The following is a 117997-nucleotide window of genomic DNA, read 5'->3' on the forward strand; positions in this document are numbered from 1 at the left end:
CTGTCCTCTGCACCCTCCAGGCATCCTTGCTTCCCCGAATGCTGACCCCCTCGCTCTCCTGGCCTGCCCTGTGTCAGCCTGCTGACCTGGGCTGCTTCCATGACATCAACCACTGTCCAGTCTGTAATGGAGAGATTGTAGTGTTTTGGGCTTCTTGAGTCACTGACTCCAAGATTTTATTAGTCGATGGTTCTAAGGTTCTTTGATGGAGAGTCTCAGATTATAAGATTCAGCTGTGATCCTCTGAGTATGTGATTTTTCAAGAGTCTATTACTCTATGTGACAAAGGGGACAAAATGTTTGCGCTTACAACCCTGCCTGCTCTCGGGGAGGTAGAGCTGCTGTCTGAAGGGGCTCGCTTTCTGTGGAGGCCACTGGGATGGCTTGGGTGTGTCAGTCACCGCTTTACAGAAGGAGGAGAAATTTGTCACTGCAGAGAGCAGGGGGGTGGGGTGGGATGGAGCACTGTAGGAATCTGGCAGGAGGAGGAGGACTCAGGGACACCTGAGGAGAGCTAGAGGGAGAACTCCTTGGTGGCATCCTAGCCTCCAAGAGTGTCTTTGGACAATATCGGATCCTGTGGACTGTGGGATGTCAACCCCTTGCTGGTGTTACCTCCAGTGTCTTCAGGGAAGTCTTTTTGCCTTTCGAGAGGCAGTCTGGGGAGCTAAGTGTGGGCTAGTCTGCTTCCCCGCTGTGTGATCCTGGGGCAGCTACTCAGCCTCTCTGAGCTGCAGTTACTTTCTCACCTGTGAAATGGGGGTTGTTGTGAGGATTGAATACTGACTCATGTAAAGTGCTTAGAATGCCGCTGGCACCTGGGGACCCCTAATGACTGGTCACTATTATTGTGCGGGGAGATGTGTAGCAGGCTGGTCAGACGTAGTCAAAGTAAAATAAACATATGATCCAGCAATTCCACTCCCAGGTATGTACCCAAAGGAGTTTGAAAGTACATACTCTGAGAAAGCAGAGACTCAAACAGCTTGGACCCCAGTGTTCATAGCGGTGTGATTCACAGTAGCCAAAAGGCGGAAACCCAAATGCTCATCTGAAGATGAATGGGTAAACAAAATACAAAACGTATTAAAAAAAAACATGCATACATCCAATGAAATATTATTTAGCCTTAAAAAAGGAATAAAATTCTGATCCATGCCACCACATGGATGAACCTGGAAGACATTAGGAAACCAGAAACAAAAGGACAAATTCGATTTCCATATTTTTATCAATCAAACTTCCAGATCTGATTCCAATCAAATTTGATTTTCCCTACTATATACTCTTGGCAGTATAGGAGTCCACTTACAGGAGGTACCTAGAAGAGTCAAATTCATAGAGACAGAGAGAGGTGGTCAGGGGCTGGGGGAAGGGTCAGGGGAGTTAGTGTTTAATGGGGCAGAATGTCAATTTGGGAAGATGAAAATGTTCTGGAGATGATGGTGGTGATGGCTGCACAACAGTATGACTGTACTTAATGCCATGGAATTGTACCTTTAAAAATGGTAAATTATGTTACATGTATTTACCACAATAAGATAAAAGGCTTTGTCTCATTGAGAGAGATGATATTGTTTGTAGTCCTCCTGTCATGTTTATTTTTATTTTTATTTTATGTTCACATTGGTCATCCAGGCCCTTGTGTTCCTGGCACATAACAGGCCCTCAGCCATCCTTGCTGGAAGGACAAGGCCTCCCATCTGGCCCTGTGAAGAGTCAGCTTAACCAGCAGCCCAGGGGTCCCAGCCAGGCAGCTGCTTCTCTTTCTCTCTTGATTTCACCAAACCTGACCACCCACTAGTCAGCCACAGGTTGTCAGGGATGTGGGGACAAGTGCCTGGTAGCGATTAGGCGGTCCTGGGCTTTGAGGATTAGACATGGTGCTGAGGTGATAAAGAAGCGATTTCTCATGGAAGCCTCTTTCTAGCGCCCATCAGAAGAGAAGGTGCCACCCTTGAGAACCGGAAAGCGTGGGGACCACGGCCCGGCCCTGGCTTTGGTTGCATTTCACACTGGAGAGGATTCCTCCTTGTTCAGCAGCATCTCTTGGATGTGGCTTTTAATGTCCTTGTGGCTGTGTCATTGATTTCTCCCCCTGAGCAAGTGGAGAAAATTGTCAAGTGCTGGGACACTGGGACAGCATCCGGCTCTTGGGGATCAAGAAATGTGCCTCACATTTGGTCTTAACAAAACCCAGCTATCTTTTTATCAAAGGTGAAAATTGTCACGTGGCCCCCTGGATGACAGAGATTATTCAAGGTGCCAACTGTCTAGCCAAGTCATATTTTTAAAAAAAATCAAAGGCATGGTGTTCACTGGCATCATTGTGTTATAGAGAAAGACACTCAATCTTGTTTCTCATTTCGAAAAACTTGATGGGCACCTTTATGCAACAGCGAGAGTTGCCCAGGTTGGAAAAGCAGGTTTTTGCTCAGCCCATCTCATTCGACAGTTGTGGAAAAGGCATCCACTCAGTGGCTTTGGTTTGATTGTACTTCCTTATTTTCTCCATTTCTCCCTGAATGACGATCAGGAGGCACATTGTTGGCTGCTAGCTGCTCTCTGTGACCAAGTGCTGAGTGCTGGCCTTCCTGAACAAGTGCCTCCATGCACACAGCTATGCCCTTCTTTGCAGCCCACAGGTGGCGGAGAGTCAGTCCTGAGCCCAGTGTCCCTTTCCAGTCCACATCTCAGCTCACAGTTACCATTAACTTAAACAAAAATGTTCTTTCTTGCAGCGTCAATATTGAGTGATGAACAGAACCCAAAGAAATCATGGAGCACATTTCCCTTGTGCATGTACAATTCAGGCTGCAGGTGATGGAAAATATCCAACTACAAGAACTTTAATAAATAAAGGTGCATTCCTGAGAATATAGGTCAGTCTGCTATAACAAAGGTCTAAATAACAGTGATCTAAATAAGATGGAAATTTACTTTTCTCTTGTAGAATGGTCTGAGCATAACGTGACCAGCGCTGATAGGCTACAGCTTTTTATTTTATTGTTTGCCTTCCTCAATCTCAAGTGGCTCCATATCAGCCTCAAGTGGTTAAGATGGCTGCTCCGGCTCCTGCCACTGCATCCACATTCCAGCCTCTGGGAAGTGCAGGAAAACAAAGGAGACATATGCATCTTTCCATTTGATGGCATGAATAGGAAATTGCACAACTCATCTCTGGTCTCATTTTCTGGGCCAGAATCCAGTCATAGGGCCACACTTAATCTGCATGGTAAACTGGGAAATGTAGTCTTTATCTGGGCAGCTATGTTCATATTCCAACAAAACTTCCATTAGTACTGTAGAGGAAGGCAAGAGTGGATATTGGGGGACAGCTAGCAACCTCTTCAATAATTCAGTGAATAGCCTTGACCCTTCTCTCCCTGTGGTGGTGAGGATAGAGCAGGACCAAGACAATGAACATTCTGTTTCTCATGGAGCTCACACTCACATGGAGGAGAGCAAGAGGAGAAGTTTTCAGGGATGCAGTGGTCAGCTGTGTCTGAGGTGGCTGACTGGACAAGTCAGAGGTGAGGTGAGAGCCTGGTGACCTTGACAAGGAGTGGAGAGGAGGGGCAAAGACTGGCCATAGGGGCCTCCTGGAGAGGAGTTAGAGTGAGTGAATAAAGACAGCTCTTTTGGTATTTTTTCTTTCTGCAAAAGAAAGGGGAGAATTGGGGATGTGAAGTCAAGATTTTTTTAAGAGGGAGAAATACAGTACGTGTGTGGTGATGGGAATGATCTCAGAAGGGGAAAAATGAAATGGAGATGAAGGAGAAAGAGGGGAAATGCTGGAGGTGTGTCCTTGAGGAGACGACAGGGGTTGGGTCTAGAGCGCCATGGAAACTTGGTCTTAAAAGGAGGGATGTTGGCCTTGCTGGAGTCTCTTTTGATTACTCAGTGAAACAGGAAATGAGGTCATCGATGGCTCGGGTGAAGAACTGGAGGAGAGACTGGAAGGCTGGGGACAGAGGAGGAGGTTTGCATCTGCTGCTGAGCAGCTGTTTTTCTTGCACGATGAGGAGCCCAGAGGAGGCACAAGATGGCTGTCACGGTTGGCTCCAGCATCATGTCAGAATTCCAGGCAGGAGGAGGGTGGAAGAAAGGTGGGGGCCCCGCCATTTGTGTCTGACTTAAAAGAAAAGAAAAAGCTTTTTTAGAACCCCACCAGCTGCTTTCTGCTTAGATCTCATTGGTCAGAACTGAGTCACGTGGCTACCCTAGCTGCAAGGGAGGCTGGAAAATCAGGAACAGAATTCTCAAGATTGGCTGACAGCAGGGCACACCGCCCCATCAAATGCAGCCAGGGTTCAGCTAAGAGAAAGAGGGGGGCTTGCCTGCCATGCCCTCTGGTACGCGTGCCAAGGTCTGCCATGCCCTGCCCTGCAGTGGCTTTATGCATCTGTAAAGAAAGGGAGGTGTCAGCCACTATGCATGTGTGATCATTGTCAATCTCCCATATCATCGGCCATTAACTTCACGGACCCCCGCCCCCAACTCCAATAGTGTTATTTGATAAAAGATAAAATAATTTGCCAATAGCTTAACCTGTTTGCTCCAACTTGTTACTCGCTGTGCGGCTGGCTTTATACGGGTCCTGGTAATAAAATGGTTTGTACCTGGCTCTTCTATGAGGCCAGCCACCTTAAATAACGCCTCTGTGCTTTTGGTCTCTGCTCTGACGTTAGTGACGGAAGTCATCAATTTTGTACTGAAAGCTTTATTTTGTGCTTGCTCTAGAAACACTCCAGTGGTTTCCCAGAGCGATGCCTTGATTGTTTTCCGGGGAAACAGATGTGAAAACTTCAAAGGCTCCTACCCACCACCAGACAACCTGGTGGGAGAGACCCCGCCCTGGTTACAGGTGTGACGCAGACCCCCTTTCGGGTTGGTAGGGTTGTACTTTCTATTTTTACTGTTCGTCTTTTCTGGTGCAAAATCTTACCTCTCCAAACTAGCGCATTCCACAGACATATCAAAATCCTACTCACTACTTATGGTTATGCCTTATTCGGGATTATAGAATTTTTATTAATATTTTCATCTCTATTTTAATGTTGCAACAAACCGTTTTGCATTCTCAATCCATTTTGTTATTTGGGGCTATAATACAATAGCAAACATGTCCGAGGGCTTATGATGTGCCAGGCACTGTTCTAAGTGCTTTATATATATAGTGGCAGTTAAAAAACATGCTCCCATTTTTTTTTTTTTTGACATTCCTTCTATGAAGATGTGGAATTTACATCCCTTCCATTTTAATCTGGGTGGGATTTAGTGATTTGCTTGTCACCAATAGGAAGCAGTGGAAGTGATGTTATGAGATTTCCAAGTTGAGGTACAAAAGCGTGATGTAGTTTCTGCCTGGTTGTTCTGGGACTTTCTGGAGGGAGCCAGCCACCATGTAAAAAGCCCAACTGCCTGGATTCTGCTATGCTGGCTGTAGGCACTTCAGGCACCAGCTCCTGCAGAGCTGCCAAACTACGGTGGGCACCAGATGCCAGGTGTGAGAGCGAGCCATCTTGGGCATCCAGTGCAGCCCAGATGATGCAGCCGATGACGTCAGCTACAGCCCGCATCTGACTGCACCTGCTCGAGAACCCCGAGTGAGAACTGCCCAGCTGAGCCCTTCCGGAATTCCTGGCCCGCAAAATTGTGAGCAGAATAAAATGGTTGTGTATGGGTTTTTTTTTTTTTTTTTCGCACCACTAGAATTTTCAAGCAGCAACAGTAACCAGAAGACATAGAACTCACTTCATCTCAATTTTTCAGATAAAGTAATCCAGCCCCAGAGAGATTAAGCAACTGGCACACATTTTTATGGCAGAGATAAGAGATGCGTGCAAGCAGTCTGATTCTAATATTCTGCCCCTTGACAATAAGGGATTGGGGGAGGGTGTGTGAAGCAAAGTTAGCAAACCAGCAGAAATGCACAAACCATAAAACTGTGCCAGCCAGGCTATAGCACCTGCAAAAATCACAGTTAATGTCACATTTCAAATTTGCAAAATGTAAGTGAATGAAATTCTTCCAACCTTTCTTCTTTCACCTAAAAACTCCGAACTGCCTGGGGAGGTCAGGTCTAAACTTTCTGTGAGACCATACAAAGGAAGCTTAGACCCCTCGGCTCGTAGTATCTTAGGCACCGGAGCTGTGAAGCTTCCGGGCAAAAAATATTAGAACCATAAAATTAAAGGACATCAAATTTAACAGTTGGAAGCACCTTGGAGTTCATCTCATCCAACCTTCCACCCAGGGCAAGACAGGAAAAAACCACGAGGGAGGAATGCAACCGCTTGATACAGTGGCCCCCAGCAGCATGGGTAGGCGGCTTGTGATTAAATGGCTGAAGAATCGTAGAGAAAATAAGGCAGGGTCAGATTTCAGGGTCAGGGTCGTCACTGAGGGCTGGGGACCGGGTCAGCTTCATGGGCATGTAACCTGTGCAGTCACCCAGGGCTCCCTGCCTTGAAGGACCCCACGCTTCGTTTAATGCTCTTCATCACTGTCTTGAAATTCTCAATAATGTTTGAACGAGGGGTCCCACATTTTCATTTTGCATTAGGTCTCACAAATTACGGAGCTGGTCCCAGCTGGGGAGGTCTGAGGGCCAGCTCAGGAATGCGTATGTCAGCAGGCGCAGCAGGACAGGGAAAGCCTGGGGGCTAGGAAGCCCCGAATCAGCCTGCAAAGCAGTCACTTGCCCAAGACCACCTAGTCAGGAAGAGGTAGAGCAAGGAACTGAACCCAGTCTTGTTGGACTCTAAGGCTTGTGGTTGTAAACACTTTGCTCTCCTGTCTCCTGGGACAGACTCCACACCTGAGCCGCTCTCCTGATTATTCCTACAATCACAGCCTTCTCTTCCAGGGAGACTTCCTGGATTGCTCTGGCTCAGTCATGCTTGCCATTCTCTCCTTCCTTCATCCCTCCTTCATTCTTCCTACCTGGCTGAGACTGTGCCAGCCTGTCTCCTTTGCCTGCCCCTCCTGGCTACAGTCTACTGTGCCTTCCGGGCTCCCAGACCAACCCTGACAGGGCCTTGTCCCCCCAAGAAGGTGCCTCAGGCTCAGTCCCCTTGCTGCAAACTTCATGTAGAGTCCACAGTGCAGCCTTTCTCACCTTCCCTTTCCAAGAACAGGGCTAAAACTCCAAAGAACTGATAAAGGGAGTCAGACCTGGTTCACATTCCTCCCCCGCTCAGTCTAGCACAGACAGCTTAGCCTCTCCAAGCCTCACTTTCCCAATCTGTTAAGTGCAGGTAGAACCCACATTAACCAAGTGATCAACTTCGCCAGTCATGTACCTCCTGATATGCAGCCGTGACAAGGACACCACACCTCTGTGCTCTTCTCCCCACCCCGTGACCCAGACCAGTCATGAGAAAACTTCAGACACACCCTGACTGAGGGACATGCTGCCAAATACCTGATCAGTACCCTTTAAAACTGTCAAGGTCAAGAAAAGCAAAGAAAGAATGAGATACCGTCACAGACCAGAGGAGACTAAAGAGAAACACAACTAAATGCAATGTGGGATGCTGGATGGGGTCCTGGAAGAGAAAAAGAACATTGGTGGAGAATGGGTGAACTTGAATGAAATCTGGAATTCAGTGAATTGTAATATGCCAGTGCTAATTTCTTAATTTTGACAAATGCAGTGTGGTTATGTGAGATGTTCACATCCAGGGAAGGCGGGTGAAGTGTATACAGCAATTCTCATGGTATATTTGCAATTTTTTCTATAAATCTAAAATTATTCCAGAATAAGATGTTTATTTAAAAAAAAAAGCAACAAACCTGCACCACTGCTACTGCTTCTGTCTCCCCAGGGACCCTCCCCCATTCTGCTGCTGGCAGGCCCTCCTCTGGCTACAAGGGTGGGGGTACCTGACCCAGCCTGGGCCATTCATTAATCTGCCCTCATCACTCTGGCCACAGTGATTGGTCCAAGGGTTGAGCATGTGACACACATTGGGCCAATCAGAGTCCTTCCCTAGAATTGTTCAGATTGGAATGGGAAGAAAATCTCTGTAAGCTGTAAGCCTGGGACTTTAAGTCTGGGGAGCTCCTGGTTGCACGGCAATGGGGACTGTGGCCCGAAAGAACCAAGCCAGAGAGAGACAGAGAGACAGAGAGTGCTGATGGCATTCAAGATGGCCTCCTCCTCTTTCCCAGTCTTCCTCAGGCGGACCCTCCCTGCCCTGCACTGTCATGAGAACCAATATACTCTCTTTCGAGTTTAAGGCAGTTCAAACTGGGCTCGAGTTGGGTTTCTGTCACTTGTAACCAATGAGTCCTAACTGATAACTTCCTCCCAAGCGGTTGTGAGGATTCGATGGCATTTGTGCATAACCGGGCACAAGGCAGTCACCCTGCGAATGGTGAGGGGGTAATGCTATCTTCTCCAAGGAGTCTGGGGCCTGCTGTGAACTTCAGCCTGCGTGGCTGTGGCCCTGACACCTGCCTGGCTCCCCTCCTGGCTCCCATGTACCCTGTTGGGCCTCCTTTTTCAAACGAGCCCACCTGGCTTTGCATGCCCTCCCCAACCCCAGGCCGTGCTCCTGGGAAGCCCCCTCCTCTGGTGCTGGGAGCTGAGTCTGCAGCCGGAGCTGTTTGGGCTCCGCTCTGGGAAAGGCATCAGGGAGGAGAGGATGGAACTCAGCTTCTGACAGATGTCAGGGGACGAGTCCTGTCACTGGCCTGGCCAGACCCAGTGAAATCCAGGTTTGAATGCCAAGGCTTGTCTAGTGCTTGTTCTGAGAGTGAAATGACAGAGCCGCGGAGACTGGAGTTCCGTGGGCCCCAAGTGTGAGGTGGGCAGGGGAGCAGGAGATGTGAGAGGAGGTTTCAGAGAAACCACAGGCAGAGCAATCAGAAGGAGCTGAGTGAGAAAGGGCAGAAGTCGCTCTTTTATCTCAGGTCTGGGCTGTGGGCCAGGAAGGCAGAGACACCACCAGGGAAATCCAGGGCGAACACTGAGGGCACGCAGCCACCTTGTCCCGTAGCTGGGCTGGGAGGACTTCCTGAGTCACCTTCCTGAGCCTCAGTTGCTTCGTGCTGTCCTGGCCATTTCGTGCCTCTGTGGCTTGTCCCTTCCAGATGTCCTGCCCGCATCCCCCTTCCCACCTGTCAGGCTGACGGGTAGCTGAACAGCTCTTTTATTTTATTATTTTTTGCAGCAATTTATTTTTAATTTCACACAATTTTTAAAGGTTACTTTCCATCTACATTTATTACAAAATATTGGCTCTGTTCCTCGTGTTGTACAATCCATCCTTGAGCTTGCCTTACACCTAATGGTTTGTACTTCCCATGCGCCCCCTGTCTATGTTGTCCTCCCCCCATCCGCTGGAGCCACTAGTTTGTTCTCTATGTCCAGGACTCTGCTTCTTTTTTCTTATATTCACTAATTTGCTGTATTTTTTAGATTGGAACATCTCTCTCTTTTTCTTTTAAGTGACAATAGGATTTTAAAAATTAAAAAAAATTAATTTTATTTTTTTAAAATTTTATTTTTTAGTGAAGTGTAGTTGGAGCATCTCTTTTTATTGAAGTATAGTCAGTTTACAATGTTGTGTCAATTTCTGGTGTACAGCACAGTGTTTCAGTCACACATATAGATGTATATATTCCTTTTCATAATCTTTTTCATTATACATTACTACAAAATATTGAATATAACTCCCTATGCTATACAGAATAAACTTGTTTATCTAATTTATATATAAAAATCTCAAACTCCCCATTTATCCCGTCCCATCCCCTTTTCCCCCTGGTAACTATAAGTTTGTTTTCTATGTCTGTGAGTCTGTTTCTGTTTTATAAATAAGTTCATTTGTGTGTGTGTGTTTTTTTTTTTTAGATTCCACATATGAGTGATAGCATATGGTATTTTTCTTTCTCTTTCTGATTTACTTCACTTAGAATGACAATCTCCAGGTCCATCCATGTTGCTGCAAATGGCATTATTTTATTCTTTTTATGGCTGAGTAGTATTCCATTGTATGTATGTATAGGTATGTGTATGTATGTGTGTGTACATATACACATATACACATATATACACATATACACAACTTCTTTATCCAGTCATCTGTCAATAGACATTTAGGTTGCTTCCATGTCTTAGCTATTGTAAATATTGCTGGTATGAACACTGGGGTGCGTGTATCTTTTTGAATTAGAGTTCCCTCCGGATATAGGAGCATCTCTTCTTATGTGAAGTTTTCCTTTTGCTCAGTGGTGCCTGCGCTCCCTCCCCACACCTCTTTCCCAGGGCAGAGCTAAATTCACTTGCCTTTCTGCTCCCATACATTTTCTTTCCTCATCTGCTTACTCTTCCTTCCTTCCTTCATTTGTTCACGCAAGCATGAACTTGATCATTTTATTCAACAAATATTTGGGGGAATGCGTGCTGCATGTCAGATTCTGAGCAAACTGAGGTGCAGAGGATGGACCCCACTTTTGCCTTTGTGACAGTGACGGGGAGTGGTGGGGCTGGGTTTAGTGTACATTTTGGAGGCAGAGCTGATACGAGTTTTTGATGGATCGGATCTGTGGGGAGAACAGGAGACGTCAAAGTGGCATCTGGGTTTGGGGCTTGAGTAACTTGGAAGCAGTCACAAACACCCACCACTTCCTGCAAAGCCTGAGGAATACACAGCTACTCACCCCACCGTTATACCTGGATTCTAGATCGAGAGAACGTTAGGTACAAAGGTGAGTGCTGGGAATGATGGGATGGGGGCTAAGAATGGGGCTACCAGCCTAAAATACCCCAAGAATCCTGTGGCCACAGGATGGTTCCATCAGCAGGAGAAACTGGGTGAATTGCAGTGTTGCCTCTTCCTTGCTGTGTGATCTTGGTCAAATCACTCAGCATCTCTGAGCCTTATCAGTAAAACAGGAATAAAAACAATCAGTACTTGTAAGATTGCTGTCATTATTCACTGAGACTTTAATTCATGGGGAATACTTGGCATCAAGCCTGAAAGAGATAGTAAACACCTCTATTTCAAGCTATGATTATGATTCTAGGTAGAATGTGGCCAGGTTGCAGAAAACTCCAGATGCTAGTGTCAGGAGTTGGCGCATTACCCTGTGGAGTCAGAGCCTGGATGTTTTTGAGCAGAGAAAGAACACAAGGAAAGCAGCCAGTCAGCACCTCTCCAGTCCCTGCGGCATCTGGAGCCTTGGAGCCGGCCCCGGGTCAGCGGTGACAAGATCGGCCATGAGGCCAATGACCTCCAGCTCCCAGGGCCCTCCTGCTGCCCCAGTTCCGGACCTAGGCAGTAGAAGCGCGTCTGCCCCCCACCCCCAGCATCCCTCCGGGCAGAGCCAGATAGATGGTTTAATAATGCAGCTGCCTGGCTGACCTCGTAGTGGCCGCTGAGCCAGCTGAGACTCACGCCACCCCCCTGCTGTGGCTGCAGGGCCCAGGCCTGAGACTCCAGCAGAATCCCCAGATGACAGAATTCCGGAGCCCCATGGAAGGACCCACATGGCAGACACCCCCACGGTGCAAGCAGCCTTTTCCTCGTGGGTAGCAGAAGCTGGGATGCACAGAGCCCCAAGCCTCCTGATCCCCTCCAGCTGTCCCTGGGGGGGGGGGGTGTCTCAGAGGAGACCCTGAGCCACTTGGAGGAGTCACTTTTGTGAGGGGCTGGGCTCCCAGGGCACAGGCCGGGTCAGACATGACCGGGCCCGGGAGCTGCTCACATTTTAGTGGAAGCACCAGGGGTATCAACAGGGGGGTCTCTCATCCCTCCCCTGTCCCCAGGGGATACTCCAGGCCTGCTCTACTATGACTGTAGTCAGGGAGGCAGGCTGGCCAACCTCACCACCCAGGAATCTCAGCTCCAAGCCAGGCAGGCAGGGTGCCATCAGCACCCCTAATGAGGCTCCCTGGGGCCCCTCCCATAATTGGATCTCTGGACCAAATAGTCTCTACCTGGACAGTTCCAAATATCCCCCAGGGTATGGCAATGGCCTCTGGCCCTCACAGGTACCCTCTTGTCTAACCTCAGCAGGGACTTTACATATATTCCTCAGGCCCCACTGGGCCTTCAGTTGCCCTTGACTCATGGACTATGAGGATTACAGACTCTCAGAATCAGAGAACCCTATGGAATTAGATCCTCCAGCTACTGTATCCACACCCCTAGCTCTGTTTTCACCTTTGCTTGCCTGGATGCAGAACATGGATCTTCCTCAGTTTTCCCAAATATCATTGCTTGACCTCCAGCCCACTGGCCCCCAAGATGGCTCCTGTTGACACCTTCCTCCTGGAATTCACACCCTGCGTCGTCCCCTCCCACAGTGCACAGGGCACACCGGTGCAACCAATAGGAAATTGCCTGAGTGACAGTGTATAACTTCTGAGGTTAGGTCATGCAAGAACTGTGGCTTCCTCCTTGTTCTCGTTCTGGGAGCAGCAGCTGCCATGCTGTGAGGACACTCGAGCAGTCCCGTTGACAGGTCCTTGTGACAAGGAGCTGAGACCTCCCGCCAATAGCCGGCACCAACTTGCCAGCCATAGGAATGAACCGTCTGTGAAGCAGATCCTCCAGGGCAGCCTCCAGACGAGCGCAGCCTCAACCAAACATCTTGACAGCAGTCTTAGGCAAGGTCTTAAGCCAGAATCATCCACTCCCAAATTCCTGGACCACAGGAACTGCGAAATAACCACTATTCTTTTGCTGTTGGAAGCCGCTAAGCTTTGAGGTAATGTGTTCCACAGCAATAGATGACTGATATGATAAGCATGTAGGTTTTTCTGAAGGGGGTGGGGGTGGGGAGGCTGAAGTGGGCGGAGGGGCTTACATTGCATGCTCTGCAGCAAAATAACTGAAAAATCCCCTTTCGAAATCTGTGTCTTCTCCAAAATTCCTCCACAGCCAGACGTCCTCTGGGGGCTTTCCTCTCACCTTCCTGCTGACCTGCCGTCTCCTCTCCTGCCTCCCATGCACTTTTCCCCAAGCCCTAGCTCCAAACGGTCTCATCCTTATTAGGTGCAGCCGTGATGTGCTCCCTAACCCTGACCTTCCACCTGGCATCCCCTGACCTGTCACAGTGCCCAGCAAAACCAAACGCCCCCAGCTAAGAGGCCCTGAGAAGGCAGCTGGAATCTATCTCTTTATACTAAATTTGGGATGGTTCCATGATGGGCCAGGGGCAGGGGTTTTAGTGGGGAAACTTCATTATTTTTCCCTCTGGGTTCCCTGTCTCCTCATTGGTCCTTAGTGATCATAGCTCGCGTTTCCAGCATTGGAAGCACAGCAGAAAATCTGATTTTTGGTCTGAATCCAAAAAAAGGAATATGACACCCCATCCACGGTCAGTGTGTGTGTGTTTCTCTAAAAGAATCACTTAACCTAATTTTCTTAGCATCAACTGGAAATGCCATGCGGACTAAGTGAAAAAAAAAAAAAACTCAAGTGCAACGGGGAGATCTTGTTTTTTACCTTAAACAGCACAGGAAGCTTTTTAGCAATTTATGGGTTCCTCTGTCTGTCTCTCTCTCTCTCTCTTCTGTTTTCTAAGCCATCAGAAAGGAAGCTATCCTGGAAACATGTGGTGATACGGCCAGGGCAGTAAGGTCATTTGGATGTGACCACATTTGGTCAACTCGGGAAAAAAGGGCACTTGGTGGGCTGTGAGAGGCAGCTCTCAGGCACTGCTCAAAAATCCCAGAGCCTATGAGGGTCTGGGATTTGGGACAGGGGTCCAGGCAGCTGGAAATGCCTGTGCATCATCTTGCACTGAGGCTTCTGGGTTGGTTTTGCTTCTGTTGTTTTTTCTGTCCGTGCATCATTCTGCTCAAGACTCAATTAGTTCAGCTGTGGGCTGGGGGAGGCACTTTGACTCAAATTCCACCAAGACTGTGCATGGTGGTGGGGAAAGAGGAAAGTGGGGGGCTGGTGAGAAGGGGGATAGATGCTGGGTTCCCAGGACAAAAGCCCCTAATGTTCACATTAGTGACTTATTAATGAGAATAATGTATGTTAAGGACCCTGCCTGGCCCTGAGCGAGCCCCATACCAGGTAGCTACTGTGAGAGGTGATGGAGTGAGATGTAATTCGGGGGAGGACACATGTGAGAATGAATAATGATACGATGTGATGCGCGCTGTAACTAAGGCCTACACAGACTGTTCTGGGAGCCAGGGGAGGAAGAAGTAACTTGGCCAGCTCAGCTTAGGGATGGTCAGGGAAGGTTTCACTGAGAAGGCGGCCTTTGAGCAGTATCTGATGATAGACTGGAAGTAGACAGTTGGGGAAAGCATATGAAAGGAGTAAAGTCTTCCAGGCTGAGGGAACAGCATGATCAAAAGCACAAAGGTGTGGAGTTTATGGGGTGAGAGTTTCATGGCATGTTCTGGAAAGAGGAGATACTGGAGTCACTGGGACCCAGAGCCTGTATGGGGTGATACAAGACGATGCTAGAGACGTAAGTAAGGGCTTGAGTGCAAAGGGCCTTACTTGGGCAAGGTAAGGAGTTTGGGTTTTATTCCCTAGCAGGGAGGGTGTACCATTCATCTCTGTGTTTGCACCCAAGGCAGACATCACCAGCTGATCATGAAACTTTCTGCAGAGGGAGCTGCTGCCAATCAATTGGCATTGTCATGAAAAATGAAACGAACTGCATCCCTGCATGGGCTCTGGGGAGACAATGGAGGGGTTAGATAGGTGGGTGATGAAGGAGGCTGCTGCAGGTGTTCAGGTGAAAGATGGCAAGGCCTAACTTGGGACAATGACGACGGGGATGGACTTATTGCTGCCCGGTTTGTCCTTACCTGTCCACTAGAGAGTCCAAGCAGTCTTATCATCTCCACCCCCAGGCTTGGCCAGGTGCTCAGGATCCTGTGTGTGTGTGTGTATGTGTGTGTGTGTGTGCGTGAGTGTGTGTGTGCATTAGCTCTGTCTGGGCGCTTTCTTAGTGCGAAGGTTGCTGTATTTCTGGACCCGTGCTAACCAACATGGTGGCCACTAGCCACAGATGGCCATTTAAATCTAAATTCGTAAAATCAAAATAAAATACTCAGTTCCTCAGTCCCACTAGCCACAACGTCAAGCACTCAATAGCCACCTGTGGTTAGTGGTTACTGTATTAGACAGTGCAAATATATAACATTTCCACCATCGCAGAAAGTTCTGCTGGAAGGCGCTGGTCTAGGGAAAGCCCGGTCAGGGGGTACCCACCATGACCCTCAGTTAGCTCAGGCCAACCCCATCTTCTGTCTGGTGGAGGTGACTAAGTTAACAGTCTGAAAGTCTTGCCAATTTATGTCTGCCTACCAAGGGCAAAGTCTCTGATGGGAGAATCTTTGAATGTTTCAGAGTTTTAAACCATCTCAGCGCTAGTTCACCAGACCTGGAGGTTCCGGGGGAAGGAAGTTCCCATGTGGTGAGCTCCAGCATTGTGCTGGGGGACAAGGCTGCTTCTCTCTCTTTTTAAAAAAAATTTATTTTATTTTTTTTCTTTTAAAGGCTGCTTCTCGTATTCGCACTTCACAAAGAAGGAAACTGAGGCTCAGAGAGGGGTGTGATTTGTCCTTTGGCAGATGACTGGGAAAGTCACGCAAACAGAACCAGAAGAGACTGTTTTGCCGTCCGCTGCCTGGTACTCCTTGGGGGTCAATACTCAGTGTCTTGGGCCAGAGGAGATTAGGTGAGCGTCCTCCAGTGCCCATGTCTGCAGGCCTCTGCACCGGAGAGCCTCAGCCACAGAGGCAGATTGGGGAACTTTCTGCAATTACGCCCTACATCCGCCAGAGGGCGCAAAGGCCGTTGTCGCTCCGCCTGACATGGGCGGGATGGTGGGGGACCGCTCGTACAGCAAGGACTTTGGTCTGGGACCCTGCTTCAGGCCCAGCCCTGTCCAGGAAAGTACAGTGTGTTCCATACGGCCCCTGCTCTCTAGGAGAGCTCAATGTAGAGAGCAGAGACGACATAATGACATGTTTGGCTCTGCAGCAGTGGGCCTTGAAGGGTGGATAGGAGTATGCCAGGCAGCCTCGAGTGTAGTTGTGGAGGGCAGAGGTGGCATGCCCAACAGTCTGTCTTCTACTTGGAGAAACCGTGACCTCGGTAGCCTGCGTCCCACAGCTTGTCAGCTCTCCTAGTCCCACCCCAAACCTGCTTTCCTGTTTTCAGTTGACAGACAGGAGGAATTTCTGAACAGACGTTCTTTCTGCTCTAGTAATACCTAACTCTGTGGAGTTCACTGCACACACACCCCAGGTGGTTTCATGCCTCTGTGCCTTTGCACATGCTGTTCCCACAGCCTGGGACATCCTTCTCCACGTTCTTCAGTTGACCAACTCCTACTCATCCGTCAAGATTCAGCTCAGGCAATGGCTTTTTCCAGGGAGGCTCTCCCATTCCTGGCCTTGATAAGATGCTCCTGCTGGGAGTTCCTGCAGTCGGTCTGCTGTGCACTACCTGAGGACAGGCACTGGCGCATGCTACCCCATGAAAGTGATTGAGATACACAGGGCCTGCTCCAGGCAGGGCTTCAACCCGTACCAGGTGTGGAGAAGGCTCCGGTTTCTTCTGCACGTGACATAAGCCAAATCTCACCAGGCACTTGTGTGCCCAAGTGCAGGGGGTACAGACTCTGGACGCCAGAGCTTCTTGCTGCATCTCCTACCTCTGTAGGTGACTCAGATGTGTGTTTATGGGGGGTGAAGGGGTGGGAACGGTGGCCAGGGAGGAACTCGAGCTCAAAGGACTTAGGAGGTTTCTCTGGGCTGCAACAGAGCCCAGTGTCCCCCTGGGCATACTCCCTGAGGGGTGGGGAAAGGTAGTGAGCAGCAGCCCAGAGTCCTGGCCCAAGGACAGAGAGACCTGGAGTCTAATACTATCTCTGCTATCAAGCTCGCTGTATGACCTTGGGGGAGTCACTGCTCTCACCGAGCCTCAGTTGTCTCGCCTGTAAAATGGGAATGCAGCACACACACTTTTCGTGTTGCCAGCGGGGTGGGGTGTTGCGGGGTCCACAGGTGCGACGGGAGCCTGGGGGTGTAGGCGTCCTCGGGCGGGCGCTGGGAGGCGCTGCGCACCTCGGGCGGCCCTCCCGCCGCAAGTTTGCCTCCAGCTGTTGAATGCGCCGGCGGCGGCGGCGGCGGCAGCGGCGGCGGGACCGGGTCCCCGTGGGGTGAGCGGGGCTGGGGGCCGGGGCGTGCCCAGGACTCGGCCGTCTGCGGGGCCGCGGCTGCAGCGGCGGCGGAGCCCGGCGCGGCCCCCGCCCGGCGGGCGTGTGTCTGCGAGCGTGCGTGTGTCCGCGGCAGCATCGAGCCCAGAGAGGGGGCGGGAGGGGTCTCGCTGCGGAGAGGCCTAAGGAGGGCGCGGGCGGCGCGGGCGGCGGACGGACCGCGGCCGCGGCCCCTGACGCACGCGGCGCCCCGGCCCCCTCCCGGGCGCGGGCCCCCGCGAGGCAGAGGCGCGGCGGCGGGGTCTGCGCGCACACGCCGGCTCCCAGACACACACCCGCCTCGCCACAGACACACGCCGCGCAGCGAGCCCCGGCCGGCGCGCCAATCCCGCCGGGCGCCGCGCACATCGCTCCGCGCTCGCACTCGCACTCGCACCCGCGCGCAGGCTCCGCAGCCGCCGCGGCCGGAGGCGGCGCTCGGCCCGCAGCCCGGCTGGGGCCGGAGGTGAGTGAATTCCTTCGGATCTGAGCGCCCGCGGCCGGCCGGAGACGGTGGGAGTGGGCGCTGGGACCCGAGGACACCCCCTCCGCCAGTGGGGGTGGGGCTTGAAGGGGTACCCAGCCGGGGGAGGATGAGACGGGAGAGCCACCCCCAGTGCCTCCTGGGTCTGGGGGTCCCCGTAAGACCCCCGGAGGTCCGCCCTGTGTAGGGGGTGGGGGAGGTGGTTGTGGGCGGAGGCGGGGTGGGAGGACGAGGAGGACGGTCGGTGAGGTGAGCAGTTTTGGGGGGTGGTGCAGAGGCTTGATGGTGGACGGTCGTGCCAGCCAGTGCCACACCGCACCTCTCTGCCCCAATCTTTGCCAATCCGGGGGTCTTCGCTCCCCTCTTTCACGGAGTGCTGCCGGGGTCAAGGAATTCATCTTCGTAGCTGGTAAGGGGGAGTTGATTGGTGCTGGATGACGGCTCCAGGGGGAGGGGGCCAGGGTGGGGCTTTACCCCCCTCTTCCCCGCAGGAGGGCGATGGGTTTGACAAGAGGACCGGAATTGGGGAGTAGGGGTCCCGGGGGTGGGGTGGGGACCCTTGCGAAGGCTTTGCTCCTTTCTCCGTGGCGCCGGTGTGGGGCAAGCAGGGAGGCAGCCCGGGGAAGCAGCAGAAATCGGCAGACTGCAGCTCTGGCAGGGCCAGGGCCACTGCCGGGTGGTGTGTGAGTGTGTGTGTTTGTGTGTATGTGTGTGTGTTTGTATTTGCATGTGTGGGCTCCAACAACTGGCAGAAGAAGGGGGCAGGGGGTGGGTGTGTTGGCTGGTGGGGCGGTGTGTGCACGTGGGGAGGGATGTGTGTGCTGTGTGTGTGCACACAGGGCTGTGTGCAGGGGTGGACCCCAGCGCTCTGTCTGTACACACACACACACACACACACACACACACTCACTCTCTCTCTCTCTCTCTCTCTCTCTCTCTCTGTCTGTGGCCCAGCAGCGTTTCCTCAGAATGTTTGGAGGGGGGAGAGCTGATGTGTTTGCACGCGTGTGCACTCGGGATCTCGTGTCCGGGGCAGAGGCAGCCAGGCCGTGGTGTGTCAGGCGTGCCCAAGGAGGGTGGTGCTGACCCCCGCTGGGCTCAGCCAGGGAGAACTGTGGTACCTGAGGGCACTTTCTGTGGCTCTGGGCTCCCTGCTGTGCCTGTTCCACCTGGACCCCTCCCACCCCAGTGGCTGCCTCTGGAGGGCACATCAGTCCCCTTGCCGGGACACAGGTGTTGTGTGTCCGGGCTGCAGTGGTTGCTGTCAGCAGGCCAGGCTGTTGGAGAAGAGAAGCTGAGGGGAGGAGGGGGTGCTGGCAGCACCTGGAGGAATGTGGCGGAAGCTGCAGGCCCCAGGCGGCCAGATTTAGTTACCGAGGGACGAGGGACGTTTCCAGATGGGGAGCTGCATCATGGGGGGGTGGGGCAGGGAGCACCGCCTGGTGTGCGGTGTGCGTGCCTGGCTCACACACCTGTTCTTGGGGTCTGTGGGCACCTGTGGGACGTGTCATGTCTTGGCTATCAGCAGGGCATGGGGGCCTGCACACGTGTGTAAGTGTGCGTCCAAGGAAAGGAATGAGCGCAGACGCACATGCAGGCACTGTCTGCAAATGCCTGTCCCAAATGAGCTGTGTTCGTGGGTGGGGACCTTTGGGCCATCGGTCCCCGGACAGGAAGAAAGAGGAGAAATTGAAGTGGGTATCAGGGAGCAGTGGGTGCGACGTCAGTGAGAACCTCTGGGTGTGACATCAGCTCTAGATTGCCAGTGACGTCACTGGGACAGCAGTGTGATGGGTCACCCCCAAGGGCCGGAGTGTGTGATGTCAGTGGGAGGGTGAGGGAGGTGTCACTGTGAGGGTGTGTGGCGAAGTGTGGTTATGTCCCCTACGTAGTGAGGGGGAAGAAGGCGAGAGGGATGGAGCCTGGGAGTGAGCAGTCCCTCCCAAGAGGCCCCATTTCCTGAGTGGATGTGGGACCCTTTTCCTTAGGGCCTGTCCCCCTTATAGCACATTGCCACTGCTTCCCCGACTTATGGTGTCCCCTCTCCCCCTCCCCCAACCTGGGACCCTGCCAGTCCTGTTCTCCACCCCATCCTAGCCATGCCGCACAGACCCTTGGGTGAGTGTGTACTGGTGGGCGAGTATGTGTGTGTAAGTGTATGTAACAACAGAAAACTGCCACCACCAGAGAGCCAGAGACCTTTGGTTCTAATCCCACGTTGCCACTCTGGGTTTTCTGATTTAGGCATTGCCTTCACCTCTCTGGGCCTGTCTCTCATCTGTCACCGGGGAGGGGGGCAGTGGTTAGGGAGGTGAGAGGGGATTACAGGCTTCAGGGGGCTGGGTACCCAGCACATGGTGGGGGCTCAGTCCATGTGAGCCCCATCCTCTGGCGTCCTGTCCCCCAGCCCAGAGCAGCTGCTCCCCTGTTTTGCTTTAAGTCTAACTTTGTAAAGAATGTTCTTTTCTCTCCTTGGATCCTCACAGCAGTCCTGTGAGGCTGGCAGGCTGGCTGCAATTTTGTGGCCATTTGACAGATGAACAAACTGAGGTCAGAGGGTAAAGTAAGCTGTTTGTTGCTTCATTCTTTAGTGAGAACTCCCCCACCCAGTGGACGCAGGGAAAACCATCTGATTGGTAGTTCACTGCCCCACAGGGCACTCTCATTGAATGGAGGGACAGGGAGCTCCGTGCAGTGGGGGCGGGGAGTGGGATGTGCCAGAGTGAGGGCCCCAAGCCTGAGAGGTCAGTGGCTGCAGTGGAGGCTGCTTCCTGACTCCCAGTCCAGCGCTGGCTTGTTCTGCCCTCCCCATGACATTCCGAGATGGAGCGGGTGATAGAAATGGGTACATCCAGCTGCCAGGCCTTCCCTGGTGGGGTTGGCCCGGGGTGGTCATTGGGGGCTCTGTACCTGCTCCCATTGTGGCTCCCTTGTCCCCTGGGGTCTGGCAGCGTGTCTGCTGTGGAAGCAGAACTAGTTCTGGTGACACCTCTGCTGTGTCCTGGCCGTGTATGACACACGGGGATCAGCCTCTCCTGTCTGTCTCCAAGGCGGTGGCTGCTTGCCTTGAGGCCTCGATGAGCCAGTGGGAGAGGGTGGCATCCCTGGGCAGGGTCAGGATGGCACCCATCACAGTTACTCTCCCTGCTTCAGCTCCAGTGCCCCTGGGCCAGGTCCTCCCTCCTGCCACCCTGCCCCCCGCCAAATTTGCTGTGACAGTGTGCCGTGCAGACTAGACAGCCAGGAAGCAGGATTGCCTTGAAGCCCAAGTCTCCTTAACAAGTCAGGCCTCTTCGGGCACAGCATTAATAGTCCAGAAGGTTAACTCAATCCTCTGCCTCCTGCTGTCCCAGCCCAATCCCCTATTAAATTAACCTTCTCCTGGCTCAGTTAGCACCTGGGGCAGAGGCACAGCCATTAGTACTGGGGATGGTGTCTGGGGGCTTGGAATAATAAAGCCCCTGTCTTCTCCCCCCAGTTCTTCAGACAGTCTCCAGGGAGACCCCAGAGAGCCCCTGAGGACTGACGCTGGGCAAGCTTGCTTACACCTGGGGTGCCAGAGGAAGGGCGCGGGCTGCCTGATGCTGCCGACAGCAATAATTATAGTGATAATAATAATAATGATATTAGCTCATATTCACTGAGCCTCTACTGAGAGCCGGGCCTGGCGTGAAGCTCTTTATAAGGGGTAGTCGTTTAATCCCGCAAAGCCTTCTGCAGTTAGAGCTATTATTATTTCACATTTCCAGGTAAGAAACAGAGAGGTTCCAGACTGGCTCAGGGCCACACAGCAGTGGAACCAGGAAGCCCCACAGGTGGACTCTTTGCATCATTAACTGTTAACTGATGAACTCCTTTGCCAGGGGACCCTGGGCATCTTGGGGCGCCCCTCTCGCTGAGGGACCTCTCAGGGCCTTGTTTTGCTTATCTGTAAATGGGGACAGTGACCCTGCCACAAGGAAGCAGTGGGTGTGGCTGCAGGGACAGAGGGGTAGAAAAGCTCCTGGGTCTCAGTCCCAGCTCCCCACTCCTCCTGCGCCCCCTCCCTCTGCAGTGACCTGTGACATTCCCAAGGGCAGCTCCTTGCTCCCTGCTTCTCTCACAGTGCCTGGAACAGCATAGGGCACATAGTAGGTGCTCCATAGGGGCTCCCCTGGGTGACAAAGGGGTTGCTGCTCCAGGACCAGTATCTTCCCCAGGCCTGAGTCCGTCATGGCCTCAGCTGGGGGTCCCCAGACCACTCTGCCACACTCCCCCGTCTTGCTTGTGGAAGAGCAGGGGCTCAGGGTCCAAATTCTGCCTCTTTTCCTCCTTGACGTGTGTCCTGGGTAAGAAAATTCACTTCCAGAAGGTTCTGTCTCCTCAGTGTAAAGTGGGGGTAATGGTACCGAGTTCTTAACTCTCTCAGGTCGGTTACATAAGAGAATGGCAAGTGTGGAGTATTGTGTCTGGCACATAGTAGGTGTCAAGTAGATGGGTTCCCTCCCCCTTCCCATCTGTCTCCTGTGTTCGTTCCTGGTTCCCTGGAGTGGGGCTTGGGTTGTGTGTGTGTGTGTGTGTGTGTATGTGTGTGTCCGTCCTTCTCTCTCTTTTCAGTCTCTACTTTCACTCCGTGAAATGCATAGAAACTGTTTCCTGGAGCCAGGCTGGGGGATCTGAGGAAGCGTGAGAAGGGCCTGGGTGCCGGGTCTGCTCCAGCTGGAGTGTGCAGACGGGCTGGTGTGGAGGCAGGGCATGTCTTTGTGTGTTCGTATCTGTGCGTGTGTGCAAGCTGGTCCCTACCTCTCTCAGGGGGAGGCAGGGAGCCATTCCTAAGGGCCCAGCCTAGTGGCTCAAGCCTGACTCAGTTTCCCTCCCTGGCCTATCTTTATCTTGTCTCTTCCCTCAAATCCTCTCTGGATCCTGGAGAGACACAGGCTGTGGGGTCAGCCGGCCAGCCGCCCTCCCTTCCCTGCCCTTCTCACTACCTGGGGGATTCCCTGTCTGTCTCTCCCACGGCATGGCAGCTCCAAACAGGTAGAGACTAGCAGGTCCTCAAAAAATACTTGTTGAACAGCTTCCTTTCATCTGCCTGCTGTTGAGGATGGGTTGATGTATTTTGCATTTAGTCCGTGCACACACGCACACAGTTATAAGCACGTCTCACTGAAGGATAACTGCTGGACTCAGACGGGAACCCTCAGGGATGAGCCCTGGTTCTGAGCAGACAGAAAACATGTGGACCATCTGCCAGGTGCTCAGCACGGGGCCTACACACAGTAGGGCTTGCTGACAGGCGATACCCATTGGTCTGTGACCCGACTGACTAGGGGCTGGTGCTGAGCCAGCCTTATAAGCAGGGCTGGAGAGGTCAGAACGACTTCTGCTCAGACATCAGAACCCCCATGACTGCACACCTGCTACGTGCCAGGCACGGGGCGAAACACTCTCTATTATCTTGTTTAATTTTGGCTGGAGGATTGTGGAAGAGGTCCAGCCGGCCTCTGGGTGGGGGGCATGCCAGGTGGAGACCATGTGAGCCAAGGTCCGGAGGTAGGAAAACCCGGAGTGGATTTTGGGAAGATGATTCTGGACATGTGGTTTGGGGATCAACCACTCAACAACCTAAACAATCTTAAAATCTGGGCTAAGAAATCCAGAGTTGTCCTTTTTGTCAGAGAGTGCCCGAGTCTCTGGGTGTTTTTTTAAATGCAGATTCCTGGGCCCTGCCTCCTGAGATTAGGGTCGATACGGAGCCCGGGAACCTGCATTTTAAGTGCATTTCCAGAAGATGAATGCCCAGGTTTGCTGGGTGCGTGGCAGCGGAGGGGGCTGCTGCGTGTTCCTGGGGATCTTCTGGACTCCTCCCACACACCCCGGGAGCAGCAAAGGCGTACCTTTTTCCAGAAGAGCCTGAGCTCAGAGAAGTGAGGCGTCTTCCCTTGGGTGACACAGCAGCAAGACCGAGGCCGATACTGACTAGTACTGACTAATAATCTTCCTGTTCACTGACTGCTGTTCTAAGCCCGCTCAAGGAGCCTCTCATTAAATGCTCAGAACCACCCTCTGCATCATTCCTGTTGCACAGAGGAGGCAGAGTGTGCGGTCAGGGCTTCAAGTCCGCACCACTGGTGAAGGCGTGAAGTGCAGTGGGCGTGAAGTGAGGCTGGAGAGGGCCTGCCCCAGCATTTTGGACTGAGCAGTGCCCTCCCTCTCCCTTCCTTCGGTGTGAGGGAGCGGGTGGAGCTGAGCCTGCAGTTGTGCGTGTGAGCAGAGGCCAGAGGCGGGGGTGGAGTGGGGAGCAGAGAAGCCTGGAGGACGTTGGAGAGCCAGGAAGGCGTCCCGGAGGCGGCGGCGGCGGCGACGCAGAGTCGCGTAGCGGTGGCCCGAGGCCGCTCATCCGGTGGGCGCTCTGACCGAGGCAGGTCCGGGTCTGGTGGGCGGCGGGTGTGTCCTCCCCGGTGCGCGTCAGGGACTGGCCGACGCGGGGCGCCCGGGCGCAGCCCCCGGCTAGGCATGTGCGCGGCGGCGGCGGCGGCGGCGGCGGCGGCGGCGGCGGCGGCGCGGAGCAGGGGGCGGGCGGGGTGGGCAGCCACCGCGGGGGAGGAGGCGCGGCGGGGGCGGGAGCGCGCGCAGAGCCCCAGCACGGGGCCGCCCGCCCCGCCCCGCTCCCCGCCCGCGCGGCCCCGCGGGGGTCCCAGCCCGGCCTCCCGCCACTCTCCGGTGCCCCCGCGCCGCGCGGCCGGCGCGGCCGGGTTTCCGCCTTACTTCCCTGTGCTTAGAATTTGCAGTCGCATCCCCTGGCGCTCGCGGCCAATTTCACGGCCTCTGGGCTCGGAGCCGTGCGCTGGATCGTAAACCCGCCCGCGCCCGGGGAAAGGGGTCGGAGGGGGCGACCGGAGCGAAGACCTGCCAAGTTGTTGGCAAGGGTGTGTGTGTATGTCAGGTGGGTGTGGACGGGATGGGGGGCTCCGCCGGCAACTGCCCTGGGAGAGCTGGACCGGTGTGCAGGCGTGGCCATGTGTGTGCGGAGCAGGGCTGTGTGTCCGGAGTGGCCCCCACTGTGTGAGCATGCCTGGGGCATTTATGTGTTGGTCTGTGAATCTGTGCAGGGGCCCCTGTGTCCATGTGCATGTTTGTCTGGGTGTATATGGTGAAAACTGTATGTGTGTATTGGGGGCTGGTCCACAGTGAGTGGCGCTGGTGTGTTTCTGTGGATGTGTTGACATGTGCCTGTGTAGTGTCCCCAGGCATGTTGGCACATGCTCCAGCCTGCATGTTGGGGCAGGCACCGCCGGGTATGGGGTCTCTGGGCAGCTTCTACGTTGCATCTGGGTCTGTGTGCCCACGTGTGTCTGCGGGAGTATGAAATTCTGATGTGTTGGTTGCTGTCTAGGTGTACTCAGTGGGTACTGGTGTGTGAGGGTGAGTGTGCAGCCCAGAGCCAGTGAGCTCAGGGTCAAAGGTGAGTCATGTAGCTAGGGGGACGATATCCCTCAGGACCTGGGCTGGAGAGCTCTTTCCTGGAGCACACTGGCTGGTTCCTCTTCCTCTGCCTCTGGGTGGGGGTGATGGATCTGAGGCAGCACAGGGGGCCAAGTGTGTGTTTCTGTTCCATCGTCGCTGCCGCTGGCTGCCAGCACGTGGTGGGTCTACATATGTTTGTGAATGGCTGTGTTGGGGGGGGGCCGAGGTGTGAGCCCCTGCCTGCGGAGGAGGGCCAAGAGTGCCATCTGGGCCGATGGGGATGCAGGGCCAGACGGAGAGAGGGGCCTCCGAGGGAAGGGGATGAGTGTATGCGTGTGCACGTGTGCGCACAGATGGAGGGCAGATTCGGCCGAGGCACATCTGTCTGGGAGTATGTGTGTGTGTGCAGGTGGAGGTCAGGCAGGTACATTGCTCTAAGGATGTGGGTGCACATGTGGTGGGCGGTGAGGTTGAGGTAGAGTTAGAGGTGGAGCAGGCTGGGGGCCACAGGGGTGGGTGCCAGTCCTTGCAAGTTTTGAATAAGAGACCGGCTGGGGTTGGGGAGAGGAGTTGCTGGTTCCCTGCAGCAGAACGGATGGGGCCCAGCTTTAGAAGGGGGTGGGCCGAGTTGGTGTTTGGGTGACCAACATGAGGGCAGAGTGGTTGGCATGAGCGTGGGGAAGGGTGTATGTGTGTTGGAGGAGCCGGGCGTCAGGTCAGTGCAAGGGTGTGGGTGGGCATCCTCACCTGGGTGTGTGTCCATGACTGTGAGTGAGATGTGGGGCTCGGATTGTGACTTGGGATTAACCTCCAGGCTGTGGACCCCAGGAAGGAGTGATGGGGTCGGGTAGAGTTGGTGGGAGTGGGGGCCCTTCAGCTCCTAGAAAATCTCCCCATCTGTTTCTTGCTCCTCCTGCCCAGGGGCCATGGAGGGATTGAAAGATGCACTGTGGCCCCTGGCCCCTCCCCTCCTCACCCCCTTAACCCTGTGTGACAGGGTGGGGAGCCCCCAACCCTCCATCTGGGTTTGAGGCCCCTTCCCTCCATCTCTCTTGCCCCATCATCTTTCTATCTCCATCTCTCTGCCTCCATCTCCCCCATCTCCTTGCCCTCATGCCCCCCATCTCTCTGCCTTGCCTCTATCTCTCTTCATCTCTGCCTCCATCTCCCTCCAGTCCTCCCCTCCCTCTGCCTCCCCCCTCTCTCTCACACTGATACTCATTTGTGGTATATTCGGTTGCCATGGGAAACCTAAGAAAGAAGTGAGTGTACCCTTCAAGACTTCAGCATTTTTCCCTCCTCCCTCCCTCCTGCTGTCCCCCTCCCTCTCCTCCTCTCCTCCTCTCTTCTCTCTCCCTCCCCTCTCTCTCCCTTGCCTCCTCCTCACAGCAGGAGAGCACTTGGGTGAGGAGCTGCTGCCGCCTGAGCTGGGCCAGGACCTGAGACCCCATTGCTACCGCCGCTGCCGCCGCCACTGCCACCACCGCCTCTGCTACTGCGGGGACCTCCCTGAGACCAGGCCAGGGACAGAGCTTCGCTGGCCAGAGGGGCTCCCTCTGCCCGCAGACATCTGGTAAGGACAGGGTCCTTCTGACTGTGTGTGAGTGCGTGGCTGGATGTGAGCAGGGCTCACATGACCTGGCCTTGAAAACCCATGATGTAGCCCAGCCTCTGCCTCCTATTCGTCCCTTCCTGCCTTGCCTGGCCCCTGCCCCCAGCTGCAGGCACCTCCGCTCTCCTCCTCCTTGGCTCCCCTTCCACGGGGCCTGTGAGGCAGCTGGCAGAGAGGTGGGCCTTTGGGAGCTGGGACAGGTCCACTGGGGAGGGTGGGGAGAAAGCCCCTGCTGGCTCAGAGACCCCACTCCTACCCCTTCGTCCAGCTGAGAGACTGAACCAGGCCTGCCTGTACCCCAGCAGGGCAGGGAGCATCTGTGCCCTGGCGGGGGGTGGGTGGTGGGGAGCCAGCTTCCAGGGGATGTCCTGGGAGAACCTGGCCTCTTCCTCCTTGAATGGGGGCCTTTCCATGTAGAGCAGGGCAGACTGCGGGGCTGGGAGTGAGCTGGGGGCAGGGAAGCACCAGCAGAGTCAATACCAGGCCTGATCCAGTGTCACTGAGTTTTGCAGGAGGCAGGAAGGCAGTCTGACAGTAGGAGGCCGCGGGCAGGCAGGCCGGCCGGCTGGCAGGAGCTGTTATGTCCCGACTAGGGCCAGTGGCTGCCCTGGAGAGGAGAAGCCAAGGCTGTCCCTGTCACCGTGGCTGTGTTGGTGGTGGCCACGTGGAGGGAGCTGTCCAGGCGGGGCGCTGAGTGACAGTGGTTGCCGTGGCGAGGGAGCCGCCTCTGTGGCATTGTGGTCTCCATGGAGAGAGGAGGAGACAGAGGGAGGAGGCTGGCTGTCTGGGCTTGGGGTTGGTGGTTGCTAAGGAGAGGGAGATGCCGTCTCTAAGATGTGGTGGTCCCCACGTGGAGGGGCCGTGACTGCCAAGGTGTCAGGGTTCCCCATGGAAGGGCTGCTGCTGGGTGCTCTGGAGGGGGCTTGTGTGGGGACAGTGGGGGTGGTGGGTGCTCCGTGGAGGACGGTGGGAGAGTGAGGGGGGAGGGGCTGTTGCCGTGGATTTGGTGTTGCTGGCACAGCTGAAGCAGGGTTTTTTGGAGGAGTGTTGAGGCACACTGGGTGGGTCTGAGCTGTGCTCCCCACTTCCGTTGCTCATCCTGCCCCGTCCAGGCCAGACCGGAGCCCCTGCTCTACCACTGGCATCGCTCCTCTCATGGTTTCTCGTACCTGTCCTTCCCTTCCGCTTCTGTGACCAAGCTCTCCTGCCTCTGCTTTGTGCGCCCTCCCTCCTCAGGGCCTTGGAGCATACAAGTCCCCTATCTGGATGCATGCTCCCTCCTTGTCCCCAAATGGCTTTGTCCCCATCCTTCCATGTTTGCTGAGCTCCTGGAAGCCCGGCCTCAATACCTGCCTTTGAGGTATCAGAAAAGGAAAGTGACTTGCCCAAGGTCACATAGCATGCGCTTGCTGGGACTAGGATTTGACCCCGGGCACCTGCCTCCCCAAATGTCCAACTCACCAGGCCTAACTCCTCCCCTTGGAGCCTGACCCCCTCCCCCCGCCACGACCACCCGACTCAGAGCTGTCGCTCTTCCCCCAGTCCCCAGGTATTCTCCCCAAGCACACGTTTCATTTTAATAACAGGACGAACCGGCATGGAAGAGCACCGAGTTCTGGGTTTGAATCCTGACTCTGTCACTTACAGCTATATGGTTCTGTGCCTCAGTTTTCCCTTCTGTAAAATGGAGACGATGTACATGCCTCTCAGAGTTTCTGTCACTTGGGATAATGTATGGGATGCCCTGGCTCCTGGGACACAGACTCTCAGTAAGTGGTAACCACCACCATCATCACAATTCCTTTAAGAATGATTTTAGAATGATTTTCTGACATGCCTGGGGCAGACAGGGTGCCTTCTCACCAGAGATCGGCCTTGTGGTGTCCTTCTGTGGGATCCTTGAGCCTGGAGGTATTGGGCTGATGTTGTGGAAGCAGGAAGTGGGGGGCCTGGAGTGGAGGAGGGCCTCCCAGTGACCACACAGCAGCTTGGTTGTTGAGGCAGGACAGAACCAGGTGGGGCCGGCTCCCTGTCCGGTGCTCCTGCCCGCTTACTCCCGGGGCCCATTTGTGCACTTGAATCAGATGGGCCTTGTCCCCCTCAGCTGTTGCCTGAGACCCCGGCCTCCAGGCTTCCTCCCCAGGGTCCGGTGTTCTGAGCCAGCTCAGCCAGCCCTGGCCTAGGGCACAGCGTGTCAGGCAAGTGGCTGGTGGGACCCTGGGAGTAGCAGGAAGTCTGTCCTGTCAACCTTCTTGGCACCAGGGGACAGGCCAGGCAAGGGACTGAAAAGGATATTCAAAGAGGGACATTTGAAGGATTTGGGGAGTGACAGGCAGGATGGCTGCCTTTTGAGTGACAGAGCTCTGAGTTCAGATCCTGGCTTTGCCACTTTCTAGGTGGGTGGCCCTGAGCACATTTCTCTGCCTTTCTAGGCCTCAGTTTCTTCATCCATGTAATGGGTATGATGAGGATTCACCTTGCCGATATGGGGCAGGGGAATGAAGTTAAAGCACAGGACCTGGTACCTGGGAGGTGTTTCCTGAAGTGGCAGCTGCTCCTTCTAACCTGTCAGCCTTCTTCACGTTTTAGGTTGATCTGGGGAAGAGGGGAAAGAGCTGTCCTGGGTGGCCCCAAATGGCAGCAGTGGGACCAACCATGCACAGACCTCAGTTCATCACAACAAGAGACTTTCTCACAGTCAGAGCTGTCTTGGGATGGAGTGGATGAGAGGTGCTGAGCGCTCTGTATACGGCGAGATCGCAGAAGGCTGGCAGGGGTATAGAGCTTGGAATTACAAGACCCAGGTTCATGTCCTAGGTGTTGCCATTTATGGGCTGTGGGATCTTGGGAGCCTCAGTTCCCCCACCCTGAAAAATGGGAGGGATAATAGAACAGGGGTTACTTTAAATGAATTCAAAGAGACCTCAGATTCCCTTAAATCTGCACAGCATCCCATTTTCCAGAAGAGGAAAGCAAGATGCAAGGAGCTTAAGGGGCTTATAGCAGTAATACCAACACCTGCTCTTTGCCGATTATCTGCCGCACGGCCCGCATGTTCCCACACGCTCCAGGTCTCACTTAATTCCCTGGCCTTTGTCCCTGCTCTTGCTTCTACAGGAGTGGCTGTTCCTTCTGTGCCCATGGCTGCTACCTGGACTTGTTGTGTGGCTGTCTCCTGTGCCGGCTTATTGTCACCTCTTCAAGGAGGCCCTCCCTGATCACTCTGTTCATTGCTCTGGTTCTTCACTGTCTAACACTGCTAACGCAACTTTGTTTATTTGCTTGTTTATTATCCCCACTCCCACCATTGGAGAGTATCAGTTCCATGCAGGCAGGAGCTTGTTCCCTGCTCTATCCTGAGGGCCTTGAACAGGGCCTGGCACATAGTAGATGTTCAGTAAATATATGGCAAAAGCATGGGTGACCCTGCCAGCTCCCCTGGGAGGTCAGTTTCATCATTCCCCTCTTACGTCCGAGGACAGTGGGACTAGGGAGGCCTGGTAAATTGCCTGTGGACATGCAGCTGGAAGTAGGTGGCAGACCTGGCCCTTGATTCCAGGCTGGGCGCACTCAGGGTCAAGTGCTTTTTCTGCTGCACTACACCGCCGTGCTGGGGAGCTTTGCATTTTAGGCCAGAGAGTTTAAACTTTACTCTGAACACAGAGGCAAAATCACAGAGAGGCTTTTAAATAGGGAAGACTCCTGCCATAAGGAAAAGCTTTCAGTAGCAGCCAGAACTGTCAAAAGAAATCAGCTCTACTGCTCCCTAGCTGTGTGGCCTTAGGCAAATTACTTAACCACTCTGTGTCTCAGTTTACTTGTCTGTAAAATGGAGGTACTATCTTAGCTTATCTCGGCTGGCTTCTGGGAGGCAGTGGGCTTTGAGGTTTGATTTGCATCCTGGACTCCAAGGTCCCCTCCCCAGGATGGAAAAGCAGGCTCTGCTGAATCACCTCAGTCCTGGGAGGCCTCACTGCCAGCCCTGAGGGATCTGAGATTCTGACTTCTAAAGAGGGGACATTTTAAGTGCTTGGGACACATCATTTTCTGCTCTACCAGCCTGGGCTCTCTTGTCCCACCCCAACCCCACCCTCCCTTAAAAAAAAAGAGAGAAAGTCAAAGAGGGAGGAGAGAGGAGGTTTTAACTGAGCACCTACTATATGTGCCAAGGACATTCCTGTTTATAGCCCCTTTTCCAGCTGTAGCAGACTATGCAGAGTAGGATTGTTGTGCCCATTTTACAAATGACCGAACTCAAGTTTGGGAAATTTCTCTGTAGGGCACAGAGCAGGATTTGGACCTAGGCTCAGAGTCTCCTGTCTGTACTGTGTTGGGAGAGGGGAGAGAGTAATATGTCTAGGATGGGTTTCCTCTGGGGTTACCTGGGGAGTGGGCTCGTGGTCCCAGCCCTGCCAGGTTGGGGCTTAGAGTGGCCCAATTTTAGAGGCTGGACCTTGAGGGGTTTTGGATGGACAGACTGCTCCTGCCAGCCTGGCTCCCTGACTCCCCCACACTGCTGGCAGCCTCACTGGCCCCGAGAATAGATCTGGTGTTGTGTGTGGTTGTCCCAGTGTCTCACTCAAGACCCCATTTGTTTGGGGAGGAGAAAGGGGGGTCTGTGGTGCCCAACAGAGGTGGGATTCATGGATAGGGCCGAGGCGGGGGTAGCCTGCCTGGTACAGGCCAGGCCTGGAGGAGGGCCAGGAGGGAGTGAGAGGAGGGGGCTGGGGTGTGGCTGGGGGTCCTGCTGGGGGCAGAGTCTGGTACCCTGGGTGGGGTGGCTGTGTAGATGGGGGTGCAGGAGGAGGAAGGTGGGAGTCCCGCTCTCATGATTCCTGGTCTGAAGGAAGGAGAGTGTGGTAGCCCTGTCCTCAGGGAGCCCCAGGTCTTAGGGAGTACAGGGAGAGGCTGTGCCATCAGGAACCTCGTGAGGGAGACACAGCCCTGACTCCAGGCAGCCTCCTGTCTGAGAGGGGATAGAGTCCCAACTCCCAGGAGCCCCAGTCTGAGAGCGGAGGCACTGTGAGTGTTTTGCGCTCAGTTTGGTTTTTGAGTGGAGGAGGAGAGGATGGTCCCACTGAATGGAGGCTCCCTGAGTTCTGGGAAGACTTCCTGGAGGAAGCAATCCCTGAGGAGTGGGAAGGGGTTGGATTCAGGGCAGGGCCTCCAGGAAGGCCTGTTCTGTTGTTGGAAGCAAGGCACAGTGGGTTAGATCCTGATTCTGAGAAGTCATGTGCACCTGAGTCTCAGTTTGCTCATCTGCGTAATGGGGACACTGCCGGGCTCCTGGAGGGGATGGGATGAGATAGGGTTGGAGGGAGGAGTACCTGTACACAGTAGGCCCACAGAACTGTTGGGGCTGCATGGTTGGTTAGGCCTGAGGGGTTCTAGAAGCTGTCGAAAACCCATTTCCCACCCCCTGCCTCCACCCTGGGTCACAGCTCAACCAACTCAGCTTCCATCTTTACAGGCACAGGAGGGAGGGCATTATCGGTGCTGGGCTGTGGATGGAAACAAGGGCCATAGGGCTCCTTCCTGCCTCCAACTTGCTGTGTGACCCTGGCTAGTCCCATACTCTTTTTGGGCCTCAAGGGCGGAGATGGGGGCTGGCCAAGGACCCTGAGCATCCTAGGAGGTGCCACAGACAGGGGTCGACAGAGAAGAGCAGGTACCCCAGACGATGGTGGCTCAGGGGCTCTTGAGCTAGGCAGAACTTGGGGGAGAAAGGCCTTTCCTGCCTCTGCCAGACACCCTGGGATGCAGGCTTGGGGACAGCAGGTTGGAGTGGAGAAGGTCCTGGAGCTGTAAGGGGGTGACACAGTGGTCAAGCATGCGGGTGCAGGCCTGAGTTCAACTCCTGATTCCACCCATAATAAGTGCCTCAGTATCCTTATCTGTAGAATGGGAATAAAAATAGTACCCACCTCATAAGGCTGCTACTCTAAAGTACTGAGCACTATGCTTGACATACAGTGAGTACTCAGTAAATGCTAACTCTACATGCTGGGTTTCCTGGTGGTGGGAGCAGGTAGGCAGGGCTTCATGGCCATTCCAGCCACCACCTTTCAGGCTGTTGGGGATCAGCGGTGGCCTGTGGAATCCCAGAGTGCCGGGTCCGGAAATATGGGGCTCCTCCCACTCTCGCCAATGCCAGCTGAACAAGATGCTGTGGAAGGAGCTAATGAGTTTTAGAGTAGGCAGCGTGGGTTCCATCCCAGCTCATTCATCCGCTGGCTGGCTGCCTGGCTCTGGGCAGGTCATTCTCTGAACCTCTGTTTTCGTCTATAAAATGGGATCGAGGGCTGTCATGAGGATTAAGTGAGATGATGCAGGAAGGCAGCATCCATCGCACCTGTACAGACGCCTGTTGGTACCTACTGTCTCCGGCTACCGCCCCGCTCTTCCCGTCTCTGATTTGGTGCTGAGGTTGCTGCCAGGGAAGGGGCTTTGGGAACGGAGTTCCCAGCTTGGCTGAGATGACAGCTGACCCAGAAGCTCTGTCCTGGGTTCAGCAGCAGGGAGCTTGGGGTGGAGACTGTCCTCAGGGGCCAGCTGGGCCTCCAGGGCAGCTGCAGACACTGAGGGACCCGGGGAAGGATGGGAGCTGGGCTTTGATGGAGAGTTAGGACCCCAGAGTGATGGAGGGTCCCAGCCAGCAGGTTCTGCACCTGCTCGTGCACTCGTGGGAATCTGATGCCCAGAGAGGCGCCAGCCCAGGGTCACATGGCACTGAGGGTGGCTGAGTGTGCCCCGAAGTAGACTCTGGTCTGGCAGCTTCTAACTTGTACTTTCACTTTTCATAGCCCCTGGGCCAGGCTGAAGTGGCTGTTCCTGGGCAGGGTCACTCAGGGCCTGGCTGGGCTTTCTTAGCTCTGCCTCTCATTCTGTCTATGTGTCCCTCTCTGTCTCCACCTGCCCCAACTCTGGCCTGAACCACCCCCATAAACAGCCTGGCCCTGTCTGTTTGCCGAGACTTCATGTTCCTCCCTCGGCCTCCTGAGGGAGGTGGATGGACTAAAGATGGGCGTGCGTGGGTGTGAGCACATGTGCCCCAGGTGGTTTTGTGTGTTTGTTGTGTGTTGGAGTGTGTGCACATAAAGGAGAGTGAGAGTGTTTCCAACTCCTTTCTAACTAGGGGCCTGACACAGGCTCTCTGTCCCCTCCCCATCTCTGGGGACCCTTCCCCAGGTTTCCGGACACCTGCAGACACCTGTACGCTGTCTGTTTTTCCCCATGGGATTTACCTTGCTGCCTCTACCCTGGAGATCCTGACTCCACATTCCAGACATCTCCCCTCGGGCCCAACGGGGCCCAGTCCTGATCACCTTGGCGTGGGGTCCTCGCACAGCTGTGTCCCTGTTGTGGATGCCTGGGTTGGTCACAGTCTTTCCACTTCCACCAATAGCGCACGATATCAGATCCTCACACCTCCCATCCGATGGGCTGCCCTGTGACCTGGGTGGGCTCGTTTGTGGGGTGGTCTGCTGCCGGGGCTGAGTGCGGACGGCTGGGCTTCCCTGGCAGCTGTGGGCCGCGGGCTTGAGGCTGGACCCCCCCATTCTGGATGGGGCAGGGGTCAGGAGGCCTGGCCCCCGGCCTGCATTCTCACCTCAGTCTCTCTTCACACCCTGGGGCCTGAGTCTGGGTCAGTCCTAGGACGTCTTTGTTCTCTTAGCTGTGCTAGAGATATCTCGGTGCTGTTGGGAGAGAGCACTGGGCAGAGAGCCCTGGGCCCAGGGTTTGAGTGTCAGCTCTGCCCCTGACCCTCTGTGGGACCCAGTTCTCAGCCCGCCCATGAATCAAAGGGAGCCACTTAGTCCTTTTATATAACAACACCTATATAACACTTACCAACGTGCTGGGCTCTGTTCTCAGAGCCCTACAGAAATTAAATCCTCACAATAAGCCAACAAGATATTATTATGCCCATTTTACAGATGGGGAAACCAGGGTGCTGAGAGGTTAAGGAGCCTGCCCATGGTCGCACAGTGAGTGGTGAGACCGGGATTTGAACCTGGGCCATTTGGCTCCCTGCGCTGTCCTGACCAGCTTGCTGTGTTGCACGCCCTTGGTAGTCTGTGGAGAGTGGTGCTTGAGCCGGGCCTGAGCCAGCCCAGTTCCCTGGTCTGAGCCTTGACGGTGGTCCAGGAAGTTGGTCTTGGCACACAGTAGGTGTGGCCGCTTGGGATCAGGCTGGATTTGAGCCCCTGGGTTATCACTTACTGAGCAAGTCACTTGACCTAGCGGAGCCTCAGTTTCCCTGTATGTAAAATAGGGTAACAGTACTATGGGGCAGAGTTGTTACGGGCAATTCGTGCAGTGCGGTATTGTGGGGCACCAGCACACAGTAGGGATTCAGCACATTGTGAGGGGCAACCATGATGGCTCCATGACATGGTGAGAGAGGGGCAGCTTAAGGGTGGTGCCCCGTGCCAGCTGCAGGGAGTGTGTACCCTTGGGAGCCTGTGATTAGGAGAGGGGGTGTCCAGGGGATGTACTGCCAGCCCCTCTCATCATCCAGTGCCCATCTGTCCATCTGGTGCCTCCACCATGCAGCCGGGCCTGGGGCTGGGACACAAGACACACCCACGAAGGAGGCACAATGCCAGCATCCTCCCTCATTGTTATGAATGGGAACCTGAGGCCCAGAATGGGGAAGGGATTTATCCTGGGGCCCACAGTGAGTTTGCATTATCTGAAGTTTTATTGCTGAGTGGAATCTTTTCTAAAAAATGCAGTGACAGCCCTGCCTACAGTAGCCCTGTTCCGGCCATACTGGACCCCATCCTACGTGGTCCATACCCTGCAGGGCGTTTTTCTCTGTCCCATGTTCTGGTGACCAGTTTACATGGGACTCCCCGGCTCATCCACCCCAGGGGAAGCCATGAGGACCAGGACCTCGTCCGTCCATTTATAGCTGATCCTGCCTGCCCAGCAGAGCCTGGTGTGGCATAGGAGGTACTTAATAAACATTTGTGGAAAAATGAGTGATCTTAGAAATCATCCCCTTCAACTCTGTTGTGGTAAAGTCTGAATTTCAGAGGGGTGGAGAGCTGTCTGGCGCCGAGCTGGGAACTGAACCCAGGTCTCCCAGCTCCCAGTCCTGAGCCCTCTGGTTTGTGTACCCGTGTACGTATGCAGCACACATGCACGCATACACAAATGCACACTCTGCCATGATTCAGAAACTTCACTCTGACCGTTACTCAATTTTCAAGCTTCAAAGTGTCCATCTGTCCATCTCTCTCCAAGGCTGTGGGCTGGACACCTACTGGGACACCTGCTCTGGGGCCTCCCCCGCAGCCTGAGGCTGCCCCCAGGAAGGGGCAGGGGTCCTGGGGGAGGGTGCAGACCGCTCAGGTGACATCTTCCCCAGGCACATACCCTGCTGTGTGCCCAGTGGGTTCACTGTGTCCCCTGCTTCCGGGGCCGCACCCTGAAGGCCCACCTGCCCCAGCCTCCTGGTCCCCCCGCCCCCCATCACTGGGCTGTCTCAGGTTTTGGGGGAGGGGGTGTCATTCCTGGGGACCAGGCTCCCTCTCTGCCTCCCCCAGGAAGTCTGCCCTAATGCCCGGGAGGATGGTAATTAGTATGAGGCAGGCTGATTAGCTCAGAAATTAAGTCTTTGTTTTCCTCACTCCCCAGTTTCCCTAATTGAGCAGATGCAGAGCGGGGGAGGGGGAGGGGCTGCTGGTTTGGTCACGGGGCTGGGTGGGGGTGTGTGTGGCGGTGTGCTCGCTGCAGGGGGTGGCAGGGGTAGGGGTGGGCATAGATTGGGGGCATGGTCAGGGGAGCCCTAGTGGAGGAATCACAGGGCAGGTGCATCGTCTAGTGGACCCCTAGGCTGCTGCCCTCTGGAGGTGTCTTTGCGTGGCTCTGGGAGGGCATCACACCTGGGACCCCACTGTGGGTGCCCATCTCCATTTATTCATTCCTTCAGGTCTTCACTTCCGGCCACTCATCATAACTGCTGTCATTTATTGAGCACCTACTGTGTGCATTCCCTTGGCTGGATGTCTTCTATATATTGCATTGTTCAGTCCTCATTTGATGGTGCTGGTCTGGGACACCCATTTCCTGGGGGAAGAATCTAAGGCTCAGAGATATGAAGTGACAAGTCCGAGGTCACACAGCTCAGAGTGGCCAGGGCAAGATTCAGACCCAGGTGGTCTCATGTGGCCCTGCTCTGGGCTGAGGGACCATTTGGGCTGGGGGAGAGGGGATCCTGTGACCAGATGGTGACCAGCCCAGGTCCTGGACATTAGGATGGGTAAGGCCTTTGTCCTTGTTGGTTTCATGGGGGTCAGTCCATCTACCTTCTCGGCTTATCAGGAGGGGCAGGAACAACTGTAATAATGACAACAGTGATGATTTGTTTGGTGCTTACTGTGTGTCAGGCAGGTGACAGATGCTTTTCACAGATTCATATTTCATGCTCAGAACAATCCCAGGAGCCATGGGTAGACACCCTTATTATCCCATTTCACATTCACAGAAGGCAAGGTTCAGGGGGTAAGGGGCCTCCCTTGGACCCAGTTAGTAAGTAGTGGATGTAGGATTTACCCAGGAGCCCTCTGACTCCAGGCTCTTACCCCTTGGCCACTGATCCACATGGTCTGTAGTCCCTGTGAGGTACCTGGAGCATGGCAGGTGCTCAGCAAAGGTTAGTGGCCTCCACCCTCCCTGCAAGGGCCAGTTCTTGGAGATCCTGTTTCTCTGGGGCTCAGCCTAGGGCTTCAGGGGATCAGCCCTCCTCATAATACCCTATGGGGTAGGTATTGCTTTTATTTCCATTTTACAGATGGAAAAGTTGAGGCTGAGAGAGGTGAAATGACTTGCCCAGGATCTCACAGCTGGTGAGACGAAGGGGCCGGGATTTGAACCCAGGTGGCCTGGCTCCAGGTGCTGCCATGTGGCAGGCTCCTGAGCATCGGCGTCCACTCCCAGCCAGCCTGTGACTGAGAGATGCTCCCTCTGGCCTGGTCCTCAGCCCCTGCTATTTGGGCGGTGCCTCCACTTACCTGGCTCCTCTTAACAGCTGTGTGCAGGGGATGCCCAAGTCTCCTTCCTCTGCTGTTCCTGCTTCTGGCTGTTGAGCATCGGGTGTGGCTACCTGCTGACTGGACATGTCTTTTGGGGTGTCCCTCTGGCCCCTAAAACTCAACTTGTCCAATGCAGGACTCTAACTTTCTCCTGCATCCTGGTCCATTTGCTCCTTCTCTGAGGCTCCCTGTTCCAGGATGGGCACCACCGTTGTTCAGCCACCCACCTGGACCCTAGGAGTCATCCCTGAACTCCACCCCTGTCCTCCTATCCTTATCCTGTAGGTCCCCAAGTCCTTCTCTCAGATGGTCCCATCGCCTGCCCACCCCGCTGCCCTCACTTGCATCAAGCCACCGTCATGGGCCTGGACCATTGCAGAAGCCTCCTCAAATGCCAGCTCTTACCCTCTCCAGTTCATTCTGTTCCCTTCTGTTGGCCTGGGCTCCGAAGCATGTCACTGGTTCCCCTCTGTCCTTGGGCTAAAATCCAGGATTCTTATCCTGGCTTCTGAGACCTGCTGGACTTAACCCAGCCACAGGCTTCCTGCCTCTGGGCTCCCTCTCCATCTCCCTTCCCCTCTCAAATGCCATGATCGTGTCTCCTGGCCTCATTCCAGTCTCTCAAAAGTGCCACCCTCTGGGTACTGCATAGGCAGTTTGATCGCCAGGATCACCCTCAGCTAAACCTTCCCTGACCCCAGGATAAATGAGGCCACTCAGGTGTCCCTGCACTGGGGACATCCTTCTAATTCTCCTAAATGCCCTTTGAGGGGAGCAGTGTTGCCCATTTTGCATATGGGGAAGCTGACACTCAGAAAGCTGAGCTGGCACCTGAACCCAAGTCTCTCACTGTGCAGTCTGTGTTCTCCCCCCGTCTGTGCACATGTGTGTGTGCACGTGTGCTCACACCGCAGTCACTGCTCTCTGCTGTCTGTGCCAGGTGGTGTTTGGGCTGGGATGAGCTGCTGCCTCCTTGGGAGAGGAGGTCTGAGATTGTCTCCGGGGGCCAGGGCCTGTCTCTTCCTGTAGACGGTGGAGATGCTATGTGTGAACGTTGGTGAGTGTGTCAGCCCCTCTCCAGCCCCTAGACCACAGCCTCCCAGCTGATCCTGCTTCTCTCCCCTTCTTTCAAAACAAACACCCGCGAGCCCAAACTACCCATCCAGCCAAGGCACAGATGGAGCCAGAGTTGGAATTAATTAGTCCTGTTGCCAGGGCAACCAGGATCCAGTCCTCTCTCTCTCTCAGGTTGGCCCCCACCTGCCAGGCTGGCCCCTGCCTCTCAGGGCCCCGCCCCTCAAGGCCCTGGCCCATCCCTTTTCCCCAGCAGCAGCTGTTGGTGCCTTTGGAGACTCTTCCAAAATCGAGGAGGGCGAGGGTAGGGATATCTAAGAGCTGGGTTCGAGTCCCTGCTCGGCCACTCTTGGCTTGGTGGGAGCTTGGACAAGGCCCTGAGCCGCTGGGAACCAAGCTATGACTGGGCCAGCCTGGGAAGGGCAGCCTGGGGGGATCTGAGACTAGTGAGAGATGAAGGATGGACGTGAACTTGGGGTACCTTAGAGACTAGCCTTCGGCATATGGAACTGCAGAGGCCAGTGCCTGGTGATGGGAGCTGTTAGTGCTACTGCTGACAGCAGATGTGGGGCTGCCTCCCCTGGCCACAGGTTCTGGACCATTCCTCCTCCCCCATCCCGACTTTCTTCCTCACATCCTCTGAGCCTGCACCTGCTGAGTGAACACCAGCAACCCGGGTTGTGTTCTGCATTCTTGTCGATTTTTCTGTCCACCAGTCCACCCTGCTCTGTCTCTTCCTGGGTGGCCCTGGGCAAATTACTTAGCTTCTCTGTGCTTCCAATTCCTTGTCTGAAAAGTGGGCACAACAGCACCCACTTAATGAGCCATGGGAAGCCCCCACCATGGTGTTTAGCCTGTGCTAAGCACCCGGTTGCTTCTGTGCCACTGCTGGATGCAGGCCAGGGGGTGCCCTGTGAGAGGCGCTGTGGGGAGGACAGGGGACAGTGGTCCCACCTTCCTCTTGGGAGTTGAAGTTCATGAGCATGGCTGCACTGCTGGGCAGCTGAGGCTCCTGGCCCCACTGTCTTCTCTCTGAGAACTGTGCACTGTGTCCTTCAGCTGTATCATGCTGCAGATGGGAAAATCAAGGCTTGGACCAGGTATTTGGTGTAGCAGGGGCTGATCTTTCTAGCATGGCCCTGTTTTCTGGATCTTGCTGACTGGTGCTGGCTGGAGGGTAGCACAAGCCAGGTCTGTAAAATCCAGGGCTTGAGGCTCCGTCAGTGTACTCAGAGGGTATCTGTTCTTCCTGCCTGAGCCTCAGTTTCCTCATCTGTGAGGTGGGCCTAAACATGCAATCCATGAGATCACCTGTTGGAAAAGCTTTTGAGAGGCATAAACTAGGGGTGGCAAACTCCGATGCCCACAGAGGCTGGGTCACATAAAGTGTGCATAGGGCAGAGGAAGGCAGTAGGGTGCGGTGGGGCCTGTGGTCACATCACTGCTCAGGCTCTGCCTCAAGGCATCAAACCTGGATTTGTATCAACACTGAGCCCACCAACAAAACTGATTTTGGAGCTGCCAGCTTGCCCTACTGAAGGCAAACTGTACAAATGGATGAACTGGGGGGCGAGGGTAATTTAACTCTTTAACAGAATTACAAGGACTAGCATTTACTGAGGGCTTGCTCTGGGCCGAGAGCAAAGTCACCACTTCATTCAGATGATCTTGTTTGATTGTCACAGCTCCCGGAGGTGAGCAGGGTACAAGTGCAGGTCCAACTTTGTAGATGAGCCAGTTAAACCAGAGAGGTTAAGTCAGAGCCCAAGGTCACACAGCAGTGGAGGAGGAAACAGGGCCCACCCCTGGGCCTTAGGATTCCTGATCTGGGGATTTTTCCCTCTGGCCTGATGGGTCAGAGTGGAGGGAGGGAAGGGCAGACCCGCTTGGCAGGGGAACACCAACGTCTGTGGCCTTTCCTTTCTCTCGTAGAGGAGGCTGGGAGAGGGAGGAAAAACAAAATTAAACCAACGAAGGATGTTGTGGAGCTGAGGAATAACTTATTTTTTATGAGCTTGTTAACATTTGTGAAGTTAAGTAAGCAGAAATTTATGCCGTCCATTTGCCTGCATTAAAGGGAGGGCTGCCTGGGCCCAGGGTAGTTACTTGAAACCTCACTGGCCTCACAGGGCAGCTGCCCCTCCGCTCATATCAAGCAGCTCTCACGTAAAGAGGGTTTATTTTGGTGGTTTTCTGTGATTTCTTCCGATCCCTCTGTGGCCGTGTTTCCTGATGGCCCACTGTGTGCTTGGCGCTAGCCTGCTGCGGCTGTCGCTGTTCTTGCTGTGGTTGGGAGCAGCTGACCTGGATGCTGTCAGAGCGGTTTGGCCCTTAGTTCAGAGGCTGAATGTTCTAGACACTGTTTCCAGCCTCCCCAGAGGCCTCAGAAAGTGCAGGAGGCCCAGAGACCACCAGCTTTGCTGCCAAGAGCTGGCAGACCTGAAGCATGTTGCTTCAGCTCTCTGGGCCTCAGTTTCCTCATCTGTAAAATGGGAACAGAAGTAACATGTGCTCATCTGAGATGACATGGCTTGTGAGGGTGACATGCCTCTTTTGCTAGTTGACCTGGCTCTTTGGGTCCCTTTGTTTCCAGTGGAGCTAGAAGACCCTTTCTCTAGGAGGCCTTCCTGGACACCTTGTTTTGAAGCCCCACGGAACCGCCCCCCCCCCCACCACTCCCTGCAGTGACTGGTCTCCTGCACCACTCCCTTTGAGCTGTGAACTTCCTGGGGCAGAGCCATCTCTGTCCTGATCACTGCGAAGCTACTGAATGAGGGAGTGGATGACCTTCTTAACCTCAGCCTCGGTTCCACCACTTTGGAATGAAGAGCGCCTTCCAGGTGTGAAGTGATTTGTGGTTTTAAAAGCACTTCCAGGCTGCTGCTATCATTTGATCTCCACCTTTTCATCCCCTTGCGAAGAAGACGATGAGGCAGAGACTGAGATCTGCAGTTGTAGACGGGGAAACAGAGGCCCAGGCAGGGGTGCAGGGTACCCAGCACTCATTCATTCTTTTGTTCAAGGACACTTTTGAACTGCTCTGTGCTAGGTATTAGGAGAAGAAAGATGGGGTCCTGCCCTTTAGAGGCATAGGAGCTGCACTCAGGAGGCAGGCACGGTGAGGGTCGAGGGTCAGGAAGCCGCAAATCCTCATTCTTTCATTCATTCACCCAAGAGGAGCAAGGTGGCCTTCCGTGGGGCTGGAGCCCCAGCAAGTGAGGAGAGAGGTGAAGACATGAAGTCAGGGAAGGCGGTACGTTTTATTCAGACCTGATGGAGTCAGCAGACAGGTGAGGGTGGTGGCAGAGAGGAAGGTGATGGCCACTGCAGTGGCTCAGGTGTGCGACTGGAGGCTGGTGGAGGTGGGGAGAGGGGGGTGAATTTGCATTGGTTGTGGTTGGCTAATGAACTGGTTCCCTCTGTCTCCAGGAGCTCAGGGAAGGCTCAGGAGGGAGGAAACGTGTTTATTCAGCAGACAGTTCTGAAGCATCTGGTGTGGACCAAGCATTGTGCTGGGGCTTGGGGGTGAATGAGAACAGTCCCTGCCATCAGGGACCCCATAGCCAAGGGGAAGGCAGACTAGGCTGACTAATGCCCCAGGTGGGCTGGAGGGCTTCCTGTAGGAGGCGGCTTTGAGTCCCGTCTAAGGAGTAGCATTTAGGAGGTGGGAGTGGGGCAGGAGAGCAGAGCAGGTCGTGGGAATTTCAAGGGGAAAGGCCCTGTGCTAGGGCCTGGGAGCCCGGGGAGCCCGGGGAGCCCCAGAGGAAGGCAGGACCTGTGAGCTCCCTGCAGGCCAGGAGAAGGAGTCTGGACTGTGCATCTTCCAGCAGCAGGGAGCACGCCCGGCATTTAGAAACAGGGTTGTGGATGATACCCTCCAGGACGGAGGGAGTGGAAAGAGCTGAAGAATTGGGGAGGGGACTTCTCAGAGGTGCTGTTCTGGGGTTGGGTTGAGGGGGTGGGAGGCTGGTGCTGGTAGAGGACGGGTAGAGGGAGAGGCCCAAGTAAGGGAGGAGTCGCGGAGGCCCAGCACAAGTGGGGGTGCACGTGTGCCTCCGTGTGTATGCACAGTGGGGCACCATTTGTTCCAATGGCGTCCTCGTGACAGGAGGGGTGTTGGAGGGCAGATCTGCAGACAGGACCAAGCCTTATCAGGATGGGTCTTGAATGCAGGGATAAGGACTAGGGAGGCACCAGAGGCTTCTGAGCAGAGCAGTGACCCACAAGCCTGCTTGTGCTTTGGTAAGTTTCCCCTGGCAGCTGTGCGGAGGTTGGGCAGAGGCAGCGTCGTCCGAGTGTCTCCAGAGGAGGCTGCTCCACCTGTCCGGGGAGCTGTAATGGATAGTGTCCAAGCGACGGAGGGGCACGAGGGTGGCAGAGCGCAGGGCAGGCTCAGTGGAAGAGGGGGCATTTGATCAGGGCTGCAGAGGGCGAGAGGGTTCGTTTCTGTGGAGGTGGAAGAGAGGACACGGCAGGTGGCTGCAACGGAGGTGGGAGAGACCAGTCTATTCAGGATGCCTTTGAAGGATTAAAGGGAAGGTGTGAGCTGGAAAGGAATGTCATTAACGAGGACCCACCCGTGCTAATCACCCTCGCCCCAGCGCCCAGCTCCACGTGTACCTACATGGCTTTGGGTAGGTCCACTGTGCCTTCATTTCGCTGTCCTTAAAGGAACTCTGGTTAGAACCTGCCTCTTGTGGGGTCGTTACGAGGCTGAGGTGAGTTAATCCACCTACAGCCCAGTCTGGGAGATGCTCTGTAGTTATTGGCTGTGGTCATTTCAGTCTCATTTACCACTCCCAGCAGGCTGGCAGGGCAGCCTCCCATCCCCGGGGGCAGATGAAGAATCGGCTCAGAGAAACTGTTCAAGCTGCCCGAGGGGTACAGAGCAAGGATCTGAATCCAGGTTGTGCGGGACCCCAGAACTGGTGCTTTGTCCTCGGTGCCTGTGGCTCCTGGAATGCTTGTAACGTGCCCAGCTCTGGACACTGGGTGAACACTCACGCTCCTCCTTAGGATCAGGTGCAAGGAGAGAGGGCGGGGGCGGGTCCTGATCCCTAGCTCAGCCCCCACCGGCTGTGAGGCTCCAGGTCAGCTGCTTGCCCTTGGAGCCTCAGTTTCCTCATCTGTAAACAGGGGCCCCACGTGCCCGGATAAGAGTCGCTGGGCCTCCAACAAGGTCAGCTATGGCAGCCCCCTGGCCCAGGTGCGGCTCCCAGTAGGGACTCCGTCCACATTCCCTCCCTTTCCCTGTTTCTCTGCCCCTGCCCGACAACACTGCCCTGAGCAGGCTGAGGCCCGGGGAACGCAGGAGCCGAGGCACTGGTCGAGGCCCTAATGGTCTAATAATAAGGATAAGGAACGGGGAGGCCCTGTTGTCATCACTAGTAATGAGTGGGGAGCTGGGCAGGTGGGTGGGGATGGAGGCCAGCTGGGAGTGACATTCCTGGGGGCCATGTGGTTCTTGTGCTTTTTTTAATCCTCAGCCCCCCAGGCATCTCCTCTGTGCCAGGCCTCTTGCTCGCGCTGGAGACATGGAGGGACACGCGGTGCCAGCTCGGCCCTGGGGAGGGGAAATGGTGGCTGTTCGGGGGATACAACTTGGGGCTGATGAGCATGGGGGTGCTGTGGAATGGTGAAGCCAGGCCTAGGGTTCAGGGAGGGCTTCCTGGAGGAGGTGATGTCTGAACTGAAGCCAGTAGGGGTTCCCAGTGTTGGTGGCAAGTGGCAGGGAGAGGGACAGATGTGGGGCGTGTGTCAGTCGGGGTGGGCAGGAGGAGCTTGGGCGAGAAGATGACCTGGACCAGCTGAGCCCGGGGCATCTGAGGGCACCTGTGGAGGCATCTGGCAAGCAAAGGCCCAGGATCTGGGCCATCAAGAGCATGCCTGAGGCCACCCTGGAAGAGAGGGCACACGTAGGTGGGTTGAGGACAGCAGAGCCTGGAGGAGCAGCAGTGTTTGGGGGGCCTGGGCAGGAAGGGGGTGCCTGGAAGGAGAAGGGATGTGGCCCCAAGGCCTTGGGCAAGGCTCTTGGCCTCTCTGGCCTCAGTTTCCTCACCTGTTACATGTCAAGGGCCCAAATCCGCTGAGGGGGCTGCCAGCTCTGACCTTCTCTAAAGTACCCCAGAGGGTCTGAATGTGGATGAGGGAGGCAAACTGGGATGGAGGGTCCCTGCACACAGTAGTTTTGATCCTGGGGCCTGGAAATGAGTGCATTAACAGTTTGCTTGTCCAGAATTTACTGACCTTCTGCAGGCTGGTCCCTGTTGCAGAGAGGGGACTCGACTTGGTCCCCACCCTTAGCGCTCACAAGTGGTGTGCACTGAGGAAGCACCCAGGAATCCAGGAGTGCTACCGCACTTTAAGCAACCCCAATCTGCAAATTCAAAGTCTTTATAAGAGAAATTAGAGGCTGGTTCTCTATTTTATAAAGTAATTTGCAGGAGGGTTTCCGGAAATAGCGGAAATCCCCAGGGCATGTATGCTGGGTCTTCATTTGCGTGGGTCCCCTACTGGTCTCTGATTTCCTTGCTCACCTTTGTCTCTTCCGCTGTATGCCAGGAATCCTGGTCCAGGCATGCAGGATGTGCTCCTTAGATGTGGAATGTCAGGTTGGCAGGGTTCAGTGCCTTCTGGGGATCCCTGGCCCCCTTGGGTGACAGCAGGTCCTCAGAAGTGCTAAGCCCTCCCAGTTAACCATCAGCTTCTCTTCTGGCCTCCTGGTGGCTTTGTGATACTCTGGGTGACAGCAGACAGGGACTTGCATCCTGCTCGCCCCTGAACCCTGAATGAGCCTTCCCACCCAGGGTCCCCCACCCCTTGGTGATCCCCTGCAGAGACCAGTTTTGCTGGATGGTGAGGGAGGCGTAAAGTGGATGCTTCTCACTCAGGGTACCACTGGCTGCAGAGACCTGAGGAGATTTGAGCAGAGCTGGAGGGACAGAATAGCCCCCCAGCTAGGACTTGGTATGTCCCAGGCTCTTCCACTTCCTAGCTGTGTGCCCTTGGGCAAGTGGCTTCACTGCTCTGGGCCTCAGTTTCTCCATATCTCAAATGGGTATAATAATTGTGCCAGACTCCCCAGGCTGTGAGAGGGTTGAATGAGTTAGTGTGAATCACTAAGTTCTGGCATGTAGTTAGTGCTCGGCACTCGGGCCCAGGCAGTGGGGCTTGGTCCCAGTCCCACTGCTTACTGGTGGTGACCTGGGAGCCCACTTTATCTTTCTGAACCTCGTTTCTTCCCTTGAGAAATGGGTCTGATGATCTTTACTTTGTCATCCTAATAAGTGGGGGCCATGTCTGCATGCAGACGAGGAGTGGTGAGGCCCGCACCTGGTCTGCTGGGTTCCCTGTTGGCACTGGCTGTAGCCCCGTCCGTCTGCTGTCTTGATTTGACAGAGGTGTTTGTTCAGGCCACAGGACTGCAGGGCTGACTGTGCCGGGGGCTGGAGCTGCGGCAGAGAACACACTGTGCTCACTGGCTGGACTGTGTGGGATGGACAGACGCCATCACGGGGTCAGACAAGAGCAGGGGAGTCACCTCGGGAGAGAGGAGAGCTGCCTTGAGGGGAAAGCAGGAGGGAGGGTCTGGAGTGGGTTGTTGGGCCAGACCTTCTGTGGCCTTGACCTTCAGGAGGATTTATGGCTTCAGCCTGGAGCCATGGAAAATTCTGGAAGGGCTTTAAGAGCAGGGCCCTCAGTGAGTCTGTGATGGGCTATTTTGAGGGGCTTCCTGGAAGCTGAGCAGAGGATATTAGGGGAGGAACCCAGGGGACACCTACAGACGCTGGGAGGCTGTGTTGCCATCCAGACAAGATCCACTTGGACACGCGGGTGTGTGGCCTGGGCAGGTGTCAGGATGGATTGGAGATGAGGGATGAGGCAGAGGGCGGAGTCAGGAGTGATTCAGATAATGAGACCGAGGTACAGAGAGGTTTGCTAATGGGCCTACAGTCACACAGCCAGGGAGTGAAGCCTCAGGGAGTGAAGCACTGGTATGAGGCGGCAGCCTGGCCTGCTGCTGGGGGTGGCCCTGCAGCCCAGCAAGCAGCGCCACACAGAGGTGCCCCTGGAGCGGAGGTGGAAGGCAGCAGAGCCAGTGGGGCCATGCTGCCAGTGGCATCCTCACGCTTCATTCACGGGCTCTGCTCTGTGCCAAGTGTGACGGAGATGGGTCAGAGCGTCTGCCAGGGAGTAGGGGTCCATTCTGTGTTGCCTGCAGCTCCATTAAGCAGGGATCGGCATGTAGGGGAACCAGTCCAGGAAGGATGGAGCCAGAGCAAGGTGGTGGCCGAGTGTCCCGCCTCCGGGTGGCATGTGTGATGGTGAGGACCCCAAGTGAGATGGGGAGATGGCCTTGACCTCACTGGCTTTGGTTTCCTCATCTGTGAAGTAGAGGTGGTTCTAGGAAGGATGAGACAGTACAGGACTTAGCACAAGGCCTGGGGCGTGACGCGTGCTCAGGAAAAGCTGCGTGCCATTATGATTACTGTTGTCATCACTGTTGTTGTGTGGAAGCTGGAGTCCACCCTTGCTGGCCATGGGGGTCATTTGGGACATATCACTGATTTGGGACATGTCGTGGTCTGCCATGCCAGCTTAGCTCAGGGACAGGTGATGCTGACTGCAAAGCCCAGGCCTAGGCCCAGGGGAGAGTGGAGACTGCTGGTGGGAGAGAGTCAGGAAAACTACTGAGAGGGCTGGCTCCTGTTTTATGGAGAACAGAAGGTCATGTGCTTCCAAGAAAGACACAGAAGTGCAGGGAAGGGTGGACGGAGTCTGCAAAAGGATCACACGGGGCCGACTTTGACAAGCCCAGGTGGTGCTTAGAGGCCTGTCCTTTGCCTGGTTTTACCAGATAAACATGTAGGAGGTCCAGAGAGGGTGAGAGCCTGGCTCAAGGTCACACAGCAGCTGGCGCTGGGAGCAGAACTGCTGGCTTGGGGGCCTGGTTGCTGCACCCCTCTGTGAAGGAAGGATGTGCTCATTTATCAGGGGAGTTTAATAATGAATGAAGTTGAAGTGTCTTTAATGCAGGCAGCAGGCCCGAAGTAATAAGGGGCCCTGTATTAATTCGGAAGTTAATGAATATGCAGGTGTGTCTAAATGATTAATGGGGCTCCTGAAGGCCTCGGAGAGGGGTGCGTGAGCTGCTGCTGATGGAAATATGAATATTGCATCCATCTGGGAGGTTGGATAAACCAGGGAGCAGGTGGGCATTAGTGAGCCAGAGGGCTCTAGCGGCCACAAATTGCTGAATATACAGATGCTCGGGGGCACGTATACAGTGGTGTGGCTAAGGGCTCTCATTTCTTGCTGTGTGATCTTGAACAAGTCACTTAATTTCTCTGAGTCTCAATGTCCTCATCTGCAGAATGGGCATAAAAATACTGCCTGATTCCTAGGATCCGGGGGATGAAATTCATGCTAGGCCTTAGCACCAGAGCATCCGAGGAAGACTGTCATAGCCTTGTTAGAAAGGCAGGCGGAGAAGTGGTTGAGGACGGACAAGGAAAGTATCAGAGTAACAGTTAAATTTGTAGGAGGGCTGGTCTCTCATTTGCTCCTTGAGGCAGCTGCATGGGGCAAAGGAGATGGGTCTTGGGGAAGCTGAGGCTCAGAGAGGGCTGGTCCCTGCCCAAGTCACTGAGTCACCAGAAGCAGAGTCGGGCCTGGGCCCAGGTCTACACACCTTACTGGTGAATCTCAGAGGGGATGGAGGTGAAGCTGCCAGCCAGCAGGAGGCGCCCACCGATGCACTGACCAGAAAGGGCCTTCTGAGTATTTGTTGGGCCGGGGGTTAGGGGACCCCACAGCCCCTCTCAGAGCCTCAGTTTCTCTGTCCATAGTGTGAGAGTCTGTCTGCCACTCCGGGCTGTCTTGAGACTTTGGTGAGAAAATGAGACACGGAACCCACACTGGTGCTCAGCCTTTGGGGAGTCCCCAGACTGCAGGCGTTATCCCTCAGTGCTCAGAACAACTGTGCCAGGAGTTTGTATGCATCAGTCGTGTCTTGTATCTGAGGAGCTGCATGTCCTGGGCCGCTTTGTAGCTTTGGGTCATTGGGCACCTCCCCTGGCCTCTCTCTGCCTCAGTTTCCTCATCCTTCGAGTGGGCGAGTTGTGTATTAAGTGTGTGGGCTCCCTCCTGCTCCCCCACCTCCCCAGGGCCTGCTTCCCATCCTGTGTACAGGCGTCTTATTCATCCTTTCAGCCCATGAACATGTTTGGATTTCTTGAGCCCCTCCTGGGTGCCGTGTTGTGCCCTGGGCTTCTGGGTGAGTGAGATCGCCCTCCTCGTCCCTGTCTTTGATGAGGTCCTGGTCCAGGGAGAAGGCAGGTGTGAAACGAGCGTCCAGGGGTGCGAGCTGGGGTAGGACACTGGAGCCAGAGGACGGTCTCTACCGGATGTGGGTCAGAGGAGAGGTGCCTGTTTATCTTGCTGTCTTCCCCACCGCAGCTTCCACCTGAGGCCGTGTCTTTTGGCTGTGAGTCCTCAGCTGCCAGCAGGAGATCCTAAGAATGGCTTTTGGAGTGAATGACGGAGTGAGTGAGTGAATGGCTGGCATCTAGGCCCCTTTCCCTGCCTCTCCTGGGCTCCGGGCCAGGGAGCAGAGGCCCAGCCAAGCCCTCCCTTGGTTGTCCCAGGTGGACCAGGGCAGCCCATCTTGCATTCTGTTTTGTTCCTCCCTGGGTCTCCAGCCCGGGGCCCCAAGGCCCCCCTGCCGGCCTGGCAGGGTCACGGAGCTGCAGGTTGTTGTTAAGGGACCTGAGCCGTCATCACCATGTGTAGCCTGCTGCTGACAGAGGAGGAAACTGAGACCCGAGGGGAGGGGGCTCTGGGGCGGGGCTGGGGTCAGAGCCCCTGCTGGGCTGCTCCTCTGGCTTGGCCCTGTAGGGCCCGGCCTGGCTGTATATTTATAGTCTCTGCTGATCTATATTAACACCAGGGCCTGCCCAGGCCTTTGCAGCCTCTGGATCTGAGGATGGCTTTGAACCCTCTGGGGGCTGTGGAATCAGAGCTCATCCTCGGGGAGATGGGGAGAATGTGGCTTCTCACCTTTCCCTTCACAGCCCTGGGGCTCACGCTGGGCCCTGCGCCTGGACAGCGTTCGCCAGCCTGGGCCCGGTCTCAGGCCCTTTGTGGGGGTCGATGTCTTTGCTTGGGGTTTGTTATCATGCCTCGCTTCCCTCCAGCTCTGCAGGAAGACTCTTTGTACAGCATGGGATTGAGCGCATGGGCTGTGTGGCCTCAGGCAAGCCTCCCCCTTCTCTGAGCCTCAGTCTCCCCATCTGTAGAACTGGCCGTGATTCCCGCCTGCCTTTGTTTCAGGCCCTGAGCATCAATGCTTGTGAGCTGGGGTCGCTGTTCACCCTCCTCACGTCTCTTCTGCTCCTCATCACAAGCGGTCCTCAGAGCCTCTAGGGACTGGAGTGTCATCTCCATTGGACAGATGAGGCCACCGAGGCCCTAAGGGTGGTGTGACTTGCCAGGGCCATGCCGCCTGCTGGGGCTGAATTCGGACTGAACTAAGTCCGAATATTCCAGCTTCCCAGAGCCCACCTCCTTTCCAGGGCCCTCGGGGTCCTTGGGGCAGGCCACCTCCTAAGCCACCAGCTTGGTTCCCACCCCCATCGCCATGGGAACGGCTCCACTAACTCTATGCTTCTCTTACAGAGCAGAGACGACTGGCCGCCCTGAGCGCAATTCAATTCAACAGACATTTACTGAGTGCCTACTATGCGCCAGGCCTTAGGCTAGGCATGGGGGTGGGGGCGCAGAGAGGAAGATGGAGTCCTGTCCTCAGGTAGCTCCGGGGTGGGGTGGGGGCCATAGAGAAGACTAGGCAAGTGCTGAACGACGACAGCTCAGCTCCAGGAGAGAAGCTGCCTGTAGGGTTGGAAGCAGTGGAGATACCTTTGTTCAAGCACATCCCTAAAGAGCTTCTGTCCCTCGTTTGTGCCTCAGTTTCCCTGTCTGTAAAATGAGGGGAGGGGAAGTGGGAGTTAGACAGTCTTGAGGATCCTTCCAGAAGTCCATGGGAATGGGATCAGGGCATGGGGGCAGAGTAGGGAGGCCATTGCTCTCCTTTTGGAGAGGTAATCTCTGAAGGCTTCTTGGAGGGGGAGGCATGCAATCTGGGCTGCAGGGGGTGGGGAAGGTGGAAGTGATACCCCAGGCTCAAGAATAGCATGAGCAAAGGTCCAGAGGACATGCCCATGGGCATCCCTTCAACTCTGTAGGTTGTGAAAGGATGTCTTAGGGTATGAGTTCAGAGAGGGAGGGAGGGACCGAGGGCTGCATGTCAGGGTGTGAGCTCTACTCTGTGGGCTGTTGAGGATGGAGAGTCAGGAACAGTGGTCCTGATTTGTGCTGCCCCTTTCACCTCCCCTCTCTCCCTGGGTTACACCTGAGGGTCACGTTCCCATAGAACCCGTGGCCGTGGTTGTGCCTGCACCGTGCTAGACACTTACCCATTAGTGCCCAATTGTAACCCCAGAAAGTGGATGTTACTGGGCTCGATTCACAGATGAGGACACTGGGGCTTTTGCCCAAGGTCATGATCTGACCCCCAGCTCCTCCATGCTCCTCCCACTAGCTCTCATTTTGGGAGTCCCTGTCCTCTGTGACACCCGCTGTCCTATGAACCCCCAGGCTCTGAGGAGTGCCTGCTAATGGCAGTGCAGCTGAGTTTGGAGGTGAGGTTGGGCAAACCCTCAGATATCGCTAGAAGAACCAGCTTCCTCCAAGACCTGAATTTCTGCCCCCACTGCAACCCTCTGAGATGGGGGTGAGGTGGGGCTCCTTCCCACTTTACAGATGAGCAGAGGCCCTAGGAGTCATATGGCTGGTCCCAGGTTGAGGCAGAGACAGCCTGGGCAGGGAGCCCCATCTTCTTATCATCCAGCTGAGGCTGGAGGGAGGTTCGGATCCCCTAAGATCTGTGCACAAGCTGACCCCCACAGCCCTCCCCAGGGAGTGGAAAGGACTGGCATTGGAATCACAGACCTGGGTTCAAATCCTGGTTTTGTCTTGCACAAACAGTGTGATCTTGAGCAAGTCATTAATTACTCTGAGACTCGGTTTCCTTACCTATAAAGAGAGCAGACGTCTTTCATTTAGCCATTATCAGATATATATTCAGCACCTTCTGGGTGACCGGGGCTGGGCTCTGATGGAGAATCGGGCCCTTTCTTGGAGAACTCAGTTCAGGAGTATAAGCAGAAGTTATGATTCCAGTTGTGATAGAAGAAGTTCAGGGGTATGTGGGAACCCACAGGAGGGACCCCAACCAGAGCATTTTAATTGGTGGTGGAATCGGGGGAGGCAGGAGGGCAGGAGAGGAAAGCAGGAACCAGCTTTGCAGGACCCCAGGGGCTGGGCTTCAGATGCCTGCTGTTGGAAATTTTCCTGATCAGTAGGGAGCCAGTGAAGGCTTTTGAGCAGGGGAGTGCCATGTTCAGATTTATGGTTTAGAGTGCTCCTCCTCTGCCGGGTGTAGGGGGCAGTGAGGATGCTGATTGAGAGATTCATTTTGGGTGAGGAAGGAGGCTGGAGCAGGGCAGGAGCAGTAGGAGGAGGGCAGCAGGGCAGGAGACCTTCCAAGTGTGGGCCACTGTGGATGCTTCTAGCTAACTCAGGGAATGGGGAGAGAAGCGAGGCTGGGGAGTGGGTGAGCAGTGGGAGGTGTGTCCCGTCGTGGACGAGGACAGGTGGAGTTTCAGGCACCAGGGAGGGGTTTGAAAGGCAGCTGGGAGGTGGTGGTCAGCACCAAGCTGGTAACAGAAGCCTTGGGAGGAGCAGAGATGCGGGGTGGGGGTGGGAGGAGCGGTGGGGAAGCAGGTTTGGGAAGAGCAGAGAGCTGGCTCCAGGACCTCAGGGAAGGTCACTGCGAGGAGCCCAAGGGGAGTGGCCTGGCAGGTAGGCGGGATGTCGAGGTGTAGGGACTTAGGTCTGCAGGGAGATGACAGAAGTCACATGTGTCAGGCACTTGGCCTAGTGCCAGGCTCACAGGATGGGGCCCAGGAGGGTCAGTTCTCACCTTCCTTTCACCGGAAGGCAGAACTGTAGTCTGTCCCCTTGCTGCCCTGAGGAGGAGGCCACCTAGGAGGAAGGTGTTTGGGAAGGAGGGAAAGGGGAAAAAACATTTGCATGCATAACCAGGCTGAAGTGAGGGAGAGAGAAAGAGGGAGCAGGAGATGAAAAGAAATTACCATACGCCGGGTTCTTGTTATTCAACCCAATTTTCAAAGGACCACAGCTGTCGCACTGAGATAATCCGTTAATTATAACAGCCATTGTGCTCTGGCAATGGGAGAGAAACCGAGGCTGGGGAACAAGCTGAAGGCAGGGGTGGGGGCAGGCCTTTGGGGGGGCTGGACCTACATATGAGAGGGGGCAGGGACAGGCAGGAAGGCCGACGCTGGCAGGGTTTGGGCCTCGACCATTCCTCGCTGCCAAGGTTGCGGCAGTGGGTGACAAGGACCAGCTGTGTGCCTGGCACTGTGCCACGCCTGTGAGCCAGGCCACCATCACCCTTCTAGAGGCAGCTAGCTTTATTGAGCACTTACTGTGTGCCAGACCCTGCTCTGTAGATTTCATCCTACCGCCCTCGGAGGTAGTGCCTTTCTAGTCCCATTTTACAGAAGAGGAGACTGAGACTCAGAGGAAAAAAGTAGCTTGCCAAGGCCATGCTCTTTGTCCAGTGGCAGAGCTGGGATTTGAGCTGAATGTGGCCTGTCCTTCCAGGACGATGCTAGGGAGGGCCAATCTCCATGGGTTTGCCACACGAACTTGGTGGCCACGTGTCCCAGGCCGTGGTCTCTGCGCAGCCGGCAGTCCACAGGGTGGCCCTCCCCTGGGCATTTCCGGGGCTCCTCTTGCACAAACAGAGCTTCCTTGTTCTCTGATGCCACAGCTGCAGGCCCCCGCAGACCTCCCTACCCACCCGCACCAGAACAGCTAGTCTCAGGGCCGAGAGAGGGACCCCACGCTCCTGCCTGGTTCGGGCTTGTGATGGGCTACAGCCCGGGGAGGGGTCTCAGCCTGGCCATGGCTGGCTGTGGACCCTGGGTGCCGGGCCCTGGGAGAAGTGGTGGGGAGGCTGGTCAGGAGCCCCAGGTGAGCAGAGTGAGGGGAACCCGAGGTCTGTGGGGAGAGGGATGGGAGCAAGAGCCCATTCCAGAAACCCCAGAGTCCTTTGCTACAGGCCCTGCTCTGGGGTGTCACTTCAGCAGCTGAGGCCTCAGGCCTCCTGGTGTCCACAGCGGCCTTGTCCAGAACCTCGGCCCAGGCTGGCTGGCAGTGTTTTACTGAGTAGGAATCATACTTGGGAGTGAGTAACCCTCACACCCTAACAGGAGCCCCAGACTTGACCTAGAACCCAAGCAGCATCGTTGGAGAGCCAGGGGCCCCACAGGGTGACAGGCAGGCCTGGAGGGCTGTATGGGTGCTCTCCTGCTTGGGGGTCCCCACTCCAGTGGGCCTGCTTGGAAGCAGGGGTGTGGGATGGGTCAGGGCAGCCAGAAATCCTGTAGAATTGGTGACACAGAGGCTATCACGCAGCCCATTTTTTGGATCAAGGAATTGTAGATATATTGTAGAACTCTTGAGGCCCAGATTCATAATCAGAGACCCTCCCCTATACCAAAAAAAAAAAAAAACACCCAGAACCACAGAACCAGGGAGGCAGGGGCTGTGGCACCCTTGAGGTCTCCCCCACAGGCTGGGATTCTAATCGTCCCCACCCTGGGGTTCCCTCTGTGGCTGGCCTCACAAACCCCAGTGCCCGGGGGTCAGTGGCAACCTCAGCCAGAGGGGCAGGGAGGAGGGTAGGCCCACCCGGGCTGGCCCCACCCGTTCTGTCTCCGCAGGGCTGCAGAGCCTGGGCAGCCAGGTCTTCCGGGTTTTTCAGTGGATTCTGGAAATGAGGATTAAAAAAATAAAATCTCCCAAGTTTTCAACCTTGGCAACTAATTGAAAAAAAATTTTAAACCATTGTCCAGATGAAACAAGATCCCACAGCCCAGTGCCATGGAGGGTCCAGGCCAGTGTGTAGTGGTTGTGAAACCTCAGTTTCCTCCTCTGTAAAGTGGGAGTAACAGCAGTACCGACTCCCGAGGTTATGCAGAGGATTAAGTGAGTTCACAGGAAAAGCACTCAGGCCTCGCCCAGGTCAGCCCCTGACTCTGTTTTCGTCTTGCCCCAGGCTGCCCATCCCTCCCCTGCCAGCTGCCTCCGGGTGGGCTACGTTCTCCGCCACCCGGAGCCTCCACTTCTCCCCACGGGCTCCAGATGCGCCACCCCGCCTTGGGACAGCCCTGAGGGTGTTGGAAGGCAGGGAAATGTTCACCCCTTGGGGCCCTGGAGAAGGAGCAGGAGGAGGAGGCAGAGCCGGGAGGGCGGGCCTAGCCGGCGCCTGGTACATAGTAGGTGCTCCATAAATGTTTATTGAATGAATGAATGGAGGCCATGCAGGCAGAGGCAGCCACGTGTGCGCAGGCACTGGTGAAAGAGTGGAGACTGGTGAGTAGTGCCCGGGGCTGCAGCTGAGCGGGGCCTGGGGTTTGCCGGAGCCGAGGCCAAGAGGCCAGCAGGGATCACGTGGGGGAGGCAAGGCCAGGTGGGGGAGGCAAGGGCCAGGTGGGGAGGCAGGGGTCAGGTGTGGGGGGAGGCAGGGACCAGGTGGGAAGGCAGGGGTCAGGTGAGGGGGGAGGGGCAAGGTGGGGAGGCAGGGGTCAGGGTGGGTAGTCAGGGGCCAGATGGAGGAGGCAGTCCCTGGAATAGCATGAAGGATTCTGGAAAGCCAGGGATGACCCTGGGGCGGGACTAGGAGGTGGACTTTTAATACAAGTCATCCTTGGCTGTGAGCAGGAGGCTCACGTGCTCTGCAAAGTGCCTGGTGGTGGGTGGGGTGGATGCTGGGCTACTTAGGGCCGGGTAGTGGGTACCAGGGAGTGGGCTGTGTGAGTGGGCCACCTGTGAAGAGCTGCCAACGGAACCAGTGTCTGGGCCACCCCTGCCAGGCTGCTGGGTGGCTTCCCAAAGCCAAGACCTTTTGGTAAAAGCCCTTCCATCCTCCTCCTCCTGCCTACCTTCTTCCATTGAGGCCTGGACACGGCACAGGTGCCAAGGACAGATGTAATGCCCCTGGGAGCAGGGGAGACCCAGGTACCAGTTGAGTTCATGGGAGATGACACAGTGAACAGTTACAGAGGGCTTGGAGGTGGCCCCAGTAAACCAGAGAGACAGGTGTCCTGCTGCTGCCCCCCTAAACAGGGGAGGAAACTGAGCCCAGAGGAGTAAGGCGCTGACCTGCCCGAGGTCACACAGTGCGCCAGCCATCAGTGTGTCGTAACAGCTCGTGGCACAGCAGACCAGCCCAGCCCCCTCTCTGGCCAGGGTTACTGGGCTTGGAGATGGTTGCTCAGTACAACAAGGCCTTGCCGACCCAATTAGCCCCCAGTAACTGTCAGCTGTTCCTGCTGCTGATGCGGCGCTGCTCTTATTAAGCTCTTTTGGGTGAGTTGGAACTCGTGAAGGCAGGGTGTGTCTGTCTGTTGTGGTGCCCGTGATAGGCACACAGTGGGAGTGTTGTAGATACATGCGGATGTGTAAGGAGCGTAGGGGAGTGTGTGGCTGGTTGGACAGCATGCCCCACCTTCCCCGGGGTGAGCTGCAGGCCTGGTCCCCATTTCCCCGCGACATGCAGTCAGCCGTGGCCTGCTCACCCAGCAGAGGATGGCACAGAGCCAGGAGCGGGTGCCACGGTATCAGGGGGCAGGAGCCAGCTCCCCCGAGATGTGGAGCAGCTGGCACGAAGTGCTGAGACTAACAAGACATGATTGAATGGGAGTGGACGGAAACCCGGCACCTGGGGTGAAACCCAAACAGATACTGCCCAGGGCTGCCCGAGGACGTTTTGAGAGCATCGGGGCGGCCTGGCAGGATTGCGAAGAGGCCTGGGGCCTCGGTTGACATCTAGGACAAGGTGAGGACACGGGGCAGTGCACATTTGCGCTGCTCTAACAGAGGTGTGGCGCCAAAACGTAGGAGGCAGAGGGACCCTGGTGCCCATCACTGCTCAGACCACATTGGCACTGAGGCTCCGCTCTGGGTGACACATTTTAGGAGGGACCTTGACAGCAAGCATGACCCAGGGCAGCCAGACCCAAAAGTGTGGGACTTGACACCGTGGCGCAGGAAGAGCAGTAGGCACATGAGGCTGTTTAGCCTGGATACACGGCTTGCAAGGGCACGAGATAACAGCTAAACAAATATTAACAAGACCTTTGAGGTGGGCTGTTGGCCTCAGTGGCTCCAGACTGGCTGTGTCTGGCCTGTGGCAGGCTGGGACTAGGGAACTAGAGAGGTACAGGAGCTAGGTTTGGCTTTGTAAGTTAGAGAAATCTCCAAAAATCAGAGCTGTTCAAGAAGGGAGTAAGCAGCCTCAGGTGGGTGCTGAGATCCCTGTCACTGGAGGTATGCAAGTTGGAGGCAGTCATATCTGCAGGGATCCTAGAAAGTCTGGTAGTTCTAAGAGCTCAGGCCAGTCCAAGTTGTTGGCTGTGTGGTCTTGAGCAGATCACTGCACCTCTGAGCCTCAGTTTCCTCATCTGAAAAATGGGAAGCATAAGGGGCTTCATGAGACTATAAAGAAGACTCAGCACATTTCTTGTACACCGTGAGTGCCCCATCGGTAGTGGGGCCCCTCCCTCTGATATTTAAAATCCTGACTCAGTGGAGTCAGGGACTCCAGGATCTCCCTCTGTCCCCCATCCCCAGCCCCAGCCCCAGCCCTGAGCTCTTATTTCACATATCATGTTTTGAGCACCTGCAACATGCCTGACCCTGTTGCAGGCATGGAGGTTACAGTTTTGAACCAGATAAAGCCTACTTTGATTTTCTGATAGGGACAAGGAGGGGGCGATAAGGAGTAAATGACATCTCTTATTGTTGAGGACTCTGAATAGACCAAAGCCTGGGTTGAGTGACCAGTGAGTTATCTCAGATTTGGTTTCAAGGAAGGTGGGTTTAGGGGAGCAGTTATACAAGAGACCTGAAATCAGGTTGTGAGCTGTACAGATATTGGGGGATGAGCAATCTGAGCGGCTAGAACAGCATGTGCAAAGGTCCTGAGGTGGGAGTGTACCTGGGGATATTTGAGGAGCTTAGCTGGCCTGGACTGAGTATTTCCTGATTGATGGAGAAGTTGAAGTCTCTCTTGGTTTGTGGACAGTCCACACTTGCACACTTTTCTGATAGGGAGGGAGGTGTCTATCCAAGAGGCAAGAAACCCACAAGATGGCCTGTGCATGTCCAGTCCCTGCAATGGACCCAGCTGTTTGGGGAAAGCTAGGGAAGGAGGGGGCCTCAGTTTTCTCACCTGTGAAATGAAGCCAACAGCACCAGCCATGCAGGGCTGATACAAGATTCAAGGAATGTGAAATGTCAGACACAAATGAGCCATTGGGTAAGGGGTAGCTGTGACTATCTTATGGACAAGGAGACTGAAGCCCCGAGAGGTTAATTAATGTGTCACACAGCTCAGCGTTCAATCCAAGGATTTGCCTCCCAACAGCCGTGCTGCTTCTTTCTGCCCTGCAGCTGGGGCTCTGCACCTGGAATCCAAACGGTTCACTTACCAAACAGTAGTTCAGTTGCGAAGGTATATTATCCCGTTTTACAGATGAGGAGCTGAGGCCCAGAGCAGCCTGCCTGAGGAGCTCTGGTGAGGTGGAGGCAGCGACAAGGCCCAGTATCCAGTTCCCAGAGGGGTGGCAAGCTTTGTCCCCGAGGGTGGAATGGTGGCAGCCCATCTCTGGGCCCCCTGGCCTCGTGCTACGCTTCCAGCAGGAGAGGTGAGGTGGCTGCCCGCCCCGCGAGTTCTGGCTAGGCCCCAGGAGTCCTTGGTCCTCCTAATCCTGGGTAATGGCATTGACATGGACTGTAACAATGACACCTCGGGGAGCCTTGGCCCAGCTGGCCCAGGAAGGAGCCCGTGCCAGGGCTGATCAGCTGCTGCAAATGAGATTTCCCTGGCTGAGCCTCACGTCCCTGCTCCTGGGAGGTCAGAATAACGGATGGCATCTCCCCACCTGCTCACAGGCCTCACCAACAGTCCCTCAGAGTGTGGTCTCAGGAGCAGGAGCCCTGTATTCACTGGGCCCCCTGCCCTGTGTGCGGCATGTTTGTCTCCACCGTGTCCTGGGGTTCCGTGAGAGCCTGAGGAGATGGGAGGCACCCACCTTGCCACACAGGTGGAGAAACTGACGTTTGGAGGGGCCTGCAACTTGCCCAAGGTCTCAGAGCTGGCAGTTGGTCCGGCGTCTTCCCGGCTGACTCCCGCTCCCCCATCCCCTGCCCCTTCTGCCCTCTGCCAGGGACCGCGTAGGTGGACCTCCTGTCCGTCTGCTCGCCGAGCCCAGGCAGGGCAGGCAGCCCCATGACCCTCTGAACCTCACAGCCCCCCAGCCTGGAGCGGAGAGGCCAAGGCTCCCCTCTGCCTGGGGAGCGGAATGGTCAGCCTGCAGTGGAGGGGTCTGGGGGATGTGGCCCAGGGGCTCAGGGAGCCTGAGTCCAGGGGAACCCTAATCTTAGGTGATGAAGGTTGTGAGGAAATGATAAAAACCTGGGTGTCCTGGGTTAGCTGAGTGGGGAGCCCAGGTCTGGGGGCAGTGAGCTCCCAGAGGGGATTCGAGGTTGGCAGATGAGGGTCTGTCGCTGCCCCCCTGGGTCCTGGGCTGACCTCCCACTAGCTGAACAGGTCGCTTCCCTGGTCCTGGCCTCAGTTCCTCCTCTGATGGTGGCTGGCATTGGGCAGAGCTGGGGCTTCTCATCCCTGCTGCTCTGAGGCCCCGGGATTCTGAGTCCATGGAGGGGCCCTGAACCTCGTGGCACCTGGAGAAGGGCACGGAATCCAACTGGGTCAACCGATGACTTCGGGAGGCAGGTGCTGAGGCCCAGCGAGAGGAAGTCTTTGTCCAGAGTGACTCAGACATTCCGTGGCCATGCCCAGCTCTGAACAGAACCCCCCACCAACTCAGCTCTGCCCCTCAGACCTGTAGGGTCTCGCCGACCCTTCTCCCTCCTCTCCTTCCAGGGGTGTCCCCGCGAGAGCGGGCATCGTGCAGTGTGTAGCCAGCTCAGCTGGGGGCCTGCCCCAAGACCCCTCAACAGCATGCTGCCCCTCCACTGCACCGCGTTCCTTCTCGCTGTGGTGGCGGGAGAAGGACCCTTGTTGCAAAGGGGCTGAGTTGGGGTGGGGGTGGGCGTTGGGGGGAGGGGTCCTTTCAGGGCAGGTCAGCTGGGAGCTCAGCTCTTTGTCCAACAAGCCCTGGCACCCGGGCCAACCCGCCACTGCCACTGGCCCACAGCCTGCTTCCCTGCGGGGCCCCACCCTCCCAGGGGTAGTGCTGTTTAGGTCCCAGGCCAGAAAGGCCTCTGCTTCCAACAGCTGCTAGCTGCTGCTCCCCACCCCCGCTCTGGGCTGGTCACAGGCTGCATTTTGGTGGCTCAGCCAGGCTCAGTGCTCATCTGTCTCCCTGGCCCCTAGGTGGGTGGGCGGAGCCGGCAGCAGGCACTGGGTCCCCTCCTTTGCACTCCCTGTATTTGTCATCTTGCTGTGCTTTTCTGCAGATCGATTTCTCTGTGTCAGATGTGCCCTCTCCATTTATCTCAATTCCTCTGCCTCTCCCTGCTCAACTGTCTCCATATTTCTGCTTTTCTCTCCTCCTCAGCCCTTGTCTCCTGTCTGCAGCTCCCTCACTTCCTTTCTCTCTCTCACCTGCCCCCCTCCCCTGGTGTGTGCGGGGTAGGGCCAAGCTCCTCCCACCAGCGTCTGTGCTGGAGCATCACTCTGAGGGAGCAGGGGAAGGGCGTGACCCCCAGGACCCTCAGCCTCGGGCCTGATAGCAGGGCAGCCGGCATACCCCTCCCCGCACCTCCAGTGGGTGTGCAGCCCAGCCAGGGACCAAATGCTGCTGTCAGCGCCTTCCTGGCCTTGCTATCCCCCCTCCCTGGCTGTGTCAGGCCTCGATGGGTGGTGGGCAGGCAGCCCAGGGACAGGGACAGGAGGCTGACGCACACAGGACAGGGTGATGGGGAGCTTCCTCCGGCTCTGTCTGAGTCACGGGGGAGGATAGGGGGTGGGGGGAGCTGGGCCCAGGCCCAAGTCATCCTGGAGACCAGAATGAGCAGGAGAGAGGGCAGGGTCATCTTGGGGGACCAGGTGGGCAGAGCTCAGGGTGGCTGGGGTAGGGCCATGGTATGCCTCTGTGCCCCCTGGACTGTTTGGGAAGGAAAGAGGTGGGCCAGGGCTAGTGCAGCACCCTTCTCCCACAGCCTGGTCACCTTCTCCTACTCCCCTCCCCTCTGCTTCTTCATACACTCTCAGCCTGGTCTGGGATTTCTGAGGCTCAGGCCAGCTCAGCTTTGCCGCAGCCTGGCTGAGCAGGTTCTGGTTTGAGCAACTCAGATCTGAAGATAGGGGGCGCTCAATGCAGCTAAAATTGTGCATGTGCGTACATACTCAAACATAGTCTTGTAGAACACACGTGTGCTTAACATGCTGACATACAGGCAAGTGTGTGCCTGAGTTCCCTTAAGATGCCCACATACATCTCTTCCCACCCTCCACACCGGCACGCCCTCGTTCACTCGAGAGCACTCCTGTAGCTGGCCACAGAGGCACACATCCTGTGCACAGGGACATATGTGTGCAAGCACACCTGCCCGCATACCCATCCGCATACCCATCAGCTTGTACACGTCAGCACACCCCTGCTCCGGTGCTCCGAGCCGGCACGCACCTGTGTGTGCACCTGCATACAAATGCGATCCTCAGACATTCCTAGTCGGAGGAGGCACAGATGGAGGATTCTCTGACAGAGCGGTCTTGGCAACTCAGCCTCCCCCAGTGTAACCTCGATGCCTGGGGAGGAGGGGAACTGAGGCCCTGAGAGGGGTAGGACTGGCCTGAGGCCCCCTAGGAGCCAGTGGCCACATTGGACGGGAGCCCAGGACTCCTGACTCCAGCCCTGAGACTGGATGACACAGCCAAGGACAAAAATGCTCTCTGCTGCCTGTGTACCCTTCTTGCCTGACAGCCTCGTGGTTATCCCCTCCCTGCCCACTGTCCAGCCTCTCAGCCCAAGCTGGCCGTGCAGGAGACCGGGAGGTGTGAGGCTGACTCCCCTGAAGACCTTGATCATCAACAGCCTCTGACGCTGCATCAGCCTTTCATCCGAGGGGTCACCTGGATGCCCTGCTCACTTGCCACCTCGACAAAGGCTGCTTGCCTGGGCTTCTTTAGGGACTTTTATCCCTCTTCACGTACCTTGCCTCTGTCCCAGCCTTCTGGGGCTCAGGACTGTAAATTGCTTTTGCTTTAACAGCAAAGGTTTAACATTTTTTCTTAAAGCGCTCTCTCCTGGAGTTTCCCAGGAGGAGGAGCAGGAGGCAGAGGTGGCTCTCATGATAGTCTTCGGCTTTCTTTACCCAAACATGGATTTCTCTGGCCTAATCTTCATATCCCTGGCCACTGCCTAGGGTGGAGGGAGGGAGGACCGAGCCCTTCCTGCAGTCAGCAGAGCACCGGGTGTAAGCTCGAGACTGATCTGGATGAGTGGCTGTGTCTAGCTTGCTGGGTGACCGAGGCAAGTCCCCCTGAGACTGGGGTTCAGTTTCCCCACTTGGAAAATGAGGGTCCGTGGGCTTGGCAGCCCTGCACCGCCTCTCCTGCCCCTCTGCATCTTGAGCAGGGGCAGCATGCCCACTTTACTTCTACCCCCATCAGATGGTCAGGCAGGGCCATGGTCCCTGCTATAGAGATGTAGAAACAGACTCAGAGGTGGTATGCTCCACCTGGGTAATTGGGCAGGGTGGACCGGGCTCCAGACCTGCTGACTCTGGAGCCTCAATCCTGGCCCAGGCGGTTGTGTCACTCCAGGCAGGTCCCTGCCCATCTCTGGTCCTCTGATCTCCAGCCATTGAGGGGATACTGGGCTCTGGTCACACGATTCCAGACGCTTCTGGCTTCTTCCCCTGCCTGAGGCCCCCTGCAGGATCTGGGCCCTCTACTGGAAAGGACTTGCGGGAGGGGATATCAGCGCTGTGTCTGGCTTCCCAGAGTCTCTCCCTCTCTTTCTTTGGGCTCTGCTTCTGCCTGCAGGATGAGCTCATCTTGTGCCCTCCAACTGCAGGAGACCCCAGCCTCTGCATCCCCCTTCCTGGGGGGCCCCACAGCCATGCTCTGCTCCCCCTTCCCCAAGGAAGCCAAGTCAAGGGAATTATTTTTGGAACAAGAGCAGTTACACAACAAATGAATTATTTATCTTTGGGCATGGAGGAGAGGAGGCATTTTGCTGGGGCTTCTTAATTCTTTTCTGGATTGGAGGGTGGCTGCTCGGGTACGTGGCCATGTGTGTACAGGCCCGTTGTCATACACAAGACTGTAGGTGTGCTTGTGTGTGTGTGTTACACACCTGTCTCTGTGCATGCCATGGAGTTCCGGCTCATGTAGGGGCACGTGGTTGTGCAGGGAGGTGGACGAGCGTGGACACGAGTGTGCTGGGATGTGTGTGTGTGTGTGTGTGTGTGCGCGCGTGTGTGTGTATGCGGACCTGACCCGTTAACTCTCCAGTTTCCCTTCTCTGCCTACTGTCTTAAGACTGTTCCTCCTACCCCCACTTCCTTGTTTCTCCCGTCTCCCTCCTTCCAGGCCCTCCAGCCCCCTCCCTCTCTTGCCACCTACCACCTCCCTTCTTGTATATAACAGGGACCCCAGAGTGCTGCTGGCACAGGACCCCTGGGAGGAGGTGGAAAAGGGACTGGGGGCCTGTGCTGGAACTTAGAGGGGCAGCTCTGAGCCTCAACGCTGATCTGTCACCCCCTCTCGGTGCTGCCTTTCAGGAACCAGGTGACAGATGGGTCTCTTCCTTCCTGCCCCCGTCTCTCGTGCTCCCCCCTCAGAGCTCCAGTCTCCAGCCTCCCGTGGGAATCGTGGGAATTGTCTGAAGTTCTGAGCCCAGAACCCCAGGAGGAAGAAGAGGAGGAGGAGGCAGAGGGAGAGGAAGTCAAGCCCCCAGAGCCTGGGTACCTTCCCGGCAGGAAAGGAGCAACTCGTGGAAGCAGGCTGTGGGGCCCACAGCCCCACCTGGCCCCGGTGCCCAGCACCCGTGGGTAGCACGCCGGAACGCCCCTGGCCGTTGGCACGGGCCGTGCCTGCCTCACCTGGGGCCCCCGTGCTGGGGGTCGCCCCCAAGATGGTGGCGGCCCCAGGGAGGACTGTGCTGCAGGCCCCAGCCTCCAGCCTCTAGGCCCCTCGAGCCCCGGCCCCCCACTCTGAGCCTGGCCTGCGCGGGGGCCGCGGCCGGAGCCATGCTGCGCCTGGGGCTGTGCGCCGCCGCGCTGCTCTGCGTGTGCCGGCCGGGCGCCGTGCGCGCCGACTGCTGGCTCATCGAGGGCGACAAGGGATACGTGTGGCTGGCCATCTGCAGCCAGAACCAGCCGCCCTACGAGACCATCCCACAGCACATCAACAGCACTGTGCACGACCTGCGGCTCAACGAGAACAAGCTCAAGGCCGTGCTTTACTCCTCGCTCAACCGCTTCGGGAACCTCACCGACCTCAACCTCACCAAGAACGAGATCTCCTACATCGAGGACGGCGCCTTCCTGGGCCAGTCGAGCCTGCAGGTGCTGCAGCTGGGCTACAACAAGCTCAGCAACCTGACCGAGGGCATGCTGCGCGGCATGGGCCGCCTGCAGTTCCTCTTCGTGCAGCACAACCTCATCGAGGTGGTGACGCCCACCGCCTTCTCCGAGTGCCCGAGCCTCATCAGCATCGACCTGTCCTCCAACCGCCTCAGCCGCCTCGACGGCACCACCTTCACCGGCCTGGCCAGCCTCATGGTGTGCGAGCTGGCCGGCAACCCCTTCAACTGCGAGTGTGACCTTTTCGGCTTCCTGTCCTGGCTCGTGATCTTCAACAACGTCACCAAGAACTACGACCGCCTGCAGTGCGAGTCTCCGCGGGAGTTTGCCGGCTACCCGCTGCTGGTGCCCCGGCCCTACCACAGCCTCAATGCCATCACCGTGCTCCAGGCCAAGTGCCGCAACGGCTCACTGCCCGCCCGGCCGGCAAGCCACCCCACGCCCTACTCCACCGACGCCCAGAGGGAGCCCGACGAGAACTCGGGCTTCAACCCCGACGAGATCCTTTCGGTGGAGCCGCCGGCCTCGTCCACCACAGATGCTTCTGCGGGGCCGGCCATCAAGCTGCACCACGTCACCTTCACCTCGGCCACCCTGGTGGTCATCATCCCGCACCCCTACAGCAAGATGTATGTCCTGGTCCAGTACAACAACAGCTACTTCTCCGAAGTCATGACGCTCAAGAACAAGAAGGAGATTGTGACGCTGGACAAGCTGCGGGCGCACACCGAGTACACCTTCTGCGTGACCTCGCTGCGCAACAGCCGCCACTTCAACCACACCTGCCTGACCTTCACCACCAGGGACCCGGTCCCGGGCGACCTGGCGCCCAGCACCTCCACTACCACCCACTACATCATGACCATCCTGGGCTGCCTCTTCGGCATGGTCATCGTGCTGGGAGCCGTCTACTACTGCCTGCGCAAGCGCCGCATGCAGGAGGAGAAGCAGAAGTCGGTCAAGGTCAAGAAAACCATCCTGGAGATGCGCTACGGGGCCGATGTGGATGCTGGCTCCGTCGTCCACGCCGCCCAGAAGCTGGGTGAGCCCCCTGTGCTGCCCGTGTCCCGAATGTCCTCCATCCCCTCCATGATCGGGGAGAAGCTGCCCACCTCCAAGGGGCTGGAGGCTGGGCTGGACACGCCCAAGGTGGCCACCAAGGGCAACTATATCGAGGTGCGCACGGGCACGGGTGGTGATGGCCTGGCCCGGCCCGAGGATGACCTCCCCGACCTGGAGAATGGTCAGGGCTCGGCCGCTGAGATCTCCACCATCGCCAAGGAGGTGGACAAAGTCAACCAGATCATTAACAATTGCATCGATGCCCTCAAGTTGGACTCGGCCTCTTTCCTGGGGAGCGGCAGTGGTAGCGGGGACCCTGAGATGGCCTTTGAATGCCAGTCCCTCCCTGCAGCCTCCACCGCCTCTTCAGCTGCCACCCCCGGGGCACTGGAGCGGCCCAGCTTCCTCTCACCCCCTTACAAGGAGAGCTCCCACCACCCGCTGCAGCGCCAGCTGAGCGCCGATGCCGCCGTGGTGGCCCGCAAGACTTGCAGCGTCTCCTCTAGTGGCTCCATCAAGAGTGCCAAGGTCTTCAGCCTGGATGTGCCGGATCATCCGGCTGCCACGGGACTGGCCAAGGGCGACTCCAAGTACATCGAGAAGGGCAGCCCCCTAAACAGCCCACTGGACCGGCTCCCACTGGTGCCAGCTGGCAGCGGCGGGGGCAGTGGCGGGGGCGGCGTCCACCACCTGGAGGTGAAGCCTGCCTACCACTGCAGCGAGCACCGGCACAGCTTCCCGGCCCTGTACTACGAGGAGGGCACCGACAGCCTGAGCCAGCGCGTGTCCTTCCTCAAGCCGCTGACCCGCTCCAAGCGGGACTCCACCTACTCGCAGCTCTCCCCCAGACACTACTACTCAGGGTACTCCTCCAGCCCTGAGTACTCGTCCGAGAGCACGCACAAGATCTGGGAGCGGTTCCGGCCCTACAAGAAGCACCACCGGGAGGAGGTGTACATGGCTGCTGGCCACGCCCTGCGCAAGAAGGTCCAGTTCGCCAAGGACGAGGACCTGCACGACATCCTCGATTACTGGAAGGGGGTCTCAGCCCAGCAGAAGCTGTGACCCTCTCCTCCCTGGTGAGGTTGGAGGGGGAGGGCCAGGGGCACGTGGGGAAGGGCCCCGGGCGGCCAGGCAGGGGGCGCGCGGGGGGCCGAGGCCGAGGAGCAGACGCACACGCACACCCGCACGCACGCACCCATGCACACACCTGACCACCACCTGACTGTGAACAACCACCACCCGACAATAACAGACAGGAAAACAAGGACATGTTCTCCTTAAAGTTTACACACTGATACCGAAACCAGTCGTCTTTACTGTGCTGCCCAGGGACTCTGCTGGGGTGTGCGGGCTGGGGAGGGGCAGGGGGGCAGGTGAGGAAGCCAGAAGAGGGTGTGGGGTCTGGGGCTCTGGGACTAGGGACAGGTGTGGGGGCAAAGGAGCCTGGGGTGGGGATGGACTGAAGCCCCCCTGAGGCAGGGAAAAGGTCCCCCAAGCTGGGGAACCAGTCACTTGGAGATTTAGTAGCAGATGGACATTGAGCATCATTTCCTTCCTTTATGGATGGGGAGACTGAGGCACAGAGAAAGGAAGTGATAACCCCAGGGTCACGTGGCAGGTTAGAGTCTGTCTCCCAACTTCCCAGCTCAGTGCTATTCCCCCACCCCCAGTGGTTCCCCCAGGGACCTCACCCTCTGTCCACCCAGTACCATTTCCAGGGCTGTGGTCTCCTGGGGCTGAGGGACTTGAGAATCAGGTGGGTGCTTTTCCCTTCTAGAAAGCCTCATGGCCATGCCCCCAGAGCGTGGAGCTGTGACATCATGTGTGCAGTGGAGGGGGGGGTTTGTCCCGCCACCAACAAGCACCCAGAAGAGGTGGGAGGTCCTGCTGACAGGAGAGGAGCAGAGATGTGGGGACATTCCACCAGCCCCCTTCAAGTGTCTTCCAGGTCGCCTGGGAGCTGCTGAGGGGGTCTGAGGAGAGCGGCTGGGCCAGTGGCCACCACGTCTCAGGTGCAGGCCCCCACACCCCGGCCCCCCAGCCTCTCTGGGCCTCCAGGACCCCTATTCATCCCAGAAGGGCAGCAGTGAACTGTGATGCCCGGGGGCAGCAGAGAGGTGGGGTCTCATGGGGGCCTTCCTGCCTACGCCCCCACATCCTGGCCTCCCACCTGCCTGGCCACCATCAGGGGCTCCTGGGGCAGCATGTCAGTCTGCCCAGAGGAAGGAGGGCTTTCCCACCCATCCCCTCTTGGCTTCCTGTCCCTGCCTCATCCCCTGGCCTGAGGGGCTCCTGTGTTTCTTTGGAAATGGCCACTTCTCCCTTGCTGACCCCCACCCAACATCGAACAAAGCACAAACGGTGAGCACCCCCCAACCCCCGCTGGGAAGGAGGAGGCTGGGTTGGTGGAGCCCCTCCCCTCCCTGGCCAGCCTCTGTCGCCATGGCAATCCAGAGCCTGGCAGTTGGGACCGTTGGGCTCCTGGGGGTTCTCTCTCAGTGTGGGCGGCAGAGGGCGGTGAGGGAAGACAGGGCTAGAGGAGGCTGCCACTTTTCTCAAGAGCTAGTGGCTTCCTGGGGTGTGCCCTGAGAGGCAGATCTGGGGTCCTGAGGCTGTGGGGTCTGGAACACTGTCTGGGTGTCCCCTCACCTGTGGCTGGGAGGTGGGCCGGTGGGCGGTGGGGACAGCTGTAGCTTTGTCACTGTGCCCCTTGGCGCCCTGCCCACCTCAGGAAGGGGAGGAGCCCACTCTGTACTCCCCACACTCCTGCCTTGGGCCTGTCACCCAGTTGGGTTTCTTGAGATTTCGGGAGTGTGACTGTGGGGGTGAGGGTGGGTGCTGGGATGGGACCAAGACCTGTACTGTGTGGGGGATTCTGACCAGGAGAGCTAGTGCCATTCCCTGGGCAGGAGGCTCCAGCGACCTTCTTGCCAGGGGTAGGGTCTGGGGGAGGACAGTGGAGGACAAGGGGACCTTGGGACTCAACTGAGCACCTCTCTCACACCCACTTGGGGGACAGACCAAGCCCGGGGCTCACTTTGGGGGTGACATTTGCAAAGAAAGGACTGTTCTCCTGGGGAGTGGAAGGGAGGTGGCCAGCACGGATATGCAGAGCAGACCTCCCTCAACTCCCCCAAACCTGCCTCCCAGCCCCTCCTCACACCGGATTGGCGAAACAGAAAAGCAAGCAGGCGGAGAAGCCAGTGGTGTGAGAAAGCAGATTCCCTGTTATATTTGCATGACGATTTTACTGTATTTTTCTGAGCAAACATCTGTCGTGTATGTGCCCGTTTGTCCAGACTCCCTTTTCCCCTCCCCGCCCCCCGACTCCCACAGTCCCCCTGTTGTGATCTGACAAGCAGCTCTTGAAACCTGGGGAGGGGCCAGCTCTGCAAAAGACCCAAAACAGGTGCCACGAAAGCATAGCCCCCGCCCCACACCCGCCTCCTGTTTTTCTGGATGTTGGTCCCTCAAGTGCCACCTCCCATCCTCCCATCTGTCCTCGCCCCTTCCCTGCTTCCCTGCCAGGGAAGGCCCCGGGGAGGGGAGTGTGAAAGAACCTCTTTTCTGTCCCACTTGCTCGCATTTTGCAGATGAAGAGGTCGGGCCCCCAAAGAAGGAGGGGTCTGGTGACTCGCCTGCCAGGTGGCGGGGCTCAGTCACACTGCTGAATACAGGAGGCCAAGAGCTTGGGGCTTCATGGGCAGCTTTACAGGGAGGCTTGGGCCCTGAGGGAGGAGCCCATGGGAGGAAGGGGGACTCCTGACCTTGGCCTGGCCTTACTGGAGTTGGAGCTGTCCACAGCGGGGTGGTTCCCTGCAGCAGGAGCCAGAGCCCCCATGACCCCTTGCCATTCTCCTATCATTCCTGGTTGAAGATGACCTATAAAAACCTCAGACAGGCTCACTTTGGGGGGCTTTAAAGGATAGGCCCCTGTCCTAACCACAAGGGTCTTCCACTCCAGGAGGCGAAGTGACATTCACAACCCAGGTCATACGGACCTCTGAGACAGAAGAGGATCTAAAACTCAGGCCTCTGGCCTCATGGCCAGGCTGGGTCCCTCAGCTGCCCAGGCCAGGCTCTGGCTTTGGGGAAGGGGCAGCTGCCCTTTAGCTCACCCTGGGGGCTTTTCTGCATCTGTGTCTTGTGTCTTGTTCAATATACTTCTTCCTCGGGAGGTGGTCGGGGAGGACGGGTATAATATTCATGAAAGACAAATGAAAACTTAAGTCAAGGAATCTGCTGGCTGGGGTCCTGTATCTGTACTGGCGATGAGGATAGTGGAGCTGGGCCATGGCCTGGGCAGTCCAGGAGGGCAGATGGCCAGGGGAGAGGGGAAGGGGGGCTGCTGAGGAGGGGAGGCAGGGAGGGGTCTGGTGGAGTCGGGGGTGGGAGGGGGCGAGCCAGCTGGTGGAGATATGGGTGCCCCACCCTGGACCTCCTGGGGGAGGCCTCCCAGCCTTGGGTCCTGCCTGGGCCTGCTGTCGGTCAGAGAGTCTCCAGAGGAAATTCCTGGGCGCCTATTCCTGGGAAGGGGCGCACCGATAGCGTCGCTAACTCTCTGTTGGAGCTAATGGCCTTCCAGAAGTGAAAAGCGGAGGTCTGGCAGGAAGAAAGCTGAGTCTGGTGCGGCCACCTCCTCAAGGGTCCCAGGCTGGCTTCTCCCTTCTGCAGGAGGGGATCGTCTGGTCCCCCGAAGGCCTCTCGCCCCTGACCCCTCCTCTGGGACAGAGCAGGAGGACTGTGGCAGCCGCCTGTGTCCAGGCTGGGAAAGCACTGTCTGCCAGGTGATGGGAGTAGACAGACCGCCTTGGGGAGCCCCAGAGAGGTGGGGTAGAGAGCCTGGGCCTGGCTGAGGGTCTCTGATGTTCCCAATGAGAAGTCACTCATCTGCCTCCTCCGTCCTGGCCATTTAACAGAAGGGGAAACGGAAGCTCAGGAAAGGGAAGGAAGGAAATCTTCTAGGGTCTCAAAACCAGTTAAAGACAGACTGAGGACAGGAAAGGGGCCAGGCACAGGGGACAAGAGTCACAGGTCCCAGCTTATAAGAGGCTTACATGCAGTGAAGGGATAGCCACAAAATGTTCCCCAGTGATGGAGACTGTGCAGAGAATTAAAATAGGGTGACGGAAGGGCTGGATGTCCCCAGGCACCTCCTTGAGCCCCCTCCCCCACTACTCTGCCCCAGCCCTTCGAGACATCCCACCCCATTCCTGATGGACAGGGCCCTCCTTCTGGGGTGGGGGATGGGGGATCAAGGCACCGGGAAGCCCGGGGGTGTCTGACCCCTGTGAGGCTTAAGGGGCAGGGCTGAAGTTTGCCCGGAGGCCACTGTGAAGATTCGGGCTCTCCTGACCCTCATACTGTTCTCCTCCCTGCCAAGACTTTTGCTACACAGAGGCCACCTCAGTCCCAGGAGCTGCCCTGCTCCTCGTCCTCCATCCTGCCCTTCTATCCTCCCACCTTTTAAGACAGAACCAGTATATAGACTCCTTGCTCTCACGTCTGCTTCAGAGTCCCCCGTTAAAGGTCCGTCACTGCTGCCACTGAGCAGTAGGGAGAGGACCGGGGCTCAAATGGGGTGGGGTGACAGGACCGAGGCCTCCTCTCCTTCCCTGGCCCCTGGCCAAACAAGCACATGGCTGGGCAGGGCCGAGGGGGTCCACCCTTGCTCCTCTACTCCCTCCTTTCCCCTCAAGGAGCCACCAGCCCCTCGGCCCTGCCCTGTGGCATGGCACCTGGTTTGGGTCCTGCAGAGTTGGGCTCCTGGCCCTGGGCTACGAACCTGTGAACCCCAGCTGTGTGTGGACCTTTTCTCCCTGGGGGGCGGGGCCTGAACTCTCCTTTTCTTCTTTTTTTTGGGGGGGGGGGTAACTTCATTTATTTTCTCTTCCCTATATCTGCCTCTCACTCCTCTCAATTTCCCGTTTTAAACTGAATGGCACGAAATTGTTTTCCTCAACTCGGAGATTCCTGTATGGAGAGAATCAATTTCTATATTTGCAATAAATTTCTTATTTAAAACACAGGGCCAAGGTCTTTCTTTCTTATTTAAAACACCCGCCCAGCCTCTGCAAGTTGGGGTCCTAGCGCCTCCAGTTTCTGGTGCCTCGGTTCCCATCTCCCCTTCTCACCAGAGCCTCAAACGCAGGGTTAAGGGATGGGGCCCATCAACAGGCAGTCCCCGCCCATGGTCAAGGGAAAAAGAAGTATGTCTGCCAGACTGAGGGTGGACCATTAGGGAACTGAAGGAGCACTGTTCCCCCGACCCCCAAGCCTAGCCGGCTAGGGGCCCTGACAGCCTCTCTCCCTGGAAACCTGGAAGCGCCTCCGCCATATGCCCCCTTCCCTTCCTGATGTCCTGGCCTCCATCATCACTGGATCCAGGCCTTAGAGATGGAGGGGCATTTTGGCCTCACTTAAATCTCAGCTGATTCCTGGGGATTATGCCCCCTAGTCAGTGGCCAGGGACTCCAGTTTCTCATAGGCTGTCTGTCCTCAGAGGGTTATGGTTAAGTGGGACCCTAAGTAGGTCTCCTCCTGGCCATTGCCAAAGTCAACCTCCAGGCTGCCTGCCTCTTCCTACCCTTTTCTCCATAGCTATGAACCACCCCTGCTCCTTCTCAGGGATCAAGAGATGCAACTTGTCTCTCTGATCAGGCACGCAGCTTGGGGCTTCATCCAATGACTTCAGGCTGAACTGTCAAACCTTTGCTCAGGTGGTGCCTGGAGCCCACCTCCAAGCCCCAGCCTCCTGGTCTCCCCAGTAGGCAGAGCCCTTCCCCCTCTCCTTAGGCTCCTTTGCTCTCCAACTGCTGCAAACCCCTCCTCTGGGAAACCCCTGGACTCTGCCTGCATTGCTGTAGGGGAACTTGGAGCGGACTCCTTGGCAATGAACTCTTCCTCCGTTAGTGATGTCACATGGAGGCATTCAGCAGCCCCAACTGGGGTCAGCAGTCCCTGTAGCTCTGGTGGCTCTTGACCCATGGACTTTTCCTGATGCCTTTTGCCTCCTTGGGAGTTGGTGTGGACTGGGGCCAGGGAGGGGGGGCTTGGAAAGGCCCAGGAAGGGAGCCCCAGCTGGCCTCCTGTCCCCTCCAAGCTGCCCTCAAGCGCCCTCAGTGCTGCTGCCCCAAGGTGGCTGCAGCCTGGGCCAGGGTCTCTCTCCCTCTGTTCCTTGGCTCTTCCCAAGCAGCCTGTGCCCTGCTTCCTGAGGGAAGGTTCACTGTGAACTTGCACCATGGGAGGGGGTGGGGGGGTGGGGCGGTTTGTGGGGGAGGGGTCAGAGGAGCAGGTACTGGAATCTCACAAGCTCTGTTATCTCAGGCCTGCAGCCGGGGCTGCCTGGGGGTCCCCCAGCCTGGCTCAGGCTCAGGGCCACCGGGCGCAGCTTCCTTCCCCGGGGCATACTGTCCTCGTTTCTCTTCACCAGCATGGGCCTTTTCTCTTCGAGGGGTCCTATTATTCCCAACGAAACAAAGATGTAACCAAAGGTGGACATATGCCTGGGGGTGGGTGGGTCCAGGCCAGGCTAGATCCTTCACCTCCTGGCTGCTCCAAGCCCCCCCACCCCCCTTTATTTACAAAGTTACCAAAGAGTTCAAAGACTCATAGCCTTCCATTTCAACACAGAAGTTATTCTATGTACAAATCTAGTAAATTTTAACATTCACAGTTGAGGGGACTTTGGGTTAAGGTCCTGCTTACAAATGCAATTAAATATCCTTAACTATACCAAACTTTATCTAGAAGTTTAATATATCTGATTTCCTTTTTCAATACTTCATTTATTTGAAGAATAAACAGAACCTTGTATCCTGGTAAGTTTCTACTTCTCGCGTAACTTTGGGTTCTTACCATGTCCCGAACTTCTTACCAGGTAAATGGTATTTCCAGGAAAATCACAATTCTGAACTAATTCCTTATTTTCAAACAATTGACTTGAATTTCAAGGACGCTGGTGCTTTAATAGAGCACACATCACAAATACCTGAAATGCCAAATATACTCAGATATCTTAACACAAATGTTTAATTATGCAGACATGACATGTTTGTTTTGTACCTATTTCTGATTTTTTCTGGGATGAGGAGGTATTCATCCAGTAAGGAGACAAATGGGTCTGCTTGTGGGCAGTTTTGGGTAAAACCTTCTTGCTGGCTAGGGCTTCCATACACTGGAGATTTCAGCTGGGCCTGGGGTCTGGGCACTAGAGACAGGAGCACAGTAGCAAGAAAGGCCTCACTTTTTACACTTTCTGTGTCGTGCCCTCTAGTTGGGGGACCCTCTGAAACCAGTGCCTGTGGGGCCAAGCTGCATGTGACCTGGCTCTTCTGTCTCCTCCAGGAAGCCTGCAGCCCCACCTGCGTCTTCTCATCTTTGACATCTTCCGGGTCAGGACCCCTTCCTCCTCCTCCAGATTCATAGAAACTCCTCCACAGGGGAGGACACCCAGTCTCTGCACTGTGCCAGGGCTTGGTTTGAAGGTGTTCACAGTTCCAAGGTTATTGTGTGACCCCTCATAGCCGCTGGCCAGGGAACCTCCTCTTCTCTTTAGTCGCTTAGCTCAATTCCCCTCCCCTAAGCTCCCACCTTGCCTTAGTAACAGCAAAACCTCTTTCCCCAGAGATGCCCTCAAATTGAGCCCTGGTGCCTGAAGGGCACTGGGGACGTCACTGAGTCTCAGCTGGTTCTGAGAAGCAGTCCTGGCTCTGTGACTCCCAGATCTCTGCTTCTCCCATGCTGTCTCCTCCTGTCCCTGCCTTGGGTAGTAGAGGTTTCTGTAGGTCCCAAGGGCCGCCGCCTCCAGGCCTGGCCAGACCCCTGACCTGGGCCACCCTGCTTGCCCTGTCACCTGCTGTTCCCCTCCCCACCACCCGTGGTCTGCTGCCCTTCTCTCCACAGCTATGAACCACCCCTGCTCCTTCTCAGGGATCAAGAGATGCAACTTGTCTCTCTGATCAGGCACGCAGCTTGGGGCTTCATCCAATGACTTCAGGCTGAACTGTCAAACCTTTGCTCAGGTGGTGCCTGGAGCCCACCTCCAAGCCCCAGCCTCCTGGTCTCCCCAGTAGGCAGAGCCCCTCCCCCTTGCTTCTCAGACCCCTGCTCTCCAACTGCTGCAAACCCCTCCTCTGGGAAACCCCTGGACTCTGCCTGCATTGCTGTAGGGGAACTTGGAGTGGACTCCCTGGCAATGAACTCTTCCTCCGTTAGTGATGTCACATGGAGGCATTCAGCAGCCCTAACTGGGGTCAGCAGTCCCTATCACTCTGGTGGCTCTTGACCCACGGACACTTCCTGATGCCTCCTGCCTGGGAGTTGGCGGGGACCAGGGGAATCCTTCTGGAAGGACCCAGGCTAGAGCCTCAGCTGGCCTCCTGTCCCCTCCAAGCTGCCCTCCAGCACCCTCAATGCTGCTGCGCCAAGGTGGCTGCAGCCTGGGCCATGGTCTCCCTGTTTACCGGCCCTTCCCAAGCAGCTGTGTAAATTAATAAAGGGAAACCTCACTAATCTGGAGACAGGAGGCCAGAAGGGAGGACTCTCAGATATGTACCATTAGATGTCAATACAGACCCCAACAGGAGAGCTGTACCTCACATCTCCTACAGGAAGTGGCACTACTTACTACCACTAGCAGGAGGAAGAAAGGTTTTTCTCCTTGCCTGGCAACAGCCAGGCCAATGAGAGACTGTCACAACTCAGTCAATGAAAAGCCACTGTACTGTGAACTCGCAGTTTCTTCCAATGGACTTTCTGTTTATAACAGCCACTCCCAAGTCCCCTTTCTCCTCTATAAAAGAGTTTCCTCTACTTTACTTTTCCAGGATTTTCAAGTAATTCACCACAGTTGCACGTCCTGAGTTGCAATTCTTTGTTGATCCTAAATAAACCCATTTTGCTGGTAAAGTAACTCGCTATTTTACTGTTTTAGGTTAATACAGCCCATGACCTGCTTCCTGAAAGGAGGTTCACTATGAACTTGCACCATGGGAGGAAGAGGAGAGAGGGAGGTTTGTGGGAGGGGTCGGAGGAGCAGGTGTTGGAATGTCACAAGCTCTATCATCTCAGGCTTGCAGCTGGGGCTGCCCCGGGGTCCCCCAAACTGGCCCAGGCTCAGGGTGCCCTGCCCAGCTGCCTTCCCTCTAGCTCTCCCCTGCTGTCATTGTGAGGATGTGGGGATGTGTCTACAAACCTATCCCCCAGGAAGGACCTGGAATGAGGTCCTCAAGAAAAGAGGCTCTTAGAGAAGGGTCATGCAGGTCCTTGTCCCTCACACCTTGGTACCAGCAACTAGGACCTGGGTCGGTGCTTCTCCTAGGCTCCAACCCCTTCAGAACTTTCCTCCAGGCTGGGTGCTAGCTTTCTGGTACTCATTCTGAGGGAAGCCAGGCGCCACCTCCCAGGCCTGAATTGCAATGCATGTCCGTGGCTTGCTGGTCTCCTTGGGCCTGCACTCCTACCTGGTCCCCTGCTCCTCACAACCTCTTCCTCCCAGCTGGCTACCTCACTGAGCTACAGAGACCTACTCACCCTGTCCTAGGTGACTTGACTTCCCAAAGCTGGGTCTCCCCAAACTGCAGCAGGGAGGCCCTGGCAGTGTGCCAAAGCCACCCATTGTTGAGGTAGGAGGAGAGGACTGCACAGAAGCTGTCCCTCTTGTCCAAGGGACACTGCAGGTCTTCATCCAGTGACCTTGAACTCCTTTGCACTATAGTCTGCTGCTTGGCCCATGACCCTTCTAGACCCTGCTGTCCTGTAGGGACTAGAAACCCCTTCCTCCAGGAAGGTGTCTAGATTTTGCCCCTCAGCAGTAATAAGGACAATCAGGGGCATAACTGGGTCTCAGCATGTGCCCTGGGGCCTGGCACCAATGTGTGGCCCTAGGTCTGTCTCCTTCTATCTCTGCCTTGGGTGATCGAGGTTTCTGGGGGACCCAAGGGCTTCTTCCTGCAGGTCCCGGCCAGGGCAGCCTCCAGGCTTGGCTGGGCCCCTGACCTGGTCCCCCTTGCCTGCCTGTGCTGCCCTCAACCAGTCTGCTGCCCTTTTCTCCATAGCTATGAACCACCCCTGCTCCTTCTCAGGGATCAAGAGATGCAACTTGTCTCTCTGATCAGGCACGCAGCTTGGGGCTTCATCCAATGACTTCAGGCTGAACTGTCAAACCTTTGCTCAGGTGGTGCCTGGAGCCCACCTCCAAGCCCCAGCCTCCTGGTCTCCCCAGTAGGCAGAGCCCCTCCCCCTCTCCTTAGGCTCCTTTGCTCTCCAACTGCTGCAAACCCCTCCTCTGGGAAACCCCTGGACTCTGCCTGCATTGCTGTAGGGGAACTTGGAGCGGACTCCTTGGCAATGAACTCTTCCTCCGTTAGTGATGTCACATGGAGGCATTCAGCAGCCCCAACTGGGGTCAGCAGTCCCTGTAGCTCTGGTGGCTCTTGACCCATGGACTTTTCCTGATGCCTTTTGCCTCCCTGGGAGTTGGTGTGGACTGGGGCCAGGGAGGGGGGGCTTGGAAAGGCCCAGGAAGGGAGCCCCAGCTGGCCTCCTGTCCCCTCCAAGCTGCCCTCAAGCGCCCTCAGTGCTGCTGCCCCAAGGTGGCTGCAGCCTGGGCCAGGGTCTCTCTCCCTCTGTTCCTTGGCTCTTCCCAAGCAGCCTGTGCCCTGCTTCCTGAGGGAAGGTTCACTGTGAACTTGCACCATGGGAGGGGGTGGGGGGGGTGGGGCGGTTTGTGGGGGAGGGGTCAGAGGAGCAGGTACTGGAATCTCACAAGCTCTGTTATCTCAGGCCTGCAGCCGGGGCTGCCTGGGGGTCCCCCAGCCCAGCTGCCTTCCCCTTGCCCTCCCTGAGGCCTCCCCATGAGCCACAGTTGTAAGGATGGGGGCCTGCTAACCTCTTCTTCCAGGAAAGCCCTCAAAGGCTGCTCCCTGACGGCAGGGTACTTAAGGCAGTTTCACACAGCGGAGGGGTTTTCCTGTGTTTTTTTCTTGACAGTTCCGGGTCTGGATTCTCTCTTGGCCCCAACTCACCCCATTGCCTGGGATTGCGGGTCCCAATCTGCAGCTTCTCGGCTTCTGCATTTGCAGTCTCCCACGTGGGTAAAGACTCAGTTCCCAGTATTCACCGTCTCAGGGACCAGTGAGAAAGGGGACCCAGTGCCTGCCACAAGTCAGAGGCGAGGGTCCTGGCACATTCATTGTTCTTCCATCCCTCCTCCTGTGGGTCACCGAGTCCCTCTTCCTGGCCCTGCTCTCAGCCTTGCCATGCCAGGAACTCAGCTACTGTCGCCTTCCTTGGGCCCCTTGCCCTCAGAGTGTCCTCCCCTTCATGCTTGTCTTTGGCCGCAAGACGTTCTGATGTGTGAGCCGGGACAGCAGGGTGTCTGTGCGGCACCCCTTGCTAGTGGTTAACTCAGGGCTGTCTGCCTCCCCTTGCACCCGTGCCTGGAGGGGTTTGTGCTTGGATCTCCAAGGTCTAACCTCCACGTGAGGTCCAGGGCTGCTTTTCTGCCTGTCTGTCCTCTTTCCTCAGTGCCAAGTCCGCCACACCCATCCCTGTCCAGCTGCCCTCTGAAAAGAAACCCTGCCCCAAATCTCCTTGCTTGGGCTGAAATAGCCCACGCTGGCGTCTCTGACAGCCTGTCTTTGCTCCTCAGCCAAACTAAGCAAGAACGCGTGTGACAGGGCTGAAGATGGGAAGTTGTAAGCTCTGAAAGGCAATATTTTTGCCTTCCCCTTTTCTGTCCGCCTCCTCCAGCAACTGCCCCTCCCTGACGTTTAGAGAGCTACCAGAATCTGTAACAGCCCAGGAGGCAAAACTCACCCATCTACCTTTTCCTCTACTTGCTCTTGCAAATAGTAGTTCTGGCCCACCTCTGTTATAAACTTTGGCCTGGGCTCTGTTGCAGACAACAGAACTCTCTATAGCTAATTGAAGCAGGGAAGGATTAACAAGAGGGGACCCCGAGCTGTACCAAATTATTGGAAGGGCTGAAGAGCCAGACTCGAGCCTGTGCTTTCTGGACTGACTTTCTAAGTAACAGTGCAGACTTGGGCCACCTATGAGGCTCCTGCCCCTCGGTCCATTAGCAGGACCCCGGCTGCTGGCATCAGGACCACAGCAGCCCAACAGATGCCCATGGAAGCTGGTGATGGGCTGAAGGTTCCTCTGCTAAGGCAGGGGATGGTCCTAGGAGCAGAAGTGCACCCTCTGCCTCATCGCCTCCTTCCGCATCTCTCCAAAGAGTAACTGATCTGCAGAACTGAAACTGCCTCTGACACTCTGCTTCAAGACCGTCTTGCTTGGCAGGCCACTTTAGGTTTCAGGTCTCACCAGCGCCAAGAGGCGCTCTGTAGGGCAGCGGGCCAGGCTTTCCCATCCATTGCACAAACCAAGTTGCATCTAATTTCAACAGCAACCCTGTGGAGTGGCTGTTTTAGGTCTCTTTTACATTTGAGGGCTAAGGTCAGAAACAGGAATTTCCACGAGCTGGCTTGGCTTATCAGGGGCAGACTGGGAGAGAGCCCCGCCCCAGTTTACTCCCACACTGGGCTTGTTCCTCTGGATCGTCTCTTCCAGATGTCCCCTTGGGCCAACATCCAAAGGCCCGAGGCCCCAGTTAGGACACTGCAGGCCATCCCAGCTCATAGGCCAACAGAAAGTAGAGGCAGGCCAGCTTTGAAAGAGGCCCAGGGCCTGCGACCATCCTGAGCTTTGGGCTTCTGTGATGATGTCCCAAGCTCTGTCGGACTCCGCATTCTGATTCTTGCTGTTAAAATCCTGGCTACTTCTGAGCTGTTACAAATTCTTCATTTAAAGATGAGAATGAAGTCCAGAAAACGGGGCATGGGGAGAGCCTTCCCAGTCACTGGGAGCGTGGTACCACTTGGGAAGACAGAGGTCAGGCCTTGCAATATTTCGACTGGGCCCCAGACATAGGAAGGACAGGAGGTAGAAGAGACCAAAGTCAAGGGAGGAGCCCTGCCCTGGGCGGTGCACATCAGAGGGCCTACTCTGACCTGCCTCTAGTCCCCAGCTCCTCCCAGCAGGGCGACGAGCGTGCAGGGCGGACCCCTAGCACAAGAGATGCCTAAGGGGTAGCCCTGTGTGGGAAGTGGGGACAGAGCTTGGATGTGCGGGCTAGGGGGCGCTATATGCATGCATGTGCGATTGCTCTAAGGGTGAAGAGGAGGAGGTGTGCGGCGGGCCAGAACACGGGGGCTAGCTTTCCCTGGGCCACCACATTCAAGGAGTCCAAGAATTTGCAATTCAAATCTGTCTAGGTCATTATGAAGGTCTATTTGTCAAGGCAGGAGAATGTTCTACGGGTTTCTTAGGTTGATTTATGGCTTAAATATTTGGACCGAAGATATTTGAGTATTTGCACTTCCTTTTGTAGCTTCCCTTTGTACTCTGGCCCAGGTGTGCAAGCACCGGGTGGGGCTAGGCTCCAAGTGAAGGGAGCCTGCCGTGGAGTTGGGGAGCTGCCCTGTGTGGGAGAAAAGGCTCAGGAATTGGTGCTGGATGGGAAATGGTTTTGTGTTTTTGTGTCTGGGAAGGAGCAGGGTGGACTTCTGAAGGCCAGTCCCAGAAAAGGGGATGACACTGCAAAGAGCGAGGAGGTGGGAGCAGAGATGGGCACACCCAGGAACTAGGGGGCAGTGCTGGACTTTTGTCTCCTGGGGAAGGGAGGGGATGAAGGAACCAGCTTCAGAGGGATGGAGAGGTGGAGGGGAGGGGAGGAGATAGAAAATCTGGTTGCATTTGGGGTATGTTCTCCCTGTGCTTTATTGGCTGAGTAAGACACCTATTTTTACCTCCCTTTGCTGCTGTTCAGCAGAATCCCCCCCGCCCAGGTGGTTTTCCTAGTTTCTTACTCTAAGGGTCAACCATACGCATTGTTCTAAGTGCCACCTGAGGCCAAGGTCTGGCTGGCATCTGCAGTGGAGAAGCCTAGAGGAGACATAGCCTCTGGCTCCTGGGAGCCAAGAGATGCCGAGGCAGGACGGGGCCCTGGGGGCAGCACACAGGCAAGGGCCAGGCCTGGGAGCTGCCGGATGTGATTACCCTTAACGAGGTATAAAGTACCTTTCACAATCTTCAGCTGAGGATTACATGCTGTAGTGTAACCCTAGTGGATAAGGGGGCCTCATGTGGCTTAGTCTCTGAAATGAATACCATTCCAAACAGCACAGCCCCACCATCAAATACTGATGAAAGAGGAACGCCACTCTTTGCTCTCTCGAAGAACACCAAGATTGTATTTAGGATTTATGGCAATCCTTCTCATAAGCTCCTTCTTTATTCTGCTTGTTTGTTTCATGCACAGACGTCATTCCAGCACCCCTAACCCTCCACTTCTCTGGCATTGCTGCTGTCAGCTCTGATCCTTGCACCCCCCATTTTTGGGTCTATGGGTCCCCCTTGTCCAGTGTGTTCTAGCCTAAGGACTTCTCTGGCTTCAGGATCTGAGGGTAAAAGTCTCCCCATCAATGCCCCATTGACAGTTGCCGAGCAACTCTCCACAGTCAGTCCCTGAGCTGTTACTGTGTCAGGCCGGCTGTGGGCTGTTCTAGGGGTTGGGGAGGAGAGTGGTCCACAGCTCCTGCCCCAGAGGACCTCACTTAGGAACAAAGCACCTACTATGTGTCGGCATTGTGCTTGCATGCTAGTCATTTAAACCTCACAATAGCACCATGAAGTAGGTATTAAGGCACTAGATCTTTGCGGTGTGCTCCTGAGGCCAATGTGGTTATTCTTATCCCCACTGTACAGATCAGGGGATCGAGGCTCAACAAATGTTGCCTAATGTAGGCAAGGCCAGACTCCCACAGCTTATGCCTCTGCCCCAGGCCTGGCTGGCTCCTAATACCCATCAATAGATATGTTCCAGGCCAGGTTACGAGCCAAGGATTGGACTGACCACCAGGGGTGACCCTGATAAGGGAAGGAGTATGGTGGCCTTGGTGATGAACCTTGGAATGTTTACCCAAAGTCCAGAGCCTCAATTTCCACCTCTGTGAAATGGAGCTAGCTATACCTACCTCACCAAGCTGGAGGGAGACGTTGAAGACCTAAGAGCTGAGAAGCACTCCGACCAGGTCCTGGCCCAGGGAGGCTGCCAAGAATGGTAATTGCATGAAGGAGGGTGTGACTGAGTTGCTGACACAGCAGTGGAAACACATGCTTTCTCCAAAAGAAACAGACTCCAGAGAGGATGCATGGGGGCAGCTATGAACTAGGAGAGGGAGGGGCCAAGAATCTCAGAGTGGGATGGAAGGAAAGGGGAAGGGGCAGGACGTGGGGAGGTAGGAGTTGGAGGCTGCCTGGCCAGGGAGGCTACAGTGCAGGCTCCTGGGAAGGACCAGGCCCCGGGCAGGGCAGAGCCTGCAGTGCCGATGGACAGTGTTGGACCTCTCGCCACCCAGTCCTCTTCGAGGCCCAAACCCGGGAATTACCTTGACTTCTTCCTCTCCTTCCCCACCTGCGTCTGGTTAGGTCATGAAGTCCTACAGATTGTATCCTCAAGGCTGCTGAAGCCGATCCTCCTCAGTGCGGCCTTAACCCCAGCCTCCATCTGTCTCTTGGATTCCTGCAGTATCTACATAAAGGCGTGGGTACCCCAAGCACCCACTCATTGACTCTACTGAATGTGCTCTCTGAAGTCCCAGGGCTTCAAATACCATCCATATGTCGATGGCTCTCAGCTACAGATCCAGCCCAGACACCTGCAGTGGAACCTCTGAAGCTCTGGCTTCCTGTGTAAAAGGCACCACTCGGCTGCTCAAGCCAACACCATAGGTTGCCGTTACTGAATTCCCCCCTTCATTCCCCAAGTTTGATGCCACAGTGTTTCCTACTGATTCTACCTTGAAAACGCTTCTTGAATCTGTTCCCATGTGCACTGTTCCCTCTGTGGTCCAAGCCATGTCACCCTTCACCTGGGAGACTGCAGCAGCCTCCTAACTGGCCTCCCTGCCTCTGTTGTAAGCCCCAGTCCCTCTGTTTGCAGCAGCCAGAGGGACCTTGGTGGGCATGCATGTGGTTGTGCCCCTCATCTGTTTAAATAATCTCACCACCTCCTTCAGCCAGGCTGAGAAGGCCCTTCACCCAGTCACACCTCTGGGTCTTTGCACCTCTGTTCTCTCTGCTGGGGGTTTCCCGCTGAACCTTCGTTTTGCCTCTTTATCTCCCCTAGAAAAAGCCTCATTATGCTTGAGAGCTTTCCCCACCTGCATACACAGCGCTGGATATAGCTCCGCCCCCAGCCCCAGGCAAATCTGGATTGGGCCGAGCCAGTCATGGTGGTCCCACCTCCTTTGCCAGTGATTGGTTTAGGAATGGCCATGTGACCCACTTCCTACCAAGGGGAGGAAACCTTTAGGCTGGCTTGAACAGAAGGGTCTCCTGCTCACCTAGATGCCCTTGTATCTGAGTAGAAAGTTGATATGCCTCCATTGCAGCCTTCTGGCCACAAGGGCCCTCTCTCTGAGCAAAGTTGACATACTAGGAAGGCCAAATGGAAAGAGAACAAAGCCTGTATTTGAAGAAACGGTGGAGCTGAGGATCGCACTGGGCCTGGACCTGCCTGCCTCTGCCTTCTCACGCGAGATGATGTCTCTTTAGCTTGAACTTGCTTGAGTAGCGATTTTGTGTTACTTGAAGCCATATGCAGATATACACCATCAACATGTAACTCCTGCTCCTGGAGGCTGTGGTGGATCCAAGCTCAGTGTCCGTTCACAGAATGACAAGCTGCTTCTAGGGCTGCTACATGCACTGGCCACATTAATAGAAATATGGGGTCCAGGCTGGGGGAGGTGAGGGTTCTATGCTCTTCTGTACTGCCCAGACCCCCCCACCTGGAGAGGCTGTGGTCAATTCCAGGAGGGAGGTTGACCCACTGGGGTCTATCTACTGAGAACAATACCATTTGGAAGGGTTTGGAAATCCTGTTGTACAAGGGACCTGTGAGAAAATGGGGGTTTTAGGCTGGCAAAGAGAAGGCTCAGGGGAGACCTCATTAATCTCTTCAAAATGTGTGTGGGGCTGCTGAGAGGAGGAGAGACCAGCTATGTTTGTGCTGCTTCAGATGACGAAGAGGAAGTGAATGACAGTATAAAAAAGTGTGCTAACAATTTAGGGCAAACTCTTAACTCCAGTGGGCATCATTCTCGCCTGGGGAACTTGGTACAACCACAAGGCCCAGTCCCTGTCTTTCAATGGGCCTGGGCCTCTACGTTGCTCTTAGCATTCCAGGGGCTTGTGATGCACATCAACACTGGGTGACAACCCCTGACTCGGGGGAAAGAAGTCTGGCCTAAGATGAGTCAGGTGCTAAGCTGGGCCCACCACTGTGTGTCCCATTTGATTTGACACAAATTCCTAGGACCAAGCATTGTTGTTACGTAGTGAGTCCCCATAAGAAGCATCGCTAAAAATAAGAATAACCAATGCAATAGAAAAAGGAGAGTATGAAAAGATAATTCTTAGGTGAAGAAATAAAAATTGCCAAGAAACCTATGCAAAGATACTCCATCAGCATGGAAGAGATCACAGACTATGTACTTCAGTATCTACCTTCCCTTCTTCCATAGGAGCAGAACCTTTGACTTTTGGCTAGACACATGTTCATCTAGAATAATGACATTCCCCAGCCTCCTATCTGGGTGAGGCTATGTGCCCAAATTCTGGCCAGTGAGAAGTAGCAGGTTCCAGGAACCTTCCTGAGAAGACAGCTGGTAGGTGCTTTTTGTCTCTTTTTTCTTTATCCCTTCTTTCTTCCTGTGGTTGGAAGACAGAACATGATGGTTGGGGCTCCAGCAGCCATTCTGCACTGTGAGGAGCTCTTGGGCCTAGAGATCATACAGAGCAAAGTAACAAAGGAAGGAGCCTGAGTGACTGACACCATGGGGTAGAGCTGCTATGCCAGCTCTAGACTACCAACCTCAGGATTTTACTTGAGCAAGACATTTCTGGCTTAGGTCTCTGATATTTGTACCCAGGCCTAATCCTAACTGATAAAATGACAATAGAGAAAAGCAAACCAAAACGATGAACTGTCACTTTTCACTTTTGAGATTGATAAGAATGAAGATTATTATATCATTAGAGATGGCATAGCACCGTGGTTAATGTCCCGCTTGGGCTGGACTCCTGCCTTGGACATACCAGTTACAGAAACCTGCGTGAAGTATGTAACCTCTGCGCCTCATGCCTTTTTCCGATGTTTCCTTACCTGAAAAAAATGTTTGTAAAAAACAGTACTAGTCTGTAGAGTCATTGTGAGAAATAAATGCTTAGAAAAGTGCCTGATACAGGCTAACGCGTCTGCCGTGACGATCGCTACTTAGCTATCATATCTGCTGTTGACTTGGGCAGAGGACGTGTGAAATGTAGACAGGCATTTCACAGGGCTCTTGGTTGTATCTATTAAAACTTTAAAAATACATACAAGACTCTTTTTAATGTGTCCCCTCTAATGGAGCAGTTGTACCTCGAGGAACCTGAAATCCTTGGGGCCAAATTTGTTCCAGGTTTTAGACAGGTAATTTGGTGCATAAGCCACATTCTGCATCACTCTCCCACAGGGTCTAAGGGTGTCCCCTGCTGGGGTCTTCAGCCCATTTCTGATTTCAGCCTCATGCAGACAAGGTCTCACCTCAAGTGCAGCTGGGAAGTTCTGGGGAGTGAATGCTCCTTTGGACAGCCCTCAGCCAACAGGGCCCAGGGACTTGTAGGTAAGTGCCCAGCAGCCTCTGTCCTTCAGGTGAGCACTCTAGGCTGCTTACAAGGTCCCAGAGGACTTGACCCCCTCCCCCCATTGCCCCATCGCCTGCTGTAGTGACCTTGATAATGACCCTTGTTTTGGCTTCTCCCTGTCCTTATTTCACTCTCCCCAGTCCCTGCCTCCTGCTTCCTGGCATTACCTTCCAAATAAACCACCAGCACCCAAATCCTGTCTCTGGTTCTGCTTTTGGGGAGCCCAGCCCAGGATAACCCCCTAATGAAACAGTAATATTTCCGCAGTAAGCTGCATACATATTCATAGTAGGTGGGATAAACAGACTCTAAATAGCCTCACATCAGTTTGGGTCAGGTCTGTTGCCATATAGGTAAAGAGAAGGCTTTCTGAGAGCTGGGATTTTGTGGTTGCAGATAAGGGACTGGCCTGTACTCGGCCTGGTGCACAGAGGTGCAGTGCACCCTCTCAGGCTTGGTTCAGTCAGTGTGAGTGGAGAAATTTCTGGTGCCATGGACTGCTCCCAGAAGACCCCAAGGACACAACAGTGACCAGGATGTGGAGGGCCTGCCCTCAAGGAGCTGACATCCAAGCCAAAAGAGACAGTCGATAAGTCAGGTAGGTGAATGAGGTGAATGAGTTGAATGAGGTGATTTTGCCCCTGGCAACATGGGGGAAGATCTCAGGGTGGTCACATATCACAAGATGCTCAGGGGCGGTCCATCTGTGGAGATGTCCCAACAAGGACCTGATGAGAAGGAGCCCAGGATGCGTGTTCCAGGCACAAGGAAGAGCAGATGCAAAGGCCCTGAGGCAGGGTGGGGTTTGACCTGTTTGAGGTGGAGCAAGAAAGCCACAGGGGTAGGCAAAAGAGCTGGCTGGCAGGCAGATGAGAGCAGGCTCTAGTCGAGAGTTTTCCAGCTTCTAAGAGCAAAGGGATGTACTGCGGGGCTTTAAGCAGGGCGCACCATGCTCTGATTAGGAAGAGCCCGCTGCATGTTGCTTGGGGAGTGGATGGGAGAATTAGCAGCAACAGGGCAAATTAGCAATCAGCAGAGTAGCGTCTGCTGCCCACTGCCTCCAACAGGTGCTTCGGGGAGTGAACACCACCACCACCACCACCACCACCATCACCACCACAGGTGCTCGTGATTGGTTTACGGGTGGCCACACCCTCTGCCAGTGACAGGTTAGGAGTGGGCATGTGACCAATCCCAGCCAGTGAAACATCAGGGAAAGCGGCGGGGACTCTGCTGGGGAGTTCTTGGAAAGAGCCGGTTTGAGGGTGACATCTGTAATGCCAATGAGATGCGGGAGGCAGTGAGCTGAATGAGGGAAGAGGCTGTTTCCTGCATCTGGGAACCCAAAGCTCCCTCCACACTTCCTGCCACGCAGAAATGGGGATGTATTTGTGGTCAATGTGAGATTGAGCAGGGGTTTCTGTTATTGGCAGCAGGAAACCTCAGATGGAAAAGCGTAATGTCTATCAGAAGGTAATGCTTAACAAATCAGGGAGCGTCTGTACTACAGAAAACAGCAGCGCCACTGAGATAGTTCTGATTCTCATCTAGGGATGATTGGGTCCCCCAGATGGGTTGCCAGATTAAGCAAATTAAAATGCAGGGTGCTCAGTTAAACTTGAATCTCAGATGAACAGCTGATAATTTTTTAAAGTTTAGAAAAATGTCCCAGATAGTGCACATTAACTGGATATCCTGTATTTTATCTGGCAACCCTACCCTCCAGGGATATTTGGCAATGTCTGGAGACATTGCTGGTTATCCACTAGTGGGTAGAGGCCAACAAAGCTGCTAGACACCCTACAATTCACAGGACAGCCCCACAACAAAGAATGATCCAGCCTAGAATGTCAGTGGTGCCAAGGTTGGGGACCCCTGTAATCAAGTGAAAAACAGCAACCCAGGAAGGTAAGGTGTGTTTTATAGTTAATATATTTGAAGTTAATCATAATTAAAGTTCATATACATATGTACATGCGTACACACACATGAAGTTCACAGATTCAAATGATGGATTTTTCGCAAATCCATCACCTCCATGACACACAGACCCCAGATGATGACACAAAACATGACCAGCATTCCATGAGACCCTCGTGTCCCCTTCCAGTCTCTTGCTGCGCTGCAAAGATAATGGCTTTCATGTCTGCCTCCCTGTTTTTGTTTTTGTATTGTTTTTTTCTTAACTGAAGTATAGTCAGTTTACAGTGGTGTGTCAATTTCTGGTGTGCAGCATAGTGATTCAGTTATACGTGTACATACATATATTCCTTTTCATATTCTTTTTCCTTGCAGGTTACTATAAGATATTTAATATAGTTCCCTGTGCTATACAGTAGAAACTTGTTTATGTATTTTATAGATAGTAGTTAGTGTCTGCAAATCTTGAACTCCCAGTTTATCTCATCCTACCCTCTTCCCCCCACCGGTAACTATAAGTTTGTTCTCTATGTGTGTCTGTTTTGGTTTTGTAAATAAGTTCATTTGTGTCTTTTTTTTTTTTTTTAAGATTCCACATATAAGTGATATCATATAGTACTTTTCTTTCTCTTTCTGGCTTGCTTCACTTAGAATGACCATCTCCAGGTCGATGCATGTTGATGTAAATGACATTTTATTCTTTTTTTTGGCTGAGTAGTACTCCATTGTATATATAAATATACCACATCTTTATTCATTCATCTGTTAATGGACATTTAGGATTGTTCCCATGTCTTGGCTGTTGTAAATACTGCTATGAACATTGGGGTGCGTGTGTCTTTTCGAATTGTAGTTTACTCCAGATAGACGCCCAGGAGTAGGATTCCTGGATCATATGGTAAGTATATTTTTAGTTTTTTAAAGAATCTTCATAGTGGCTGCACCAATGTACATTCCCACCAACAGTGTAGGAGTTCCTTTGCCTCCACACCCTCTCCAGCATTTATTGTTTATGGACTTTTTAATGATCGCCATTCTGACTAGTGCAGGGTGATACCTCATTGTAGTTTTGGTTTACATTTCTCTCACAATTAGCGATATTGAACATCTTTTCATGTGCCTGATGGCTATCTTAACCTGTTTGTAACTTCATATCGACAGAATCTCACAGTATGCACGAATCATGTATATATATATACATACACTCATTCATTCATTCATGCCTGGCTTCTTTCCCTCGGCAGTGTGTCTGTGAGATTCATTTGTGTTGTAGTGTGTAACAGCAGTTTTTCCCCCTTGCTGTGAAATGTACTACAATTTCTTTATTCATTTTACTGTTGATGGACATTTGGGTGGTTTCCAGTCTGGCGCTGTGACGAACGATGCTGGTATGAACATCCTTTCACACGTCTTTCGGTGGCATCTGCACACTCTCCTGTTGGGGGTGTACTCGGGACAAAATCATTCTGCCACAGGGTGTGCATATGCTCGGTTTTACTAGATATGCCCAAAGAACTTCCAAAGTGCTCGCACCAGTTCACATGTCTCCCAACTGTATATGAAATTTTTGGTTGTACTGCATCCTCACCAACCCTCGATATGATCTAGCCATTTCATTTTAGTCCCTCTGGTGGGTGTGTAAATTGGTAATTACTGCGAGTTTAATTTGCATTTCCCTGAGTAAATAAAGTGGAGCGCTTTTCTTAACATCTTTATTGACCCTCTGGATATCCTCTTTTGTGCAATGCCTATTCAAGTCATTTGTTCATTTTTCTATTAGGTTATCTCCTTTTCTCTTATTGATTTGTAATGGAGTCTTATTTGTAAGTATCTTTTCCCACTGAGTGGCTTGCCTTTTCCTTCACTCCCAGTGCTGTAACCTTTTCTGGGCCCTGACATTCTCCAGGCTCTTTGTAAAGCATTTCAAGGCTGAGAAGGCAAGAGACACTCTTTGCATTATATAATAAGGTACAGGATAAAGAACACCCTTAGCCGGAGGTTACTCTGCAGTGTGAAAGGTCTGGTTGGTTTTCATAAGTGCCGCTATTGGAGTAGACCCCGTAGGGGCTCTGCTGCTTCCCTCCCCTTGAGGACCTCAGTGCCTACCCTCAGCTCTTCCCCACCGAGGCAGGTGCAGACCTGGAGAAAGCTGAGAAGGACCAGATGGCGCATGCTGAAGGCTGGATCAAGAGGAGGCAGGACTGTGGTGGAGAGAAGGAGTGAGGAAGAACCTTGGTAGGAGTGGAAGACAAAGAAACGTGAAGAGGGGAGAAGGTCCTGGGAGGGTACTTCCTGCTGTCACAGACGGAACAAGTTCAATGGACCTCACCCCATGGATGCCCTGTTCGCCAGAACCACTTCTCTCCATGCCGTGCCCTCAGCATCCCTTGCCTGCATTGCTGCAACATCCCTTTAACTGGTCTCCCAGCTTCTATTCTTGCCACCTCACCCTCAACAACCCATTCTGTGTCAGCAGCCGGAGTATGGAGATCATTTAAAATGGACAATAGAACACGTTTCTCTTGTGCTTAAAACCTCCAGTGGCTGTTTGTGGTGCTTCGAATGCATCACCAGCAACTTCCAGGATCCACCAGGAAAGATGCTATCCAGCTGGGACAATGTCTCCTCCCACCTTCTGCTCCAGCCACGCTGGCCGCTTGTCCTCAGACAACCACGTGTTCCAGCCTCAGGGCATTTGTACTTGCCTTCCCTCCATCTAGAATGATATATCCCAAACCCTGTCACATTGGCTTCTTGTCATTCTGGCCCCATCAGTGTTACCTCCTGGAGGTGTCTTCCCAGAGCCCTCGAATCTGGTCCTGCCCCGAGTCATTGTCCCTTCCTTCTGTTTTATTTCCTGCATAATGCTGGCCACTGAAATGTTCTCCTTTTGTGTTTACTTGTTGGTCGACTGTAAAAATGACTGCCTACAGGCAGAGGACTTGTCTGTCAGGTTCCTTGCTGTGTCCCCAGAGTCCCAGCATGCATCTGGCACACAGTAGGGACTGGATAATGATTCTTCCCTGAAGGCAGACTGACGGGAGGGCCTCTGGGATCCTGTGGAGGCTCAGCCAGCTGAGGGGATGAGCGCTGTGTGTAGGACCCAAAGAAGCTACTTGTTGGGGTTTCTTATTACCTGGGTAATTTAAAAATAATTACAAAGGTAATATTAATGACAAAAGAAAAGTATTGAGCTGGGTGAACCATCAGCGTCCTCAATCCTTGCCAACTCCTGACATCCACAAGGGCTGAGGGACTAAAACCAGGCTGGCCCTTTGAGACTGGGGTTGGGTTTGGAGCAGGTGAGGGGTCAGGGAGAGCAAGTCCTCTGTTTCTGGTAGAGGCACCCTCCTGGGCTGCTGGGAGAAGGCGGAGGTGGGGCTTGGGTTAGCTAAGTGCCCTCTGGCACTGGGGGACTGGCAGCTCAGGGTCGGGAGCCCAGGGGCCCCAGGAGGAGCAGGGACACTGCTCAGGGGCCAGGTGGGAGCAAAGATGCATGAGGTGGCCCCAGCAACAGAGGGGTTGAGAGGGTCGGTGGAAAATGGAACTCTATGCCTGGCCCCAAATCATTCACAGTAAAAACAAAAACAAAGCAAAAGATGAGGCCAGCCACCAGAGCAAGTATGGAGCCTATTGCTTCAGAGGAAGAACGGAAAGATCTGGAGGCTATGCAGCTTGAGCTGAAAGGGTTTTGAGGTGGAACCTCATTTTACAGATGGGCAAACTGAGGCCCCAAGAAGGGGACTGGCCAGGACACGGTCTCTGGACTCCCAGTCAAGTGCTTTGAAGTCTGCCGACAGCCAGAGCTCAGGGGAGGGGATGGTAGAGCCAGGGGAGGGGGTGGCTCGTTCCCATTTTGGGGAAGTGAGAGGAGCCTGCAGGCCTGGGAGGAGGGGGAGCAGCTGGGGGAGCGGGCTCATCCCCAGGCCGGGCCCTGCCAGGAAGAGGTGAGGGAGGAGGGGGCAGGGCTGGGGGCATTAGGATTCCAGGCAGCTCCCGACACCCAATTTTCCAGCTGGGTGCCCTGGCCTGCTCTCTGAGCATCCTGCCAGAGTCAGTCTAATTGACAGGGAGAGAGGAAGCTGCTGGGAGGAAGTAGGGGTTGAGGGGAGGAGAGGGACAGAGGAAGGGTGGGCAGAGAGAGGGGAGCAGGGAGAGAAGAGAAGGGGGTGGAGGTGAGGGGGGAGGAGATGAGGGGAGAAGTGGGGGGAAGGACAGGAAAGAGGGGGCAGAGGAAGCAGCCGGGCTCCTTGGGGGCAGGCAGGTGGATGCTGGCACTGGTGGCTGCCAGGGAGGAGAGTTTGCAGGAAGATGCAGCCAGAAGGGAGTTGAGAAATGCCCGCCCCTGGTTTAGGAGAGGAGGAAACAGGCCCAGAGAGAAGCAGCGACTTGCCTGGGGTGACACAGCCAACGGGAGGCAGAGGCAGGAGGAGAAGAGCCTCGTTTCCTGCCTCTCAGGCCTCAGGAGAGTGAGAGAGTCCTGAGAGGGGAGGGGAGGGGGCTTTTGGGGCGATTGGAGGCGAGAGGAGGCTGTCTGGGGACAGACCTGGCCCCAGTCTCATGGGAAAACGCTTGGGCACTGTCCGCCTGCCCCCTGCGTCTGTCCCCACAGGCCCTCTCCACCAACGGGACGGGACGGCGGGAGTGGCAGGGTGCAGGGATAAGTGGCATTTCTAACAGTGGCTGGATGGCTGGGGCGGGCCCTCTGTCCCCCGTGGTGCTAACTGGAGTAATTAGCGCTAATGACAGGACTGGGGGCTCTGTTATCACGTAAGCACTCAGCCCCTGCTGGGGTGCCATCCAAGGGAGGGTGGGAGGCAGGTGGCAGGTGGACTTAGGGAGAGGCTTGAGGTGGGAAGGGGGAGGGCAGCTGGTGGGGAAACCCCCCAGGGGAACCTGAGTCTGCTTCAAAATGCTCCCCAGCAGCGTGGTCGGCAGGGCGCAGGGTCCACGTTCCCCTCCTCTTCCCGCCTCCGCCTGCCCTGATTGAGGCCACCGGGTCCCCTGCCCCGCCTGGTGCTGTCTGCTCACTGAGCTGCACCCTGCCTGGCAGGAGGGAAATTCTTGAGGTCACAAATTCTGGTGGAATTTACAGGAACTAAACTTCATCTTTTCTGCCTCCCACCTCCTGCTTTTTAATGTGTCTTTTCTAGCTGGCTCCTTCTAGACAAACTCAGCCCAAATGGGGATTTCACTATGTGAGTTGGTTGGCATCCCCTGGCAGGGGCAGGATGTCATGGGGTCGGCACTGCCAGGCCCCCTCCGGGGCCATGCAGCCCTCCCTGTCCCACGGGCTGGCAGCACCTGTAACAGGAACACCTGTGGCTTCTGGGTGCTGCCCCTGTGGGAAGAGCTGGGGGCTCCCCCTCATCCTGTGGGATCCCAGAACCCACAGGGGCATCTTGGAAGCAGGAGCCACACAGTCACTTAACTCTCAGCTGCCCTTCCTCCTCCACCCAATCCTGTGTCTCGGAGAAAGTTGGCTTCCCCGGTGTGGCTGGAATAGCCTTCCTTTCAGTGCTGCTCTCGGATCCAAGTTTCAGATTTTTATTTAGGAACTCAAAGCTGAGCCTTAACTTCTGTAGGCACAATCCACCCTGAAGGCAGTGAGCCTGGCATGCTCTGGGCCGGAGGAAGCAGGCAGTGTATGTTGGCTGCGGTGAGAGAGGGGTGCAAGCACAGCCTGGGTTGACACATGTGCTCTGCAGAGCCTCACGTGCATTAGTGACCCCAAATGCTGGCTGATACTCTGAGAGAGGAGGGGGAGGGCGCTGACACATCTGACGCCCGTGGGAGGGAGGAAGGTCCGCGAAGGGGGTCCCAGGGCGGGGGTTTACCTTATGCCAAGCTGGGAGTCAGCTGTGTGGGTCTAGGATGGAGTTGAGGCTGGAGGTGGGGATGGGTGTGTCCCCTGGGAGCTTCTGAGGAACCTCCAAGCATCCTTGAGCAGAAGTAGGCCGGTCCGTCAAACTGGGGCAGGTGCAGGGAATCTGGGCCGACGGCCTGGCTGGTCCCTGGGGCTGTGCCTCGTGGCTGGCACCTCTCTGCTGCCCGCGCCTGCTGGGGGAGTCCCTGGCAGGGCCGCCTGTCCACCCACGGGCTGGTCCCTGCCCCGAAGAGTGCACAGCTCTTTGCGGTCCCTGGCTCCATCATGAAGTAACCGAGGCCCAGGATGGCAAGGTAGCCCACCTCTGACCCTATGAGGGCTGAGTGGTGGAGCTGGAGGTCCGTGTCCAGGCCTCCTTGATTTAGGACTTGGCCTTTCCCAGGCCATCACACTGCTGAGGGGAAGCCAGAGACCCAGAACTTCCCACTGGAATCACCAGCATCCCAGGCCAGTGCCTGGCACATAGTAGGTACTCCACAGATATCTGGGGACTGACTGAGTTGTGCAAAGCACTCAGTGTGTAATAAATACTCAACAAATGGAAAGTAAGCCCGGGGGTAAGTGTGTACCAAGTGTGGACATGAAGGCTCTCAGGAGCGGGGGACCAACTGTGGTCTGCCCTGAGCTCCAGTGCCCTGCCCCCTCCACTCTGGCCTCACCTCCTTTGGGGTCTGACTGCATCCTCTCCTGGTCTCCCCTCCCCAGGCCCCCCTTGGTGGGGGAGGGCTGTCTATTCCTCAGACAGCAGACAGAGGGAGGGCTTAGGAGCTGCGGGCAGAGGGAGGGCCTAGGAAGGTCTCTGCGGATCTTCCCTGAGGCGGCCTGTCCTTAAGGAGAGAGGCCCAGACCATGGGCAGGGGCATTGAGAAGCAGGGTCCCGCTCCATCCAGCCCTCTGGATCCTCGCTGTCCCCTGCATCGCAGGCTTGGACTGACAGCCCTGTGACTCCCCAGGAAGGCTGCCCCCTCCTCAGTCAGGGACCTTGTGCTCATCCCAGCCCCCTTCCTCCCCTTCTTGTCTCACGAAGCCCTTCGCCCCTTCCCCCCTCAATACAGGGCCCCAGTCCATCACCTCCGCAAAGACCCACCATGCGTGTCTCTGCTGAATGTGGAAAGCCCTAGTTAGGACACTTGAGGGCCTGTGTCCTTGTGTCCTTCCTCTTTGCACAATGACCCCAGGGGCTGCCCACCCCCAAGAGGATAGCCCCTGCTCACATCCAGCCTGAAGGCTCTACGCTGTGTGTGTGTCTGTGTGTGTGGCCTAGGGAAGTTTTCTGCCCTTGGCCCATAGGCCTGGAAGGGGAGAGGCACCTCTGCAGTTCCTCTGAGGCTGACAGCAGCCAGAAAAGGAGAGGGTTTGGAGCCCCAGGAGAAGATCCAAGACCCAAGGTGGGGAGAAACCTTGGAGGCCAGAGTCCAGCTCAGCCTAAGGAGAGCCTCAACCTTCACAGGAGATGGGAGTGAGCAGGTAGGAGTGAGCTCCCCAGTTCTGGAGGTGTGCAAATACAGACCCAATAGCAGTAGGCAAGGATATTGTAAAGGAAGTCTGAATATCAGAGGGGTTGGACTAGATGGAATTTTGGGTCTCTTCTGGCCCTAGATTTAAGGAATTTGGACGTTCCCGGACTTACAGTATCAGACATTATGCCTTTCTCAGGAGAACTTGCATCTTCAGAGAGGAACCTTTAAAATTTTCCAGATGCAGAAGAATGGGTTGATAATGGTAGGTTAGAGGCCCTGTGTGTGTGTGTGTGTGTGTGTGTGTGTACACCACTACCTATGAGCTGTGCAACCTTGGGTGAATGCCTCAGCCTCTCTGAACTCAGTGTATTTATCTACAACACTGGAAGCTGCAGTCCCAGGACTGCTTGGTCTGCCAGGGGCTGCTGGGGGGATGATGTCGAGTGCAGATGTGCTTCAGTGGCAGGAGGTGAGGGTTATTATGGGCAAGATTTGTTTGTGATCTTTGTCTAACTGGGTAATAGGGAGCCCATGAATGTTAATGAATGAGGCAGTGATATCTGATTATGAGTACCTGCCACTTCAGATCTGGAATGGATCTTTGGAACAGGCAAGGAAACTAACCACTCCCAGAAATAATGAAGGTGAGGTTGGTCCCTCCCAGAGCAGGATGCACTGGGGTGCTGGGAGATGGATGTGGTCCAGCCATGCCCCGTCTCTGCCCTGCTGAGGGTGACTGGGGATCCCTGAGGAGTGGGTACAGGCTGCACTGAGGGCAGGCTGTGTGTGTTTTTGTGTGCTGTGTGTGACTGTGTGTGGTACATACGTGTGTGTGCACGTGGAGTGTGTGCTGATGTGTACACATGCGTGTCGGGCCCCTGTGGCTTCCTGTGTACACCTGTTTTCTGCTGTCACAGAGAGAGATGCGCACAGGCCCTGCGATCTCTGGCCAAGAGCAGAGGATCCTTCTTTATTTCCATGGCCTTCCACGGTCGTTAAGCCTCAAAATTCTCCTTTACCATCATGTCTTCAAAATGAAAAACCTAATTGCATCTCCAAGCAGCTTGGAAATCAATATCTTTCAAAACGAATTTTTGGAGAAGCGATTCCAAAGAGAAATAAGAGGAAGAAGGTGGGAGGGGGCGTCGGGTGGGGACAGAGCCCCTGGCAGGGCCTCGGAAGCCAGCGGGTGATGAGAAGGGGCTGGGCACACTGGGTCCCTGGCTGGGTGACTTGTTCCTCCGCAGCCTTAGCCGGAACCATCTCAGCTCCTTCTGCCCCTCCAGCCCCTCAGTCCCGACCCTTCACAAGCCACCTGGTGCGGGAGGCTGCTGAGAGCATCCGCCTCATGCCCTGGCCTGAGGTCTTCCGCGGTGGAATCAGGTCTCAACCACAAGCCCAGGAATAATGGTGGCCACTATATTTTCATTTAATCCTCATATCAGTTCTGGGTCTGTACTATCATTCCATTTTTTAAAAATTTATTTTTAAATTTTTCTAAAAATTTTTTTTCCTTTTTTTTTTTTGGGCAGGGGAGGTAATTAGGTTTATTTATTTATTTATTTTTTACTTTTTGTTTTTTTTTTCAATGGAAGTCCCGGGGATTGAATCCAGGAGCTCGTGCTAAGCAGGGGCCCTACCGAGGAGCTAGACCCTCCCTGCTGATTCCATTTCAGTGACAAAGAAACTGGTCCAGAGAGGCTGGTGGGATTTGTCTGAGCGGGTAGTGGCGAGGACTCGGGTGAGAACAGATGGGAAGGGCTACACTAGGATCAGTACAGGGTCAACAGGTGTGGGGGGCCCGTGTCATGGGGGAGTCACAGCCAAGTCCAGGAAGGCCCTGCATGGGGGGAGAGGTCAGTGTCTCAGGGTTAGTTGAGCACCTACTAACTTAAATGTGTCTTTAGCACCATTTTACATATAAGGAATTCAGGCTCAGACAGGAGGAGCAATTTGCCTGAGGTCACAGAGACAGGGAGAGAACCCAGGTCATCCCTGAGGCCAAAGCCTGTATACCACCCAGAGTCACCTTGAAGAGCACATGGGGAGGGCTTCCTGGAGGAGGCGGCTTATGAGGAGATGGGAGGGAGCGGCAGAGAGGGTGTTCCTGGCAGAGGAAACGTCACAGTGACAGACAAAGAAGGTGGAAAGAGTGGGGATGGCAAGGAGGAGGTGCGGAGTCTGGTGGGGGCAGGGAGGGGGCAGACAGGTCACAGGCCGATTCAACCCCTGTGATGGGGGTACTGCTGAGGTGGAGAGAGGCCCAGAAGAGAGAGGCAGGTCCCTGGGGAGATGCACCTGGGCCAGCTCCTGATGGGAGAGTGGTGCTCAGCAGGCAGAGAAAGGGACCAAGGAGGACCACCTGGCAGAGCGCACAGAGGAGGGGGCGAGGGGTGGTAAAGATGGTTCACATTAATTGGGTGCTTCCTAGGTGCTAGGTGCCATTCAAAGAGTCTCACATTAAGGAATCCAACAACCTGATGGAGTGGGTACCATGACCTTCCCACCTCGCAGATGAGGAAACTGAGGCACAGAGAAGAGAACCCTGCCCGCTGCTGTGTTGCTGGAGAGAGCAGGGTGAGAGTAGGGGTGGGCGGGAGGGCAGGGCACCTGCTGGCTGAGGGGACAGAGGAAGGGGGCAGCAGAGGCAGGTGTCTGAGGACCCTGGAAGGCCATGAAGGAGTTTGAGCTTCCCCTGAAGGCTGGGATATGGGAGTCTTCAGGGAAGGGGTCGGGGGGTGGGGTGTGTGTGTGATAATGTGACCAGGGCCATAGTCACATTATTACACCCCCTGTCACCAGCAGAGGCACCAGGGTGAGGAGCAGGGGAGGAAGGTAGCTGGTTTGAGGGCAGCAGAGGTGGGCTGTGAGGCAGAATCTTCTAGGGTGTGACAAGAGGCACCCAAGACCAGGCCTTGTCTGCTTCCAGTGCTCTGTCCACCTGGCCCCTGAGAGCTGGGAGCCCTGGGGCTTCTGTAGGGGGTCGGAGCTGCCGGGGGACTGGTGTGTGTGAGGTTTGTGTGAGTTTGAGTTGTCTGTGGGGTAGTGTCTGTATGTGTGTCGGGGGGCTGTGTGTGTGTCTGTGGCGTTTCATACCTGTGTGTGTGCGTGTGTGTGGTGGTGGTGGTGGTGGGTGTGGACACGGTACAGCCAGCCCAGTGCAAGAGGGTGTCTGTCACTTTGTATCTGGAGAGGGTGGTGGGCCCTGGTGACTGGGCAGTGGGAGGGGTGGTGGCTGGTGTCACTGCAGCGTAGGAGCTGCTGGTCCTGTTGGTCTGGGAGACAGAAGGGCAGGTGCATGAGCGATGCTCAGCCCCTCCACCCTTTCTCCCCGCTCCCTACCGCTCTACCCACCCCAATATTTGACAGGCCCAAGGGATCCAGTGGCAGAGGCAGAGGGGCTTAGGAGATTGGGGGTGACTAGGAGCAGGAGGGTTGGGGCAATCCAGAGGGGTCTGGAGAGGGCTGAGGGGTTGGAAGGGTCTAGGGGTGGGAGACTAGAAAGGGTGAGGGGCCAGGGAGCTGGAGGGGCCTGAGGGTTTGGAAGGGGGCTAGGGGCTGGAGGAGACTGGTGACTGGACTGAGTTCAGGGCCAGGAGGGTTCTGGGTATTTGGAGGGGGCTGGTAGGGATGGAAGAGGGTGGGGTGCTGGAGAGAGGGAGGGAGGGAGGGAGGGAGAGGCTGAGTGGGTAGGGGGCCAGGGAGATCTCTGAGCCAAGATGAAAAGTGCCATCAAGTCTGCTCTCTGCCGCCTCTCCCTCCCTCACTGGTTGGCAGCTGGGGTTTTGATCATCTTCACAGCACTGAGCAGTGGGAGCCCTGGGGAGGGGGCAAGGTGGGTTAGCAGCTGGGAGGGAAGCCCGCCGAGGTGGAGGAGGCAGGAAACACAGCCAGTGGAGCCTTGGGGGCTGAGAGGGAGACAGACAGAAATCTCAGACTGGAGGCGGCCTGCTGGGGGAGAGGCGGGCTGTGGCCGGCCGGGCTTCTCTCTGCGCCAGGCACCTGTCTACTGGTCCTTCCAGCAGACCAAGAAATGGGCTGATGTGGTATCCAGTTTCCCTGGGGAAACTGAGGCTCAGGGAAGGCAGCTAACGAGGCAGCCCTCCAGCAGGAACTGGGATTATAGTGCCCATGGTTTTGTGGAGGGAGGGAGAGCGAAGGGAGAGGGTGGGGGCATGTGTGGTCTAGACCTTTGGGCTGGGGACAGCTACTGGCCTCACCACGCAGGATTCTTGGACAGAGGAAGGTTGGCCTGAGGGCAGGAGCCTTAGTTCTAGTCTCCGCCCTGCCAGTGCCTCACTGTGTGTCTTTGGCAAGTCCCTGCCCCTCCGTGGGGCTCAGTCTCTCTGTCTGTGAAATGGAGGCCTTGGACCAGACCATCTGCCATATTTCTTTCAGCTTTTGTGACCTGAACCCCACAAGACCTATCTTGCCTGCATTAATGGGGTGTTGAGTGAGCACAGTTAAGCTCCCTAGCCAAGACTGTCCCTTAGCTGCTGTGGAACCTTTGGCAGATCTCTCAAGCTCTCTGTGCCTCAGTTTCTCCTTGCTCCAGTGGTGGAGAGGGGCTTGAAACAGACCTGTCCGCTCAGCTAGGCATGGAGTAAGCTGATAAATGTGGCTCCCTTGGCCTCCCCTCCCCTCCCCCCCCAGCTCTTCAAGCCTCTACAGGGGCCCAAGGCTGGCTCTGATGAAAGGTTCATTTTCCTTTCATTGTGCAGGTGACAAATTCTGCCGCCAATAATCACTTGTGAAAAATCAACAATGAAGCCCAGCGGCTCCGAGGCCCTCAGAGAAATTTGAGTGGGATTTCCAGAGGAGCAGGGTAGAAAAAAACCCTGGGGTGGCTGTGGGATCTGGGAGTAGGGGGCCCTGGGAGGGGCAGCCACACTCAATCTGTTTCTAGGGTCACAACCAGGAGACTTTGCACAGGCCGGTCCCTCCCAGCCAGAATGGAGCGAGTAAACTAGGGTGGTGTGGTGGGTGCTCTCCCAGGATGTGGGGGATGCAGGCCCAGCTGGAGGGGAGGGTGGAGCCAGGGAAGTGATAGTGGCAGAGAAAGACAGAAGGGAAGTGAGATCCCGTTCTGAAAGGCCTGGAAGCCCAGACGAGTCTGTCTCACTTGGAGGACAATGAGGAGCCACGGAAGGTTTGGGAGGAGGAGCCCGATGTGAAGAAAGGTCTGTTTCTCCCATCTTCTCTGCAGCCCTTCAGGATGGGGGCCTTCCTGGGAAGACTCAGCCTCCGAGGACACAAGCCAGCATCCTCTCTGATACAGACAGGCCATGTTATCTCAGGGCTTCGCACAGGGTAACGCAAGTGGTACGTGCCCAGCCTGTCTTTGTGCTGAGGTCTGTCAGAAAACAGAGCCCTGGCAGGAAGAGGATGTCAGCAGTGATCTGAAATTCCCCTCAGTGGTCTCGCTGGTGCCTCTTCCTTGTTCTGAGGGCAGGGCGCTGCCCGCACCAGCCTGTTCTATAGGTGAGGAAACCAAGGTTCAGAACGGTTAAGGGTTAGAGGTCACCAAAGAAACCAGTATTTCAGTATTTCCAGTCTTTCTGGACTAGCACTTGGCACATAGCAGGTGCTTAAGGAACGGACAAGAGTCAGGATTTGAACCCCGTCTCTGGACTCCAGAATCAGTGCTCCCCAGATGGCATCCAATGCCAGACAGCTTTTCTCTGAGCTGTTGTCAGATAGCATGAAAAAACCCAGAAATAAAATCATCTGGAAAATGTTCCATCATCTTGGAAACATGGCCCAGGGAGGGAAAGTGACTTACCCAAGGCCACCCAGTAGCAGAGTAGGGATCGAGACCCAGATCTTCGGATTTCTTTCCCCACTCTGGGCCCAGGCGGGTGAGCACCTGGAACTCAGCCCTGAGCTGGGCAGGAAGGCTGGGCACTGCCCAGCTGTGGTGAGCACTCCCTGGCTCTGAAGCTGGACGAGAGGGCCTGGATGGGCAGGGAGGGAGGGCAAGTGTCATGGCAATCAGCCACAGTGATGTGTAATAGGTTACAAAGTGGACAGAAATGGTGGGGGAGGCACTGAGCCCCCTGCAGCTCCTGGGCACCCCCTGGCCAATTGGAGTCCTTCTCTGCCACTCAGCATGTAATTTCCATTTGTATAGCGGCCCCCATGGCTGCTGGTGAGGACAGGGGATTTCTCTCCTTGTGGTCCCTCTCACTTGCTCTTTCCCCCTCTCTCTCCCTTCCTCCCTCCCTCTCTCCATCTCTCTCTCTCTCTCCATCTGTCCTTGCCTCTTTCAGACTTCAGCTTCAGACAGAGGTGGTTCCCAAGTCCCAGCCAGCATTTTTCAGCTGTGTGACCTTGGTGGAGCCATGTCCATTTGTCCATTGTCTTGCCAGGGCCTCACTTTTCTCATCTGTACAATGGGGTTAATATCTGTGATGCCAGCCTCTCCAGGTTTACTGTGTCTGCAGAGGCCTCTGAGCATTCAGCAGGTGCCGCCAGACAGTGATGGGGATTTGTGATTGAATTCATTGGACTCCAAGCGCCTCACCGCCTACTTGCCACCTGACACCCGTCTTCCGTCTCTCCATCACTGCGGGGGAGGCTGGGCAAGCTCCCCACTCCCTGCTATTTCTCCTCTGGAGCTTCCCAGGAGGTTAACAGCAGCTTCTCACTGGGATGTTTGGCTTTTTTCGGAGTCTCCTCTGCCTCTTTCTTCTCTTTGAGGATATTCCCAGGGTGGCCACCGGAGAAGGGGAGGAAGGGAGACTGTAGAGGCATTTGCCGACTAAGGGGAACACTTAGGGATGGGAGGGGGATCTGGTTTGAATAGGGTGTGGACCAGGCAGTGCTTATTTCCAAAAATAGCTCCCAGATGCTGGGCTGGGTTTAAATGTAGCAGAAGAGGCTCCAGGGTGGGGTCACAGTTTCCACCTGCCATAGCCCAGGTTGTTGGATTTTGGGGGTCTTTGAGCCTGTTGGGTCCTCAGTCTCCTCTCCTGGAAAATGGGCCTGATGATCCATGCCCTGCCTTCTACGGAAGGGACAGAGCTTTCCTGAGATGCCAGTAGAGGTGCAGACCAGGTGATGGTGATGGGGTTGGCCAGCAGAGCCTGCAGCATCTCCCTGGATCACTGGGTCCTCGGGCTCCTGCTCTCCACCTACCCTGAGCTCAGGGCTGCTTCCAGGCCCGAGGAGGAAGACAGAGCTCTGAGCTGTCCTTCCACGGCCCCTAGCTCAACACAGTCCCTCAGAGCTCGTGCCCCCACACCCATACCTGGTGGGGGCCCAGCCAGCCTTGTGGGGTAAAGGCCGACCACTTCCTTATTTTTTCTGGTATTTTTAAACAACTGTGGTAAAATATACGTAACATAAAACTTACCATCTTAACCATGTTAAAGCGTACAGTTCCGTGGCACTAAGCGCATTCATGATGCTGCACAAGCATCACCCTTATCCAGCCCCAGAACTTCTTCATCTTCCAAACAGAAACTCTACCCATTAGACAATACTTCCCATTCTCCCTCCCTCCCCGAGCCCCTGGTAACCTCTGTTCTACTTTCGGTCTGTATGAATTTGCCTACTTGAGGTAACTGACGTATGTGGAATTAGGCAGTATTTATCCTTTAGTGTCTGGCTTACTTCACTTAGGAGATTCAGATAGCCTCTTTTAACAGATGAGTAAAGTTAGACACAGAGAGACCACAGGGCTTGCCCAAGCTGTGCCCTATCCCATATCCTTTCCGCCTCCTCTTTCCTGTCCCTCTCCATCCTTGTCAGTGTCCCAGTTTGTGTGGCATGCCCGCATTTCACGGAGGAAGAGAAACTATGAGCTCTGAGGGTTGAGAGACTACAAGTGCAGTGCTCACATAGTCAGGGCAGCCTCCCAGCTCTGCCCAGGGCAGGGTCAGGGGCTGGTTCAGTCCCAGGGTTTGATGGAGAACATGCCAGGGACTGCCATGTCTCTGTGCAGGTCCCCAGCATCTCTTTTCTGAGACCAACCTGGTGACCAGACCCTGGGGGTTGCCTCGGGCTGTGCTGACATCACCCCTCCCTGGGGCTCTCTGGGTAAGGGAGGGGACAGGCAAGCAAAGAGACATGGCCTGAGGGGCCGCCTGAGGCAAAGAAGAGCCTGATCTGGGGCTCTGGCCTCCTGGTGACCCACACTGCCTGACAGTCCCCTCCTCCTGGCCCTCAAACTCAGCATGTGTGTGCTTGGAGAGAGCCAGGGTGGCTGGAAAGCTTTTAAGAATTGGGAAATACATTTATTGTGCTCTCACTGTGAGCTTGGGGACATAAGCAAGTGAGGCATATGAGGAAAGGGAAGGTAGAAAGACTTTCCCTAGGCCCCATTCACCTCCTTAGTCTAACACTTAAGGCCTTTTGTGATTTGACCCTACCCATGTGTCCATCTACAACTCCTGCTATTCACTGATCATTCCATAGATTCATACATTCGTTCATTCAGCAAGTGTTGACTGATGATGGCTACACCCAGGCACAGCATCAGACCTTGGGGCCATGGCCACAGCTGGGCAGAAGACAAACATGCCATTCTCGCCTAGAGTTCCTGAGCATGTGGTCCAATGGCAAAACCCAACATTAAGCAAACAGGTGACATGTAACCTCAGGCAGTGCCCAGGGCTTTGAGAGAGAAGGCAGGGCTTTGTGAAGTCTAAGAAACAAGCTGGATTAAGATTGGGAGATGAAAGGGGGCTTCCTTAAGAGGATGCTGAGCAGAGAGATGGATGGACCAGCCAGGCTAAGAGCTTCAGGAAGCGTGTCCTAGGCAGAGGGAACAGCATGTGAAGTGGTCCAGAGGTGCAAAAGCGCTTGATGGGGAACCTAGATGAGGTGATGGAGCAGCAGTCATAGAGAGTGAGAGTGTGTTGGGGGGACAACAGGGCTGGGGCCTGAACACTCAGGACTCACCATGGAGGACAGCTTACACAGGGTGACTAGAAGAGTTAGGAGGGGACAAGGAAAAGAGATTCTGGGTCTCTCCCATTGGCCAAATCCAGCTGGAGGCCAAATGATGTTGGAGCCCAGAAAACAAGGCCTTGTGACCTTGAACAAGTCTCAATCTCTGAGCCTCGATTGCTTCATCTATTAAAAGGGTCTGTTAAGTCCTGCATTGTGGGCAGAGGCCTGGAGGGGGAGTGAGGCCAGAGACTATCCAGGAGGGTCTTTCTAGGGGGTCCTCAGAATGAGTCCCATGGGCTCCCAGCCTGCCTCACACTGGCTTCCTGGGGCTGTTAGGGGATCCATACTCCTTTGCCCCGGAGCCCTGGGAGATGCTGCTGCCTGGATTCTGAAAAGGTTCACAGTTCCTGGGCCAACCCTATCCTGCTGTGGGTTGAGGCTACACTGCCACACCTCAGACTGGCCCTAGGTACCGATTACTTGTAGTCATTTCCGGGTACATCCTTGCCCATATGTGAAGAGGAGGACCGGAGGAACCCGGAGAGGGGCGGGGAGGAGGAGCCTGCCAGTGAGAAGTGGGCCATGAGCAGCATGAGGGGGTCTTCAGGATGCTGTGACAGGCTGATGGGAGGCACGGCTGCCCCATCCCTTCCTCTGGCTACACTGTCACATACCCCTGCCGCCCCTCCTACTTGGAGGAAAGAGACTTGGGGGATGGGCGGCCAGGTGCCCGGGGAGGGGCTTAGGGGAGAAGAAGAGGAGGGGATGGTGACTGAGAAGAGGCTGGGAGAAGGTGGGGGAGAAAAGAACAGAAATTGAGAGCAGGCAAGAGCGTTAGTGAGCCGGCAGTGACAATCAGAAAAAGGAAGGTTCGCTGAAACTTCCGTGTGTCTGTCTGCTTCACACACAAATCTCACAACGCCTCCAGTGCCAGTATTATTCCTGAAGTTCAGTTTTGTAAATGTTTGCGTTTTATTTAACCTTATTCGTTGGAATTGCTAATGTATTTATATATTTCAATATTTAAAAAATAAATGTGTGCAGTGCTGGGTCTCAGTCTTTTCGGCTCTCCTACCTTCCCTCCCCCGTCCTCTGTCACGAGACAGCCAGCTACGCCTGCGACTTCGCTTCCCTTCCAGGGTGTCTGTGCAGAGACAAGCAAACATGTAGAGGAAAGCAAATTTATACAAATGCATTTGCCCCTTTTTAACCCACTGAAGGGTGGCATTCCATCACTGGGGTCTTCAATGTTTTTTTTCTCACTTAAATCTACACCGGAGGCCACTACTAAAGCTCCGAGAGGTTAAGACACTCACCTAGGGTCACACAGCAGAGACACAGAAATGGGCCTAGATAGCGGTAAACTAGCGGGGTGGAGGGGGACAGGAGAGAGGACCAGTTTCCGGAAAGAGACTCGGGAGGCGGAGGGGAGCTCTCCGGGAGGGGTTGGGGGGAGGCGGGCGGAGGCGCGAGATGGGGGAGGGGTGGACAGCCGAGCGCGGAGGCGCGAGCCGCGGAGGGAGAGGCAGCGGCGGCGGCACTGGCGCGGGCGAGGCTCCGTCTCCCGCCGCCTCCGCTCTGGCGGGTGCGGGGGGTGCGGATGGGGGCGCCTTCCTGGATGTCCTCCTCTGCCCCTTTCCAAGTTTCCCTCTATGTGCCGGTTGGGTCCCCGCCCGCTCCCCTCACTCGCTGTCTCTCAATCAGGCCTGGAAACGGGGCGGAGAGCAATTTGGTTCTAGTCTTGCTCCTGACCTAGGACGAACCACCTGTAAAATGGGTGTGTGACGTGGTGGTGGTGGTGGTGGGGAAAGGCAGTAAGGGGATGACGGAAAGCGGACGTTCAAGGGCTACTCTTGGCACGGCCGCCCAACTCGGTGTCCATCCCCCGCCTCCCCCAGTGCACTCGCGCTCTTCCCACCCCACCCCCCACTCCTCTACTCCCCTGGCTTGGAGGAGGGGCGGTCCCCGAGTGTAGGGGACCGTGCTGGCTCCCTGCCTCCCACCCCGAGCTCGCTTCCCAGCTGTTCTCTGGTCGATGCTGCGAGTCGGTTCCAGGCGCGCCTGGGCAGGTCGCTGAGCTGAGATTTTACGCGTCGCTGAGCTTTAATGAAGGCCCCCTCGGCATCCGGCTGACAAACACCCAGCCTGGGGTGCCCGGCTCCCTGCCGGGCCTTCCCTGTGCCGCCTGGTCCTGGAGCGCTGCCGTCACTGGCACTGGGTTCGAATGCCGACAGCCGCTTCACCCTGCTTGATCTGCTGTGAGAGATGCCCCCCTGAGCCTCACTTTGCTACTCTCTAAGGGTTGGCGAGTGCAGGGTGGGGGGTTGGAAGGTGGAGAATAAGAGAACTGAACCCCTCTGAGATGTTTGAAAGTATAGAAAAACCCATGCAGTTTGCTTAGCTTGGTGCCTGGACTTAGTAAATGCTCAATAAATGTCTGCCAGGATGGTGATGATGATGATGATTCCAACTGGCCTGACTGGAGGATTCTGGAGCCAGAATGGACTTTGGAGAGACCTCATGCGAATCTCCAGCCCCCTCTACATTCAGAGGTGGCAGAGTGACTTGCTCAAGGTCACAACATTGGAGAGGAAACATGGTTCCAAGTGGAAATTTGAGATTTCTCAGCTCTGGACCGCTCAGCAACACTTCCTCTCCTTGGCAGTAGATGCCACATCCGAGCCTGCCTTCACTCTGTCTTTTCCACCTTCTTTGATGTGTCTAAACTGGAAGGGCTGTTAGGTCATGTGGCCTAACCGTCTAGTTTGCTGTGTGACCCTGAGCTAGACACTTACCCTCTCTGGGCCCACATTCACACCTGTCAACCGAGGGGGCTGCACTAGCCTGGCAGTTCCCAGATCCCCCAGCAGCACATTAGAGTTGGAGAACTTTTCAAAAAATGTCAGCTCCTAGACCCCTTTTCAGACCTGATGAGCCAGCACCTCCAGGATCTCAGGTAGCTAATTTGCAGCCAGCTGAGTCCTGGTCCCCAACCTGTGCCTGGGAGGCACAGACCAAAGAAATTTCTTGACTCTGAGTCCCTCCCCAGACCCTCCTTGGGACAGATGAGAATCCTGAGACCCAGAAAGAGGAGGTCAACTGCCTCCTTCCCAGTCTCCTCTCTCACTGGGCCCGGTGTCCAGCCTTCTGTCCTTTCTCTTGGGCTGAGTTGAAGCATCTAAGGACCAGACTGACCTGGGGGGAGGGGAGGGAGCACCTTCCTCCCTCTCCTCTCTGCCTGTGGCTGACCCTCCCTGTGCCCTTGTTGTCTGGTTCTGACCTCAGGGCTGGGGGCCCTGCCTCACTTTTCGGCAGAACCCATAATTGTAGGAATCTCTTGGGTGGTACCTGAAAAGGACAGAAGTGGCCCTGGTCGGGGAGGGGGAAGACAGGCCTGCAGGAAGTAGACTCATGTGTCTGTGGCCTTGAGGAGCTTGTGTTCTGGTACTGGCTCCTCTTAGGAGGAATGGTTTGGGAGAGGCACTGATTGAAATGTACTTTTCATTTCAGGAAATTAAAGTCCTCAATTTGAGAGCATGGCGGCAATTAGCGTTTAATCATAGGAGGGTAGAGCGTAGGGAACCGTTCCCAGCACATGGATGGGTGGGCTGATTATCAGCCCTGCTTCCTCCTAGGGGGTGAGGCTCATCCTTCCCCTTCTCCAGGACAGATTAAAGGTGTAATTTGATGAAATAATTTGTTTTCTGGAGGAGGGAAGAGCAAAGCAGAAATATGATAATAGCTCGAACCAAGTTGCAAATCTTGTCCTACCGGAGTCATTAGGAAGAGGGGCAGGGAAGAGAGGCAGATCCAATAGAAGAGGTCCTAGTGTCTTCCTTCAGGTATTTGCACTGATGTAGGGGCCTTCAAAGTCTCACAGACCTGAGTTCAAATCCTGGTTCTGGAATATATCAGCTGTGTGATCTTGAGAAATCCACTTAACCTCTCTGTGCCTCTGTTTCCTTTTCTCCAAGAGGGGGACAGCCCAGCAAGGTGGCTGGGCTAACATTTGTAAATGTGCCTCATGCAGTGTCTAGCACATAGTAGGTGCTCAGGAAAGGTGACAGGAGAGAGAATCCTGGGTTTGGAGTCCAGCTGGCAGGGAGAAGGAGGCTGGAGTCAGGCTGGGTGGGCCTGAGACAACGGACCTCTGGCTGGGCTTGAGGTGCTGGGCCAGATGGTTCTCTGTGCAGCACATTTTGGGTCCCAGCAGACAGAACACAGTAATGGAGGACTTCTAGGCAGAGGGCAAAAACTCCAAACAGTGGGCAGCAGGAGCCACTTATGTGATGCCACTCCTAGCCTGAGGAGTGAAAACAAGCTTTTCCTTCCTCCCAGAAGTCTCCCCGTCACTCTAAACCAGGTCAGGTCCCCCTGCACATCTCAACATCCTCTTGACTCCCTTTCTGTAGCCCTTGAGTTATGGTGGGTGCCTGGTGTGCCAGGCACACAGCAGGTCCTCAAGCAGTGTTGAGCACTGGGGAGAGCTGGGAAGCAGTGGCACAGGTTGAGAGGCTCTGGCTGCAGCTGGACTGGCCAGGAAAGGCTGGGTTCCAGCAGGGAGGGCTCAGGTCTCAATCAGACAGGCCTGGGTTCAAATCCTGTCTCTTCCTTATTGTGTCTGCGGGCAAGTTGCTGCCCTTTTCCAAATCTTATCTGTAGCTTATATTCTCCTGGGTTGGTTCTTCATAATAGTAGCCTTTGCCTTTTGTCTCCTCCTAGCAAGGAAGCCCTAGAAGGCCTTAGCTCAGCTCCAAGGAATGGCTTTGAGCACTGAGAGGGAACACTGGGGATGGAGAGATGGGCCTCTCTCCATTTACTGAGTACAAGCTGCATACCAGGCCCTGTGCTAAGGTCTCTGCACCCTTTGTTTGACTACCACTCCCCTATAAGACAGCAATAATTATTCCCTCTTTCCTAACAGAGAAACTGAGGCTCAGAGAGTTTACTTGGCTTGTTCAGGCTCACCAGTAAGGAGCTAGTTGTCAAACTTGGGCCCCTCTGACTCAGAGTCTGGGCTCTATCCAATCTGGCTGGCACTGTGGGGAAGATGGGAGATCGGGGCTGGAGGCTGCAGCCGGGTGTGGGTGGGCAGGCCCGTAGATCTTGGCTAATGGTCCCTGGCGGGCCTGGTGCTAACAGGCACTGGAAGTATCAGGCACAGATTTAGTGGGAAGGCAGGTGCTGGCTGTAGTGGGGCCAAGAGCTTCTCTGTCCCCCATTTCCTGCTCCCAATCTTCTGGCCAAGAAGAGGATCAAAGATAGAGTTTCAGGGAGGGGACATGGGCTTAGTCTCACCACTGACTCTCCAGCTGGGTCTCTAGCTTTCCCTTCTGCCCAATGTGCTAACGATCCTCACCTCTCAGGCCTGTTCTAAGCACTGAGAGCAATAATTCATGTAAAAACTAGGAAGTCAGCTGGAGTGGTTCTCCCCCACCCCATCCCAAGAAAATGCTCTGTCTTTGGGGATCCCAGGGTCTTAAGGATGCAGACAGGTGTCCCCAGATTATGCCAGGGCCCCCTTGTCTCTCCCAGAGTAGCGCTAGGTGAGGGACTTGCACAGCCTGGCCTGAGTGGGTGGGTGGGTGGGTGGCTCTGGCTCAGCCAAGATGTGCCTGCTTCTGATTGGAGGGCTGGTTTCCATGGCGACCAGTTGATTGCCCCAGCTGCAGAAACTCAAGGGGAATGAGCAATGGGGCTTTCTTCCGAGCTGGACAGCTCAGGCTTGGGCCAGAGAGGCCAAGGCAGTGGAGACACCGATGACTCCTTTCAGGGCTGAGGGACCCGCTGGGAACAGGAGGGCACCTTAGCTCAGTCCAGGAGCCACTACTGGATACATGCTCTGCGTGTGTTCTGAGCTACCAATGGGATGCGGGAGGGGGAGGGGTAGCATTCATGAAGCACCTACTACATGAAAATGAAGCTGCTGGGACTGGAATTCTGATTTCCTTTTGCTGGGGCCTCAGGCGAATCCTTGGCTCTCTCTGCCTGCATTGGTCCCATCTGCCAAGCGAAGAGATTGGCACAGGTGGGACTGTCCCCAGGACTCAAGTGTCGGTAGCTTCCTCCTCTCCTCTCCCTGCTCATATCCCCTCTCGGATTCCTTTTCTCTCCAACTCTTTCTCAAACTGCTTCCTTTTCTCCCCTGACCTGGGATTACTCCTAACTCTCTCACAGTCTCTGTTCCTGCTCTGTCCCAGGAGGATGTGATTTTGTCCTGATCCCTGTCCCAGCTCCATCTCCCTAGTGAACCAGCTCCTGCTCCAGCCATTATGGTTCCTGCTCCAGCCCTGCCTCCTGCTGGCCCCATCCTGTGCTTTTGCCAGCCCCTGCCCTGCCCTGCCCTGCTCTGCCCCTCTCCTATGCAGCCCCTGCCCCACCTTCATCTGGAACTACCCCACCCACTGCCCCTCTCCTTCCCCTGTCCCAGTCCTGCCTGCCTCTGCCTTGTATTCATTCTCAGTCCCTTTCCCAGCCTTGAGTTCCCAGATGGGCTTGCCTAGGTCTTGTCCTCATTGCCATTCTGTCCACGGCAGCATCAGTCGCTGGCTGCAGGAGCTGTCAGGGGATGAGGGGAAGAGAGAGGTTAGGGCTGCAGGCTGGGGGGAGCTTTGGGTCTGCTCCCTGAGCCTCCTCTCTAGGCAGGAGGGCTCCAGCCAGGGCTGGAAGAGCTGCTATTAATAGAACACCTACTGTGTGCCAGAAATTTTCAACAACAGCACCTCTAATCTCCCAGCAGCCCTACGTGGCAAGTGTTATTCTCCATTGTACTCTGAAAAGTGAAGTGATGTCCCTGTACTAGATGGCAGGATTCACCCTGGACCCAGGTCCTCCCGGTCAGAGCCCCTGCTGACTGTCTTTTGCTGTGAGATTTAGGGAATGTGAAAGTAGAAGGCTTCCCTACTTCAGGTGCCCCTGGGTCCCTGAAGCCCTGTGAGGTCTCCAAGGATGGCCAGGGCTCCCGTAGGCATAAATAGGGGTGAGTGAAGCGGATGTACAGGGAGGGGGAATTGCAAATGCTTGGAGGCTGGGGCTATTTAGGGAGGACAGGCCTGGGGGATCCAGTTTGAGACAAGGCTGGGAGGTGGATCAGAGCCACTTTATATAGGGCTTGAAGACCAGACTGAGTGCCTGGCCTTTAGAGAGGAGAACTGGGGAGCCAGTGAAAGTTGTTGAGCAAGGGAGGGACAAGATCCCATATGTATTAATTTCTTCCTTCCTTCATTGATTGATGCATTTATAAAAAAATTTACTAAGAGCCTTTTCTGGGCCATGCCTTTGCTGGGATTGGTGATATAGAAATACTGGTCACACTCTTGGTCCTCAGAGGCTCACCAGGAGAATGCATATTCATGCATTCATATTCATGCATATTCATAATGGCACTGAAGTCCCACTGACACCAGGATAGCTTTGTGTACTAGGGGCAGTAGAGGTGGGTGACAGATCTGGAAAGGTTTCAGGAGTTGGGGCCTGAACTGAGTCAAGCAGGGGATGCCCAGCCCATTGGACTATAGATAAGAAGGAAGATTCCAGGCAAGAGGGAAGAGCATGAACCACCACCTGGAGGTTAGAGCCAACCTTTTGGATTCAGGGAAATGCTAGTGGTTTGGATGTTTGGTAAAACTGAAGGAGAGTGGTAGCTCAGTGCTTTGTATGCTGCACCGGGGAGCATGGCTTGAACAGAGAGAGCAGTGAGGAGCCAAGGAGGTAGGGAGGGGTGACATAGGCAGATCACCCCATCTGTAGGGTCAGAAACAGAGTGGAGTGAGCTTGAGGGGGTCAGGGAGACCTGGCAGGAGATGATGGAAGTCAGAGCAGGGGGAATGGGGAACAGGGAAAGTCTCCACCCATCCATTCATCTAGAACATGTTTGCTGAGCACCTACTGTGTGCCAGGGACTGTGCTGGGTGCTGAGGGGGAGCCAGCCAGCCTTGGTCACTGATTAGGTAGGAGGCTGGGGGCTCAGGTGGTAAGGATGGAATGAGGACAAGCAGGATTAGGTAGTGGGTGGTGGATGCTTTGAGTTCAAGGTGCATTCATCCCAAGTGGCTGTGATTCGGGATGGGAGAGGCAGCAAACGACAGGGGCTGGGAGGAAAAGGAAAGGTATTTCCCAGGGGAACATAGAAAAGCACTAAATGCCTGGTGCTTTGCTGGTCTTTTCATATAATTCTCATTTAATGTTATTCCCATTTTTTCAGATGAGGAAACAGGCTCAGAGACAGAGACCTCATCAGTTGTCCTATGAGAGCCAGGGTGGGCAAACTTTCTCTGAAAAAGGGTTAGGTGGTAAACATTTTCGGCTTTGGGGGCCATATCTCTCTGTCAGAATGCCTTAACTCTGCCATTGTGATGGAAAGCAGCAGTTTCAGTACCCAGTATTAATGCATATAGCTGTGTTCTAATAAAACTACATATGTGAGCACTGAAATTTGGATTTCATATAATTTTCACATGTCAGGAAATATTATTTTTCTTCTGCTTGTTTTTAATATTAAAAAATTTAAAAATTTTGCTTAGTTCTTGGCAGGTTGGTGGACAGGATTTGGCCTGTGGGCTGTAGTTTGCTTATTCCCTGCTTGGCAGGTGGTAGAGCTGGGTTTCGAACTTGGTTCTGCAGGCGTGTGGATTTCTAGATCAGATCAGCTCCAGGTGCTGTGCACAACCTCCGCCTCCTTCCTGTGGGCTCTGCTCGGTCTTCCACCCCGGTGGGGTCATCTTGGGGTACACACACACACACACACACACCCTGCTCCCAGGCTGCCCGCTTCGGGGAGGATGCAGTGAGGTAGGTCATGAGCTCTGGACCTATCAGCCCAGAATGGTGGCCCTCCCCAGCCACTCATTAGCTGGAAAGAAGTGAAACCTCTCTGGGCCTCAGTTTCGCCGTCTGTAAAGTGGGGTTTAGCAGAGAATCCACTCTCTGGCGCGCTAGGAGGCTGCAGTGAGAACCTACTCGGAGGCGTGCCTCTTCCCTTGGCTGCTTGGTTTTCGCCCCTCTGCCCCTGAGCCTGGTCTACACCCGCGCTGAGGCCTCTCCCCGATCCCCCGCTTCCCACCCTCCTACCCACCGAATTGATGGCCAGAGCGACGTCCCGGGTGTCTCCCAGCTGCCTCCCGCGCCCACGGTTTCTCGAAAGCTTTAAAAAATGAGGCTCCCTCCGGGGCGGCGCGGGTGGTCGGGGAGGGGGGTGGCGCCTGCCCGCTGGAGCTTCCCCGGTGGGCGGCGGCGGCAGCTCCTGGCCTTTTCGGAAGATCTGCGGCTGATTATTATGGAAATCGGGCCCCAACAGCACGCCCGGTGGCGCGGGAGCTGGGAGGCGCACGCGGCTCGTCTGCCGGCGGCGCGGCGGCCAGGGGGGAGCTGGGGTGGGCGCGCAGCACCCCCGGCGCTGCCGGCACCAGGCGGCCTATCCGAGCCCCGGAGCCCCGGGGGGCTGTCTGCCCGCGCAGGACTGATGGGCTGAGCTGCAGCTGGAGGGTCTCTGTGGTCGCATTCGGTAGCCTGTACGTGCGAGAGTTTTGAGGCGCTGAGGTCCATTTCCGCTGAGACCTGGGCACTTGGGGCCCACGGGGCTGGGTATTTTCAGTCCAAACAGAGGAAAAGTCTGTGCACTCACATCCCACCCCTTGCCTTGGGAACAGAATTGGGCATAACCACAAAACCCATTTATTGAGCCCCGAACACTTACGTTGCATGGGTTAAGCCCGCTGTGGCTGGTGATCTATTTAAGATTTTCCGCTGATGTGGGCATTATCACTCCCATTCTATAGATGAGAGAATAGAGACGCAGGTGAAGCTCACAGGGCAAACACTTGAGAGATCTGAACAGGAGACTGTCTAAGGCCTTTGGCCAGTTCTTACACCCTTGGTCTTCATGTCTCCAGCTGACGGATGGACCACTTGAATTTCCAGCGGCCGCATCCATCCCTGAACGGCCCCTGCCTCCCTGGAGGGGGGGGGAGTCTCTGCAGATAGGAGACAGACAACATGGCTGTGTCTGGGGCAGAGCTGAGGGTGTAGAGTGATGGCTAGTGCAGAGAGGCCCTGGGTTCCTTCCTGAATATGCCCTGTACTCCAACCAGAGAGGGTTTGAGGTAAGCCAGGAAGGTATCCTCTCCCCACCCCCGACCCTCGACTGTCAGAGTGCATGAAATTTCATCATTCGAAATCCAATTCCTTTATATTTTTTACATTCTGGAGAAGGGAGACAATCTCAGCTTAAAAGTGATAGAGGAAATAAAAATGGAAAAGTCAGATGGATTTGGCCACTCTGTAAAATGACCAGAAAAATGACCTCAGTAGAAAGGCAAGTAGCAACCTTGGAAAATTTTTTGTAGCAAACAAGACCAGCCATGAGGTCTGTTATCTTTGCTCTGTAATAGGCTCCAGCAGACCATGAGGAAAGACAGAGAAAATCTGCCAGTACGTGGGCAAAGGGCAGGAGCTGACAATTCACACTGAAAGGGAAACAGAAATGCTTTACCACCACATGGAAAAAAAAAATCATTCCCGCTTAGAGACATAAAAGGCAGGAAAACTTTAATAAATGCAATTCTATTCAAATTAACAAATATTTTAAAACATGAAGTTATTTAATCTACCGCTGAATAAATCGATCTGTAACTGAGCTCTTGTGACACACTTTTAAGAGCTCTCCAAATGGGAGCTGTGCTCATCCTCACAATGGCTCCAATTCACAGATGAGGAAACTGAGGCCAAGAGAGGTCAATTACACAATTTGCCCAAGGTTCCACAGCCGGTGAGGAGCTGAGCAGAATGGCTTGTCAGATTTCAAAGCAGGGGTATTTAACTCCTAGGCCAGTGGTTCTCAAAATGTGATCCTGGCCAGGAGCGTCAACTTCTCCTGAGAACTTGTTGGAAACACAAATTCTTGGGCCCACCTCCAGCCCCTTGAATCTGAAACTCTGGGGGTGGGGCCCAGCAGTCTGTTTTAACAAGCCCTGAAGGGGATTGTGTGGCTAAGATTGGAGAATGATTGCTCAGGGCTCCAGGGGAGTGTTCAGAAATGGGCCTTGCTTATGCTGAAGAAGTCCTGTTGTCCCAACTCTTCTGAAATACGAAGGGACTATTCTGAGGCTGCAAAATGGCCAGTAATTACACTTCTGAGAAGCCATGTGGGCCAGGTTTTATTCATGGAGCTATTAAGATAGTGGATTTATAAACGTGTAAAACTGGGAACAATCTGAGTCTCCAACAATAGGGGATTAGGGACAAAAGCCATGACTCATCTGCTGGATAGACTGTTGTGCAGTCATTGAGAAAGGAGTTTGTGGAGAATATACAAAATGGTACAGGGAGGGTGAACAACTTGTCCTGGTTTGCCCTGGGCTTTCTCAGTTTTAGCTCCGAGAGTCCTGCATTCCAGGAAACCCCTCAGTCCTGACAAATGAGGACAATTGCTCACTCTAGTTATAACTGGCACTACTGCTGCAGCCCTAGTATTTCCCTTCTCCCTTCTTGATGGGCAGGTGGTAGGAGTGTAATTCTCTGGCTCCTTGAAGTTAGATGGTCATGTGACTTGCTTTGGCCAATGAAATGTAAACAGAAGTTATATATCATGCCCAGACAGTGCTCCTGATGGTCTATGTCAGGATGGCACCTCCCCAGTGTGAGTCCTTGAGTGACTGTGATAAGCAGAAGCCTCTGTCCAGCCCCAACTGAGCATATGCTGTAAGCAAGGCATAAACCCTTATGTGTGAGCCACTGAGATTTGGGGGGTTATTTGTTACCACAGCATAACCTAGCCTGTGCTGACTGGTACATATGGGGAAATATTGATTCCATGGTGTTAAGGACTTGTTAGAAACTTGTCTGTGCAGTAGAAGCATTATAGAGAAGTAATACATAAAGCATACAGGTATGCTGGAAATAATCTGAAATGTTTATGATACCAGGTAGAAGAATTCTTGATCTAAGTTTTTTTCTTTCTTCATCACTGTATTTTCCAATTTTCCAATAAACCATGAGCATGTTTTATTATTTTTTGATAGGGGACATTTTCTTAAAAAAATTTCTTTGGGTCAAAACTGGGTCCTTTCTGGGCTCTTATTTATTAAGTGAAAATTTTTTGAAGGAGACAGGAAGAGAAGAGAGTTAAGCTTTAGTTTCAAAAGATCACGGGGACTGTAAAGGTCATGGAGTCAATCCTCCATTTCTGCTGGAAACTCCTTGCAGATTCCTGAATCCTCCTGACCTCAACAACTCAATGGAAACAAGTTGATCAGATGCTGCTCCCTGGCAGGCAACTCTGGGCAAGTCACAAACTCACTGAGCTTCCACATTCTCATCTGTTAAATGGGAATAATCCTGTCTACTTTGTGAGCTACCGAGAGGATCAGATGAGATGAAGGATGCTCAATAAATGCTGGTACCTTCTGCTTCTGTCTTCCTCATGGAGTCTCCGTGGTGGGTGACTCCTTTGGACATGTCCCTTTACCTCTGTAAGCCTTGGTTTCATCATGAAGAAGGGGAAGGATGATTTTAATAAGCTAAGGCATCCCTTTGCAGAAGCAGAGAGATGGGGAAAGATAGGGCTTGTGGGTCTTGGAGTCCAGCAGCAGAATCAAATCTTACACCCTCCCTTAAGCCTGGTGCCCCTGGACCACAAAGCTAGCTCTTCAAAAGCCAAAACTGTGAATGCTTAAGATTGGGACAAAAGTAGATGCTGAATGTCTTTTGTCAGTTCTGGGGCCAGCACACCTGATTTCTGAAACCTCTGGGAGTCTTGAAGGAGCCCTAAAGGCTGGTGTGGTCAAGGAGGACTTTCTTCAGGAGGAGGGCTTCAGCTGGTCCTGGAAGGTTGGGATGGGAAGCCCCTAGCACCTGTGGTGTTTCTGTCCAGAGCCCTTGCTCTCAGCCTTGCAGGAAAGACCCCAGTATCATGCAGTAGTAGCAGCTAATATGTGGAGGGTGTGTGGATGCATTTGTGATCAGTCCACATGACGCCCCTTTGGGGAAGGACTTGGGGAGACTCATAAAGGGGAGGCATTCATTGGAATTGGGCAGTGGTAGAAGCTTGGAGCCCTGCCTGCTCTGGATAAAATAGCTGCCTTTTGCTTCTCCGTGATTAAGCAACCATGGGTCACATCCCTTCCAGCCCACAGGACCACCTAGTGTCCCCACTTCCTTGCTGGCCTCTTGTAGATCTGTCCAATATCTAGGGCAACCATAGGTCTTGGCATCCTAGGGAAGAGCTGGTCGCTCCTGTTGTCCCAGCATCCCCTCTAATCCAGCATTCGAGCCCCTGAGAAGGGATGATTCTGTGGCTACCGTAAGCCTACAGAGGCCTCGAGTCAGACGGCCTTAATTCTATGCTGGCTCAGATCCTTCTAGCCATGTGGCCATGTGGTCCTGTGAGCCTCAGATCCCTTATCTGTGAAGTGGGGATAATAGTGCCTACTTTGGAGAGGGTTGGGAGGTTGGAAGGCAGCACGTTGGCAGAGGACGTGCTGGCACGTTGGTGCTCCGCTATTGGCAGGCTTGGTCATGACATACTGATGCTGGGCATGGCAGTGGTGGGGGGGGGAGGGGTGTCTGGGTCAAATCTGGAGCATTGGGTTTTTGTGGGCTGGGTTTGAGGGTCATTCACTGCTAAGAACTCACAGGAGAATATAAAGGGAGACCTCCATAGAAACCACCTTGGGGGCAAAGGTGGCAGAGGCCTCTGCCCCTGCCTTGCACAGGTGGGCTTGGGAGGGACAGGGAAATCTGTGACCCATAGAAATTTCCTCCTGCTCTGGGGCTGTCCTGAGGTTTGAGTCAATCCCTGGGCTTCTTTGGTGAACAAACTCCCATCCGGTGCCACACGGCTGGGCCTGGATCTCATCAGATCATCCTGGAGACTCTGGGGACCATGACTGCTGGTGGGGAGCGCCTGGCTTCCAGCTGTAGGAGTTGTTGCCCCCAGTTTTGAGTTGAAAAAAATGAGGTCCAGAGACTGGGGGGTATCCAGTCCAGAGCCACACAGCTGGGCATGAGGGGGCTGGATTTTGAACCCAGATCTGCAGGCAGCCCACGTGCTTGTCAATACAGGTTGCCCAGGACTGGATGAGCCCAGGCTTGGGGCACCAGCAAGCTGGGGATAGAAGGGGGAGGTGGGAGGACTTGGTTCTGAACCCCGGGCCTGAATCTGTGTCCTGAGGTTCCCCATCTGGAGGTCCTACAGGGCCCCCTGCTCAGTGTGACCTCATTCATTGGCCCTCTCCCCGCAAACCTTCACTCCCACCTGCCTATGCTGAGCCCCTGGGGGGCTGCTCTCACTTTCCCACAAGCCTTAACCTTTGGGGCCCATCAAGCCCATCCCCTCTTCCTCCTCCTCGTGCCCACGTCCAGCCCCTGTCCCGTCCCTTACCCATTTCCTCCTGCACCCTGTGCCTCCATGTGCCTCCCCACTCCATCCCCACCAGCAGCCAGTGGGAC

At 55.1% G+C, this 117997-nt stretch overlaps 1 protein-coding gene across 7 annotated transcripts; it reads left to right on the forward strand.

Moving 5' to 3' along the window:
• The first annotated feature begins 17455 nt into the window (after nt 1-17455).
• On the forward strand, nt 17456-71630 carry ELFN2 (extracellular leucine rich repeat and fibronectin type III domain containing 2). Of its 7 annotated transcripts, XM_064491472.1 has the most exons (5): nt 24453-24605; nt 26519-26699; nt 50531-55378; nt 58542-58713; nt 63764-71630. In XM_064491472.1, the coding sequence occupies exon 5, from the start codon at nt 64232-64234 to the stop codon at nt 66692-66694; it is 2463 nt and encodes an 820-aa protein (XP_064347542.1). In that variant the 5' UTR covers nt 24453-24605; nt 26519-26699; nt 50531-55378; nt 58542-58713; nt 63764-64231; the 3' UTR covers nt 66695-71630. The 7 variants fall into 7 exon arrangements, with proteins under 7 accessions (XP_064347540.1, XP_064347541.1, XP_064347538.1 ...); XM_064491470.1 differs by lacking the exons at nt 24453-24605; nt 58542-58713 and adding an exon at nt 17456-17662; XM_064491471.1 differs by lacking the exons at nt 24453-24605; nt 58542-58713 and adding an exon at nt 17611-17662 and having other exon boundaries at nt 26516-26699.
• The last annotated feature ends 46367 nt before the right edge of the window (nt 71631-117997 follow it).

This window comes from Camelus dromedarius, chromosome 11, assembly GCF_036321535.1.
Source record: "Camelus dromedarius isolate mCamDro1 chromosome 11, mCamDro1.pat, whole genome shotgun sequence".
Taxonomy (NCBI): Eukaryota; Metazoa; Chordata; class Mammalia; order Artiodactyla; family Camelidae; genus Camelus; species Camelus dromedarius.

Excerpts from the sequence above, each read along its gene's own strand:
- ELFN2 (XM_064491470.1), top strand. The coding sequence starts at position 64,232 with ATGCTGCGCCTGGGGCTGTGCGCCGCCGCGCTGCTCTGCGTGTGCCGG.